This window comes from Aulonocara sp. 'chitande type north' Nkhata Bay, linkage group LG2 (genome assembly GCF_057382095.1).
Source record: "Aulonocara sp. 'chitande type north' Nkhata Bay isolate Kocher_YH1m ecotype deep benthic linkage group LG2, A_spYH_male_GT1.1, whole genome shotgun sequence".
NCBI lineage: Eukaryota > Metazoa > Chordata > Actinopteri > Cichliformes > Cichlidae > Aulonocara > Aulonocara sp. 'chitande type north' Nkhata Bay.
Genome location: NC_141345.1, coordinates 3,347,625 through 3,490,372, shown reverse-complemented (window position 1 = coordinate 3,490,372; position 142,748 = coordinate 3,347,625). Strand labels below are relative to the sequence as shown.

At 39.4% G+C, this 142,748-nt stretch overlaps 8 protein-coding genes and 1 long non-coding RNA gene across 14 annotated transcripts; 4 read left to right on the top strand and 5 right to left on the bottom strand.

Moving 5' to 3' along the window:
- Window positions 1-38,603: 38,603 nt before the first annotated feature.
- Window positions 38,604-51,011, top strand: LOC147337238 (uncharacterized). The gene is made up of 3 exons (XR_015130557.1): window positions 38,604-39,547; window positions 40,032-40,254; window positions 50,504-51,011. It is a non-coding gene; the product is annotated as an uncharacterized LOC147337238 (long non-coding RNA).
- Window positions 51,012-56,060: 5,049 nt separating this feature from the next.
- gpr101 (G protein-coupled receptor 101) lies at window positions 56,061-59,788 on the top strand. Its single transcript, XM_086302370.1, has 2 exons — window positions 56,061-56,124; window positions 56,528-59,788. The coding sequence occupies exon 2, from the start codon at window positions 56,865-56,867 to the stop codon at window positions 58,206-58,208; it is 1,344 nt and encodes a 447-aa protein (XP_086158496.1). The 5' UTR covers window positions 56,061-56,124; window positions 56,528-56,864; the 3' UTR covers window positions 58,209-59,788.
- A 546-nt stretch (window positions 59,789-60,334) lies between these two features.
- On the bottom strand, window positions 60,335-72,320 carry tm9sf5 (transmembrane 9 superfamily protein member 5). Of its 2 annotated transcripts, XM_086302357.1 has the most exons (18): window positions 71,959-72,320; window positions 70,741-70,808; window positions 70,541-70,634; window positions 70,315-70,445; window positions 70,012-70,141; window positions 66,648-66,775; window positions 66,379-66,493; window positions 66,183-66,262; window positions 65,972-66,077; window positions 65,406-65,453; window positions 64,924-65,056; window positions 64,562-64,681; window positions 64,397-64,454; window positions 64,086-64,245; window positions 63,853-64,004; window positions 63,656-63,767; window positions 63,381-63,552; window positions 60,335-61,354 (listed from the first exon to the last, which is right to left on the bottom strand). In XM_086302357.1, the coding sequence occupies exons 1-18, from the start codon at window positions 72,097-72,099 to the stop codon at window positions 61,287-61,289; spliced, it is 2,016 nt and encodes a 671-aa protein (XP_086158483.1). In that variant the 5' UTR covers window positions 72,100-72,320; the 3' UTR covers window positions 60,335-61,286. The 2 variants fall into 2 exon arrangements, with proteins under 2 accessions (XP_086158483.1, XP_086158490.1); XM_086302364.1 differs by lacking the exon at window positions 65,406-65,453 and having other exon boundaries at window positions 71,959-72,317.
- Window positions 72,321-77,269: 4,949 nt separating this feature from the next.
- Window positions 77,270-82,983, top strand: rbmx (RNA binding motif protein X-linked). Of its 2 annotated transcripts, none has more exons than XM_086302342.1 (10): window positions 77,270-77,348; window positions 77,672-77,797; window positions 78,335-78,441; window positions 78,527-78,692; window positions 78,837-78,977; window positions 79,182-79,299; window positions 79,502-79,627; window positions 79,709-79,800; window positions 80,549-82,150; window positions 82,857-82,983. In XM_086302342.1, the coding sequence occupies exons 1-9, from the start codon at window positions 77,276-77,278 to the stop codon at window positions 80,863-80,865; spliced, it is 1,266 nt and encodes a 421-aa protein (XP_086158468.1). In that variant the 5' UTR covers window positions 77,270-77,275; the 3' UTR covers window positions 80,866-82,150; window positions 82,857-82,983. The 2 variants fall into 2 exon arrangements, with proteins under 2 accessions (XP_086158468.1, XP_086158473.1); XM_086302347.1 differs by having other exon boundaries at window positions 77,276-77,562.
- Window positions 82,984-83,315: 332 nt separating this feature from the next.
- On the top strand, window positions 83,316-108,858 carry arhgef6 (Rac/Cdc42 guanine nucleotide exchange factor (GEF) 6). 2 transcript variants are annotated; one of them, XM_086302328.1, is made up of 22 exons: window positions 83,320-83,730; window positions 84,793-84,876; window positions 86,567-86,651; window positions 89,909-90,024; window positions 90,814-91,018; window positions 92,183-92,235; window positions 92,613-92,707; window positions 92,868-92,963; window positions 94,569-94,691; window positions 96,824-96,962; window positions 97,242-97,301; window positions 99,319-99,465; window positions 100,360-100,446; window positions 100,897-100,978; window positions 102,341-102,456; window positions 102,633-102,812; window positions 104,990-105,010; window positions 106,665-106,758; window positions 107,047-107,133; window positions 107,249-107,348; window positions 107,609-107,663; window positions 108,156-108,858. In XM_086302328.1, exons 1-22 carry the CDS (start codon window positions 83,566-83,568, stop codon window positions 108,276-108,278), a joined length of 2,313 nt encoding a protein of 770 aa, XP_086158454.1. In that variant the 5' UTR covers window positions 83,320-83,565; the 3' UTR covers window positions 108,279-108,858. The 2 variants fall into 2 exon arrangements, with proteins under 2 accessions (XP_086158461.1, XP_086158454.1); XM_086302335.1 differs by lacking the exon at window positions 104,990-105,010 and having other exon boundaries at window positions 83,316-83,730.
- Window positions 108,859-111,793: 2,935 nt separating this feature from the next.
- Window positions 111,794-113,471, bottom strand: cd40lg (CD40 ligand). The gene is made up of 4 exons (XM_086262196.1): window positions 113,092-113,471; window positions 112,720-112,747; window positions 112,519-112,620; window positions 111,794-112,415 (listed from the first exon to the last, which is right to left on the bottom strand). Exons 1-4 carry the CDS (start codon window positions 113,452-113,454, stop codon window positions 112,048-112,050), a joined length of 861 nt encoding a protein of 286 aa, XP_086118322.1. The 5' UTR covers window positions 113,455-113,471; the 3' UTR covers window positions 111,794-112,047.
- A 1,909-nt stretch (window positions 113,472-115,380) lies between these two features.
- Window positions 115,381-120,725, bottom strand: tmtops3a (teleost multiple tissue opsin 3a). Its single transcript, XM_086263824.1, has 4 exons — window positions 120,353-120,725; window positions 119,449-119,777; window positions 116,211-116,444; window positions 115,381-115,593 (listed from the first exon to the last, which is right to left on the bottom strand). The coding sequence occupies exons 1-4, from the start codon at window positions 120,723-120,725 to the stop codon at window positions 115,381-115,383; spliced, it is 1,149 nt and encodes a 382-aa protein (XP_086119950.1).
- Window positions 120,726-126,194: 5,469 nt separating this feature from the next.
- vgll1l (vestigial like family member 1-like) lies at window positions 126,195-129,677 on the bottom strand. Its single transcript, XM_086302321.1, has 4 exons — window positions 129,477-129,677; window positions 128,532-128,734; window positions 128,079-128,435; window positions 126,195-127,047 (listed from the first exon to the last, which is right to left on the bottom strand). The coding sequence occupies exons 2-4, from the start codon at window positions 128,719-128,721 to the stop codon at window positions 127,010-127,012; spliced, it is 585 nt and encodes a 194-aa protein (XP_086158447.1). The 5' UTR covers window positions 128,722-128,734; window positions 129,477-129,677; the 3' UTR covers window positions 126,195-127,009.
- Window positions 129,678-129,868: 191 nt separating this feature from the next.
- Window positions 129,869-141,890, bottom strand: adgrg4a (adhesion G protein-coupled receptor G4a). Of its 3 annotated transcripts, none has more exons than XM_086302309.1 (29): window positions 141,825-141,890; window positions 141,597-141,717; window positions 140,734-141,354; window positions 139,599-139,696; window positions 139,462-139,520; window positions 139,192-139,240; window positions 138,960-138,997; window positions 138,721-138,869; window positions 138,458-138,502; window positions 138,241-138,312; window positions 137,811-137,893; window positions 137,653-137,723; window positions 137,535-137,562; window positions 137,389-137,411; window positions 137,102-137,244; window positions 136,901-137,030; window positions 136,024-136,130; window positions 135,716-135,932; window positions 135,441-135,606; window positions 134,949-135,101; window positions 133,871-134,005; window positions 133,742-133,787; window positions 133,472-133,575; window positions 133,064-133,185; window positions 132,265-132,533; window positions 131,931-132,036; window positions 131,361-131,641; window positions 130,959-131,060; window positions 129,869-130,850 (listed from the first exon to the last, which is right to left on the bottom strand). In XM_086302309.1, the coding sequence occupies exons 2-29, from the start codon at window positions 141,670-141,672 to the stop codon at window positions 130,762-130,764; spliced, it is 3,582 nt and encodes a 1,193-aa protein (XP_086158435.1). In that variant the 5' UTR covers window positions 141,673-141,717; window positions 141,825-141,890; the 3' UTR covers window positions 129,869-130,761. The 3 variants fall into 3 exon arrangements, with proteins under 3 accessions (XP_086158435.1, XP_086158443.1, XP_086158440.1); XM_086302317.1 differs by having other exon boundaries at window positions 139,192-139,237; XM_086302314.1 differs by having other exon boundaries at window positions 141,597-141,841.
- Window positions 141,891-142,748: the final 858 nt, after the last annotated feature.

Below are 142,748 nucleotides of genomic sequence, written 5' to 3'. Positions count from 1 at the left end.
GGCTGTTTAATAACTTAGGGTGCATTCTATTTTGCTCAAAGGCACAGCAGCACGGCAGTTGGGATACTCTGTATCGGAGACAGCGCCTGCACATCTGCACATGACCGCTTTGCTGATACACGTTCAGGTTTTATCCCATCACTCTTTAATTAATGGGATGCTGCCAAAACTGAAGCATCATGGAATAACTGCACCGAGCATGGGAGTGTGTACTGTTTCTCTGTGTGAGGATATGAATGTGAGTGAAATAAGAGGGTTTCCATCTCCGCATACAGAAACGAAAAATCTGACACTGCTGATATTTATATATATTTTTAATGAAGGCATTAAAACTACACGGTTAACCAGAATAGTGCCTCTAAACTCAGCGTGACAATTAGAGATTGAAATGAAACGGATTTGTAACAGCACGCGGCTGCATATAGCTTCATAAACAATCAGTTGCATACATCTGATAATTAAAAGCCTCCTTTTGTGCTGAAGTTAATCGAAGGTTGTTTCACCTTCGGCAGGGTGCTGAATATGCATCCGCAAGGTGCCTTAGTCCACGTGTTTCTTTATATGTTAAGGTGTTTTGTGGCTTTTGTGATGGAAACTGTTGAACACAATGGCATTGTGTTTGCCTTCAATTATCCTTCAACTCACTCACACTAGGCTAGGTTGGACGCTCACCTAATGCACATTTCGTGACGATTTATTTGCCCCTAACACTGTGTCGCACGAGGTGATGAGTGGAAGTTGTTGGCCTGTCATTTCCACAAAAGAACAACAAAACATCGCAAAATAAAATAAGTTACTCACCAAGTTCAGTTTCTAAAGCGTCTCACACTTTGACAGCAGCAACAAATTGCCTAAAAAAATGCACCTGGGGATTATAATTCGAAATAAAATTTACTTCGAGGCTTCTTAGCCACCTCCCTCCAAGATAAACAAAGCATTCTTTCCAAAAACATTTCTATTATGCTGTGAGCTGAAAGACAATCCATTAGCAGGATGTCCAACAGGAGACAGCGGCAATTCCCCAACATCTGGCAGGGTGTCAGAAACTTGATGAATTCCTTATCAGAGCGGGCGCAGGAATCAAAGCTAATAGGTCCCTGGAGTAAGGTCTCTGGCAAACGTTCATTCAGAAAAGCAGATGTTCAGCAATTGTGCCTTGCGTTTGTCTTTTGACAGATATATTTTCAACACTTTTGAGAGGTGGCAAATGGGTAAATGAGCAATTGACATCCATTTAATGACCCGTTGCTCTGCCCTGAACGCTGCGGTTGTGATGCTTCCTCCCAAACAGGAGCAATAACAAGCCTCTCCCTAACTGCTCTCCCTTGAGGAAGCGAAAGCAGTTTTATGAATCGCTGAGATGCATATTATTGAAAAAAGGTGTAATGCTGACGTGCACTTAAACCGTTAAACAGTGTGTGCCCTTAACTCTCACCACCTGCAATTAAATCGTTAATTACAGCCAAAGCGGCCATTATATTTGGCCTTTACATCACCTGCAGAGTCAACAAAAAGCTACAATTAGTTCAGATCGCATTAAACGCGTGATTCAGCATCTCCAACAAACTTTTTTTTGTTTTTCAACTTGAGAGCACAAGACAGACTCAAGCTCACAGGACGGGTTCTCCCCCGAGGGGACGGACAGCTGCGCTCACATATTCATTGCTCTCTTCAAATAAAAATGACAATGTCGTTAATTTAGCCCCCTTCTTAAGACAATGAATTAGAATTGGAGAGCGTCTTTCCATTATTTAAAGAGCTCGTTCATTGCCTGTCACGGCGATTTTGTTCGCGCGTGCGCAATGCCCTGAGCGGCTGCACGCTCTTAAGTTTGCTGGAACATCAGAGCAATCAGAGGGCGCACATGGGTTTAGTGTGAACATCCACATGTTGAAGGTTGATAGATAGATAGATAGATAGATAGATAGATAGATAGATAGATAGATAGATAGATAGATAGATAGATAGATAGATAGATAGATAGATAGATAGATAGATAGATAGATAGATAGATAGATAGATAGATAGATGGATGAAGAAGTAAATAAAAACAAACAACAATACCAATTGTGTCCCAGAAATGCCAATCAAGGCATAAAGGGGGGAGCTCTAGTTGCATAATGTCTGCGCAATCTTTAATCCGTTATGGATATGCATGAGGCAGGGATAGCACCATGAACAACATCCCGCCACAGCCTCAGCACGTGTTTACATGATTTCTGGCATCAGAAAAACAAAGGAAGAAACAATGAACGATAACTACTTTTTTCCCGCAACTTCCCATTCAGGCAGGCGGTGGGGGTTGACCTGCTTTTTTATTTTTAGAAATAGAGTATATTCACCTTTAAAGACTGAAAACAATCTTTGTGATTTAAATTCAGGAAACATAACATGATAACTAGTGTCACCATGATGACAAATTGATTGCATTTGAAGAAGGATGTAGGCAATATGTTGTTCAGGGGGGAATTCTGCTTTTTGTGAAAGGGTTTATATTAGGATTATTTTACGTGTTTTTTTTAACCCAACTTGACTTTGCTTTACTTTTTCTTTTATATTTGTTATATGCTTCAAATATGATCAGGACTGGCAGTCAACATTGCCAGTAGTAACCAAAAACACTGATTGAGTCTATTTCCTTAAAGACTGGGCCTAACTGCGTGAGATGAACAGACCTGTTGTGGTTATGACTACCATGGTGCTATAATGTGCCTTCTGTGAAACAAAAATAATCTTCACCCTCCACGCATGCATCTTTTAAAGCAGGTTTCCAAATGTGCACACACAATTGCAGTCACATTCCTGCAAAGAGAATAACAATGAAAAGGGACCAAGGTATATATAGCATAAATATATACACGAAATATGTTTGAGGTTCTGTGAGAGTCAAGGAAAGAAAAACATAAAAAATATGAAAAATATTATATTTTGAAGGAAACAATAGGTGTCATTTCTTGCATTTGCAGCAGTCATTCAAGAGGGTTAAGGATAGGAACCGGTGTTTTAGTATGCGCTAACATCTGTGCTATGCCAGCAGCAGAGACTGCTGTAATGATTAATATAAGTAAAGAGAGGAAGCATGACACACAATGGCAAGCATAAGGCAACAACAATGCAATCTGGATTTTCATATGTAATGCCCTGGCCCTTGTTAGCTCTTGTAAGCCCATGATCAGAGGTGATCTTATTGTAATAAGATGTGTTTGGCTAACAGAGAAAGACCAGGTTTTTGTGTGGGTGGCGGGGATTCTGGTGCTAAAAGAGAGTTATATTCAACAGCTGTGTTATACAGGTTTTCAACAGCCATAATAAAAAGTGTTAGACATAGCACCAGTTATTTCCCACTTTTCCACTAATCTAGGCTCTGCTTTCCAACTGTGCCTTTTGGCCAAACAGTACACCACTGGCTCATATTTTCGCAACATAAGATATACACTCTGCAGTTTTTTGGTTTGCAGGTATTTTCACATTTCTGTGTTTAACTACTCTATCAAAGCTGAGTCAAAGAGATTTTCTCCCCAAGAAGTATCAACAATCAATTCCATCATGATGGGAAACAATGCAGTGTGATTACATGCCTTCAACTTTGTGGCATACTCAGCGAACAGTACAGATTTTATTCTTCTTTTTGTTGTTCTATTAATGGTCTCCATCCTGGGACAATAACAGGCACACAGGGGTTTTTTTTTTTGTTTTTTTTTGAGAGAGGAGGAGGTGTAGGAGGAGAAAAGGGAACCAGGTAGGAGGGCATGATGAAGGGGGGAGGGATGGGAAAGCCAGGTGCTGGTGGAAATTGGCAGGCGATTGCCAAAGCGACCTCATGCCAGGATAATGCATGGGGCCATAGGTGTCCCCCAAGCCAATCCCAACCCTCATGCTGATAGCTTTTCAGAGCCTGTGGGACAATCTCTTCAATAATTGCTTTTCCTGTTTCAATTGTTGTCTGAAGACCAGTAACAAAAGAGAGGGGACTTTGTTTTCCACAAGCATTGCAAAAGTGCGTGCTGCACTGCACTTGGAGCCATTTGTAGTTACCTTATAGTTCTAAACAGGCCAATTTATCCTTGTATGTAAACCAGTATGGTAGTGGTTTTGAGTTTCAGCTTTAAAAAATCATTAAAAAATTCAAGACCCAGAGAGATTTGTGGTCATGTGAGTGACAGGTCAACTATATTGTGCATTATCTGCTATAAACGATGAGAGCTTGCAAGATACTCAAATATAACAACGGTAAATACCTATTTTATTAGTATCTTTGAAATAAACTCTCCATCTCTGTGACATTTGTCTCCTAATGGAGAGAGTGAGGCTTAGCAGGCTTAGTGAACTTTTCTCCACAGTTCTTCTGCACAGGCCCTAAACAAGTGGAAAATGACTTGTTGCTCCAACAACAACAGTACTTTTTTAAGTTGTTCCTTTCTTTGTTATACTAAATAAACAATTTCTTCCCAATTTTGTTATTTTTATCATCTGCCCAACTTGCAAAAACATAGGTATATAAATATGCATGAAGCTAAATATATTTAACAGGCCTTACAATGCAACATATTTTAATTAGAGTAATAAGCCAACTGTGCCAGTGTTAATATAATATTATTAGATTCATCTTCTATTAATGATACAAACAACAGCATAAACAACAGCAATTTGTCCATTATCCGATTACTACTACTGTTATTATTATCAATATCACTATTAATAATAATAACAATAATAATAATAATAATAATAATATATCAATATTATTATGAGCTGATTATAATTTTAAATCATATGTTTCTCTGCTAACTTAAACGGTCGGACTGAGCGCATTTAAAACAAAAGAAACTACAAGGCCCGTGTTTTCCAGCTGCAGTGACCTTCCTCTTCCCCCATTGCGCAACTCCAAATAACAGAAAAAGAAAATGTACGCAGTCAAATTATTAACGACCCACTTGTCTTGTTCTTGAGAGATTTGGGAGCGATGAAGGCAGAGAAACCGAGTTCATTTAAAACGGGGTCAAAGTCAGAAGAGGGGAACACTTCAAGAAAATTCTTTCCATTTTAATTAATCGCTACTGAAACTTAAATAACAGACAAATTTCGTCGCTAAAGGGTTAAAACGGCGCGATTTAAAAAATAAAAAAAAAAGAAACAACAACAACATTTCAAGAATCGAATCGAGACTTTTTAAATCCATTGGTGTACTTTGTGGTGTTTTTCGTCAGTAATTCGTTGTTTAAACGCGATTATTTCTTTTCTTTCTTTCTTTTTAAAGCGTAAAATAAAGCTAACGTAATTTAGATAGATTTCTCCTCTGAATAAAACAAAAGGGTGTGGTGCTGTAACTCAAGCTGCGCCGCAGGTCAGCAAGAAGTTTAATACTGCTAAACCTTACTACGCAGGCGTTTTGTTTTCATTCTTCCGAAGCATAAATAATGTAAGAACCTCTCCTCTCTGTCAGTTACACTTACAGCGCAGCCGTGCATACACTGGAAATAAGGCTGATGGAAGCTGTTGTAAAAGATGATATTATAAGACGTGACACTAACTCAGACTTCAACGACCAAGTTCACACCTTGAAAAGAGGTTTAAAAAATAAAATCTTAACAGAAAAGAATCTGAACAAATTAGTGAGCAAACTTCATTTTTTTTCAACTTCAAACATTTTTTTAGGAAAGCTGACCTATGAATATATAAGTGGCATTTTTAGGTAAGAGTTTGATGCAAAATGTGCAGTTTTATGAAATAGAGTAAAATCTGCGTTAAGGTTAATTTTGTTTCAAGCATATACAGTAAACTTTATATGGTGTTTTGTTTAGATTTTTTTTTTAAATTGAAACTGGCAACAGTGTGCCAGTCGAATACCCAGTTTAATTTACCTTGTCTTGGGAATGATTTTTTTCCTGTATTACCTAAATAAGGTGAAATCTGGGGCAGGCAGACTCTGTACTGCTTGTCAGAATCAGTGGAGTGTAAAATTGCAACACCAGACAGCCAAGATAATAGCTCAGAAGGGGGCTAATGTTCCTGCTACATTCACAGAACATTTTTATAATGACCGAGTTAAAAAGAAAAAAGTATGGATTTATGCTATATTCAGTTTGCCCAGTTTATTCCTGTTTTGCTCTGTGCTTTATCTTTCCGTAGGCGCATTTGTCCTATTAAAATTAAGCAGTGTAAATTAATTTAGATCCAAAACCGTAAAAAGGAATCGACTTGTGCAGTGCACCGCAGTCTGTCTTCTCCTGTCTGGGCCTCTTAGAATACCTTTTTCTCAGCTTCCTTTGAGAGGGGAGTACCAGTTGGAGGAAAAATATCATTACTGAGTGCCCTTTCTGCCCAATCATGCCACCAGAAGATACTCCCAGTCCCACATACATGGCCAAAGCCAAACCTTTCCTGTTGGTCCCTCAAACAGATGCACAGACACACAAACTTATACTTGAGCACACACATAAATTACATGGGGATTACTGAGACATGGTTCAGAGATGTCACCAACAGGGTCTGATTTGCCAGGCTTTGCTATACCCAAAATCAGCTGGTAATACGTCTGCTTTGAGATCATTCCAAATACCCCCCAAATCCTTGCGTCTCACCATTTAAAACTCCCACAGGTGCTAAACCTAATCTTTCCTCGGACCGAGGTCACCATTCTGGTGGTCTAAGCTTTCTGGCCACTGGATCTCAACTCCTAGCAGCAACTGTTATTTCATATGGTATTAGGAGGTAACTTGCAGAGTTTATGTAGTTTCATCACACATTTAATATAAACTCTCAATACAAAAAAAACTTATTTGCTTAATCAAAAAGAAGAAAAGCAGAAGATAAACTGGAGATTGTTCAGGCTACTGAATTCTGACTTTACTCATAATGTTAGAGCAATGCTTCTTTTTTAAGGATGTTGTTCTGGTGATGTCAGAGTGTTCACAATAATCCCAGCTTGTTCTAAGACTTAGAACCTCATGAAATCTGTCTAAATAAGCATGTTTTCATGTTCTCTCAAGCCCATAAACTAAACCCACCCCTCTTCATTAGGAAGATATAGTGTTTTTAGATTGTTTTGATGTGGTCAGGGAGCAGACGGACCATTGGCTAAGCATTGGAAAGAGCAGACAGTCCAAGCGGTTTAGCCTTGTTTAAAATTATTAATCCACTTCTAATTCCAGCTGGCCCCCCGACAGCACAGAACCCTATCAAAAAAAATCAGCGCCTCCATTGTGAGGCCTGGCAGAAGGGGACTGGGCGTATTTTTTCTGCTCCAATCAGTTTCTAGAGGTTGGGCGATTAAAAAAAGAATCCCAGCCCCCCCTTCCTCGCACAGCGGGGGAATAACGGAATCATTAATTCCCCATTAATTTCAGAAAAAACGAAATGTCGACTCAATGTAGTCCCTTAGAGAAAAGAAAAAGATGGGAGTGACAGAAGCGACAAGTGCCTCTGGTTGCCCAAGAAGTGCTGAAAGGTGACATTCCAAAACTTTACATAAACAGGGGAAAAAACAGTTTAATGTGATGTTTAACAATCCCTTCAGTGTAACCAGCACTTAAAACTACAGTCTGTAAAAGTCATATCAATGCGCACAGAGCACAATTTGCCTGCCGTACTTTATAAAAGTTCTTTTAGTGTTTTAGTAGACTTTTTAGTTCATTTTAATGAAACAACCTTCAAATTTAAATCAATTTTTCAGAAAAAGGCACGTAAAAACACACAGTAAGGCAGAGGTGTGTATATTATATTTTGTGCTGTGAAATAAAAGTACAATTATTTTAAAGATACCTCATTTATCATTTACTGAAAGTAAAGGCTACTGAAATTCTTGTTAGTGTTTGAAATCAGCTCTAAACTTAGTTTTCAATGCCGTTTGTAGTTCGTTTTATAGGCTTCAAATACTAACTTCTCCGTTTGTCTCCAAACCATCCTTCATAAGTTTTTAAGTTATCTTTTATTGGCTTGAAATCTCGCTAATAGCCAGACTTTATTTGCAGTCGACATTATGTTCATGAAATAAATAAAAATCTACCCGTTATGACTCACCTTGAAGGGGTCTTTGTGATTAAGTTACTTCAAGAGTTTATATCTTTTGTCAATAACTGGTTCACATTTTGTCTTGTCCTTTTGCAAGCTGTTCATAAATACAATGATGTTCCAGGCGGCTAACCTCACATACAACAAGGAGGCAGGAGGGGCTGGGCTAAGGAAGGGGGACAACAATGTCAAATCTTGGAGGGGACAAAGAGGTAGTTCTGCTCCGTCTCACCCTATGCAATCACTACACAGCAAGCACACAAATGCACGCGCACCCAGCAAGCAGATAGTTTTTGATTGGGAAGCATGGCTGGGCCCCAAGTGGTGGCCCCTATCATCACCCTTTCATGATTACACACACATGCACATTCACTTATATGCAGACGCACACACAGACATTCATGGGGCCATTATAACTGTCTCTGCTCAGAGTGACAGCCTTTCATATCTGTCTGTCTCTAAGCCAAGTTGTTATCATCTATGCACCCAACCATTAGCAAGTGTCACAAACACACACATGCACACACATACATGCAAGTACGCGCATCTGCGTGCAAGCACACACACTAGTTTTTCAGGAAATGAGGTCCAATTAGATGTAATCAATGGCGGATAAGTAAAAAGCATTTCAAAAAATTCAATGCTTTTAATTTTTTTAAATTGATTTTTCCACTAATTTCTTGCTCCCCCTCTCTTTCTCGCTGGCTCACCCTCTTTCTCTCTACATCTCTCAGGGTGACTTTTGAGCACTCAGATTGACAGAACAAAAGAGATTGTTGTGGGGATACTAATTATTTAATGAATTCTTTATTTATTTTAAAAGTTCCCTGGGTGGCGATGTGCCCAGACTGTTACAGTAGATGGAAAATTACAGCCTGGAAGACAGTGAGTGACACATGAACAGAGGCAGAGGTGCAGGGGGTGGGCTGTGCCATCTAAACATGCCCATGCCCTTAAAGCCATGGCAACATCCCCTGATCCTGCCAGAACCCCCCACCCACCCACTCACTTCATATCCTGCAACCCCCCTCCTCTCCTTCTCTCCACCTCCATTTGCTACATTGCATTTCAACAAAACTGCCACATTAATCGTGTGTGCTCATTTCAATCCAGCTTTGGTGATTTTTTTTTCTTTACTTTTTAGTAACTCGTGCTTCTTCATTCAAAATCCCAATTTTCCAGAAACAATCCTTAAAATGGCAACAATTGACAGCCAATTTCCCTCGGCGAGGGGCCATATGTCCACTTCAATGAATTCCAACCACTAAAAAATTCTTTTCTACACAAGCTTTTTTTTTTCCAAATGATGTGTCCTCTCCCCCCAAAACCGATAAGTAGGGCATGGGGAGAGTAGGCCACTAAAGACCCGGTCGTTATTGATTTGACAAGTGAGTGAATAATTCATCTCTAGTGGCAGGCATCAGCTGGAACAATAGTTTATGACCACTACTGTTACTAGAAGAGACATATCGCAAATCTGACCTTTCCTCTGCCTCTTCCACCAGTCTGTTATGTAGTCTAGCACTGCTCTACTGTATATCCTGTACCCCGCTTTTGTTGGCCTTCCTCGCTTCATGGGAACTCCTTTTATGGTCTCTAGTAATAATTCCAAATGTTCCTTTCAATCCCAGATTTTGTATGATTTCTTCAGCCAAGTGCTGCTTAATTTACGATCATTTCCAGTTTCCCTGCAGCTCTTGGCCAGCAGGACACAAGGACAGCTTTATGCATGGGTGTAATTCACACACGCATTGGCACCGCACCCAGCAACTGCCTGCTATACAGAAATACTGATTTACTCACTACCTCGGTAATAGAAGATGTTAGAAAACAGACAGTTTTGATTGGCTGAGTCATGTTCAAAGCTGTTGCCTGAAAAACACAGATGTGACTGCTGAGCTGTTAATACAAATCAGACATTCCCATTCATGCCAGTACTATGCTGCTGGGCAGATGAATAACTGCTAGTTAGGCAGTGGTTACAACATGCACAGTAGTGCAAATCTGCTATAAGTCAATCTTGTTAGTGCTAACAAAAACACCAGGGAGATGAAAAACAGTCCTTGTGGTGGTAACCTTACTGAAAGGTCACAGACTGATTCCAGGATTTAACTCACTAATGCTCGGTGGCCATCTGAAACTAACAAATCACTGGACCAGCTATGACCTCAGCTCTCCATCTTGATTTCTTCAAACAAGTATCACTTGAACGCACACATTAATTAAGCATAACGCTGCAGTCTCGCAGGTTATTAAAAATAATAGGTTATTAAAACAGTACAATCTTACTTACATCAAATCTCTACCAGAATGTGTACCTTGAAAGATGAGCAAACTGAGCCCATCCCATCTGTACAAAGTACAAAAAAAAAGAAGAGAGAACTCCTGCACTTTATTCTACAAGAAAGGAACAGTCATGCTCCTGAATAGAGCTCTCAGGGTGTCTCGAGCACGGAAAGGCAGAGTTAGTTTCAATCTGTACTCGGACTACCTGCTGAGTTACCAGATCCCCAGCGAGTGTGAAGTCAAGCAGACTGCTTCTCTGACTCAACGCTCCCTGCCACCACCTCCACGCTACATCATGATTTATTCCACAACAACAAGATGTTGAGACTGTAAGATTAAGATGCATTCAGCAAGATGCAGGAGGAAAACATGTAGACATGTGTAAGTTTTCCTGCTCCGTTTTTACATCCTCAGATTTGGTTACATTTCAGCTTTGTACAGTGCATATACGCACATACCGGCGCGCACACAGTCTTTCTGTCAGTAGGTCAAGACACCATAAAGAGTGTCAGAGCAGGCTGAAAGATGAAGTTAAGATGAGTTATGTGCCTGAGCAGTCTGTGACCTTTGCTGCTCTGTCCATATGATATCACTCAGCAGGGAGGGAACCATGGAAAGCTTCAGTCTCAATCCTGCTACTCTGAAAGTGCATACTGCTCTCAGATTATCTGCATTTTAGGAACACATGCATCTACCCAAAGAGTATATTTGATTAGTCGCCCTGGGTTTTTTTTTAGCGCTACAAAGAAGGAATCCATTTAAGCAGCTATGCAGCCTGAAAATACCTTTTCTTGGTGTCTTTTCTCTTTTTTCCCGCTTGTTCTTTCTTTCTTGCTCGCTTCCTGTCTTCCTTTGAGCTACGTCTCCCCACTCACTCAAGTACACACAGGGGCCACAGGGAACTCCAAGTTTCCATTCATGCTTCTCATTATCAGGGCATGTCTGTATTTTATGAGGCCGTGTAAACCACTGAATTACTGCACTTTAAAATGTATCCTGACACTATTACGTGACCATGTTGATAGAAAGGCCTTTCATTGCTAAAGCCAGGACCTAAAATGGTGGACGACAAAAGAGCATGACTTGTTAATTATTTTTAACTGCCGGATAAAAATGATTATGAAGTAAGGCAGGATACACAAATGGCTAAGGCCACATCATAAAGCGGCTCCCTGTCTCTGGAGAAACACTAACCTTAGTTTTAGAGGGGAAATGTGAGCATGCACCAAGCAGAAAAACAGACCATTGTGTCCACTTATAAAATTCATCTTAAGCTATCTAAAAACAATTAAATAACACTGAACACAAACAATGAATAATTTGCCATGATTTGCTCTTTCATTAGATGAAGTAAAGCAAATGTGTTTTGCAGTCAAAAAGGCACCACTGATTTCCGCGTCTGTTTGTTATTATCGGAACATAAAATGAAAATAAAATTGCATAAATAAAAAATTGGTCCCTCATAAAATTCAAAAGAGCATATTAAATTATGATACCACATGCAATACATTCAGTTCACACAAGCTGTATTTTTCTGACATGCTATATTAATTAAAGGAAGACATTAATCCCGGTTGTCTTTTCAATTTAATGAACGAGCTTTTAATTAAGTGATTCTCTCATGCAGCCATACACAACGACTTTCAGAGATATATCAGTGTGTGTGTGTGTGTGTGTGTGTGTGTGTGTGTGTGTGTGTGTGTGTTGCCCGGCTTCCTTGTTATTGATTTTTTTTCTTGCATAAGTGCAGAATTCATAGACGGTTTGAAATAGCAGCTTTCACAACTCTGACCATTTTCAAGTCATTAAAATTGCACGTACTCATTTATATGAAAGTGTTGGGCCACATTATATTGAAAATGTAATTTTGCTGACACATCAGCTCAGCCCTGAGGGTTATATACATATATGATAATATATGAACTTCCAGATGAGTCCCAGAAGCGCAGCTTCTTCTCCGTCTCTCTCACACCCTCCAGTGCATTTTTAATACTTGTATGCTTTATTTGACTAATGCTACGATCAAAGCCAATTACACTATTTCCAGTCCCTCCAGTGTTCCCTTGGATTTTCGTGGCTGCTTCCCACAAGTGGTGGTTGAAATATGTATATATGTTTATGTGTGCACATTTATATTCCACATTTATATTTGTAAACTCGTGTGTGCACGAACAGTAGTGCGGGTGTATCTCAGAGAGCCGCAGCGCCAGCATAGCTAGAGCAGGAGCAAGCTGCTGGTCTGCAGAGCAGTGACAATGATAGGTGGCAGACCAGTCAAAACAAGTCTTGTTCTTTCAGGCAGGGCCAAAGTGCTGCTGAAGAGGTTCTTTTGAGGCACCCTTAATGTGGTAAAGTGATCTCCTCCACAATTGGGACACTCCAAGAGGCCATCCCTGACAACCAGAGCAAAGCAAACTCCCTCCCCTTTCACTCAGCCTTGTCACTTTGCAGCTAACCCATTTGGCATGGATGTTATAAGAAAACATCCCACAACATGAGGGATGTAGATGCACATAGAGCAAAAACTAATAATCATCGTATTACCATAAATGTTACAAAGCTGCTTTTATTTATGTGCACATACTACTATCTAACATTACCCCATTTATGTATGCATCTATTACCATGCATCACGTATATACCTTCTGGTAGAACAGCCTGCATTAACTGTTATTTTGAATGCAGATGAATTCATTTTTGGCTTGCTGACAACATATTTCTCTAACCTTTATACCTCCCATTACCATCTGAGCAGATATTTCCCCTGTATTATTATGTTCTGGATATGGAGGTGACTTTGTGATTGGGCCAGTTTACCACGGTAACCCCTGTTGGCCCACATGAAAAACTTCTGACTGGAGAAGCTGTTTGAATGAAACAGAGGCCTAGGTTGAGAAAAAGCCAGACAGTGCCCAGAACACGACAGCACAGCCCAGTTGGCCTCCTGACAATCTGGCTGACAATACCAGCAGACTTAGCACTCACTTTTTACAAGGGCTGCCTCAAATTGCTTCTCTCTTTCTCTCTCAGCGGCACTCACAAAAGAGTGAGTGGCAAATTGAAACTGAACTTTATTTGAGGCTGTAGCCAGACATAGTCCGTGATAAGTATGGCTGCCCTGATCCAAATAAATAATCACCATCAAAGGAAGCCGTCTAAAACACAGATTTGACCATTCTGGCTAAGTCTCCGTAAAGCTCCCAAAGTGGAATAGAAGTTTGGGTCTCAACCTAAATGAAAAGGGGGTTTCTTTTCTTCTTCTCACTCTATTCTAACTCTTCCTCTTTTCTTCCTTTACTTCTTCTTCTTGTCTGTTGAAACATGTGGTCAGCTGTTATGCTTCCATGTGGTCAGATGATCAAAGCTGGGGAGCAGCAGTAATTGTCCCCCGCTGAAGCCGTGCCCCGGCTGGGATCAGGATCCCAGCAGGTGGGGGGGACAGCCATGAGAACGGAGGGAGAGGGTGGAGGAACGCAAGAGGCCCTGCCTGGCAGAAATAAAGACTTCCTAAGGGCTGCTCTCTGACAACAGAGCCCCAAAGGGAGAGTGAAAAATGAAGCCTCCACACATTCGAAGGGGTTTTCACTCACGGAAAGGGGCCGCGATTGGGGTGAACATTAGAGAGAGAGGGCAAGATGGAAAGCATAAGAGAATAGGATTATAATATTTGCTCAGAGCGAAGAGGAACAATTGTGCGCCTCTTTCACAGTGTCCTTAGAACGGAGCCTGTGTCGAATCTGAGGTTTTTGATGCTTCATGAAATATGGATGCTGTTTATTTCACCTGCCAACCCTGCCTTCTGCGGTCAGACACCTTCTACTGGCAAAGACTATTACTGGCCAAAAAGAAGGAAAACTACAGAAATAAATCTAGCAGTCGTTTTTGTAGAACATACAAATACACAAACCGATGACATGGATGTAAACACAAGAGAGTCCACTCTTTCTTCTCACAAGGAAGCCAACAAACACATTATTACCATACACAAACAAAATCACACACACCGAGGTGTGGAAAGACCACGCATACCTCGGCTGGTCAATGTTTACCTGAAGACCAGAGGGAGCTGTGAATGCTCACAAGTCGGCTACTTTGCATGTATGTGGGAGCCCGCAAAACACTTCTCACTGCTGTCCGTCATTTTGATTGCCCAGCATGACTCCTCTACCCCAAACCTCCCAGCACCCCCACATTGCAACATCCCCCCAGCCAGATGGCTTTTTTTTTTTTTTTTTTTAACTGTCTGTGGGCTCTTGCACCTCTGCTCTACCACACTAAATCCCTGAGATGGCTGGGTGGAGTGGAAGGTTTGGAGCTCTGCGTGGACAAATGGTTTGGAGGTAGCAGAGCAAATAAAACGGATTAAGAGGAGTCTTTTCACAGATACTTCAAAACTATTTTGGCGCTGAGCCATGGATCCCCCCCACTCACACCCACCTTCTCCAACACCCCAACAATTCTCCCCCTCGACAAAAATCAGACACCCACAAAGACATTTCTACAGCATCCAGGTCTTGTGCATGGGCTTACATCACGCATCATCAATATACTGTTTAATCTGACATAATCTGATTAAATGTGATATGTATGAAGCTACAACAAACATCCATATTTGCTCATTCTGTGCATTGTAGATACAGTTCTTCTTAAGAAAGGATTTTTAAAAGGGTGTTGTTGTTTTTTTTTAATCTAACACACAATCCATGCAAATCATGTCCCACAGTGCCTACTACAACATATGGAACAGCATGTGAATTTCATTTAATAGCATGCCATAATAGAATAACAGACATCTCTCAGGCTCTAAAACTAAACACACTAGTCCTTTTCATTTCGACATCATGGGAATAACCATGACATATTTCACAAGAACAAAGTGTGAGGAGATATAATAAAGCCAAAACACATTATTATAGTGCAAAATGACTCATAACCCTCCATATACAGGGACTGTCATTTTCATAAGCGCTGTTAAAGATGACTGACTGACGTTGATTGAATGCTTCAAATTTGCTCAGAGAAGTTTAAACACTTTCCCATTTTACTATATTAACAAATTTCACTCACTTTAAAACATTTAAACGGTAAAGTGCATTTCAGTCACAGTCAGAACACAGAGCATCAATGGAAGGTGATATGAAGGAAATCCAAATGTCACCTCTTGGCTCGATCCAGCCAAAGGTTAGATTCTTGAATCCCTGCTGTCTCCTATCATTAGGTTGCTTAGCAACGGGCTACAGGCTATAATTAACTTAGCAAAATTAAGATTTCCATTTTGTTAACACAAAAACACTTATCTGAAAAGTGTCACATGTTCACTGAAAGATTCCGAAGGCAAGCATTGAAATATGAGTGATGATTTTTCTTTTGAAGACTTGGCATGCTTCGACTGTTGCCAATGAGTGCAATGTACAAGTGCAGCTGTTATAGCATACTTAATGAAAAATCAAAAGATGGGGCATGATGTCACCCTGTGAGCATCTGTCAAATGTTATTCTCATATGTTTGCAGCATACTAATTTCAGAACTGTCTAACTGTCCCTCAGTCCTTCCATCTTATATATGAAGCCAAAAAAAAAAAAGCAAAAAGTAAAGAAATTAAATCCTGAAGGTCCATTAAACCTTTTAGTTCTCCCTGCCATCTCTCCCCATATATCCACCCACATCTTCATACAGTCACACACCAGTACATAGTTGCTTTTATTGAGTAACTCATAAAAGGCAGCAATTTCAATCATTGAGCTTTACAAGGCAAAAACATTAAGAGCATCAGTGCTAAGACACTAAACTGCTATTGAACTTGCATCCTAATTATGATATACCCAATATATCCACCACTCATCTCATCATAATTTTCATCACAATACCCCACCCATCATGGAGACAGACTCCAAGTTACGACTTAAAGCGGAGGCCACCAACACCAGCTCCTGCTGACTTGTTACCAGGCAGCAAGGACAAGGTCACTAGGATCACTCAGTTAGCAGGTGTGACAAAAGACCCAGCAGGATTCAGCCCGGCATCCCCCAACACTGACAGAACATCAGCCACTACAAGCAGGGGCCCAACTGCTGCCACCAACCTTGGTCTAATTGAAGCTGTTGAGCACTGCTGTTTAGGTCAGTATTCAATATGTTTATGTTCATGTCAGACAATCTAAAGATGTCCACATGTGACATGCTCAACACGATCACTGTGGCTGAACAGAAAATGCTGTTTTTGTCTAAATTCAGCAACTTTAAACCAAGATGGCCAGTTGATCGACTGGCACGAATCTTTAAAAGAATGCATATTCACAATAGCTATTTTCACACATGAACTCTGAACAATGTCAGGAGAATCAGGTAGGGATATTGCTCTTACCACACATGCAGCGCACAACAGGACACTTGTGAAAGTTATGTGATTTATTACAGCAGCATAATGAAGTAAGTGTTTGGCATCTGCTGACTAAACAGCCTCTCAAGCTAGGTGGATGTTAGGGTGGTGAAGGGTATAAAACTGCAGAGTGTGAAGCAGGGCAGCAGCAGTGACATAAATAGGTCACCAAATTGGGAGAGTGAATTCTGTAATGTCCAAAAAAAATTAAGAGCTGTAGTGCGTGTTTGAAAATGCCTTAACTGGAAAGTTTCTCTGCAGCTTTTTTAAAAATAAATTCATTCCACTGAAATTTGCTCAGCTATTATAGAGATTGTGCCGTGGGACAATTATGTCTTGAAGTTATATTTACTGTATCGTTGCATCATATTTTCAGATTACTAAGTAAATGTACTTGCTGCTTTGATTATGGAGTAAAATATTGGCAGAAAATATTTGTCACATTTACAAAGTAAAATGACATTAATGAGCCCTGTCTCACATTTCAATTTACTGTTCACTTCTTCAGGAATCATCCAGGGCTATGATCTTTGCTAAACCCTAACAACGACCTTCAAAATCTTAAAGGTAACCATATAAGCTATTAATGGCACTTTGCTTGACACAGGCAGTTATATTCATGTTGTTAAAATGTTTTAGACACATTCACACAAAACGTTGTAAACCGACAGACAAAAAATATGAGGCAGCATTTCTTCTAAATCTGTTTGCTATTGTAAGTGTGTACTCTATGCATTTTTGGGAGATGGACTGAAAAGAAAAACATTCTACATACATTTTTACACTTGAAAAACTGAGAGCTATTTATTTATTTAATCAGTTTCCAATTTTTAAAAGTCCCACTACAGTTTCACAGAGCACTGGTAAATGTATTTTAAAGATGGGCCATTTCAAACTGACTGACCAATGATACCAAACCCATAGATATTTAAATTAACAGGAACATATTATAATAATATCATCTTTTAAACACTGTAATCATTAAATGTCAGATTTTTTTTCATATACATACAACTTCAAAATTTAGTCAGTGAAACTAAGCTCTGGGAGCAAAAGATATCATCAGCAGCTTTGAGTGCAACCTGTCTTATTGCATTCCTCTCCCTTTGCTGTCTTATTTGCACCAAAACGCCTCCTGTCTAGATTACTGTTCAGTATATTTCTTGTAGCAGTGAACAGACATAACCCTAAGTGTGTAATGTGCTGTCCCTGTTGAGTAAATTCTTTGGAGTTGAAAATGCTGGAAGGTGAGGAGATATTGCCAAAGATAGGTGTCTCAGCATTGTTAATTATAACATTTCCCTTGATGGATCTCAGCCTCAGCTCTGATAGGTAAGGCAGTGCACACACGCGTCATTACACACAGGAACAATATACAGAAAAAGCTGTGGAATAAAAAGCTCGAGAGACTTATAAAAGAAAATAACTCTCCTGAGTCTTTCAAAGGCTTTGTGTGAAAACCTTTTTACACATATACACACATGTGTGTTAAAACGTTTGGAAAACCACATGAGCAGATATGTACAGCTGTGTTCAAAAGTTTACAGACACTCATCATGGGCATGAAGGCCATGGAAATTTTGGGAAGTTTAATGATTTCTTTGAAATCATTTTTTTCAGGGCAGGATGATTGTACAGTCATCTTTAATGACTTTAAAAAACTGGATGCACAAGTTTGAAATCATTTTGGATTTTTTTTCTAATCCACATAAGATTAAAAGTATACATACGCTCAAATAAGTCTTTTAATAATAGTGCTGAAGGTTCCACAGTATCTTTTAATTTGATTAGGCCAAGGCCTAATAGCTTCTTGTTAGTGATCATGATTGACTACAACTGGCAGTTTCTCTTTGCCAGGATAGAATAGATTTGTTTGACCGCATTATAGGCTTTATCGACTATTCTGCATTATCTTTCCTTGCAACCATTTGGCCACACTTATCCAGTCCAAATTACATCCCAATATAGAAGCTGGTGAGTTGGATTGTGGTGGTCAATATACCACCAGCATCTACGTCTTGCTTTATGTTACCATACAGGAGATGACTAATTGTTACTCCACTCTAGAATCTATATTCCTATCCACACTTTGCAGTGGTCTAGCTTAGGAGGTTAAGGCCTATGCAGAGCAGCACTAGGGACAATGCATCCTCTTGGTATATTCTGCACATGATGGTCGCTTGTGCAATTGTGCAGTGTCCACAGTCCCACTGATTTCCTGATGAATGTCATTAGCACACTATTACTCTTCCACAGTGCTCAGCACTCCAGTATCCATGTATGGGGTACTGGCTTTCTTGTAAACAACCAAGGTGGTGGTCAGGTTGGTCTGTCTAGTGTTAGTGTTACACTGGGGTGTAAAGCTCTATCAAAGAGTAGCTGGTATTTTGACCGTCTGGTGTTATTTCCTATGCGGTTTTGAGCAGTGCTAATGCATTGACTCACGTGTCAACTCACCTTGGTTGCTAGAATGTCTAAAGTGTCTTTTCCACTAGTACCAACTCAAGTTGATTCAACTCAACTCTATTGTTTTCTATTACAATTCAGTACCACTTCAATGTGCTTGGGGTATTTATAGCAACATGGCAGAAATTCCCAAAGTCATTCGTATGAGACACAATCAAAACAACAATAGAGGATGTTAGACAGCTTCTTAAGAGATTACTTGGTTCAACATGTCTGGAAATAATCATGCTTGGGTGTAGCTTGTGAAACTGAATGAAGCTTTCCAAAAAATGTGGTTAATCACAGCTGATTCATAATTTAATGAGACAGGGCCAGGTAGGTTTGGATAGTTGTTTTCCCCCTTAATAAATTAAATCATCATCTTATGTTTATTTAATATTAAAATTGAATACTAAAATTTGTTTGGTGATATGAAATTTATAAGTCTGATAAATTTGCAAAAAAACCCCTAAGAAATCAAAAAAGGGCAAACATTCTTTCATGGCACTGTATTTGTGGTGCCAGGTACTCATGACGTTTTGTTAGGTTCTTCAGCCAGTGGGCATGAATCAGTCAGCTCCTGATCATGTCCAGCTCTTCATTCATGAGACTGAAATTAAATGTCTTTCTTTGTGATGTTGACTGGTTCTTGTCCTGGGAGATTGTTGTGGTCTGCTCTATGGTCCACTACCCACTCGGCATTAGTTTTGTGTGACACCTCTGTCTCTTCAATGCTCTTTTAGTGTTGTTCAGTCTCAGCTCTGAGCTCTGGGTGGGTTTGCTGTCATTCCCTTGAGAGTACACCCTATATGGGTCTTTTGGAGAACAAAGAGCAATCAGTTGATGCCGCTGGCAATTAACAGGTGGCAACTGTCTGTTACAAGGTTACACATCTTTCCTGTGAATTTTCAGTTTTATTTCTACAAGATGTAAGATTAGAAGAAGTAAACATGAGTTAGCTGACTAACTGACAGACTGAAAACTGACACTTGTGCATTATTTGAAAGCAACAGAGAGCAAGTGAGAGCAGATGCATCCATAGAAAGAAAACGTCGAATGTAAGCATAAATTGCGTTTCATTATGACCTGCATTACAGGATTAATTAAACACACATTCAACCTTACAAATGTTGAAGGCCCAAATGCAACACAAACAGTAGGTCAAAGAAGTCCAACAGCTGGCGGCACAGCATATACAAGAAACCTTCGACAGCTGCTCTCATCCAGGAGATAAATACAGTCATCAAAATAAACATTCCTCAGAGACGAATGAACATCATGTCTTAATGCATTGCATTTACATGATGCAATTTAAATTCCTAGTTTGTTTATCTTCTGAGTTCTCCTCCTCTGAGCTGCCATCAAACACCAAGCTGGAATTTCAAGCTTGCACTTCACTAATGGTTCCCTTTTGGTGTCAATTAATTGCCCAGTCTTCACACTCTGCAAACAGTAACACGTCACCTTGTGTCACCCCAACACTGGCAACTGCGAGGCAGGGGTGAGATCAAGAAGACTGAAATTATGTGAAAAAGGTTGTTGTTGTTTTTTTAAATCCATTAAATTCCAAGTCACACTCATGTCTGCACTTCAACTATGGAGATAGAGCTACATACTTGCCTAACAATCTCTAAAGCTCACAAATTACTGAGTTGCTTATGGGGAGTTTTTTTCAATCCATATGTAAAGAGAAATATAAAAACACTAAATTATAGCATTATAAACAAGTTCTTACTGTAAGTATTTCTTGATGGCAGTAAACCAGCTGCAGTGATTGCTGGATTCTTTGAGCAAAATTACTTGAGTCTGTAACACAGTGATGTCTAACATGACATAAACCTGCACACTGACTGTTGTTCACCAGAAGAAAACTAAACTGATCACTTCATATGAATATGTTCATAAGGTAGAGAGAACATGAGATATGCATATTTATCCTCGTTGGCAGAGGCTATTACAGCAAAAATTTGAGTGAAGGTTTGAATAATCATAGCTTGTTTAAAACGTTTTAAATTAAATAAACTCAAATTGTAACTTTGCTACTTGTGGAAGACATCTAGGCTATATTGTCTGTTGACCCTACATGTGTGTAACATTTAATCAGCTGTAATCCAATTAAGGGGTGTGGCTTCCTGTCACGAGAGGTGCAAAGAGTCTAAATAAACAGATTACAAGAATGTTAAACACTGAAGATGCAGCCTATATCGTATAGGAGGGCGAACCTCTAATCTTAATAAGCATCTCTCAGCTTTTCAAGTGTGACATGAGTAACAGGAGCTGCTTTATGATACTTTAGCTTTGACAGATCTATAAAAGAGTTTTTTCTACTGGGTATTGCTGTTTATTAAATCAGGGAAAGGAGGAAGAAAGTCACAAAAAGGGGGTGGATTGAGTGGCTAAAAGAATGAAAGAGAAAGCACACCCGGGGCCAGGAAAAATACTACTTTAGTTGTTTTTTAAAAAATGGTATATTATCTCACTTTTATCACATATTGCCCAGGGGGGACATTAGGGTAAGATGACTGAAAATTCCTGTTCAAGGGAGATCAAAAAATATGGCTTGCATGTGTTTCTAACTAGAAATCCAGCACGCACAAGCATTAAGGACATTCTGTTGTTAGGTTATTATCATAGTTATATCTTTCTTTCATCAAAGCCTCTGTTTCAAAACCACCCCTGAGCCAATGGTGTCAGCTTGTAAAGGCTCTCTCTCCATTGCTCGCTCAATCAGGCTCAAATCATCATCCAAGCCTGTTATTCTGCAGATAAATGAAATTCGGTATATACATAATTTAGAACAATTGGTTTGAAGGCTACAACAGTTGGTTGATACAGAAGGCATGGATTTTTAGAGGAATAAATAAAGCTGAGTGGTCAAAAAAGACTGATTGGAACATGGCTGAAAACCATGGCAACAGACTCCTTAGTAAACTGTTTATGGAAGCCCAGTAGGAAACCCGGTGGTTGGGTAAAGACAGCCTTGTGCTAATCAGTGCATACCAACACCTACAGTGCCCAAACCTCCATGAATTTCTCAGGAACAGATGTGTCAGCCCCTACTCTGTGCTGTCGCAGTGTCTAAGCCAGTCAAAACTGAATTCTTCAAAGGCTATCTCTGCAGGAAATATTGTATCTGTGGCTGCATGTTTGCTAGTGGGCTTCAGTATATTTTAATGTATTCAGAAATCCTGTCAGAACCAAAAGTTGCTTTCTTCGAAATCTAAAATGAAAATGAACAACTCCACTCTGCATTATATGAGTTTTTACCTTGTGTGCAGATGTGACCTCTGGATGAAAAGGTCAACCATTCTTTATTGTGATGCACTGCTACAACTGCTGCATTTAAACTCTACAATACAGATACAGCACAGCACATACGAATCTATGCATCCATACACGCATGCAGATGTGCACACCCACACACGCGCGCACGCACACACTCTCTGCCTAAGCAACTTTTAGCCTCTCTCTCCCCACAGTATGTTCTTCCCCCAATGTAACCACAATACATTATTCAGCCATATCATTTATCAAAATAATTGTCCACTGGGGCAAACGGAGAAGTTTTGTGGTGAAGTAACACATCTGAGGTCAAGGGGAATCATCCTTCAGCAACTGCTCTCCACCATGGGTTGGTGCCAAATTGTGGCACTGGATGGTGAGGTGGCCGTGGTGACGGTGGATGGGAAAATGGGGGAGGCATGGGGGGTTGCCAGTGCAGATGCCCGCAGACAGACCGCCTTGCCTGAGAGCTGCCGGAGCCTCAGACAGCTCTCTCCATCACCCCCTCCAATTCTCCCTCCCCTCCCATTGCCATCTGTGAAGCACACACACATACACACACACATACACACACATACACAGAGCACCAAGTGAATAAGAGGCAGAGGGACACTTAGCTACGTTAGCAGCCTTACTAAGACCGCTGTGCTGGGTAACTGCTGACATGCTTTAAAAAGACCAAGAGAGAGTGAGAGTTAGTGAAGAGAGAGAGAGGGAGGTAAGCAGAGCTGCTGAGCCAGATGGCTGGTTTAAGCTAAGCTGAAGAAGACTGAGATACCAGCCAGGTGAATTTTACTGTCATTTTTTTGACAGGTGGGTAGAGGAGAGCCATCTGGGGTTGACAGTGCTGCCATGTTTTCAATAAGCAGCTACTGCGTGGCATGTGCAGCCATGCTGATGGTGCGACTGTTTTTTGTGTGTGAATATGTATGTGTGTCTGTTATTCTGTTTCTGCGTGTCCGTATGGGCAGTATGTGTGCGTGTATGGTGGCATTTTGTTTATTTTTTTTAATGCATGTGCGGATAACTCATGTGTGGTAAGCCTTAGTGTTGTAGCACAGCACTTGCATCAATTACAGTGACGCTGACAGGGGTAATGACAGAGTTAGGACCTCTAATAGGTAAGACTGTCACAGAGACAAGTAAGCTACTGTTTCCAGCACTCTTCAAATCTCCTTTCTTTCTCCCTCTATGTGTTCTATTCTTACTTTTCCATTTTTCTTCCTTTCTTAAGGTTATGAAAGGTGATGATGAGTTTGTCAAAGCTGTTCCCACATATTCTTTGTACCCAAAAAAGTCTGTCCCAATATCAAGGTTAAAGACAAACTTGTTTCCCACTAATCTTTATGCAGCAATGTAGTCATCCACATAGCAGGTGAAAAGGCACTAATTCAAACTGATGTTAAGTTTCTTTGGTGGCTCTGGAGATAAAATGAAAATTCATTTGGTGAAAGTAATTAATCAAATATTATTTTAATCAAGATAAAGTAATTATTATGCATAATTCTGTTTTGCAATGATGTGCTCATTTTGTCTTGTGTTATAAATCCAGCACAGCACCTTTGCCTTACAGCTGTGGCTTTGGCCCCTCCCTCAAAGCCCAAACTTGCTGCCCACCACAACCATAAAATATAGGTTCAAGCCAGACTGACCAGATTAACTTGCATACATTCCAAGCTGACTAAAAGTAAAAACGGCCTCAGAGTATCTTTACTCACCTGATTGCACTATTTTCCTCTTTTTCCCAGTTCAGTTTGAGCTCTACAACAACGTATATACTAACAGCCTACTATATTATCATAAGCAATTCTCAATAAACTCTCAAATTTTGATGGTTTGAAAACGTAAAAGCAAAAATATAAATGCCAAAGCAGCCTCAACAATGGATGGCTAATGCATTGATCCGGGATGCTGAGCCAAATCTGCCATTAATAATTAATGATTAGTCTCAGGGAGGAAAATGCTTTTTATGATCACTTCAGTGAGTGGAGACAGTGCAGATTTGTTCATTTCATAGAGGATAAAAGTGCTCTTGCATAGATGAGCTGTGTAGACAGTGCAGGCACAAACTCACACACACACACACACACACACACACACACACACACACACACACACACACGTCTACGTGCAGTGGCTCTAATCTGTAATTCATCCAATATGTAGAGCTATTGGCCAATACTCTGGGTGGCAAAGCTACACAACACACAAAAACCTGCACGTTAGTCTCTGTACATCTAGCCAATCGGCCTGGCTCCCATGCCAGTGCACCAATCCGATGTCCCAGATGCAGACCCCCCCCCAGAAACCCACAAACATATCTACAATGGACACACACACCAATCCAGCTGTGATTCCTGGAAGTTATCCAAGTTGCCTGTCTGGTGCGCAGAGCAAGGTGGCATTGATGTGTGTAAGAGAAAATCTTCTAACATGAAAAGGGAGCAGCATCAGTGGCACACACAAAACATAGATGAGGTGAACACTGAAAAAGTGCTGGTCACTGGGCAAGAGAGTGACACAATAACAGACATACAAGTGAGAATTAGAGAACAGTGCGTGAGAGGAAACGTGACAGAGCTACAGAAAAGCAGGCAGTCACTGAATCATTCTCACACACAGCGCTTTGGCCCAGATCAGCCAGAGAGATAAAGGAAGAGGATTACACTCTGGCTGAAAGACTTGGAAGTATCCTGAGTCTCTTTTGACTCTCTGCCATTCCTACAAAGTCACCCTGGACAATGAATCTGCTTGCATAAGCCCCTTTTAGACATGCACTTCTTTCCATTAATCTGACGGTACCTGAACATGTCAGTCTTCTGTCTGAATTTGCACCCTGATTACTTCTTCTCTAAAGTCACAGTGGTAATCTTACTCGGCCACGACTCCTCACATATCTGTACCACTTTCAGCATGGAACAAGTCTGAATGCATGCCATCACACTGAGGGATCAGTGTTTGCAAGATGACTGAGCGTATCTTTCGTGTGTCTTTGTGAGTTGTTCAGTTCACTAATTGTTTTGGAGAAACAGCAATAACATGAGAAAAAACAGTGCTGCCAAGCACATGGGACACCCTCTTTCAGGATCTGTCTCATGGTCTACCACTACTCAATTATTCCCATGGCTATAAGAGGCTCAGAGCCATGTCTTTATTCATAAAAACAGTTTTATATGCGTTAAAGAGGCATTTCACTATTGAACAGGTCAAGTATTTTCTCACATTGCTAAAGGTCCACACAGACCTCCCCAAAACTACCAAACAGGTTTCATCTTTCAAGTGTTTTCTCATTAACTTTGCACAAATATTCCCTATCCATTATAAATTGAAATGTTTACAAAAAAAGACACATTTATGATAAAGTGTTTACACCAAGCATCTGTGACTATAATCTGTGTTGTGACAAAACTTGAACAGAAGCTGGCATGTGTTTGTTGCTTCCAGCTATTCATGTAAGTCCTTCCTCAGAGTTTATCACATGCCTTTAACAACATCCAGCTGCACAATGCATTCATGGGCATTTTTAAAGTAAGTGAGATGCATACATTTCTGACACTATTTCACTTTTAATCTCTGACATTGAGACACAACTGATTAGACTAACAGCAAATGCTACTTATCTACACTTCGCCAAGATTAGCTGAAGGAGGTAAGTGTCCAGTTAGTTCATAAAACTTTAATAAAGTGCCTGTCCAATAAGTATATTTAGGACATGTCTTTCTAATTGCTTTAAAATCTTGAATAAATAAATTCCGAATGACAAAATGTTGTTATTTGAAGTCAGCAATATAACAAATACAATATCTGAAAATGGTCTATTAATTAAAAAACAAGAAGGAAAAAGAGAGTCAGGAGAATCATTTCTCTAAGATGTTGTGTTTTGTGTAGTGTTATGAGTGCACCAGTGGTTTAATGCAGACGGCAAAGGTCAGTCAGCTCTATCCAGACTGGGAAAGCTACTTTGGACATAGGCAGTATCTATTACACTTAAGCACAAAACAACAGGAATTTACAACAGACACAATTTTATTTCAATTTTGGCTTTATGTATTTTTTAAACTATCTGATGGCAGCTTGAGTGTCTTATGGCTGCAACTAATACAAAACAGGTGAGATCAGGCTGTTCAACACTCAATCTCTAATCTGAATAAACTTCACTTCAGCCTCTTTTCATGTCATGTATTTTGTCAAAGTGTGTAAACAGTGTTTAGCTTTTTCCTAACATTTTCCACTCGTGAGTTTAGACTTCCCACGTCACCCTGATGCTACACTTAATCACGCTGTTGTAGAACGAGTGAACTCAGACCAAGTCCTTTCCAACTCATTTGTGAGAGCTGCTGTAGGGGGCATCAAAATGCTTCATGAGAAAAAGCTGGAGTTTCGTTTTTAGTTTGCAAAAATTTGTCTCTCTGTATTAGCCCGGAGCATGCCCTGCCTCTTGCCCTTTGACAGCTGGGATACACTGCAGCACCCCCTGCAACTTTAAATTGAATAAGTGGAAGATAAGTGGATGGATGGATCAATAAAAAACTGATAAATTGCTTTTGTTGATTAATTGATTAACTGCTATTTATTAACTACATATTACATACTTTAGCAGGTCATCATAAAGGTCATTCATAGTGCCAACAGGAACTCTGAAGTGATGTAAAAGCCAGTCTGCAGTTGGAAACTATTTTCTTTACCGTCTTTTTCTTTATATTCTACTACAATTTCTTCACTGTATTGTACTCTGCACTTTTGGATGCCTAGTAAATGAGAAAGGCTATTAAAAATATCTCTAGTTTACTTTGATTCGATAAAAGAACATGATATTCAACCCATCCCATATAAGCTCAACAAACTCCAACCATGTTTGGTTAAAGTTTTGTTTGTGTTTTTGTTTTTTGTTTTTTCATTTTTAAAGCTAACCTAAAGAGCTGCTGCATACAAACCTATTGTTTTCCCCAATTTTAAGAAGTCCTTTTTTCATCTTAGAGAAGTTTCTGGTGCTGCAGAGATGTGTTCAACCAACTATTGTATACTGCAAAGTTCCTCCTGTACTGAGACAACACCACACCCCACAGCAGGAGCCAAAAAGAAAAACACAACTAAACCAAGGTTCTAAGATCTACAATACTCTCCAGTTCCTGTAGTGTGGACGCATAAAAAAGAGAAAGTGGAACTTCCTCCAAAAGTTATCAGAACTATGAAAAAAGTTTATGATGTACAATACCTCCAAAAGGAATGGCCAGCTTCACACTAAAACTTAAACCTTTCTGTTGGTGTGCAACTGTAAATTATAAGATGGTAAAATTACAGTTTTGACTAAATAAAAGTTTGGCAGGTAAATAAAGTTTTAAATATTAAGACCCAACTGCCAAATTTCACAGAAATCCAGCAGAAAATATGTGTACATATTGCTTCAGGTTGTAGAAAAATGGTCCACTGAAACTCGGTGATATTTGTACTGCTTCTGGCTAAACGGCATAAATAAACTAGGGCTGCAGGTCTGGCTTTTTTAGTTTTACTTGAAAATATGAGTAAATTTTTAACTAATTTTTAACTTGGATAGAACATGCCTAATATTTTTGCAAAGATCTCTGCAAATCAAAGGACTACACTCACTTTTTTCTAGACAAGAGAACTTGAAGTGTGCATAATTAGATATCTTTGTTTGAACGTTTTGCCCCCCAAAAAATAGGTGCATAGAACTTACAGAGCTTCTATAGCAAACACAAATGAATCACTGCACATGATTGGCAACTCAGCATCAATGCTGATTTGTTGATTTGATTTGATTATCCACTCCTACTTAAGACTAATTGGTTTGGGATGTCACACTCCACGTAGAAACAGAATAGAAGTGTGTGGGGAGAGGGATTGGGGGGTGGTTTGAGAAAGGCCCTTAGTGTGCTTTCAGTGTAGCAGCTGCTTGACAGTGGTGCTTCTTTCTGATGACCTTGAATAGCTTATTGATTTCTGTATAAACTCTGTAAAGACTTCATGTTTTTTTCCTCTGCCCACCTCCTTTTGTGATTTCCCTGTTCCAAGTTATTACAATGATCCAGGTCAGGTTTATTGTGATATTAAAAACGTTTTTGTTTACACACTCAGATTTATGCTAAAGACAAAAACATACAAAGACACACAGAAAACCTTTGCTGTGTTGCTGTGTCTCTGGTCTGTGTTAGTCCCAGCTAAGAGCAGCTGGGAAGAAATCTAAAGGGGTCAAACACATAATGGGTAATAATCTCCTTGTGGAGAGTCTTCCCACCCAACAACACTGCTACTTCTAACAAAGACCTTGGCCTCAGGTCTCAGTAGTTGCTTCCCCTCTCTGACTTCCACCAGCAGATCTCAGACGACCGGTACATTGTTGTACTGCTCATCGACTTGTTAGACGAATCCAAATTTCACATGTCAATTAAATGAGTGTTGCCCTGGTGATTAACAGATCTCACTAATTGTCCCTCCCTCCTCCTCTTTGCTCCACTTTTTTTTGCCTCCTTCCCCTCCTCCTCTTGCTCTCCTGCCATTTTCCACATGGAGGAGCAGGGAATGGGGCTTTGTGCCGTTGGGCCCCATGCCCCTTGTCAAAGATGGCTCCTCACCCTCTTACCCCAGCCACACTCGTCCTCTGAGACTTCCAGATCCTCTTTCTGAATTCTCGGGGGTAAGGAAAAGATGAGCAGAGCATAAAGGGTCTATATGTGAATAGATTGCACAAGCGTTAAAGGTATGTAGGGTCGATGCATTTCATCCTATTTAAGGGAGACGCACCAAAACATGAGACCAGGATGCTTGCAAACAACTGCATGTGCACCTTCAATCTGACACACACTCCCACACATGCACCCTGGCAGATAATTACCCCAACAGCCTCTGGAGAGCAGAATGCCCATGTGGGCCCCATAACCACTTTAGACAAGGGCCATGGCACACCCAAGACCCTCCTTCTTTGTCTGTCTCCCAAGACGTGTGTTTGTTTTACTTGATTCAAAGAACTTGATCTGTGGATCCTAACCGTATTTTGTCCCATGTGCATCCTTGTGGTGTTGGAATAAAGTATGCTACATGAAGTCATGAAACAAACCTGAGAAGTAAAATCTGGCACCCCTATGAACTGTGTGATTTTCAAACTGCTGGAAAAATGTATTAAATTTTCACTTAACTTTATTCCAGTGGACTGAAATTCACCCTTTGCTGTGATAAGTATCATAACAGAAACATTAAGTAGACTTGCGCACTTCTGCAATGTACAAAACCTTTCTTTGAAAGGTACACTATATTTAAAAATATTTCTGTACTTCACTCCTTGGAAACGTTTAAATGGTTGATCAAATAAACTATTAAGATGATGTTGAAGTAGTTTGTTTGCTTCCAGCTTTACTTTGCTCAAAATCTAGGACTACAAACTCTTCATGAAATTATTTCATATTCTGTGAGTCACCCCTTACATTTCTAAGCTAAGTACTTACTGCAGGTGTTGGATGAATGCATTGAAGTAAAAACTGGGATACTTCCCACACTCACATCAACACACCCACACACATATGCCCTGCTCTGATCACTTTGACAAGTGTGTCATGCTGACTTTATATGAGAACTCTACAGTATTTGGATTTTGAAACCCTTGAAAGCGAGCAAGTCATCAGACTCTTTCTAGTCTTAAGCAGAGTTCTAATGACCCATCGTCACAATTAAACACAGTGGACAGCAGCTCCAAACACTGGGTGACATCTTAAAACTGCGTGAATGGACCCTAGACCCAGCACCCCCCCCCCCCCCCCCCTTCCCTACATCACCTAATGTTCAACACTAACCAACCATCACACAGACCTACATTCATAGTCCAATCTACAATGGAAAGCACTGCAGCAGGCCAGTGTAGCCCAGACGGTTTCGTTTGCACTTTATCAGACCACACAAAACAGCAACGCCTCATTGAGCCACAATTTGCTGCTAGTTTCCTACAGGAAGCAGAACAAAGAATGGGGCGGCCCAGTATTTCTTTTTGTGCCAAAGCAGCGGACCAGAGAAGGAACACACACACACACACAAACACACAGCCAGAGTAAGTGAGGAACTGACAGAGAGAGAAAAATGTGAGAACAGCAGAACAACACACTCCAGAACACGTCTGTCACATCCTTCAAAACACACTATGAGTAAGCTGCTGAGCAGTACAACCTTTAACCAGACACTTAAAGACAAAAACACTGACACTGAACACCTGCAGCACAAATAACAATTCTCAAATGTTACTCTTGTTGGTGGAAAAATACATGTAAAAAAAGTTTGTGGCCACAACATCTACTGGAGGGAACTGGGGGTCACGGACGTGGCAGCATTTAAAAACCGCTTGGGGATAAAATGCTTCTGTTTGAGCAATCACTGTCCCTTTCCCTCCCTCCGTTTCCCCGGTCTCAGTCCCGCTTTCTGTCTTGATGTCTCTCTCACTCTTCTTCTCTGGTTTTACTACGACGATAATTCCTGAGTGAGTAACTGAGTGTGCGTGAGCCAACCGAGGCCAAAGTCCTGTTTGTGCATTAGTGTAGTCATGCGAAAGCGCGTGTGAATGAGTGTGTTGCTCGTGGATGAGTGCTGCAGCAGTGAGCGTGCTGAGGGAAGCAGAAGTCTGCAAAGCGAGAGGAGCTTGCTTACAACCACACTACTGATTAGGGTGGCCCAGCACAAATAAGACAAAAAAAGAAACCCTGCAACTGCTGCAATTGTTGTTGAAATGAGGCTAAGACGAACAACACAATAATGTCTGAAGGTTAAAGGCTCCACATAAAAAAACAAAACAAAGCAAAAAGCATGCATATATAACACCAGATTCATTACCATACAAATCAAGATCAAAACATTTCATCAAGTACACCATAGTCCTCATCTTCAAAGAAATCTATGTCTGAGTACAGTGAAGTGCTTCCCTTGAACCAACTCCAACGTTACAGTCCAATTTGAAATAGAGAAGAACATCCCCTGTGGCAGAGTAAAGTATGTTGCCATGACAACACGAAGAAGTTTAAGTCCTGACAAGTAAGTGCAGATGATGTGCTGATTGTGCCTTGTGTAGTTACAATGGCCTCTGCTTTCTGCACCTTAAACCACCCTAACTCTGCTACACTCTCTTCTAGCTGGCAGCTGTTTGTCCTGCTACAGGATGGGTGTGTTTTGTTTTGTCTGCCTGTGCATGCATGAATAAATTATAAGAGCTTTGGACCTTTGGGACAGGACTGAGCTGCTCATCTGGCTCAACAGAGCACTTCTGCCCTACCAGTATGTGGCAAAAGATGATCGCTAATTGAAAGTGGCGAAGTGATCTGATGACACTGCGGGGATACTTTGGTTTGTCACAACGTGTAAAGGCCCTTGCTTTTTAAGGGTGGCTGCCTTCAAGGAGGGGTTAATCAATGCACAGCTTAACGCAGACTAGACAGGACAGAGCACAGTTGCTGGTCTCGGGGTAACTGAGGTCAAAATTAGCGAGCTATTTCAAGAAGATGCTCACTTACTGTGCTGACTTTGAAGCAATTACAACACCAACACTGTACCTTCAGCAATATATCACACAAGAAACTATGCTGATACTATGTCAGCACTGTCATCTAAAGCAGAGAGAGCACTAGGCATACTCACAATATGTTGTTTTCTTACCTCAGCCATAACTGGATAGCAGACAGCATCTGTTCAAACAGACAGCCATGATACAGAGCCTGTAAAAGTGAAGATAAAAATGCATTAGCTCAAAGCATCAATCATGGTCAGAAAATAGTGATTCCATACACAATTGATTTCCATGGTATCTTTACTCCCTACAGCACATGCAATACTATTTTCTTCGCACTCATAAAGTCATTTGATATGGGCCACAGAAAGATGGAAGAGGAAGAAAGGTATGTGTGTCTGGCTACATTCCTGTCCCTAAACATGTCATATGTTCAAATGGAATTGCCTTCTAGAGCAAAGAGCATCATATATAATACAACTCTCATGTCTAGACACCCTCCGCGATCTAGTTTTTCCTCGCACTTTCTCTTACACAGATGTGCATTAAAAGCCACTTTTTACAGTGCACTACAGTTGCTTGTAAAATTGTGATTGTGGTTGGGCTAATTTACTAGTCATGAGACAAAAAGTTGCAGTATTTGTTTTAACATAATGGACTTCAGCTTGAAGGTGAAATCTAATAGTTGCCCCTGGATAACCCTCTGCTCCAAGACCACCTTCTATGTTTTTTAAGTGAAATAGAGATCTGTAGAAACTAATTTACTTTGTAAACACACCACCCAAATCTTGTTTACACTATTGGGAGTTGCAAGCACATGTGTTTGAGGAAGGAGACCTCTTGTGTCTCCTGCACCGCTACAAATACATATACACACATGTACTCAAACCTGCACCCACTGACTATATCACCAACCCCCTGATGTCCACTGGGAGGAGCAGCCACCCCCTGCCCTCTTCCAACAGGGGGGTCAAAGAGTATTTAACACGAGAGTCCTACATTCCTCCAAGGTGATAATTGCTGTAGCTGCTGGCGGGGGGCCATGAAGCGCAGGGTAAACAAGCAATAAGACTCTATGAACCACTCCATGCCGTCCTGGCTAAACAGCATGCATGACTGTGACTTGGGTAAATTATGCCATCAAGCCAGGCGTGACAGCGTGGAGTGAGTCTATTTGGTGTCTGAGCAGCCAGGTGTTTCGGTGAACTATAAGTAAACCATCAGCAAGACAAGACTTCACACATTTTATCAAATACTGTGAAACCTAGAGGCTAAAGACTAGCTGCATTAAATTAACTAAAGATTAAGCTAAGCTTAGAAATCATAAAGAACAATAACTCAGTAACAAATTACACCAGCTGTGCAGACCTAGAAACAGGTGGGAGAAGGGATGAATATAAGTAGGAAGACAGCGAGCTCTATTCTGTCCCACATTTCAGTTCAGGTCTTGTCCCTCTCTGGCCCTCTGTTGCATCGGGGCTTCATTAGATTTTTCATATATAATTTCTGTGTGTGTGAGTTTAAGTTGAACCAAAGTCTGATGCTGAAAATTGATTGGCTTAATTAAGTTGTCTTCATCTTCTGCATTAAATGTGATTAATGTTGCAGCTATTTTATATTTTCTTTTTTCAGCCTATTCGCTTACTATCTTGATTTTATATATATTTAGGAAATTTCAACATTTCATTCAGCTTCTGCCTTTTTTGTCAAAAACAAATCAATTCCCAAAATTAACAATACATCATTAATGCTTTAAGATATGGACTTCTAAATCAAAACACATATTTAAGAATGCCTGGCTCACTGAGCTTACTAACCAAAGTGCATTGTACTTCACAAGAGGGCACCACAGTCTTTAAAAGTTTGCATTGCATAACTGGCTCCACGGATACTGACAAAATTCAATTTGCTAAATTCCACTGATGCATAACATGAGGCAGTGATGGATTAAAACAGCTTAGTACAATATTAAACTAAAGCCAAAACCCTAAATGTCACTTTAAAAATCAAACAACTCACTCATACATTCTGCAAATCTGATTTGTGAGTTTGACAGACTGCAATCTTCAGTCTATTCAAAAATCTGACTCTATATTTTAAAGAAATATGTGAAATCAGTTAGCACACTGCGCCACAAGCCCTCATCCAAATCTACTAAAACTGACAGACATTTCGGTGACTAGATGTTCGATATTTTAAATAACTTTTCCACAACAGTTTTACCTAATTTAATCAGCAAAATGACTGGATTATTTATTTATATGGCCAAAAACATCCCAGTTTTATAGAACATCCCAACATTTGAGATGGTGGGTGGAAAAGATATGTTTCCCCAGTGGGGCAGTCAGGAAGTCATCTGGGGATCCAAAGGTCCAAAGTTCATACACCCGGGTGGTGGAAGTCTTACTTTTTACCACAATTTATGCATGTGGTATGTTGTCAAGTGCTCATTATGAACAAGCACGTGAAAAAACGAGCACTTGACCTCACCGAGTTCACTATATTCCAGCAATTATGCCACGGCCGCTTGCAGCTATTTGTTTTGTCAACAACCCTAAATCCCCAAATGAAATTTCTGCTATACTAACAAACATTGTGAAGCTATTGTTGCTCAAAGTGAGCCACTGCATTGGGTTTCACGCTACATCATTGTAGTGAACACTGGCAGCAGTGTTGCACGTCTGGACTTCCAAATAACATATGCCTAAAACAACTACTTCAATATTGTGTATTATTCGACAACACAAGACACACACTTGGTTTCTAATTTATTTAATTTGTCGATATTTTATTGAGAATTGTAACTGTAATTATCTTAACCTCCTAAGACCCGAAACTCTTTCATGGCATGCATTTTTAATTTCTCTTTGATATTTGGGATGATTGGGACCCAATGAATGTAAAAACAAAGAATTACCAGATTTTTTTAATCTGATTTTTGTTTTTAAGAAAAATGAGAGCCACATATGAGGATATTCATTTAAAATTTCAATAGAACAGAGGCAGTATAATGTCCTCGTAAGTGGATATCAGGCCCCTGTACAGCAAGATTTAGTATTTTGGTCTAAATAACCCAAAATATGATGTCCACATATGTGGACGCCATGTTCTAGGAGGTTAATAAATAGAAATGTGTCAGAAACACTGCATAAATTTAAAAAAGACAAATAAATGCAAGTGTTTGCACTTTTAAAAGGGATAAATATTTCCCCCCTCACATGCACACACATAAGAAAATATCGACAAATTAAATCAAGCGGAAACCAAATTTGCCTCCAAAATGTTTTTTGGTAAATCAAGTCCATTAAAGAAACAATGAGGATTTATTGTTAAACTTTTAAGTGCATAAAATGAAGTTGCTTAGAGAATGGTTTCAATGGTTTTCAAATACCACATTTATTCCTCTTGTTTGTTTACAATGCTGACAAAAGAGGGAAATATGTGTAAAATTAGACAAACAAATGATTACAAGCATATAATTAGACACACTAAAACTCTACAGCTTTAGCTAATGTGATCCTATAAGCAGCAGTATTGACATTTGCAGGATTGTTTGAGTTTTCTGTGCTTTAGCCTTATTGAAAGCATTTTTAATATTAAAAAAAGTAGGTTTAATTAGAATTTCAGTTTTATCTTCCACTTCAGTGTGAAATTTGATTTGTATCTGTTTCATACATACAGGCCCCTGTTCTGTGCCCACATATGGTCCCCTCAGCCCCGCACAAGGCTTGGAGAGGTTATAAAAACTGAAGGGGTGATTAAAAACCAGGAATAATGGCCTCCACAAAACTAGGAATGCGTTTAACTGGTACAATTGTTCCAAATCAGGTTGCCATTAATATCAGAAATGATTCTGCAGATCTTGAGAGGGGGATTTTACGGGGATTTTTAACTTGATTTTTAAAGAAACTGGCCCTGGGAAAAATGAAAGCATAGGCAGAATGTACTGTAGGTACATGATTTATGGCTGAGGATGACCTGGAAGGATTTAGGTTGGGTATATCTAGAACTGTGCTGACCTACCCACCAGTTCTGCATTGTTGAAGTTTGGTGGATCCTCCTAAATCCAGGATTAGGAAAGTCAAATATACAAACACCTTCACCCCTCCTCTTTTTCTCACATACAGACATACCAAGAAGAGGGAGAGGTTGAAAGCGTTAGCATTGGCTCCTGCCTGCCTGCTAAGCATGCCCAAACCCAAACCCCATCACTTTCCTCATTACTTGAGCTTCATGGCTTTTTAGGGCTCTGTGCTTTATCTGGGATTTCACATTTCCCTGACTGCCACTTGACATGGCTCAACCAGTTGCCAGCAATCAAGTAGCAGAGGGCAGCAGCGGCACCAGCTGAGTCTTCAGGCTGCACCTTGATTTGAGAATTGCACATCACAGCCACTGGCCTTGCTAAGCTTCGGTAATTATTGGCCACACATGCCATCTTCCCACCAACTCTATTTCTACCCCACTCCATAGACTGACCTGACATAATGGGTGAAGGGGAGAGGGGCTGCATGTAGAGAGATAGGGATAGTCATGGGTCATGGGTGGATTGCATGGTGTTGATGTGTGCTTTAAAAGCCAAAAAGTGTTTGACAGAGCTGGAGAAAGAAGTGATAACACGTTCTGCAAATCATCCATACTGCCAATCTCAGAATGTTCTATATGGATCATCCCCTTATGTGTTAAAGCATGTCAGTGCCCTTGTCTATTTGCTTGCACCCACAGTACACATTGTGTGTGTGTGTGTGTGTGTGTGTGTGTGTGTGTGTGTGTGTGTGTGTGTGTGTGTGTGTGTGTGTGTCTGTGCCTAATTGAGAGGTAAGCAAAAAAGTTGCCTTTAAAGTTTCCAATAAATATCCTGCCAGTAATGTCAAACACCTGCCCGTAAAGCCCAGAGGAATGCTAAATGAAACCAAGTTGCAGAGCCTGTCTCCTGTCTGGGGTCTCAAGTCAAGACAGCAGGATTTGTAATGGCTGTAACCAGGATTATTGAGTTCAAGCAGAACAGCCAGGAAGCAAGAAAAAACATAGCATGGTCAGCACCACTGCTTTTCCTCCCTCTAACAGCCAGTACAATGAGTTGTGTGTCCCACTAACAGTAGAGATGGATTCCAGATTATTCCTCAACTTAGTCACCCTCTTGGCATCAAAACATAACAAAACAGCCATAAACTGTTTGTTTTTTTAAAACCACTATTATAAGAGCCAAACGATCCAACCTTCTCAGGGACTGCTGTATAATACTAGTGGACACAAATGTGATTAGACAAGAAGTGATCTTTTTTGTGAAAGTGTGAGCCAGATAAAGTGAGACAGATGATTACTGCAACTCAAAACATGACCCACTGACCTCCCCACCCCAGTGTCGCACACCAGTAACCATCTCATGCACACACACATGCAGTCTGACCACATACAAAAATGCATGCGCTAATGCACACACATCTACAAATATTCAGTATCATGGAAGGAAGAGGCTCTTGGTGAGAGCATGTGACCCTAGAAGCCAAATGATGCTGTCATTTGGCCTCATCTCTGGTTTTGATTGCCTAAACTCCTGACGCCTTCCTCCCGCTGCACCTGTCGAACGCCAATAGACCCCCTGCCCAGACCTTTTCACCACTGAGAATATATGGCCGTGCTCCTGGGTCCAGCCTGGCTAATTACCACTGGCCTCAAATCGCCCCCAAATGCCACAGTAGGGTAGGGTTTTTAGCTGCTGTTGCCACCCTGAGGCTCAGCACAGCAGTCCTCCCTGTTATTTGGTGCCTCTCTATTCCTCGACGTGTTCCAGATAAGGCTGACCACGCAAAGGCATTTATTTCCAGAGTAACAGGCTGTCCCATTCAAGCCAGAGATTAAGCACTGCTGTCTACACGCAACCATGAATAATGAAGCTATCATTCCAGACAGGCAGGCAAAAGCAGTGTGAGTTATATACACCAGTAATCTCAGATGCTACTGCACACAAGTGCCCAATGTATGAAATAGCAGCACCACTGTGCAGTTCATAAATTATTTTAAAATGCACAAGTGTGGTTAAGATCTATTTTTGATTTAGTGTCTTAATCATAAGACTAATACAGCTGAAGCATGAATTATATATATAATGCATATTGTACATTTTTTTAAATGTACAATATGTAGATAACATCTCGCAGTATGAACTTTTACCTGGCAGGAGCAGTAAAAGAAATAATAATAAATTTATTACATTTAAATTTGTGTCTGCATAACATAATAAATAATCGGCACTTGTAGATCTGTACAGGTGCACTTTATGGGCTTTATTTTATCAAAACTAAGTTATGAAGCGTAGTAATGTGAGCTTTCTGGTGTTCATTTTTTATTTGTTAGTCTGTTTGTTAGAATGGATTTGGATTTTCCCTGGGAATATTAAATGTTAACATATTAAAGCTTTAAATTGTTACTAACTGAAAGGGAGAATATACAAATAATGAGTTATTTTAATTTTCCCCTACAATTTACTTTTCTCAACTTCCAAGCATATCTTCCCCATCTTCAACTGGAGGGATATAATCCCGGAAACGGTTTCGAAACAACAGTAGGTAGGCTGTACCTGACGCGAGGCTGGATAATAGCAGACACCACGTGACTGCAGTACTTGCAGTCTGGACGCACGACAGGGTCTGTCAGAGCCTCCCTGGTGAGGACGACGTACACACACACGCAGGACGGATAAAAATAGACGCCATTTATGTGTTGAGAAGCCGCTTGAAAAGCTATGTGCTACGCGTCCAACTTGTTAAACTTAATATGTGCCGTTTGTTTTTATTACTTTTAACGCTGTCAGTCATGTTTTTTTTAACAATCTGCACAGTTTAGTGTATCAAAATGTGCAAAAGCGCACCGAAAGCCTCGCACGGATTTCACTGCTCTCCTCCACTTGAATTCATAACAGGTTTTTTTTTTCCTCTTCTATCGCGGTACACATCTCAACCCTCCTCTCAAAGGAGCGACACCGACAAAATCCCTTAATTCAACACACAGTGAAGACTTATCGCCCGTTATGCGCTGCGTCACCGGCTTTAGACAGGGGCAAAGTATGGCACCATATCTGAACTTGCATGAATGAAAGTGACGGCATAAAGCACTCAGTCAGCAGGCGACTCACTCAGCCTCCGGTGTCTGTCTCGCCTGTGTGGCGCTCTCCTGCATCCCTCAGTGAGCATCACTCTCTGTGGAGCCGGTGCGAGGCATCCTCCCTTACAAACACCGGTCCTGGACATCCTAGACAGCCCGTCCTGCGACATATTTTTACTTTGGACCCGTTGATGTCACTTCCTGCTTGGGCAAATGCCTGTGCAAATAAACCCAGGGATGTGAAGGGGTGCTCGGGGAGCCATTTTTTGAGGTCACGCAGCAGACAAGTTCACAAGGTCATGCAGTAGCGACATGTCCCAAAGCCGACAACAAGCTCGTTACTCTTTAAAATGACAACTATCATCCCATCTGGCTCATTCGAACTGTGCCCTATAGTTTTACATAACCAGCCACATCCACATCATCCTACCCCCCTGCGATACGCCGGCAAGGTTCATTTCCTGGTACGCTGTGCGCATTTACGGCCACGATTATGCAATGAAGGCGGCATCATCACTCTTTCACAAATGCTATACAACGCAGCTGGTAAGAAAATGTTTCAGGATATACAGGACTGCGAAAGCTACAGTATTGCACCAATTTGTGGGACACCTGTTGATAAAATAATATCATCCAATTGAAAAAGCAAAGCTCAGACAGCTAAATACAGTTTTACCTTTTTTAGTTTGTCTTAAAAGGAGGTAGCTGACAAACTACGACTTTTGTTACACATTTCTATATTTAATATTTAAATCCAGCAATCCTTTAAGACAGCTTGGAAGAAGAATAATGAGGTTGCACAATTTAATATAAGTACCTATACTGGTCTGTGATTAGTCAATGTGATGTGGCAGAAGCTGGTCTTCGTTCTTTCCACACCCAGGTCTCTTTTCTTTACCTTTGAACCTAGGCCTGGCAGCCCATTTCTGATCTACACAGGGTCTCCTTTTACCCCAATCCCCTTGTAGGCCCCAGTGATAGACGGGCATCGATGTGCCAATACTTCACTGTATTTCAATATCCTGCTCAGGAAAAGGAATTCAAGGGGTTGAGCGAAGTTCAGAGTAACAGCGTGGTGCCTAAAGCTCACAACCTGTCCCCAGCCTCGTGCCGAGAACCTGAGATCCAAACATTCAGCTGAGAAAATTCTTGAGACCAGGTCCTGTATGTGTCAACAAAACAGCCCCTGCTGCCACCATCCAGACTGAGAGACGGGAGCAAAGACGAGCAAACGACAGCAGATCCAACAGCCTGTGAGTGAAACTTTCCAGAACCAAAATTATTATTTATTTTACTCAACAACAAGTAGTCTGTCTGGATGTTTACACCAGTGTCTATCTCAGAACCTGAACCCTCAGGCAAGTATTTGTTAAACATGAGGTTTTACTGTCTCAGTCACAACTACAGCTTAACTCCATATCTCTTTTCTAACTTTGGCCCGACAAAAAGTCCTGGCACACTCCAACTCCTTTATAAAATCCTAAAAAATTGAATGTTCTTTTAAATCTTAATCCATTTTTCTATAGGCTACTGTACCAATATTCTGGAAAAAATACATATTGATGTATAACAAATACTGGAATAATGAAGATGTGTTTGACTTTGTTGTTTGGATTTGTTATATTTATATACCATGGCAATTCAAACAAACAGGATTACGTACATTTTATCAATGTGGTGAGTAAGGTGGGCACATATCCAGTATGTGTAGGACTGTGTGAATGCACTGAGCCTGTGCCCAAATATAAATGCATGTGTTTAGTGTAGTATTTTGCGATAGGATGACGTGCTCATGTGGTTCTGTTGTCTGTGTGCGATTGGTTGGATCAGTCAGAGGACTGTGGCAGGCACGAAAGAGGCAGCGAAGCAGGCAGTGCGACCTAGTGGTGGAAGAGGGGTGTGTGGTGGAAGAGGGGTGTGCACTATGAATCACACCGATACACTAAAAAATATGCACATTATTTATCTTGTTAATAAATCCACACGAGCGTGCTAACACATACAGTCAACCCAACATGCCTTTGTTAATTCACTGTATAGCAATTTATCTCCTTGAAACACATGCTGATAAACTCTAACCCATGTATTTGATCTAATGTCCCAAATACCTAATGTAGTGTTCCAAGTTTTAAAATAACATAATTCCCCACCAACCACCCACATATGTAACGTAACGCTCTCTAACCAGGTTTGTACCAGTGTTTTCTATCAGCCCATGCTTCCCTTCTATCCCCTCCACCTTACACCCCCTGCTTTTACTTCCGTTCTCCCATTGCTAAATCTGCTCTTGAACCAAATGGCACGAGTGGTAACTTCAAAGCCAGAACTACCTACATCCCCTTTCCCTGCTATGGAATATTTGAAAATGAAAAAAAATAGACCATCTGGCATAGCAGTGGTGTCTGACTTTTCCCATATCAACCAAGTGACACTTAACCAGGCTGTGTTTTGAGATGATCGGCCTAGGATCGCAATTTAACCCCCCCCCCCCCCCCCCCCCCCCCAACCTCCCCAAATCCACAAAAGCATTAAAGATTACCCACTATCCAGATGTGTTTTAGTAGAGATTGAGGGGACAGAAGGAGGAGCTTTAAAAAAGAGGGGGTTATGTAGACATGGGTGGGTGGAGTTAGTAACCAATTCGGGAAAAAAAGGGGAATACAGCATAGACAAGTGAAGTCCCAAAAAGCAGGGTTTAGCAGGGGCCTAGTTCTACTGGAGCTGCGGCCCATTTTGTCTTGAAGGGGATTAATAATGAATTAAAGCACTCCCACCCCCCTTCTAAAAAGATATTCATGCATGTTAATGCATCCATTATTTATAGTGCGCATAGAGGCTGGCTAGTGGTGGCCACATGCAAGTGGGAGGGATGTAAAGATGAAATGAGGAGGTGGGGGTCTCTTCCCCCTGAATGAAGCACTGAGGCTCTGGAAGCAACATCCAGCCATTGTGGCTGGGCTGGGGCTGGGTGGAGATGGCATGGGGAGTGGATATGGAAAAGTAGGAGGAGGTGGGGGATGTGGGGGCCTTGCTGCCAGACAGGCAGCTCGTGCATGGGGCCGCCAAGTGTTGTGGGGGAAGGGGTGGATTAAACAAATAAATACATGATAAGGAATAATCATGCCAGGGAGGCAGGGCGTGATAGAGACAAAGAGGCTAAGAGGGGCAAAGCGGGGGTGTTAGTTCAGTCAGACAGGATTTGTTGTCTGGACTGACCCATTCTTGATCACAAACCTACGTGAGATAACTTTTTTAGATGCTCTTTTAATTGGACTATTTCATTCGATGACTCATACCAATTATGCTTTCGCCAAGGAGCTAACAAAGTCTGTTTGATCTGAAATAAACTACATAGATCTGAGTAACTCAGTGCATAACAGTAGGTATGACTGGTTGATAATTCAATAAAGCATTACAGAAGTTGACACGGCCAAAGCAAAGATGAGAAATAGACATGTAAAAGAGAGGAAAAGGCAAGAAGATGTAAACGTGAGAGATCGAGGAAGAAAGATGAGTAAGAAGAGGCTAAACTTTTTTTACGTAGCGAAGCAGTGCAGAAAGGAGCAGGGCAAGGAGGATGATAAGATAAGGCAAAAGCACGAGTCAGATGAGCTTTCTACCCTGCTGATCCCCATATTAGCATAGATACAGAGTCATAAGCATGGCAGGGAGCTTTTGCTGTGGAGGTGACATCAGGGCCATGACACCCAAACTCATCTCCATAGATATCACTGGGGCCATGCAGGTTAATCAAACATAAGGCTTATCTAGGCGTCTGTAGTGCGTGAAAATCTGCCAACGAGCTGCCACCTTAAATTTCAGTAATCCTTGTAAGTAACTAATTCTTAATACTGTTTCGCTTGTCGACAAAATGAAGAAATGAAGCACGGCTTAGAAAATTTGCCCTTTCTGTGTGTTTGTTTTGGGAAAATGTTTGCTTCCAGAAACTGCTTCTTCTACAGAAAAAAAAATACTTAGAGATCACTGTTCATGCCATTTCTACGTGTATGCAAACACCAAACTGCTCTGGGGATATGGTGACATGTAGGCTAAGAGGTCATCAGTGTGGCTTGGCAACACCTGTTTCAACGGGATTTTCCTCTCGTTTCGAAAAGCTGGCCTGGTGTTACACGCATGGCACGTGAGTGGCACAAATCCTCCACTACAATGGAGTATTAAACAGTTATGCCATCATAATGGATAAAAATATTGTTGCATGAACTGTATGATTCAGGAACAAAGCAGGTAACAGTGAGACATTCATTAATGGCAGACATGCCACATGTTTCTCAACAAGTAGCACCAGAGGCAAGACCTCCCAGAAGGGACAATCTGCATTGTGCAAACATTGCAACCTTTGTTCCCCCAACAAACACAAGGTGAGGCACTAAAGTGTTTTTAATACGAAAACCTCAACCACACACAGGAAAATCCATAAACATTGGAATGATGTCAAAACAACATTGTGGGGTTTGACGGTTTTAATTTTCCACTGCTCAAAGTAAAAATGGCTCCTGCAACATTTCCTGCACCCCGGTGATTTTTATGACAAATACAACAGCAGCTTAATTATACATGCGACCACCACCATAAAAGCAGAACCATTAACTACCATCTTGTTAACACAGAGGACCTGCCTTGAAAGTGCTAGAGTCGCATTTTGAAATCTTTTCACTCAGCGCCTGTCTGCAATGTCAGATTTTCACTATTTAGCAAAAACAGAAAGAACGTGGCAGTACATGCAAGCCCTACACACGAGACATCTGCTTTAATTGAACTAGACATTAAAAATAATTGTGACGACCTGTTCTTGATGTGTTGGCTAAAATATAATAAAGGAAACATGTCCAAGTCAGTCAAGTAACATCTAGGCACAGATATTTTCACTGACTTTAAGTTGCAGTGTGCAGCTGCGTTGATGTAGGAAGAAACCTGGCTTCTGATGTTCCTGACCCAGCTCAGTGTGTCCACGGAGAAAGCTTTGCAGTCTCCAAATAAGAGTGAACTTCCAACCTTTTCCTGAAGAGGCTTTGGTTAAGTTTCAAAGGCTTCCTGGTTTTACTTTACTAGCCAAACATACCCCAGCTGTACACAAAGTGGTCACTCTCAGTGAGACCCTATGGAGGCAGAGGGAGATCAGACACCCCTTGACGTAACCAAACATCTCTGTTAAAAGCAATGTGAACAGAGGGTTTGCCATTGATGTTATTGCTTGCTTAAACGGGTCAGTCTTCACTCATGGCAAGTGTGACATTACAGACGGTAATATCATACTTGTGAGCAATGCTTCAAGCCTACAGGTCCCAACAAAGAGAATTCGTTGTTTGTCGCTGTCATGAAATAGATCAGCCATCTTAATATTTCATACTCTGCCTATCCTTAAGATGTCCATATGGACTTCATAGAATATGTCAGTCTCTTGAGTGATAGAATGGAAAACCTACAAAGCACATCTCTGAAGGCAATCCCATCAAGCAGCATTCACTTCGAGATGTATAGCCCTGTGTTAGGCAAATGAGCTGAGAAATGGTGAGCTACTGAATCCATTATTTCTCATTCTGTATGTATTGTCTTAAAGCCTGCCTAATGTCCCCAAAATGCCTTTAAAGACATGTTAAGAGAAAAGAGCTCTCTGCCTTGGAATGAGGTAACTTAATTATCATAGCAACTGCCAGTACTCTTTAACATGTCAATGGTACTTGGCTTGCATGCATAATTTTGCTGTGTTATTGTGGTGGCCTCTGTGTTGCTCACTGACAAAAAAACCCAAACCACAGGCACGGGGGCCTATTGTCATGGATGCATCCATCTGGATCAAGGCCATTAGAGGATATTTGCACTTCCTCTGTGGATCCTGGCTCTTTTTGACATGCAGCAGAAGGACCAGGCTTCACCCACCAGTGCAGGGCCAATTGAGGTGTAGATTGACCAGAGGGACAGTGAAGAAGGGCAGCCAGCAGGGCAGCACTCCTGTCAAGCTCAGTGATGGACACCCACATGGCAGCTGGTAGTTGGCCTGGGGTTTCTGAGGTCCTATAGCAACTGATGGGACATGACGAGGCAGGCTTCCTGGTTTCATTCCTTTGTCCCTTGGGATGTTGGAATGTGTATCAGAATGTCAGAGGATCTTGGCTTCAGCACACTTTTGGTGTCAGCTGCCTACCAATGCCCCACACTTACCCTGACATGTATTAACAAGTAATTCAGGTAGCTGTTTCATACAAAAATACAATGCCTTTTAAAAATAATGGTAACTTTCTCTGTTTTTCTTCAACCCAATTACATGAATAAAACATTAGCATATATAGCCTATGAATACTGCAAACACTGCTTGAATTGAAATAACGGACCAAGTGATCTGAACCAAAAAGTGCATAAATTGGGCCCTTTGAAGTGATAGAAATATGCTGATCTAGATCTATTGTGGTTAACACCACAGCATTCACAAAGGCCTTTGAATGCTTCTTTATACGTGTATATGCAGAGTGTGTATGCGTGTACTCGTATGCCCAGGTGGGAGAGAAGGCTAATGGTAGATGCAAAGATCACTATACACATCTGGAAAAACAGCTCTCAGAGATATATCAAATAGAACCAATTCATCTCCAACATATAAACACGTTAGCTGTCAATCTACATCTCCCCACATGTAACCTATATGCTTGTTGCGACATACGTAGCCTTTGAGTTGTGTTGGAATGCTGACAGCCCACAGATATGAATCTTGATTTGATTAAAAGGTAAGAGTTGGGGTCTAAATGCTGGAACCAATATCAGTTCGGGCGGGTGGGCAAGGTAACTGTTGCAAAGGAGGTGAGGTGGAGAGGAAGGGGGAAAGTGTGATTGTTGGGGGGGTTACCTGTGGCCTTGGCTCCAACTGGGAGTAATTTGGAACAGACTGCTCCCAGTGTGTTCATTAGGTTGTGATTGGGCTGAACGCAGGTGGGGAGGGCTGCCCAGCCTGACGCTGAATAGTCTTGATTGTGCCCAGCATAAAACGCCATCTGTTTCAATGAGGCAATGAAGGAGAGAGAGAGAGAGAGAGATTGAAGCAAGACGAAGGAGGAGGGAGCTACCGGTGAAAAGTCGTGTTTTGTGATGTCTCGAAAATTTTGTGTACTAACAACGGGACAAAAACATATAGAATAAAAATATAAAGCTGCACTGTCCATTGTTTCGTCTTAAATCGAACACAGAAATGACTTTCCATGTACAAAAATATAATTCAGTCCATACTGTAAATTAATGGGTGGGCACAAGAAAATATTTACATGTGACCAAACTTTGTGCAAAAACTGCAAAGTGGTCAAATGTAATCAGTCCATTTTGAGTCTGAATGGCAGGCCTCATTTTCACCAGGCTATGAGCGGATGGCTGATGAGACAAGGGGATTGGAGATAGGGCCGCAGTTTATTTATGGGCCGCCTGCTTCAAAGCCAGAATGTTTTTGGTTAATCCCATGCTCATACCAAAAGCAGACATACAAATGTTAATCTGGGAGTTTACATGCAAATTTGGGCTGTCTACTTTGCTGCAGACACAACATTACCCAAAATCACATTCCTCGGTCTCATGTAAGAAGGAGGTAAAAACACCGACAAAATATATTTTTACTCAGACAGCCTCGCTTTCGGTTGCTTATTTTTTTTCTCTCGTTGCAAGGCCTTGGAAAGAAAAAAAGAAGAGAGCAGAAGAGAAGAAGGCCACTCTTTGCTGCTCGACTTTTGAAGCGTCTTTATCGGGCTTGGCAGCGTAGTCTTGCGTGTCCAAGCCTCGTCGTGCTTTTCATCCTTTGTGCTGTCCAAGGTGTGTCCAATGCACTGTTGCTTTGTGTGGAGAGGGAGACGACACATCACATTCTGTCTTCTGTCCCAAGCTGGGGGATGGGGAGATTGTGGGGTGGGGTGTACAACAGAGGGGGCACAAAAAGCAAACTTATAGAAGGCCGGAGCGCTTCAAAGCCGCGATGCACAAAGGCTTATAAAGCGTTACTTCATGCAGAGTTGTGCCAGATGTAATTGCGGGGTTCCTGGAGATAAAGAATCACATGCAATTCTTAGCCCCACCCCTGATACTTATGAAAGAGCTGTGGCTAAGAAGCTTCAGCTGCACGAACAGAAAAGTTTGTTTCACTTTGGTGCACAATAAATAATTAACAGTTATTTTATAGGTTTCAGGATGAATTTGCTGTCTTGAAAACAGTAACAGTGCACATCAAGCTTTACAGATGCAGGAAGATGGGCTGAGCCCATTATAAATAGGGAGGGGTGAAAACTACACTGAGTGACAAGCGAGTTCCCTCCCCTTTTTCACTCTGCCCTCATCTTCGTAGTATAGGCTCTTTCAAGTCTGCCTGACTCCTTTCTACAGAAAATTATGTTGATTCATTGTTAATAAGCCCAGAGGTTGCCAGTGTGAGCACAGTGCGTGGCAAATATAGGTAGACTGTAGTTTTCCAGATCAACCTGACTAGTCCTCATCTGTTTCCTGTGGCCTCCTGCTGAGATGGGACTGGTGTCGAGTGTGCATTGTTAAATATGTTCCCGGGCAAAAATGCTGCCACTGTCAGGTACATTTGCACAGGCTGCTCCTTATGTGTGTGCGTATGCGCGCGTGCGCTCACGCACGACAGTGCAGGTGGGTATGTGCATGTGTGATGCTGACAGTGAACAGTGATGGGTGTGGAGGAAAGGGTGGTGCAGTCACTTTAGACTTGAGATGCCATTCCCACAGGAGCGACACGCCCCGGTGTTTTCCAAGACAGAGACGAAGGCAAACATGAAGCAGATCCATCTTTGCATCTTCACAAATACTTCTATAAACAGAGAACAGTAACTTTTTGTTATCTCTTCATGTGGGAAGTCTAAAGGCCTCCTGCTAGGAATGTAGAAACTATGGTGTGTGTATCCACAAGGTCAAGGCTTAGATGTCATGCACAAACAAATTTTAAATTTAACAGCTACAATTAAATCAAGTAGTGTCTCATCAAGGTGACATGGTGTGACGACAATAATAGCATGTAAATGTACCTAACCTAACTAATAAAATGAGTTAGCTCAGGAATCGGTGTCTTTGACAGCCTTCTTTCGTCACGTTATGGATCAGAGCTCAAGTTTACTTTATATCTTACCGTAAAAAGGGCCAGTGCAGGTTCTATACCAGCCCAATTACAATGGCTGTTCACGACAGAAAGAAATCTTGCCCATGATTAGTGTGGAAATATGGTATCTTATGAATAACCAAGTAATATTAAATGCCTCCTAGAAGAGCAAGGGCATTAAAACCCGATGCAATACTTCTTTGCATATCAATAAACTGACATTAGTATTTAAAAAAAATGTTAAAGTGCTGGACTAAAAGAACAAACATTTTTCAAAGCCAGCATAAATTAAATACAGGGCATCGTCTTCAAGTTTTAAAAAGTGTCAACAATCTGTATAGTAAATAAACAGTTGCAGGCAAGCAAAGGCAAATGCTAAAATTTGCAGCACTCTTTTTGTGACTCATCACTAAAATACGTGTCCAAACTTTTGGATTAGCTAGAAGCTAACCTGTAACTCTTCACATGTAGGCACCATTCTCAGGTCATAGAACAAAGCACAAGGGTCAGCAAGGAGATGTCAAAGATCATGGTAACCCAAGGGTACCTTGAGTCTCATCCCAAAACCTCTAGCATTTTTCAAAGCCCTCCTGCAGCCCAGGCCCTCATCAGCGCGTGCCCCCAATGGCCTTGTGCACATATGCACTACCTCTCTGGTGGGTGAAGGGGGGGCCTGAGTGCATCACCTGCAGCCCCCATTACGTGACGGAACAGGCTTGGCCTACTCAAAACAAGCCTGAGACCCAGTAGGGGGGGTGGTAATGATGCAGGGGGCACTAACAGGTACAGGGAGCAGATTTTATTTTCTCCATATTTCACAAAAGCCTTTCTCAAATTCTTGTTGGGCTCACAGACTATATAGACAAGGTTTCACCCCGTGAGATATAATTACTCATGACCCACATGGCTCTGTGAGAGTGGTATATATACGTTTAAGTTTGCACTGAGGTATAGAGTGAGCGTCCCTATTTAATTTTTAACTACAGACAGACAGCAACATAGAATAAAGCAAATATTTTACCATCACCTGCTTAGAAAAAACAAGGACAACGAAGGACAATCATTTAAACGAGGGCAATAGTACTTGCACTAATCTTGGATTCATTTGTGAACACGTGAAAGTGTTCATTGGGTCTTGATCAAGAGATGTGGTTAAAACCACTGATGCAGCAAATCTAGACTCCCCCCCCCCCCCCCCCCCCATCCCCTTGTCTGCTCAATCAACCATCAATAAAATCTCTCCTCTTCACTACTGCTGACAATTAGAACACGAGCCAATCCCTAACCTACATAGGGAAAGAGGCCCCATAACCCAATCTTACATTAAACCGACTCAGGGAAATGAAGGTGTTCTAGCTCTCAGCAGATTATACTATAGCTGAGATGAAGGGCTGAAAAAGAACGAGTGTAGTTCAGTCAAACTAGCTAAACGGGTGAGAATTAAGATGTTGTAGCGTGGGATGAGGCAGTTATGCATACATAACATGTTGAGGCTGGGACCCCCTACTGGGGAGAGGCACGACAAAGCCTCTCTAACAGCAATACCTCTGGGACAGCTAATGATTAATTAGCTTGTGTCATTAAGTGAGGCAAATGTCACCCGAGCTTCCTGGGGAAGCTGTCACACCATGTGTAGGCTACTCACAAGTTTCCCCCTCAGGTGCCGGTGGAGGGGAGTTGGGGGGGGGGTAAGTGCACTGTAACTAGTCAAATCCTGACATCTAGTGGTCAAATATAAAACTTTGCCAATTTCCAACAGCAGTAAGAACTAGATTTAGGCAGAAACTTTTTTTTCTTTAATTTAATTTATTATCAAAATATGTTACAAAAAAAAATATTCCTTTTGCCCAACATTCCCAACAATTACCTACAACAAAAGTGTTATCCAGATTTGACTTTGGGAATGCTCTCTGATCGCTGATCCTTGATCGCTAAATTAGCTGAGATGACCTCTGACCTTTAAGTGTCATTCACCTCACTGGCCATGTCACTGACCTCAAAGTTGAGGAGCTGACCATTTTTCACACCTAAGTTTTAAGGAGGCAAGAGCTGGCACATGGGTGAGGGTCAGAGTGGCGGGCAAGCTTGCCATCGCAACATTTTAAAAACATCTATCTTATAATTCTATTACAGTTTGCTCAGTCAAAAAAAACAATGACATAAAATCCTAAGCGATCCCAAACATGAAAGTAAAAAGGAAAATTTTTCTTACCAAACAGCCGAGGACCAAGCCAGGTTTGATGACTTTCCTTGCAGTTTGGAACAAATCCGGACAAACGATCGCCAAAGTAATAGTTCTAATTAGCCAATGTGCTTCCTTTAATAATATTATTTTCTCCATCAGCTACAGCGGGTTTTCCCAGCACACATGTTCACACTTTACTTCTTTTTCTCCACTGCAGGAGCAGTTATTCTGAGCCTTGGAGGTCAGCACTGAATTCTGGCCTGCTGTAAGACCAGACCAAGATGAAGTGAGAAGGCCCCTCTCTTCAACAGGGAGTGGCAGCGCAACGTGGAAAGGCTTAACACACACACACACACACACCTCATGTCTGTTTATTCACATCGGCAAAGCACGTGCAGACACATGTGCGTGTGCGCACACACAAACACACACGCACACAATCTGCCTCACCCTCACATAGACATGCGCATACAAAAGCACACCTGTCAGGGCCTTTCCACTGTGTGAGCAAAAGCAAAGAAGTCCGGCCCCCCCTCCGTCTCTCTGTATGTGGTATCCCATGTCTGTTATATTAAAGCAAATCTATTCAGTTCCCACTTTCTTATCTGAAATAATGGCATGAGCAATTTTCACATTTAAGTAAGCAAGGACACATGCAGTCTCTCTCTTCCACTCTCTCACTTAATGAATGGAATCAGATCTGGGCCCCCGTGGCTGCGGTCTAATCTGCCTTTGAAGATTTCTACAATTTACAGAAATAAATAATTACATACCACTGAACAGTTGTTTGGTTTGGGTTTTTTGTTGTTGTCGTTTTGTTTGCTTTTTGTAAATAGGATATATACACCTATCTACTTTTACATTTACTAGTCCACAAGTGCGTTCGATTTCTATGTTATTGGCCAGAGCCAAAAAGGGCCCAGGACATTGCCAGGAGCCTCCCAATTGTGCCAGTCAACTGGTGTGTGACGTCCATTTGAAGGAGGAATCTGTCAAATAGAGTGATTGAATTAAAGTGCACTTTGGTCCGGAGTGCTCTCTCTTTGCCACTTTCCACCATAACATGTCTTGTCCTAAAATAATTAGATTGAGGCTTTGGGTAATGGAGTGGCCGGATCCTCAGTGGTCAAAAGAAGGAATGGTGGCGCATTGAATAGAAGCCTCCAATCTTAAAAAACACTTTATTTCTTTACACTTGAGGTTTGTTGTCTTTTGTGACTATTATCCCCATTCACCAATTGCTTTCATGCAGCTGTGCCCCTCTTAAAAAGTCTTTGTGCAGGCACCATGAATACAGGGAATGTGTCCATGGCAGGTAGCCCTTATTGCAAGTTAATCTCTTGAAAGAGCCTCATACAAGTACTTTTAAATTCTCCCCTAGCCACAGAGGGCTCATCATCAATCGAGCACTTCTCCCCTTTGTAGGGTTGATGAGTGTGGTGCGTGGCTGGTGACAATGGCTGCCAAGTGTGGCAAAGTAATCACCTTCTGGGGAAAACACTAGTAATTACTTCTAAACTGTTTGGGCTTCAGAGACAACTGATATTGTGCAATAAAATGAAAAGGTCCCTTTAGAGAGCAGTGCTGTGATGGTCGATCTCAATATGTTTGTCATCTATTTGTTTACAGACATTTTTCTTTTCAGTTTCCTCACTGCAACCGTCCTTTTTATCCTATATGCATTTGTCTTCATGTGTTTTAGTTTATGTGCTGGACAAACACCATAACCACATTCTCCATGCATACTCACAAGACACTTTACATTATATAAGTTTATATAAGTTTCTTAGTTTCAGACAATTAAACAAGTCAAATACAGCTTCCATTCCTAAAGAGTATTTTAATTAAGCTCCTACATTCAGCCACACCTGTATTCATCCTTTAGGCTGTTAATAAGAGGCTATAATTATTTCTGAGCCTTTCTAATGAGATAACATCTTTTTGTGGATCCTTATTTAGTACAGTTATTAGGTGTAATGATGTTTAGCCATAATTTTCCTCAGGGTTTCCTCTGAGGTGAGAACTTACTGATCAATTGTGACTTTATAAGTTACAAGTATGAATTGTTAGTTGTTGCTCTCACAAACTAGATAGAATTAAGTCAAGATTACTATGATTAAGACGCTAAAATGAAATTATTTGAATCTGAAAAACAAGAAAGGCGCTCTGACACCAGTTTTCTTTGTAACGTCTTTAATATCAAATATCAAAACTGAGTTTACACTGTATACATTTTTTATGTGCACGGATTAATAATAAATGCAGACAAGAAAATTCCAGAGCGCAAGACTCTCGCAAGACTCCTTCGACTTACCTCTGCTGCACCATAAGCTCATCTTGTCTGCTTGACACACGTGTGTGGGGTCTGAGGGGAAAGGCAAGCAAAGCTTTCAGTTTTACTAGAATAAGATATGAGTTAGACTTTTAAACTTTTCTAACCAGAAGTAAAAGCAAATGGCTGCCAGCAGAAAAGAAATATGTAAAACCTTGTGTTTTTTTAAATATCGTTCCTTTTTGTGGACATGGAGTGTCCTTTTACTTGGTCCTGCATTACCACTTTGAGCTACTTATAATTTATCTGAGTATTCTACAATCGTGCTACTAGTTAGGTTTTTTTTTATAAACTAAAATTAAATATGTTGAAAATGAAGTAAGAATTAATCAAAGAAAATCTAAACTATGATATTAAAAATGAAAATGTAGCACTGTCATACTGAGCTCTGAAGAGAGCATTTATTCCCTGCTGGGTTAAAATACAACAACAGACACATTTTCATTGCATCACAACGTTCAATAAATAATTTACAGGGAAAAGCAAATTCAGTGTATTCTTGTATATATATAGCCTATACATATTTGCATATAGTCTGTAAGCACATGAGTTATAAAAAGCTATAAAAGCTTCATAAGAAAATATGCTAAGGCTGTGCAAATATTCCCTGTTTTGTAGGTCTTATGCTACCAAAACAATAAAATGAAAATATTCAGACTGCCTGAACAATTACCCACACTTTCATATATAAAGCATTATTCTGCACTTCCTGTGTTTCTGGACAGTTTTTGGAATTTTAACTCTTTCTTTAGGCAATTTCTGAGAGAGAAAAATACCTGACTGTTTCACTGTTTTGTCTGTCATTTGAAGCTGAGCAGCTTCCAGGCATGCAGTGAGTGAACAGTTAAGAAAAGGAGAACGAAAGAAAGAGTATCTGCCAGGCTACAGAGGAAAACATGATTCTCCAGCAGCAAATTTTGGGAAACTGGACAATGCTTGCTTACACTGTATTGTGATACTTGCTGATACTTGCTGATAACAAGTGGTTCCTTGGATAGCTGTACTGATAACAATTCAGGCCAGGTATAAGGAATAAGATAAAAAAAAAAGCTTTAGCTAGCTTGCAGCACACTCTTACCAATGCAATAAAAAAAACTGCACATTTAATACAAAACACCTTTTTAAGGGCTGTCTTCAGCTTGTATTGTTCTTTTCTGCCTCCTACTGGGCAAGCATAAAATTAGGCTAATTAAAAAATTTGCAAGGTGCATTTTGAGAAGAATGTTATATTGGATTGTTTTTAATAATCCACTGTGTTAGGCCTGCAATTAGTGTCTTGATTTATCAGTTAATTGATGCATGTATTAGTGTATTAGGTGATGTATTACTTGATTCTGCAATCCTTTATACAATGCTGCTTATAAATTTGTAATTTAAATTAAATGTACATATTCTGCCATGCCAACAAAGTTTTAGTGCGGTTTTAGGGCTGCTTCATATTGCCTATTCTGTGTCTTGCTTTCTTTCTTTTTTTCTTTCCAGTTTTGTTGGATTTTACTGTAGGTGTTAGTGAGTGACAGCGAATGAGAGGGAAGCAGAATGACAGAGACGCAGACATCACTACTTGAGGCCAGTGTGAGCATTCAGGCTGTATTGCACATCTAATAATCCCACGAGGCAGAGGGCCTGTGGGTCTCCCTTTGAACCATAGTCCATTCAACACAAGAACACCGAAACATCTCCCCACCCCTTTGCGGTCACCAGCATTTCATTTGCAATCTAAATCTGAAACACAGGGTGCTCGAGAGTCACATCAAAGGGCTTTTTGATAGCTAGGATAGAGCAAAGACTTGAAATAAAATGGCTAATTACGAGTGTTGATTAGTGGGCCATGTAAGCTACAGACTAATTGGATTGCACAATGGAGTAGTGCTTTTGTTTTCTGTGCATCTTAATGAAGTCTTTTTTTACCTCTTTACAAAGGCTGAAATGTAGAAGCAATTTTTGTGTTTCCAAAGATAAAAATGGCGGCTTTAACAAACGTGCATATTATTCAAACAGTCATATAAAGAGACTTCATCTCATAGGTTGTGGATAATTTGATCAGAACTGGGTTATCCCACATAATTATTAACACCATATGTGAAAGCTTTGTTGTGTTAAAAGAACCATCAGAAGTTCCATTAAGGCTAAGTAACCCATGTCTTTTCAGTGGAGCTGAGTTTTACTTAAATGTTTAGTCATGTTCGGCTTCATCTGGTCAGAGATTGATTAGCAAAACATGAATGAGTTATAAACATAGTTCTATTAATATTTTATCTTTCAAATACATTATACCAAGTAATCTTTAAAATGTTTATTGTTTCATTTTTTATTATATAAATATTAATAGAAAATAGATCTGGAATAGAAATTTGGCATTAGAAGACCAAACTATTTTACTAATTTCTAGACTTTTTTTCTTCTTTTTTTGAACTGCTTCAGCAGATGAGATAAACCAGTAAACATGTGTTTTTGTTTTGTTTTTAACTGTCTTAAAGTTCACACTGTATGAACCATAAAGTAAGATGGGTGGGAGAGCTGATCTGAGGTGGTACAGGGAGAAATCTGCATATAAGTCAAGCTATCTAAAGATGAAGATGGAATTATATGAATGAAAGTACCACAATAACCTCCAAGTGATCTGCATTTAAAATGAGACAAAGGAAATACAGGAGCTCTGAATTAAAACTAATATGTCTCACGTCTGCTTATCCATGCAGACTGGGCCAGCCAATGCTTCAGTTTACTGCAATGTATCCAGCCAGCCAGACATCCATTTTCTTCCACTTGTCCAATTCAGGGTTGCAGGAAGCTGGAGACTATTACAGCTGTCATGGGGCAGAATGTAATATAATCAAAAAGCATAACAAGTAAGCTAGTGCTTACCATACTCAGCACTGTAATTACCAAAAGACGGTACAAAATATGAATCTGAATTACAGTGTGTAGCCTACCTAGTGTGTATTTCACCACAGGCCATAGCTAGAGTGTTAAAATATGGACACCCTTGAAAAGTATAATTCCAAATGCTCTGGAGGAATGCCCGCAGCGGAGGTCCTATTCTGTTATCTCCTCGGACAGGCTATCCTATCATGGGAAGCTCACACAAGCAGCCATCTGATTGAATCACTTGTTACCTAGGAGATCTGAAGGACTGACTGAGACCTTGATAACGTGTAACTACACCATTCATATTTTTCATTAACCAGTTTTTGCAACAGAACAAAGCAACAAATACACGAGTTATTCTTGTTTTTGTTTTTTTATTTGATTTTTTTTTTTTCATTTCGGAGGGGGTGCATTTACATCCTGAAGACTTGTTTTTTTTTTTTTTAACTAGGATAATATTTGCGATTCTACCATGTATTAAAAACTGTTGCACGGGAATGCTGAAACGCATTTGCACCCTCATAACAAAAGAGGGAAAACGGATGGGAGGGGGTCGGTGACAGGCTCCAGCGGGGGGGGAGATTTCTGTGCAGGTGTCCTTGTATTTTCTGACACCTCGGAGACAGGACTCGACCGTAAGTAGCCTAAGACTGTTGAGGAAGAATCAAAGCTGATAACATAATAAATGTTTGATCTGCCATGAAATCCGAAAAGAGCAGCAACGGAAAGATATGCTCGTCTGGATGAGAGACCCCCGCTGGGTGAAGACACGCAGCGTATGTTAGCTGAGCCGTGAAAGCTCGCTGCCATTGACTGGAGCTCAGGCTGAAATGGGAGCAAAGCGATGAAGACCGATCGCAGGGGAGTGAGCATCCTCGAGCAAAAATATCGCATCACTGATCATTTCACGTTATTAGACATCAATTCCAGATTAGCAGAACGCGATATTTGCCACTACCCGGACAATTCGCCGTCGATGCAAAGGGTTTGAACGGTGGCATTTATCTCTTTTTTTCCCTTCTGTTTTTCATTCTGCAGATGTGCGCTGCAAGAGGAATATGGCCTGTTCGATGGGTGAAATGTTGAGGGATTAATCACTGATCATGATGAAAAGCAAATCAGTGCTGACCATTTCCAGCTACTCGTGGATGAGTCTTCTGGACTATTTTCACATGTTATGGATGATATGTCACGTTAGATGAAATGTATTTCAGGACAGTGTGCACCTGAAAATCACTGACTAAGACTACCTGCTACAGCAGCTTATTGTTCTCACTCCCTAAAGATCAAAGCACCCCACAGCTGCTTTTCTCTCCTGTTTAGGATGGGACTAACCTGACTTTATGTTAACACTCTGCTGGGCGTCACATGAACAATGTCAAGTTCTCAGCAGCCTGATGTGGGCACAAATGTCACTGATGTTCCTGGGCAGCTTGGTTTCACCAGCTCCAATCAGGGCCCGGTCTGGTCCTCCATTGTTAACAGTGTGGTGAAGATGGTGCTCATATCTCTGATTGTCTGCGTGTCTTTGTTTGGGAATGTGATTGTTCTGCTGGTGTTCCAAAGGAAGCCTCAGCTCCTTCATGTGGCCAACCGCTTTGTCCTCAACCTCCTCCTGGCAGACCTACTTCAGACTATATTAGTCATGCCCTTTGCTATTGCAGCTACCATGCCAAGTGTGTGGCCTCTGGATGCTCGGCTGTGCCAGGCCCTGGTGGTGCTCATGCACTTGTTTGCATTTGCAGGGGTTAACACCATTATAGTTGTGTCTGTGGATCGCTACCTGGCAATTATTCACCCTCTTTCTTATCCCACTCGCATGACCCCTCACTTGGGCACCAACCTGATCATCTGCACCTGGGTGCTCAGTTTCCTGCAGAGCACACCTCCTCTCTATGGCTGGGGGACCATAGACTTTGACCAACATCACAATATCTGCTCAGTGGTGTGGTCTTCTAGTCTGTCCTACTCTGCTGTGGTGTCTACCTTTTCTTTCTGGCTTCCTGTGCTCATCATGCTCGGATGTTACTGGATGGTTTTCAGGGCAGCCCGGAGGCAGAACGCTCTTGTACACCCCATACAGACACAGTCCTACTCTCAACCCTGCCCGCAGGACTTCCAGGCACCTAGCAGCCCACAGCAGCGATGCCAGCCCCAGCAGCCCAGTTCACCGGAGGGACCTTACTCAGCCAGAAGATACCCAGTTCGAGTTAGACACAGGCGTTTTCACTACCACTGCAAGGCAGCCCGTGTGGTTTTTGTGATCATGGCTTCATACATCTTCAGCATGGGTCCTTACACCATTCTGAATACTATATCTATGTTCACCAGAGCAGCTATACCCTCATGGTTATCCTCCCTTGCCCTTGTACTCTTCTTTTTACAGTGCTGCCTACATCCTTATATTTATGGCTACATGCACCGTAGTGTAAGAAAGGAATTTCTGGCTTTACTCTGTGGGTTGTTCTGCAAGCAGGGCCGTCCCAACCAGAGCTCTGCTGTGGAAAGCTGCTTCACTACGACTGAGGGACGCTCCACCGCTCACCCTCACCTGCCCAGCTTGGCTGCTCGAATCGTCCCCCTGCGGACATGGGAAGAGTGCACAACATCGTCCTCTCCCACTTTTGAGAGGAAGTCGAGAGACAGTCGTAAGGAGACCACCTCTACCAGTATCAGCTCTGAGAAGGAACTTACAGTCAACAGCAAACAAAGCACATAAACTGCCATGCATCAGACAGACCATAGTTGCTCTTACTTTAGGACGCTGTCATGCAGCATGTTCATAGTTCTCAGCAGGTCGCTGGAATTACAAACAGAAGTATCATCATTTATCACCAACATATGATATTTTACCACTTTGTTAAAATCTCTGTTAAGTTATTGCTACTGGGAAAAACCTAGGCACAGTAGTTGTTGTGTTAATGTGTAAAAGAACAAATTGTAGGAAAGAGTTATTGTGTTTCATATGTAAATGCATTTTTAAGCGTTACCACATGTGCCACATAAAGACTGTGTGCAGCTGTTAAAGTTTGTGCAATCCATCATTCTTGCAAACATAATAATGCTTGCGAGAGTGAACTCACTACTGTTATTTAAAATGGGCATTTAAATCAGTCTAAATTCAAATTATTCTCAATCTGCACGTGTAAAATAGGAAGTTGCTCTTATGTTCGGACCACTCTAATTATCAGATGTCTCTGATGGCGTGTAAATCTGCTGTATCCACACAATTGTCTCCTTTAAACTTTTTGTGTCCTGCTGGAGGTGCAGGATAGCGGACCTTGTCTGCAAGCAAATTTTGCTTGTAATTTTCCAACTCAGGGTATTGCTTGTAGGAAAAAAAAGGAATAGATCCCACCTTGAACCTCGGGTGGGAGAATATGTGTTAAAGTCCCTATCACAGTGACTGCTCTTAGTCGCAAAGCGCCTTTTGAAAAAACAATTAGAAAAGTGATTTATTGTGCCTGTCAGTGAGAGCTTACAAGTGTTGGTGATTCCCTTTCTCTCATGGGATGGCCACACATTCACGTTTGTCTTAGTCCTTTGTTTCTTTTATCTACAGCGTAACTGATGTGGAAATTTTCCTTTTATTTCATACCACTTAATATTTGGACTCGGTGTTTGATGCCTTTCAAATGTTGGCGTGGGGAAAGGGGCGAGTATTTTTGTGTGATAAAAACATGCATGTTGCAAGATCTTTAACAGATTTCTTATATTCCATTGAGCACTTGTAGACTTGTGATGATACCTCATGATAAAGTATTTCTAAAGGAAAAGAAACTGTGTGCCTAAAGCCACGGATGCTTGCCACGACTCCTCTCAGAGAAAGGTAAATCATTAAGTTAGAAGTTTGCTATGATCCATCACCATATTATGTGCATTTATTTAAGTGTCTAGTGCCAAGTTTCTAGGTACCTTCTCAGAAAATGAAAAGAAAAAAAAGATTTGGCACAATGTGCTCCTGGTGTATTCTTATCACTAGACTGTCGTAGTTTCTGAGATCTGTAATGTACTTCACCTTGAACTATTTAACAGGTTACTAAGCAAATTCAAACTACAGTATTAAAAGTTGACAATCAAACTTGGGTAACGAGTTTGTTAGAGGCTCTGTAAAGGACAGTGTGTGTTTAAGTATACTAAAATATAAGATAAAATGTTTAATAGCCTTTGAAAAGTGCATATTTTTGTGATTTCTATTGTGCTTTTGTAATATTTTCATTTTCATTATTTAACATCAAACATTGTCTGTTGTTTAATAAAAGTACATTATATGTAATGCGTACAAAAGCATGACTTTACATGCAACATACCAAAAAATGCTTGAGTATCAGGCTGGCTTTAGGTTTGAGAAGGATCTTAAAATGCACATTGAGCTATTTGCATTCCTTCCTGGATCTCTTTATAATCTGCTGACTTTTGAGTGGGTTAATAACAGAATTTAAGACTAAATCTACAAACCTTGTTGGACTTAAGAAGTGTTCAATTTTTAAACCCTTACTTAAGTACATGTTTCACAATTTGAGGTTATATGTTTTGCACAATATTTTGTTTTAAAATAAGAAATTTATGATTAGATTTTTTTTTATAAAATATTCAATCACTATCTGTGACTGAGGAGCTAGGGCAGGGCTAAGAGTAGCACATTGCACTGCATCAATAATTATCTCTTTTACAGCGTTCCCCCAAGCACATTATTTTGCCTTTTGATTTTGCTCCAGCCAAGAAAACGAATCAGCTGAACGATAAATATTACTAGACTTATATCAATACACAAATAGTAAGAAACACTGTTTGTGGTAGGAATTGTTTTAGGTGTTCTAAAGGCTAAAAGAGAAAAGCGTGACCTTGGTTTGGAATTCACTGCGTTTATTTGTAAAATGTTATCACCTTGGGTGATGGTGCCACACTGCTTGAAGCAAAAAGCAGCAGTGTTTTTATGTAGTTAACAGTTCAGCAAACCACCCTATTAAAATCTAAAGAGGTACATCTCGAAAGTGCATAATGCACCTGACCAGTAAAGTCATGGACTACTTTATGATTAACTAGGTGACCATGTCTACTGTTGAGAAACAAATCGGGAGCCTAATATGCAACACACTGCAGCACATAGCTCTATGATACAGATGTGCGTCGTAACCAAGAGTACCCTCTGATTTATACAAACTCAAACTCCAAGAAGATGAACATGTATCATAGCACTGTGAGTGTTTTATATAATTTCTAAACTACAATACAGGCTGATATTTTTACTTTTAAAACAAACCAGAGAAAAGAAAGAAAAGAAAAATATAACTCCCAAAGAAGGTTCCATAATGGTGACAATCTTTAACTTGCATTCTCTCCCTCACTCTCTATACAGTATATGTACACACATTTTTTTAATCATTAAAGTACAGGTAAAGAAAAAAAAAAAAAGAATTTTAGCCGTAAGGGAATAGAACAGATAAATACATAACATTTTACCTTCCTTAGAAAATTAAAGTAAAAACATTCCCACACACACATTGCTCACTATGACAGCTAGATCATTGGAACCCAGGCTGATTTTCAAGGCGCCATTCAAATTATTACAACTCAACAGTAAATGCGAAATTATATATATTTTTAAAAAGAAAATAGCAACAGAGGTTTAAAGCACAAAAAGAGGACGGGCTCTGCTCATCAGGGGGGTTTTCTATGATAAGTGATGGTTTTTCAGTTCAGGTCGAATCAGACCTCAGGCCTTTGTCACAAAACCAGCATTGGGGAGGCCAGTGCTGTCGCATCTAGGAGTTAGTCCTTTCACAGAGTTCTTCAGTCAGTCCACTTTGACCACGCTGTAGATCTTATTTACAAACCAGAAGCAGGCGAAGAAGCCAATTGTACCTGAGAATAAAAGACAGGTTAGAATGAACAAAGTGTTATACAGAGACCATCTGTAGACAATGGTGCAATTGTAATAGTAACTTAAATATAATAAATAATAAATAGTTACCCGCCTCTATAACTACAATTCTTGCATCATTCATCATGAATAAAATACAAAGTCAGTGAAAGACAACAATATGTGTAAAAATCCCACATCAACTGGGTATAAAAGTCCTATCTGACTACTCAATGAGGGCCACGCAGTCCAATCCCGAATTAAGCAGAGATCAAAGTTGGGATGAGGTGAAAGCCAGACAAGAAAATAAAAAGTTTTTAAAAAGGGATATAGTAGGGATTAGCATTATTTGGATCAAAACTGGAAGTAAGGAGGGAAACTGTTTTTCCCCTTGAATCCTTGGATTACTTCTTGGTGATAATCTTGACATCTTATCCCCTTGGGACTTACAGCTCTGCCTTAAAACATTATCAAACAGTGTTGCACTGACAAGCAAAGCTGCAGTCTTACTTTTATCTGACCGACTGACAGTATAACACCAGAAAACTATGTCATCATTCAACACATGGCGAGCCGGATATCTTTAGGCAGCCAACAGACTAGGCGTGTATTTCCTGGTTATCTAGTATTTAATATGTTCCTCTTTCTACACACACTCTTACTTTGATTTCAGTTAAAGCGCAAGAAAATTTGATGACATCAAAGACTTACTACTATATCAACATACGTCAATCTTTATGTGAAGTCTTAAAAATGTTCTATTTATCTTAGCAGTGTGATCATGGGTTCGGTACATAAATTGTGTAAACCCTAAATAGAACTAGACAAGCCCAGAGTAGAGAAAACTATATTAACAAAGAAGGTCAGTGAGTGTGGACAAATGTATCACAATCCATGACAATGCATGAATGTGGTCTTGATCTGCATAACAAAAGAACAAAAATAAAAGAAACCCCCTGAGAAAAGTGGGCTCCATCTTGTCAAACTGGAAAACCATAGAGACAAAAACTGACCCAAATAAATCTGCAAAACTAGATCTGACCAAGAGGGACTCCTCCCAGTCTCTGATTTTCATTACACTTCAGAGAGACTAAAAATAAAATTATTCTGATTGGGCCGTTGCAAATAACTGTTATTTAACAGGATTTAACACTGTGCTTCTCTACAGCCAGTAACAATAAAAGGAAAGAAGCCGACACTCAATATATGACAAGTAAACAAAGGTTGCACAGTAGTAGTACAGCTGCCTGGAATAAATATTATATGAACAGGATGTTGAATCCTCCTTTTACAGGTGACTGATGGAAATTGTAATCTCTGACCCAGAGAACAAACATTGAACTTCGCATGTATAAATGACACACCTCTTTCCACCAAAGACGTGCGATTATCTCTCAGAGCTTTTTCATTCGTCAGAAATAAAGATCAGATAAGCTTTTTTTTTTAGAAAAAGGATGTTCAGTGCAATTAACATATGTGCAGCAGTATCTAAACTCTCTCTGTAATTAAGTCCTGACTACAAGCTGCAGTGTGATAAGACTTTGTATTGAGGTTACTGAGACTTAAATTAGTCCAAGATTTATTGTCGATGCACCCATAGAATTATAAAATCCCATGTCGTCTAGCTGAGTTATCCTCTTCACAAATTCATGTGTCCACACTGTCCACCCGGGAAAATGACAACAATATCCTATCAGCCTTTTACAGCCAGTAGTAGTTTTTCCTGACAATTTGGATATGACAAAAGGCTGTATTTCTGCAAGTTAAGCTAAAGCATTTTAACAGGGTGCAAGTGCTTAAAGTAATTAACCCACTGACATAGAGGAATCTAATGAACCAAGTAAAGACATTGTGTTCGTTTTTCAAGTCTCAGTTAAACATTGTAAACACAACTGTTTTCCCCTTCAGTGGCCATAGTATTTGGAGCATTATGCGAGCCCTTTATTTTAAAATCATCTATATGCCAAGGTAACTAGATACTAACAGTAGCTCCTAAAAGAGCTCATTTTCAAAAAGTAAAGACCACACCTGTGAAGAGGAAGAAGATCAGGACCATAATCATCGTGTATCCAAAGTAGAGTATAGTACTGGCCATTCCAATGATTTGCAGCTTTGAGAAGAAGTAGTGTACAGCATAGATAAACAGATAGACTGCTGTAAAGCCGCTGGTCAGGAAGGATCGCCACCACCAGTGGTAGTCCTTAACACATAGGACAAAGAATGACTTGTTAGAATTCAGTAATAATGTAATAATGACACGTCAACTAAAGTCAGAACCTGGGGGACACACAAAATTCAGGTACCTCAGCACAAAGGTGGAAGTAGCAGAGCAGAATTGTTGCCTCAGAGCAGGTGATGAGCAGAATGATGAAAACCAGGAACAGGAATCCAAACATGTAGTACATCTGATGAGACCTGAAACAAACACAACATATTAATGAATATATGGAAAATTGTGGCACAAAAGCAAAATCCGGAGAGAGAATTCCTGTTTTTGTACCAAATGCTGTTGAGAATGAAGAAAAGCTGAATGAAGATGCAGCCAAAGGGGAGGATGCCACCCATCACTATACCAGGGATGGGTTTGGTGAAGAAGGACTGCTCAGGTATTTGACGGGGGATTTGGTTTGTTCGCACTGGTTGCTCAATTGCCTGCACAGAAGCAAATTGACACATTTAGTTACCAATCAGTTTTAACTGATTGCATAAGAATAATTAAGCAGGTTAACTCACTGGTTTCTTGAATCCAAAGTAGGCACCAACAAAGGTGAGGGGTACAGAGATTCCAAACCACAGGGCCAAAATGGCAACCAGAGTACCAAAGGGGATTGCAGCTGAGGAGCCCTCCCCCCATAGGATCAGATTCATCAAGAAGAAGTCTGCAAATACAATTCTAGGGAGGGGAAGTGGACAAAGATACACATGAGAGGAATAATAGCAGTTCACAAGGTAAATAAAAGGAGATTAACCGCAACACTCAAGGACAGAGCTGAAGTGCGACTGAGACTAATGAGTAGCAGATAAACAAATAAGAGTAAACATACCCTGGGCACAAGAGTGCAGTTAGCAATACGTTTGTCTTCCACTTTTCACCTCCGAAAGCTGAAAAGAAAAGAAAAAAGAATGAGAATTTCATGGTAAGAATCACAAAGTTTTGTTATCCTGTATATATGGACTCTAATGATTGAAAGTCATCACTGGACTCTTACTTTTGTAAAGACGTGCTGACACATAACCAGCAGGTGTACCCAGGAGAACCCAGAGTACCACTGCACAAGTCATGAGAGCCCCTCTGTTGGCCGGTGACAGGAAACCCAGACAGGCGAGGACTACAGTAAACAAACATTCATCAGTGCAGTCATCCATACATAGAATCACAATTGTAATTGAAATGCAAAAGTATCAGAAAACTTCACTTCTATCAGCTGCCCCATTACTTTAGACTCTACAATCCAACTTTGGCTTGACAGAGTCTTTGTTATGATTATTATTGCTGGATGCTTAAAGGTAAATATATGTTGATGGGGTCTTTGTTAAGGATATTTAGGGTGAAATGTGAAATAGTCCTTACAGAGAGTAATGAAAGTCATGATGAAGATCTGCGTTCCCTGTCCAAGGAAAACAGACAGCAACATCCCTTTCCTAGGGGGACGGAAAACATCCCCATGCACCTGCTTCCAACCAGATTCCTCCTGTGCATCCTCCTGGGAAGGTCAATATGCAAAAATATACAATTAATTAGGTATTTGATACTTCATTTAAATGAACTTAAATGATAAAAAGCTTAAGATTTACCAACTACTAAATACTGAAAAAAAAAGTGAAAGCGGTAAAGATTAAGAAGGTTTTTACCAAAAGCTTTAAAATGAGGTGTAGAAGGAAAAAAAGCGCAGTAAATTCTAAATTATTTGCCTATTTCTTTAAACCTGCATTTTATAGAAGTTTTAACGTACAGTTCCCACACCACATTTTATATTTTGGTCGAATGTTTCTGCAATGACACACACCCAGCACCCTAAATGTTTTGTTTAAAACAGATCTCGACAAGCTTACATATAGAGTAGATTTTTCCTTGGTCGATGGAACCTTTATCAAGTCTCCCTGTGAAATGTAACAAAATATTTATAATTCTGGATTTATCTTATTAGACTGAGTGGTAGCTTACATTTCAGAATTAATTATTAGCCATATAACTTTGATGAAGATGATTTGTAGGCACCGTGTTACTACTAGCCATAAGATTTCAGAGTCTAATGCTCGTCACTTAAATGTTTTAGATAAAATGTAAATATTTCATTATGAACTAGAACCACAACCATTAAGTAACCTTATAAATGCTAATAAAATTGTGGAGTAGAATATACACAACAGCGCACAGACACCAAGATAGAAACAAAGCTGCTCCTTAGAGCAGGCTGTTGCCTTAGAAAGACAAAGTTTTCATTGATATTGCTAAAGTTTCATTCTCACTTAATATAGTTTACTTTTTACTTTAAAACAAGAACTGATTATAGTTAAATTACCTAATAAAATAACATCTGGTCTCTTTGAGGTTAATACTAACAACTGCAGCTCACATATATGCTGCACCAATAAGACAGAGACTTTAGTGTCTTTACCTGGTCCACCTGGTTGTATCTGGCAATGTCCTTGTGCAGAGTTCTCAGCATGATCATGGCAACCATTCCAGACAGGAACAGCACAATGACCAAGGAGTTCATGATACTGGAAAAACAACAAGATATACCCCACGTTAGCAAACAGGCATCACGAGCAGGAGAGTCTGAGAGAAATATTTTTGGGTAAACAATGTAAAACACATCTTCAGACCTAAACCACTGGATGTTGGTGTGAGGCATGGAGACCAGGATGTAGTCCCACCTAGATGCCCATTTGATAGTATTGTCTTCCTGTTGGGGGGAAATTAAATCACAATTTTAGTTTTCTTTTTTTCCCCCACTCATAGTTGCAAAGAAATCTGTATATATTAGTTACATGTAATCAGTATTAAAGTTAGGAGGCCTACCTCAAATGTCACAGCGTAGGTGTAAATAATTGACACATCACCAGTAAACTCTGCAGGGACCTCCATTGGGTTGCCTCCATCACAATTTAGGTTTTTCTCATCTGTATGTTTGATACTGTTGTGTACAAAACAAAACAGCATCATGTCAGATTAATACTGAATGTCATTCATGACATAGTGTGGTTGGTTTTGTTGTCATTCAGCTGCAACGTCAATGTAGACTAGCTCAAAATTCGGTGCTATCACATCTACTACAAACGCAGCTTTACCTCTTTGGCTCCAGAGTTGCAGCAACCAGTCGAGCTCCTGTCCATCCCTCTTGTTTGCCGCTGTGGTACTTGATCTTGATGTCCACATGATTGAAGACGTAAAATGTGTTCTTCTTGTTGAACTCAGACTGAAATAAATAGGATTATAAATATGATTATGATCATAACTGCAAATGTATCAAATTAATTATTTTTTATTAATATTAAATATAAATGTAATTTTCTTAAATTAACAATTACAAAGACGAACGCACGGAGTGACAGGGTTCATACGCCTTTTTCAGGGTCAAATTCAAGCACTTTTTATAAACCTTCAAGGTCCCTTTTCAAGCTTTTCCAGCACATCACATAGTTCAATTCAACATAAGACTTTAAGAATGCACAAGCATCTACTTAAAATCTATTGAATTTATCATCTGTGATATTATTATGTACAATCCCAATGTATTTTGTATCTCCCTTAAATAAACAGGCAGCCTTAAAGTATGAAATATTCGTATGCAAATACACATATAAATGTGTGTACTGTCTCAGTGGCTGATTGTGCCCCACAGGCCTCAGTGTGAGCTTGAAGACATTTATAATGTTTAAGTAGTTTAATGTGTAGGTGCTGACGATAAACACATTTTGAATGAAAGCCGGGGAACTTTGGTAGCACAGAAACAAGTGGCTATTCTTTGTGACCATATGGATCGGTCCCTCATTTTACCATTATTTCAAATACTCAAAAAAGCTGGTGTCCAGGGTATAATTGGCCGTTTTTGACTACTTTTGATTTGGCCTCTATATTTCACCTTTAAAAACTGTTTATCTTGCCAATCTGTTATTTTCTCATTTTGACAAAACTGCATCAGCACAATTTATATAAATTCAGACAAAATTTAAAATACAAGTAGAAAGTGATATTTTTGACTGTAAAAACCACACACATGTTTAACGAATGATTTTCATAACTTGAAATGCAAATAGAAATTGTACATTTTTAAAAATACGCACAAGTTTTGCAAACAACAAAGTTATATGGTACTATTTACCTAAAAATGCAGCCAAGGCTCAGACGTTTTTTATATAACCATTTAAAACTATTTACAGAACAATCAGTTGTTCTGCATCAAATAAGAAGGCACAAAAATTATTTATGCAGCTCCAAAAAAAGTTTGTGTCACTATAACACAGATGAGAACAGCACAGGGATAAACCTGCAGGTCTGACAGCAGGTGTGTCACTCAGCGTTTACACTGCAATCTGCCTTTGGTGGCTTTTTTGCAGCAACTGTGAAATTCACTAGTAGAACTGACACACAAAACAATGACTACACTACACACTAACTACACAAGACAACACACTAACTTGAGACTCCAAACACTGTAAACGTCACAAATTTCTCATGTATCAAAACTCTCTCGCTCTCTCTCTTTCGCTCACTCCTAAAACTTCCCCCTCTTCCCAAACAACCAGATGCCACATGTTGCCATATAATTTTTTTGATTGGTCGACATGGTACATTTTTCCACCAATAGGAGTGTTTTTTCTTTTCTCACTCACAAGCAAAGCGTGTTTGCTTGCGCTCTCCTTAGAAAACACAGTTTTTACCGTTTCTTCCCAGAGTAAACGCCACTGTTTTATTAAAAACAAAAAACATCGGTTTTACGTGGCCTATCAACACAATTTAAAAACTGGTATATAGTTTGAAGTCCGCATGTTTGACCCAAGTTGAAATGGAGACTCTGGGTCCGTCAACCCCAGAGGGTTAATCAGAAAGCCTTAAGTTGGCTAGTTATGTATCAGGCTAATGTTTAAAGCTTTCATTCGAGTAAATTAACTAATATCACTGCTAAGTAATGTTAGCTAAGTTCACAGCATTTTATATAATAGTGCTGCCATACTGCATCACACTCAGTATATTTAAATCATTTCTCCAGCGAGTTTGATAGGACTCACCTATCATGCGACTGGAGAGCGCAAACTCCGCTCTTGTCGTTTTCCATCAAACACATTAAAACAGCAACCTACAGTATGTTAGCGCACTCATCCCCGACTGGCCGAGGGAGGGGCGGGGTTACACGTTGAAACAGACAGAGGCGCAAGGCAGCCCAGGCGGGGAAATTTTGCTTTTACATTTTGCGACTCATTTCATTTCTCTATCTGATAAGAAAACTATTCAATCAGATAGTTGTTTGTGGTGCTTAAAAGTACAGTTACACTTTCAAGTACTTTTAAGCACCACATCTGAAATTCAAGCACTTTTCAAACCTTGAAAAGACAACATTAGAATTCAAGTATTTCAAGCACCCATACGAACCCTGGAGTGATCCGCGGTAACTTGCTAACGGAGATTTGCCGCATTAATGTCATTTTAACAAGATTAACCCTGACAGCACTAATTTACACACATACACACTCCAATGGACGCAACTTAGGGTTCAGTATCTTGCCTAAGGATACTTTGACATGTAAACTGGTGCCAAATAACAATACCTAACCTAATACTCATAGGATGTCATTCTTTCTCTCTGTTACAAGTCCTGCTAATCAAACAGAGCTGGTTAGTCTTCTTTTGTGGAAGGTGAATAAAGGTCAAGACAACTTCTCTGATAAGTGCTGAGTGAAACAAGTCTTTTCTTACTTAAATATTCAGTCAACCAGAACAGCATCTGAGTCCCTTTTGTCTTTTGTCAGCGGCTTTTTTTTTGTTTCCTGATTAAAACAACACAATAACTAAATAAAAACTAATGCACAAGGACAAAAACTATGTTGAAATGTATTGACACAAAAACAAAATAGTAGTAGTACAACTACTCAACTGCTACAACTGCTCAATGTTTCTCATGAAAATGCAACAAAATGGCAACACTTGGGAGAAGAGTAGATATATGGACACATGTTGCATTCAATGTCAAGGAAAACAAGACATTTTGTAAACCATGTGGTGCAATTCACCAGTAAAAACACAAACTTTTAAACTTTATTATTTAGCCAAATGAATAAATTTTAGATTTAGTCTATTATAATCTTATGATATTTAACCAACTAAAACTAGACTCAAACTAAAAGAATGACAAAAACAAAATAAATTTTTAGTCAAAAGTCTGTGACTAAAACTAAATCAACACTTGCTGTCAAAATGAGCACCTTACCGCCCATTCGTGTTGCCAGTAAGTCTGAGTGAAGCTCAAATCAATGAAGTGGCTGATTGACAGAAGGTAAGATAGACTGGGTGTTGTGTGAGTTACATTATAAATGTTCTGTCACACCTTTGCTTACATTCCTTTACTGATAATAACCATAATTTACATTCCTTCTTGTTTTTGTCCAGTGATATGTTCTGTATCCACATCACAATTATTTAAAGCCAGAAACTCACATTGATCACACATGCATCCTTAGCCCTGCCATCTCCTGCAACAAGGCAGCCAATGGGGAAACCTGGATTGCAGTACTTCTGACCATCTTCCACATCATAGCACCAAGTAACTGGCATGTTGTCAATGATCCTGTAAAAGAAAAAAGAAGAAAGAAAGAAAAAAGAAGAAAAAAATGGGGTTAACTTCAACCTTGATGCATACAGTTTATTAACATTTTCATCCATTGTACAAGCAAGTACTGCAAAACACAAAGCATACACAAAAAAGAAAGCGTGGTACTACAGTGTGGTACTACTACTAACCAGTGGTGCTGATAGTTCAGCTGCATTCCCATTTTAATAAAGTCCAGTTTAGCTATATCATCCTTATTTCCTTGCTTGTAGGTTTTTGTGGAGCACACCAGCTTGCATTTAAAACCTTTATTAAATTTAAACTGGGGAGAAAAAAAAGAAGATCAGGGTCATGTTACATCAACAGGATATAGTAAACAAACAAGAGTTAATTCACACTGTTCCTGATAACACCCACCTTGTATGGTGAAGACTCAATTCGTTCACCAAACAGTACCTGTCCAAGGTTCTCAGAAGGCCTTAATTCTTTGACATCTTTGCAAAAGTCAAACCTTTAACGAAGTTTCAGATTGTCACACACATAGAAAGGATCACAATGAGACAAAAAAGGCCAGTCAAATGCAATTAAGAGAAAAAAAAACATTAAATGCTACTTACACGTCATACTCATAAGGCAGAACTGATTCCACTGAGTCTAGGCGATTGACAAACAGCTGAATATCTGTCTGTTAAAAAAAAAGAAAGAAACACTTGTGGATTGGTAATTCTATAGCACCTTTCTACTGAATTTGAGCACTCAAAGCGCTTTCTATAACAAGTCTCATTTATCCAATCATACACATGCACCATACGCACTTAATCTATGCCTATGCCACACACACCAACTGATGCATCAAGGAGAACTCAGAGTCCAGTTTCTAGACCAAGGATACTCTGATATGCAGAGTAGAGGAGCTGGGGAATCCATAGCCACCCTTCTTTAATTCCTTTTCTTTATTTAAATTTAACAAAGCTGCCTTACAAGCCAATTTGTGAGCAAAAAACAACCAAAGTCCTTGTTATGAGTGCTGAATAGTTAGGCAGTTAATACATGCATGGTTTTTAATAAATATGTACCAATTTGTGGTACATGACAAAGCATTTGTGGGAGAAAAAAAACTGTCTTAATGTAATGTGTTGTACCAATACTGGGTGTCAGAACAGGTTAAAAGCCACTTATTATTGATTGTAAAAGAATCTGGACTCTACTGGAGGACGTCAATCTTCTATAAAGTTTTTCCATTCAGTAATACCCGAAGCCTTGTAATCCCTATGGATATTGGCACTGTTATTCTAACAAAACTACAAGTTGAAGGCGTTCAAACCACATGTATGTACATGTATGTATTGATTTACACTCACCCTTCCTTAACACACTAGTTGCCCGAAATTGCGCTTGTAAAATGCCTGTAAATGCACAACAGAGCCACCAGCCCCCTCTGACTAAGAGGGTCAAACGTTCAGGTACTTCCTGTAATTCAGGTGTATAACGGCTTTTATTTCATCGCAACTGGACATCGTCAGGTTATCATTCAGTAATTGAACCAGCCCGATTGTGCTAAGTCTCATGCTAGACTGGTAAAAACAGTAATTCCAGTCAGAAAGAATTTTATTTAGTTGGCACTAGCAGTCAGCGCAAATAAAAAAAACAATTAACAATGCGCCAGAATATTTGCCTACGCTCCTGTTCCAGGCAATAGCCGAGGCCTAGGAGAGGGCTGTCCAACTAGCATGAGTAGGTAAGATTAGGAGACTGATATAGAAAACGCTAAATACCAATTCATCATCACATTTACTACGTTACATAACAATTTGAGTCGTAGGAATCAACCATACCTGGCAGTCTTCACCAGCTTTGGATTCTTCATCACAAAAACTCACTGGGGCTAAACCCGGAAGATAGAACGCCGAGAATGAACGGATATATAGGGCTAACAAACAAACAAGCGCAAAACTAAAATGTATCCGCATCCTCATTTTATTGCGGACACGGTTCTTCGAAGATTTTGTTTGCTACTTGGGGTTTCTTCTTCGAAAGAAACGTAACGGCTGCTAGCAACGACGAGCTATATGCTAGGTCCCTGGCTTGCAGAAACAGCAACTGAGCTGAACGGTCTGGAACAACCAGCACGGCGCTGACGTCCACCTCTGTCAAGCTATGCGGAAGTCACAAGACGTATACCGGATGTTAAAATATTTTACCCTCAAAATAAATGTATATAATAATTAAGCTGTTACCTCTAAAGATTTAAAGAATTAATAACTGGTGTATATATGCCAGGGGTATGTTTTAGGTTACTTTATTTTGAATAAAAACAAATTAAAAGTACAATTCCATACGTTAATGCGCTTTTTATGCTTTTAATTTAACAGGAGAAAATCGGAAGTCAATGACACCGTGGAATTAAGACTGACGTTGCTTATTGATAACTCATAGCAGTCCTTGTTTTCAATCAAGCATTCGTAAAAGTTGGAAAATGACATACTATAATCCATAATGTAAGCTATAAGAGAACCAACAGCAAGAGAAAATGCGTTTGAAACAATACCGAGAAAGCAAAGGTTCATTTTAAATGTAAAGTATAAATAACTGCAAGCTAAACCCGGAACGGGCAAATGCATTCTACAGGGTGGGCCATTTATATGGATACATACATATACACCGTAATAAAATGGGAATGGTTGGTGATATTAAAGTCCTGTTTGTGGCACATTAGTATATGTGAGGGGGCAAACTCCTCAAGATGGGTGGTGGCCATTTAGAAGTTGGCCATTTTGGATACAACTTTTGTTTTTTCAGTAGGAAGAGGGCCATGTGACACATCAAACTTATTGGTAATGTCACAAGAAAAACAATGGTGTTTAGTTTCAATGTAACTTTATTCTTTCATGAGTTATTTACAAATTTATCTTTGTTCACAGCCATTGACATGTCGAAGAGGTTAACACGTGAGGAGCGGATCGAAATTGTGTTGATATCTGGTGAACGCAGTAACCGGGTCATTTCAATGCAAGACACCCTACAAGACCACCCATCTCCCATGCTACAGTTAGCAAACTGCGTGCTAAGTTTCGTGAAACTGGTTCAGTGTTGGATTTGCCAAAATGTGGACGCAAGAAAACTGTCACTAATGAAGAAACATCAGTGGCTGTCCTAGCTTCATTCAGCAAGAGCCCACAGCGTAGCACTCGCCGCATGTCACTGGAGAGTGGCATTAGTCGAACATCCCTTCGGCGGATATTAGCTACTCACAAATGGCACCCTTACAAACTCCAGCTACTGCAGCATCTCAACGAGGATGACCCAGATCGGCGCACAGAATTTGCAGAATGGACAAAACAAATTGGAACAGGGCCCTCAGTTCACGCAGAAGATTTTGTTCAGTGATGAGGCAAACTTTTATGTGAATGGTGAAGTTAACAAACAAAACCACCGCTATTGGTCTGACACTAACCCACATTGGATGGATCCCTCCAAGACTGTTGGAACAACAAAAGTGAGCGGTTTGGTGTGGTATATGGGGTACAACGATAGTGGGTCCATTCTTCATCAATGGAAACCTCAAGGCCACTAGATATCTGAAATTGCTACATGATGATGTGTTTCCCTCTTTATGCACTGAAGCTGGCACGTTCCCTGAGTTTTTCCAGCAAGATGGTGCACCACCACATTATGGGTGCCAGGTCCGAGCTTTCCTAGATGAACAGTTTCCTGGAAAGTGGATTGGTCTCCCGATCTGACCCCCTTAGACTTTTATCTTTGGGGTCATCTGAAGGCAATTGTCTATGGTGTGAAGATACGAGATGTGCAGCACCTGACACTACGGATACTGGATGCCTGTGCTGGCATTTCTCCTGCGGTGTTGCTATCAGTGTGTGAAGAGTGGGAGAAGAGGGTTGCATTGACAATGCAACACAATGGGCAGCACATTGAACACATTTTATAAGTGGTCAGAAACTTGTAAATAACTCATGAAAGAATAAAGTTACGTTGAAACCAAGCACACCATTGTTTTTCTTGTGACATTACCAATAAGTTTGATGTGTCACATGGCCCTCTTCCTATTGAAAAAACAAAAGTTGTATCCAAGATGGCCGACTTCTAAATGGCCACCACCCATCTTGAGGAGTTTGCCCCCTCACATATACTAATGTGCCACAAACAGGACTTTAATATCACCAACCATTCCCATTTTATTACAGTGTATCCATATAAATGGCCCACCCTGTACTGCATTGGTTTTATGAAAGCTTCGCTATTCAGTTCATAGCTGAACTGAAGAAACATTATGAGAGGTGAAACATTTTAACAAACTTAAAACATTCCTCCTTTTTTAAGCTCTTAATGCTGTTCAAGTCCCCTATTAAAAAGGGCACTGTAACTGCAACTTTATTGAACATAAACATTCTTTATAGTTAGAAAACAATATGGAAGCATTTGCTTTTTAAACACATAAAATTTTAATGTTTCTACCAAGCAAGCATCTATAAAAACATGAACATTTATTGTTACTCATGGTTTTTCTTGCCAATCGGTTGCAGCAGATGGCTGCACCTCCCTGAGCTGGCTCTGCTGGTTCCACTGGCTCTGTTGGTTCTGCTGGTTCTGCTTTCCTGCTGAAAGGGAATTCGTCCTTGTGATTGTTGAAATATGCTTGCTCATAGTATGTTATTGGATTGTTGGGGTTTTCTCAAAAAATGTAGGATCTTAAGGAACCTTAAGTATAAAGCACCTTGAGGTGACTGTTCTTCCCAATTGGCACATTCTAAACAGGGATAAGTTAATATGGGACTGACTGAATTATCTGCAGTTTTGTAATTCAATTTGATTTAAATAACTTGTATGAGACAACATCTTTTAATTCAACATCCTTTTTTTAACAATGTAATTTTACATACAAAAGATAGTATATTCAAGAAAAACCTAGTGCATTATAAAATGGGAATAGTCGCCAATTACAATACAACTACAATTATTTTGTCTACACAGCCATCATCCAGTCTGTCCCGTGTGTCTGGTTCCACTCAGCCACGAAGCAGGACACTCCCAGACAAACTCTTTCAACTGCTGCCTTCAGGCAGGCGCTACAGTGTTGTTTGCCAAAACCAGCTACCACAGAAACAGTTTATTCCCCAGGCTGTCACTCTGATGAACACTGTGAAATGACCCACTGTTATATCATTCAGGTCATATAAACATATGCAGTTTTGCACTCATTGTTTGTATAATTTCTTAAGACCTATCTATTATATACCACTGTTTTGGTGTGCTCATACATGTTGTGTATCACTGTCACATGTGTTTTTGCCCCTCCTGATAGTCCTTACACATTGTTATTGAAAATTTGTACACTTCTCCATTCCTCAGGCATCCCATGATTAAAAAAATCCACTGCTCTCTCTCTTAGACATCTCTATACCTACACAGATATATCAATTCAACCAGCTGGCTTTCTAATGATTAAGAAAATTACTAATACCCTTAAATGTAGCTTATCATTATATTATAAAATTTGCTTGCCAACTATTAACTCATGTGTTCATAATGATATTTTAATTTTTTTTTAAAATTTAAATAGTGCCAAATCACAACAGTCACCACAAGGTGAAACAGAAAGAAACTCCAGGCAGAACCAGGCTCTGGCAGAACCAGGCCCAGGGAGGGGCAGCCACATGCTGTGACCAGTTGTGGAAGAGAGTGGAAGAGAGTCATATTTTAAAAATAAACTAATGATTCAGTGCATAGTTTAAAAATAACTAATGGTTAAAAGCCTTCAGTTAATCCAAAATGCTGTAGCAAGAGTACTGACAGGAAGTAGAAAGAGAGAGCATGTTTCTCCAGTATTGGCTTCCCTTCATTGGCTTCCTGTTAAATCCAGAATTTAATTCCAAATCCTGCTCCTCACAAACAAGGTATTAAATAACCAGGCCCCATCTTATCTTAATGACCTTGTAGTACCATATCACCCTATTAGAGCACTTCACTCTCGCACTGCAGGCTTACTTGTTGTTCCTAGAGTATTTAAAAGTAGAATGGGAGGCAGAGCCTTCAGTTTTCAGGCTCCTCTTCTGTGGAACTAGCTTCCAGTTTGGATTCGGGAGACAGACACTATCTCTACTTTTAAGATTAGGCTTAAAACTTTCCTTTTTGCTAAAGCACATAGGGCTGGACCAGGTGACCCTGAATCCTCCCTTAGTTGTGCTGCAATAGAGGGACAATATGGTGCTATGAGGTCTTTAAGATAAGATGGGGCCTGATGAGTCAAGACCTTGTATGTAAGGAGAAGGATTTCAAATTGGATTCTGGATTTAACAGAGCCAGTGAAGAGAAGCTCATATAGGATAAATATGGTTTCTGTTTCTAGTGCCTATTAGCACTGTTGCTACAGCATTCTTGATCAACTGAAGGCTCTTTAGGGAGGTTTTAGACTTGATAATAACAAATTACAATTGTCCAGCCTAGAAGTGATAAATGTCCATTTTTTCAGCAACACTCTGAGATGGGATGTTTCTAATTGTATGGCCTATAGTGTAATCATCAGTTTTATCTAAATTTAGAAGCAGTAAACTAGTGGTCATCCCAGCTTTTATGTCTTTATGACATTCCAGCAGTTTAACTAATTGTTGCTGTTCATCAGGCTTCAAGGATAAATAAAGTGAAGATTAAACTGCATTACAGTGAAAGTGTATGCAATGCATTCTAATAAGGAAAGCAAGGAAATGTAATTAGAATTGGTCCATATGTAACCTTAGTGTGCAAAGAAGATTCCACATTTACATTTAAAAATCGGGATCTATTAGATAGATATGATTACAATCACTTCAGTGCAGTTCCTTTAATACCTACAGCACTGACTAATCTCTGTAGTAAAATATTATATTCAAGAGTTACAAATATTGCACTGAGTTCTAGCAGGATAAGCAAAGAGACTAGTCTAGTGTCAGAGGCCATAAGAAGATCATTTGTAACCTAATACGGTTTATGTACTATGACGAATTCTGACTGAACTGCTCAAATTATGCAATATATATTTTTAAGTGCGAGTAGTTTTGAACATGTAGAATGACATGGCATTGTAGAATATGGAGTAATGCTTCTGGACTCTAGGCGGCAGCATCACAATTGGGGTCAACTGGTCTACGGGAAACGGAAATGAAGAAGAAGGGTGAGAAGGCGGAGAGAGGAACCATTTTTATCGTCGCTGTAGCTTTGATAAAGTCGCGGGGTAATGCAGTTAGTTGTGTGTATGCATGCTAAAATTTAAGCTGTAATTTTTTTTATATTTGCTTTTAAAGTAGCTTGTTGGTAGACGTGAAGCAGAGTCTTTTGTTAGTAGCGAAATACTTATTAGCTAACGGGCTAAAGAAGCAGCTGAAATCGGTAGCATTTTTATCGCCATTTTGCGCATTCAGTAGCTCCCTACTTTTGGCAGCAGAAAGGTAATTCCAAAGTAATGTGTGGCTGTTTATTTCAGGATACAGCGTTCCTTTCTGTTTCAGGGTTGATGCTCATTTTTAAGTTAAATGTATGGTCTTTCTTTCCTTTTAGGTAGCAGACTTCGGAGCATGGCGGAGGCCGACCGACCAGGGAAGCTCTTCATCGGCGGACTGAATACGGAGACCACCGAAAAGGCCTTGGAGCAGTACTTCAGCAAATATGGCAGGATTGTGGAAGGTGGGAATGGAACCCCTTTTGGCCATATCATGTTCAGTGCATATCCTGGATAAAGTACTTCTAAAATTGCTCAGTGTTTGCTGTTTGGCGCCTTTATTCTGGCAAATGGGTGGTAGCGAAATAATGGAACAAATTTTTATTCATCTGTGTGTATATTTAAATTTACTGTTACAGCGTAGGGAAATCTGAATAACCCCTTTTTAATACACTAACTTTGCAGTTTTACCATCTTCTACGTTATCCACATAGTTTGTGACATTTTTTCCACTTCATTTAAAAGAAAGCCTGTTCTTCCAAACTCTAATGTATAATACTGTATTTACTGTAAATGGCCGTATAGTCTTGCTGAGGGAAATAAAAAAACCTATGAACCATGAAAGGGACACAAAGAAACCGAAATTAGTCACTTTCGATTATGGGGTGTCATAGAAGTGTGCCTTTATCTAATTTAAACTGTTAAAATGAGTCACTTTTGTATTTAACTTGGCTAATTGAAAAACACAAGCTCACTTCTGATCATCAATTCCTTTATTTCAGTTCTTTTGATGAAGGATCGTGAAACAAACAAATCAAGAGGCTTTGCATTTGTAACTTTTGAAAGTCCTGCTGATGCAAAGGATGCAGCACGCGAAATGAATGGAAAGGTAAGTGATGACTCGAATTGGCTGTAATAAAAATAAAAAAGAATCAGCTAAAAAATATGATTTATACTTGTAACTCTTCTACCAGTCTCTTGATGGCAAGCCTATCAAGGTTGAGCAAGCTACAAAACCTCAGTTTGAGAGTGCTGGCAGGCGCGGACCTCCACCCATGCACTCTCGCAGTCGCGGGCCACCCAGAGGTCCACGTGGTTCAAGGGGAGGTCCTGGTGGAATGAGAGGCCCCCCATCAAGAGGTAATTTATTTAGTTATTTTTTTGGGTCTGCTCAGTTTGTAAATTGAAAGAATCTGTGTAATGATATAATAATCTCTGGATGGATTTTTGTTGCAGCTTTTGAATGTAGTATATTAATATGTGCATTTCTTGTTTGTTTAAAAGACTACTATGATTCAGGAAGTGTAGAACCCTTCTTTAAAGGGATGTCATCCAGAGGCCCCCCTCCAATGAAACGAGGGCCCCCTATTCGAAATGGAGGTCCCCCACCCAAGAGGTCTGCCCCATCTGGTCCCATGAGCAGACGTAAGTGCTTGTACTCTGCAATATTTAAATGCAGGAAGTGATGTGGAAGAAATTACCAAAAAAAAAAGTTAATTGCACAGATTTTAGTCTCTAGATTTAATTTAGTATCTAGTTTCTGTTTCTCTTGCAAATAACTAGATGGGATACTTCTGTCTCATGTTAATTTGGTAATTAATCTTCTCAGTTTCTCATTATGTGTTCCAGCTCCCATGTCAAGGGACAGAGATCCCTATGGTCCACCTCCACCTCGCAGAGACTCGATGATGTCCAGAAGGGATGATTATCCATCACCCAGAGATGACCATTACAACTCAAAAGACAGGTTGGTATTTTCGTAATACACACTAGTGTGACCATACATGGCAAACCTCAAGATTGATATACTGTAACATGCTGATAGTTGCTGTTACTTAGAGCTATTGTGGTCATCTTTTATATTTGAATTTTCTGTTTAAAAAGTCCACGTATTTAACACAAATGTATGCTCAGGAAACAGTATTGAGGTGTATTGTAATCTTTCACAGCTACTCCAGTCGGGATTACTCCAGAGATTCTAGGGACTATGGGCCACCTTCCAGAGATTATTCCTATAGAGAATATTCTAATTCCACTTCCCGCGATGACTACGGCTCAATGTCAAGAGGATACGGGTATGAGCCTGGATTGATACAAAAAGTAAAAACCTGAGGTCAGATCTTCCTTGGTTGTTAAGTGACAATTGCTTTTTGCAGTGACCGTGATGGTTATGGAGGAGGCAGGGAGCCAAGAAGCTATATGGACCGTCCTAGTGGTGGCTCCTACCGGGACTCATATGATGGTTACGGTAAGACATAACTCCATGAGTGAAATGACAATGTGTAATCGCTGTGGCACAAAGAAGAAGTGCGCAAATATTCAACCAAACCTGCCTTGTCCTATCACAAGATACTGCAGTTTTTTTTTTTTGCATCCTCAGAGGAAACCACATGGTAATTTATTTTTTTCTTTCCCTGACCTACAATCCAAGTTGTATATTTTCATACTACTAGCAATATTTTACCATTGGCATCTCCACTGAAAAACAAAAGTGTCTACATACCAAAGTCTGCATTACCCCTGCATTCATCAGGAGAATATGAGTTTGGCAATATCATGTGTATGTGATGCACCTCAAAGTTTTTGCAACCATAAGGAACCTCAAAAATCCTTGGAAACATCCGTTGCCCGTTATGTGTTGTCCAGCAAAGTACTCCCTCAAGGAGTAATCTTCAAAAACCATCAAGACAACTGAAAACCTCACCCTAACCTACACTTGGATCTCTAAATGGAAAAATGGCTACTCAAATCAAAGGCATGCTGAAATGGGTACCACTACCTATTTGTTCTGTGCTTGGATATATTACTGCGCATATCAACAAAATATCCATGTTAAGTATTAAAAGGGTGGAACATTTTAAATATGCCATCCATTAAATTTTATTTATTTTTTGTCACAGAATGAATTCTATTGGCAAAAAAAAATAGCACTTGACCGTGCAAAGAAAAATGTATAAATTGAACTTTGCCAATTACCTGAACCATTGACCCTGCAGGTAACTCTCGCAGCGCCCCACCTTCAAGGGGCCCCCCACCATCCTATGGTGGGAGCAGTGGAAGCAGTCGTTATGATGACTATGGCAGCAGTTCCCGGGATGGCTATGGCAGTCGTGACAGTTACCCCAACAGTCGGAGTGACCCATATCCACCTAGCCGTGGTGAGCGAATGGGCAGACAGGATAGGGGCCCAGCTCCCCCTGCCGAGAGAGGCTACCCTCCTCGTGACTCGTACAACAGCTCAAGTCGTGGAGGGCCACGTGGTGGCCGTGGTGGCAGTCGAGTCGATAGAGGAATGGCTCGCAGCAGATACTGAACTGGACTTGGAAATGTCATTAAACCAAACGTTAGTCTCCATGCACACTTAAAACGTGTTTTGGAGGAAGGACAAACTAGCCATGTCTAAATTTGTGGAATCTGAAGCTTAGTTTTGAACTGTGTCTTGACTTTCCCAATTTTCTTTTTTCTTTTATGTGTAAAAGTTTTTTTCTCTTGCTTATGTCAGTACAGTTACCAAGTGAGTGTTAGTTTTTTGTACTTTCAGTGCTGTTGAAATCTGCAATGCCCTATAAGTATGGCTTTCCTAATCTAATAAAGGTTTTAGTTGTACCATAACTTTTTCTCGATTTTTCAACAACAGACCGTAACAAATGTTACGTAACAACATGATCTCCTTAAAAAGGTCCTCTGTAAAACTTAGGTGAGTCTGCTAAATATTGGAGTGAGATGCGTTCATTCTTGCCACAAATGTACTTCCAACTGGACGCTACTGTTTTCACGGTTAGGCAAATGTTACTGTCAAAATGTTCCAATGTAGTTCCTTGGAAATGGATTCATCACCCTAGAGCCATTTGATGGCATGCAACGACCAAATGCAACTCGACTGATAGTCAACAGCTGGTAAGCAAAGCAAAACTCTTTGTTTCTCATCTGTAAATGAGTTTCTCATTGTCCTGTATTGCACTCTCCAGTCAAAGGGCGATATTCAAGGAAACTTGGCTTCAAGGGACAAAAGGAAAAAAGGAAGTCGACTGAAATGAACCTTTTCGTTGTAGTCCATTTTCGTCACTCAAAATTGTCAAAAGTGCAGCAACATGCCAAGAAGTTTCTTCCCTTTTCACCCGTGAATGCTTTTAACACCCATTTTACCAACTGAGCCCCAAGGCTCCTTTTTGCCCAACCAGTCATCCGACATCAGTAAAATGATTGGCAACCGTGCATTTTTACATCATGGGGTAATATTTAGTATTTTTTTTTCCTCTATAAACACCTCAAAGCAATCTTTAATTTAAAGACTTGGTATCAAAATCATTTCCTTGAGCATGCCAATTCAAACAATGGAGACCGTTGGAAGAGCACCATCATCCTAACTGCCAAACCGGAAAACAATGAAACGAATGTACAGTTGGACCAAGGACAACAATATCATTTTCAATTACCTCATAATACATAATTAAGAAAAAAGCCCCATACTAATATGATAATCTCATTGCAGGATGAACATTGCTTCAAGGCAATTGCCCTTTCAACATATCTGAATGTCTTCAAGTCCTGGACTAGTTGAGCTACAGTGCATCCGCATAACCATGTCTAACAGACTAGTAAGTCTTTATCTACCTGTACACAATTAAGATGGGGTGGACAACTTTTACTGCTGAGACATTTTACAGCAATTTTGCCCCAAATGATGAACACAATGTGTTTTAAAATCCATGTGAGCCTGTCAGCATCACTAATGATGTAAAGTAAAATCTTCAGTAATTGACTACAGTGGGCATTATGATTATTTTAATACCTTTTTGTATTTTCTGCATGTTAGGTATGTTTGTTTTCTTTTACTTGCATTATTTTCTGTAACTTATTAATGTAAAATGGGAATTTAGAGAATCCTAGAAAGTAGAGTTATGCAGGGCACTTTGATACCAACCTGTGTTTTTGAAAATGGTTTGATATGCCAAAAGAATTTAGTTTGTTTTTAAGATGCTAGGAGGAAAATAATTTGAGATATCAAATATACTTAGTTCTGTACAAAACATTTGAACCTTTTTTTATGCGGTGCTATGAGGAAGTTCCTGTTTGGCCCACTAAATGCAACAAACAAAACTAAGTTGGTTGAGTCCTGTTGTGACTCTGTACTATTTTCTTTTTAGATTACTTCCTGAAAGTCCTGTTATGGCTGCTGTGTATATTATTGTGTGTGTATAATTTGTAAAAAATAATCTGAAATTATGCAAAAAACTCCCAAGTTTGTTGGACAAATGATATTGTTGTTAAATTTAACTTTTTATTTCTTTTGCTGTCTTTCAGATGCTGGCACAGCTTTCTGTTCAGAGGTCGGGCTGAATCTTCGTATTGAGCAACGCATTGAAAGTGGGAGAAATGTACAGCCATCAAATGAACTTTGTACTGTTTTCAATAAAAGCTTTGAAGAGGTTTTCCGTTTGCTGTTTTGTTGTCCTGAAATTTAAGATTTTGGCCATGACATGATTAAACTTTTTTTTTTTTTTTTTTTTTTTTTTTTTTTTTTAGCCAAGACACTCATTATCTGCAAATATCACATGTTCCCCCATATAAGGCTTCCTGTGGCAGATGACCCATTTTCCATATTTGAAAAAAATTTGACCCAATTATGTTGAAGTTATTACTCTTTATTATATTAGACTTAAATAGTTGCCTCTTCTGAGTTATCAGTATGCAATTTGCATATATCGGTTTTCTGAGCCTTGCAGCATTTCAGTATGTAATATGATTGCCCTCTACTAGCATGTGCTACTTTGCAGAGGGGGAAGACGGGGAAAAAAAAACTATTGTTGAGGTGCCTATTTGCCAGTAGGGGTGATCATCAGTTTTGCGTGTAGAAACAGCGTCGTCGTTCCCCCACCTCTTTTTTTTTTTTTTTTAACTTCTAGCAGAAGTGCGGATGTGAGTTGCATATTGATACGGAACAGGACGCCAGCTTTTTTCTTTTTTAAATTAAAAGCAATGCAGGCTTAGGCAATGGTCATTTCGTGGAGCTATGAATCCAGAGGAGCAGACTGTAACGTGGTTGATATCATTAGGAGTGCTTAGCTCGCCTAAAAAGAACATAGCGGATCCGGAGGAGTTTTTGAAAACCTCGCTCAAGGATGGAGTCGTCCTGTGCAAGCTCTCGGAGCGCCTCGTACCTGGCTTCACTCCCAAGGTGAGTTATTGATTTAAGCTAACTCGAGTCAACAAATGCCAAAAGATCCGTCGACGGTGAAAAGAAGGGAGGGGTTTGATTAAAGTGATACCGACGAGAACTTCTCCCTCCAGCAGGCCTTTGCGATTTTGTAGCTCACTGAACTCGAACCATGAAGTTTGAACAGCCGTCTGTGACCGTTTTGTGCGATAGGTGTCGCCTCAAAAACGACAACAACAGTTAGAGAGTTTCAGACTTGTGAATACACGATATGGTTTCCTGTGAAGCGACAGAAATGTTCCGCATTCTTGAGAGGTGCGAGTCAGTGTGGACACCCACCAAAACAGGGCAAATTGAGTAGCAAGTGTGCGCTAAACATTGCACATAGGCCGTACTGTCCAGAACAAACGGAGAGGTTCGCCACACTGTTTGTGTCCTTTTTTAAAGGTGATAAATTTTATCACAACTTGTGTTCACTGTTATAGATGGCAAAGTTGATAGTGATAAATAACAGTTGCAAAGACAGTTCGTCACTTCCTCCTGAGCGGCTGCTCTTCCCGGTGCGACCTCCCCTTTGAAGAAAAAAAAAAGAAAAGAAAAAAAAGCGCAAAGCGGCGACAACGCGAGCCCGAAACAAAATCGGAAGTAGTAACTTCTCCTTTGTATGGCAGACCGATCACCCTAGTTTTACATACATTCTCTGTGGCAGTACTACATTGGTCTCACGGGAACTGTTAGAAGTTTGCTTAAAAAAATACAAACGTCAGCTTTTTTTTCGTCGGTGGGGATTTTATTTTGAAACTGTAAAATGAGCGGAAGTTGCTTGAGTAAGGCTATTTTGACGGCGGTTTTGTGGTGGTAATGGTTATATATGCATGAAGGAGACGCAGGAAGAATCTACAGTTATTTTCTTAACTTTAGGTTGCCACAGTCGGATTGCGGCATCTCTCTTACTTACTGCGGGGCTCAGTGTGTACCGAAGTGATTTGTAGCTTTGGCCTTGAGCGTTTGATAAGTGTGTCAGATGCCTCTTTGACATACTAAGCCGAGGTATGTGTTTATATATTTATTTCGTGTACTCAGTATTGCCAGGACCCGAGAACTGAAGCAGACTGCATTTCCAACATCAAGGAGTTTTTAAAAGGATGCTCGTCCTTGAAAGTGGAGGTAAGTTATCTCAATGTGTGGTCTGTCAAGTTTTATATTCAGAGGCATGTTTTGTTGAAATACACTGAGCTCACTCTGCCGTTATCTCCTGTCTACTGCAAGATGTGAACACACTCTTGCTTGTGTTGTGATCTGCTTACCCTGCTGGCATATGCTTTACCCTCACGTCCATGTGGAGTGAGACATATAAACAGACATGCTGTCACTCACTCCCACTAATCAGTCAGGAAGTGAAGTGCTGGCCCGCATGACTTCACTGTCTGTTTTCAAACTGGTACAACTTAGTTTTGAACAGCATTTACTTCCTTGTTAATAAATTTTCTCCTGCATGCACTCGTGACTTAATGGTTAGTTTTGCTGCAGGTCAAAAATCCCCAAAGCAGTGCTGTTTCGCTCAGTGCATTCCCTAATATTGAAAAGTGGTGTATCTTTTCCAGATGTTGGGAGGTTACTCTGTCTCTGTACCAGCCTGTTTGTTACCACCACACTGGACGTTAATGTCTCTTCCAGCTTTAAAAATAATATTTTTTGGTATTGAATTACAACGCTTGGTTTCTTTAAAATGGCCAATTGAGTCAGCAAGGCTGGCTGACTGCAAAGTCAAGTGGTTCAGTAGGTCTGCCCAGCTGGCTTGTTATGTCTGGGAGGTCCCCTTTGCTTTTATCCACCAACTGTGCCCTAGCCCATAATTAGACCTTTTGCAGCCAGCCAGTAGCTCATGGGCAGAAGTTTTTGGAGAGGCGCTATTAAATGTAGCAGCCAGGGGATGTCTGTGTGGCATTATGGCAAACCTCGCCCATCCTTTGGTCAGTGATGTGATCATGTTAAGAGGACTTTTCATCCCTTTTTGCTATAGCTGATAATGCCTGTTTGTCCTGTGACTGGAGAAAGCAGTAATTCTGCTTTCACTTCTGCTCCGAGATGCAGAAAGAGGAAGCATCAATTACTGTTGGGGCTCTCCAATATTTGTTCTGTGTTATTAACTCTACGTGAAGATTTATTTGCTCTGATTTTTACGCTCATAAATACATTTTCACTGAAACTACTGACCCCTGCCAAAACTTTTGTGAATGCTGGCAACAGTTATCGTGATGACCAACGGTTTGTTTTGCTTTTGGTGATGTAAAGCCAGTATTTGTAAAGGTAATGTTATGTTTTTTCCTTATCTTTTTTTCAACTTGTAGCGCAAGTCTTGTTAGTTACATCGACCCTAAGGCTCGTCCCACATTAAGCGATGTAATGATCACACTTAAAGATGTTGTACACGACTCATGATGCAGGTTATACTACTCAAACACTATATTTAAGATGTTTTATTTAAAATGTGAAACCTTATCCACTGGAGGAAAGAAGATAGCTGCCTGAGACTGACCGAGCAGCAGTGTGCGAGTGAGCATCTGTGTGTGCCTGCAACGCTGCCTGTTTTATTACAAACCGCTAAGACACAGAATATGGGTCATACTCAACATGTCAGTTTTTGTCTGTCTTGTTAGAGGCTTATTCAAATCCCTGTGTGCATTTCATTATGTGTGTCTCTTTCCATTGTTTGTGCAATAACCTGGAGTGAGTGTCTCTGTCTCTCTAGCTGTGGATGTATGCACTAAAAAAGCATTCCTACTCAGATCTATTTAATCAGAGGGGGAAGGGGAAGAAAAGATCTAATTTTGACCTTTTGAAATTTTCCATCCAGGTGTTTGAACCAGAGTGGTTATACACTGGTGACAATTTTGGCAAGGTCCTAAATACTTTGCTGGCAGTCAACTTTGCAACACAAGGTAAGAATTTACCTTCTTTCTGATCTTGAATGTTGGAGATTGTTAATGTTTCATCCTCACTGACAGCAGAAAAGGGCCATTAGTCTACATAAATTCTTCTAATGTTATGAAAAGAAAGAATTGGATACTTTTTCGGTACACTCTATTGTCACTTGATTTAAATAATTCCTATAATAATGGAGCTGAGATAATGAAGCGAAAGCACGTGTAGCTTTATGTGAAAAGTAGTCCGGTAAGATGTCATGTCTTGTATATGTGTCCTGATGAGACTGGTGTTCTTCTGCCTTAATTTACCAGTTGTATCCACGGAGCCCTTCGATATCATGATTGGTTGTAGTATAGGTGGGCAGCTGGCGTGACAGTTTGTGTTTGTGTCACGCTGTGTGCCATATTTACTCATGTGAATCCTTGGCCTAATACACCCCCCCAAAAAACACCCTGCTCTCTTTTTTTCTGTTTTCTTATGTAACTGAGTACTGTAGTGTTGCTTTCAGACACACATGCATCCCTTCCTCAAATGCATTTCTTCAGTAAGGACACAGCACAAAGTAGTGCGCATTGCAGCATTCCTACAGCAATTTGGGGCTAATTACTTTACTCAAGAGTCCCTGTTTGGGGCGACTGACGAGTTAATAACAATCTCGCTTCAGTATCCGGCTAACAGCTGTCGGAGAACCTTAGAATTATTCAGTCAGCAACTTTTAGAACAAGTCTGCCACCTCTGTATGCTTTGTTACACATGTCATTGAGAACATGCATGTGTTAATGTCCAGTCTTTTTTTGTTTTGTTTTGTTTTTATAGTAATGCGTCTGAACTGATACACTTAAATACAGTTAACACAACTGCACCATCATCAAGTTTTGGGCCATTTCCTTCAACTTCATTTGGCTTATTTGATTTTGTTCTCTGTGAATTGATGTGAATTTGCTGTCTGTAATTTGTTATATCAAGTTATTCAGCATAGTGGTTTGAGGACATACATACATACATAGTGATGAAAAAATTGTTCACTCGAGAAAGCCACTTTCTTTTCTCCATTGTGTTACAAAGATGTTTTTCTACTTAAGTCGTTCCCTTTACTTCTCAGCGCCAACAGCTTGAGGACATGTTGTGTCCTATTCAGCTTTTTCCAGTCCCCAAAGACCCTCAACCTTATTCTCAGCTACAGTTTGATGATTGTTCAGGACAGAGGCATTCAGCCTGCACTAGCTCGATTATTCTGTCAGTTAGTTCATGAACAAAGTCAGTACATTGTGCTGCTAATTTGCTGCCCTGTGATGTAAATGCATTTTTTTTACCCTTAAGTTTTGGACTCATTGTGGCTTCACTGTGGTCCATCGAGAACGCTGTTCCACGCAGTCATGAATGTTGCAAAAACAAGGTGGTTTAAGGATATGAAGGTTTTCTGAAATCATTTATTTTCTGATACTTTCAGACGAGGTAATTTTACATCAGTTGTTGCAAAGTATCTTTTGGCAAAAAAATACAAATTTTGAGGCGATCCTTGATTTCATAGTTGACATTAGGTTCAAAAAGTGGTCATGTGGGGATTATAACCACCTAAGGCAGATGTTACTTGGACATCATCGTTGTTCCCAGTGATGAAGTGATGCCGGTGTCTCAGAATTACAGAATATTTTAGGAATAGAGCAGAGGCTCCTGGCCCAACTTCACCTACTTCCGCGGTGCAGAAAAGATCATACATGCTGAACAGGTTGAAGCTTGAGCAGTACTTGTTGTGTCAAGAACAACTTTTTTTGTGTGGCTGACTCTTTTAGGCTTTTGGCCTTGATCACATTATTGTTCACCTGGAAAAATCAGATGCTTTGTTCATTTCTCGTGACCATCCCCAACCCCTACCTTCCTTTGGTGGAATATTAACACTTTCAAGGAGTTTCTTTTTGGACGACCAGAGTCTTGAATGCACTTAAACAAAAGCAGGATGCATGCCACTGTGTAAAATGTGGAACAGAAGCGTCTCTCAGTGCTCAGATGTAATTGATATGCAAATGTTTTACAGGCTAGCAATGCCCAGCAGCTGTTCTTCCATCCTTGTATTTGAGCTTGACTTGAAGTTGATTATTTAGTTGATATTGAATACAAGTGGTCCTCTGTATTATTGCTTTATGTCCTCTTCTGAGGTCAGCTCCTGTCGTTTGTGTTCCTGCGCCCAGAGTTTGTGTTTGTTTAGATTAACTGCTTTGAATATTGTATGCATATTGAAGTAACAGTGGCAGCCACAGAGCTTAGCTGACAGACGGGCTTGTTAGGCTTCTCTGTGTGTGACGAGTGGCATGCAGACTCCATGAGCCCCACCTGCCACTGCCTTCAGTGCCATTTTCCTCATATTTCTTAGGCTTTAGTGTGTGGCACCCGGACATATTTGCATATGGAAAATAATAGTGAATCGGTAGCCTTTTCCCTTCAAAAGATGTTATGCAGTTTACGTAAAAAGCGTCACATTTTCTTCCTGCTAGTGAAAGTGCACTTAAGCGCTCGCCAGTTTTATAGCCTCAAAGCTGAACTCTTTATTTGATCTGAATTTGAGGTTACAAAGGCTAAATAGTCCCCTCACTTTATTTTCCATTCTTCTCTGATTTTTTTCCTAAAGGATTAGATGGTGGATTTGGCTAGCATCCAGTTGGCATTTGATAGGCAGTCTTCAGTAAGTGTTTCTGCTTGTTAGCTTAGAAGAGGTTTGCAGTACCACCATGTGTCACTTTTCAAGTCAATACTGACAACAAAATTGATACCTCGGTCAGCCCATTTCTAGAGCTGCAGTCATGCTGTGGGACAACTGGCAGCTACTGACCCTAAATCACAGTTCCTCTGCTGCAGTGGCTCAGCGATGACAGCCTAGAGGGGTTCGGTGTCAGCAACATAAACTTGAGCTTGATTTTCTCTTCAAGCAGACATATTTGCTGGACTGAATGCCCACTTGGATATACGTACATTTGTTTTTGTTTTTTTTTTAAGTTGCTTTGTGATTTTTCAGCTGCTTGATCTTTTTTTGGAACAGTGTGTCAGTTTTGGCTAAATCACATTATTCTGTGAGAAACTCTAAATTTGTGGACCGTGTGCGTTCAATGTCCTGGGGCTGCACAAAGCGATGGGCCACGCTCTTGAATTATCATCAGGCTGACAGCCCATGGAAGTATGTGTACCTGCATGAACTGTGTGCACGAGAGAGTCATAATTTTAAACATAAAGGTAACTGACGTATGAGGCTTTGTATTTCCTGTGTGTGTGCTTGTAGATTGTGCTGCTGAGAGATGTCCTCAGTCCGGTACCCCCTCTCCTAGTCAGGCGTCTTCACACACGCTGTCTTCTGCCAAATCCAAAGGCTCTCTGCGGAGACAATCCAAATCAGTGGTACAGTCTCACTTTTTTTTTTGTTATTTATACAAATATATTGTTTGCAGCTCATATAGTGGATGTTTAGCACAGATGACTGCACCCATCATACTAAAGAAATAATTACATAAAGCGAGAAAATAAAGATGGTGTGGAAATTTCATTATACATTTACTTTACATGTAGCTAATTGTCCGTTTGTTTTGCATTATTTAGTTAGGTGGTTACTTTAAAAAGTATTAGTAGTATTCTCATTGTCCATTTCTCTGCCCACATTTGTGGTTGGATTGTACTATTACCTCCTGGCGAAATAACCTCCTGCCAGACACAGTCACAGTCAGCAAGCGTGTTATGTATCAAGCGCATCTTGACCAGTCAGTCGCAGAGGAGGGGTGTGGGGACAGGCACACTCATAAAGGTATTTGAAGGCTTGTAACGGGTTTAAACTAACTGCAAGCAACATCGCTACATCGGCGTATGAGTTTAGTCAGAGTGTATATTTTTATTAATGCCTACCATGAAGTGTAGATGAATCATTGTATTGGCAGATGTACTTGATTCATTCTGTGGCTGTGTGGCTGGGTCCTTGGCTGCTAATGGTACAATTTTAACAATAATCACAAAACGCAGAAATATAAAATTAGAGCCGTAGATTTCTTGATTAAATTTTTTAAGACAAATTTTGAAATAACAACTGAATTGTTTGAAAACAAACCAGCCATTTGTCAGGTACCTGAAACGTATAATCGAAACCTGCTGATGCATTTGGATGTCTTGCTTTCGGGCTGTGACGACCTTTCTCAACAGGAAATGTCTGAGAACGGTGGAGGTGGGCAGCTGATGGTAAAGGCTCGCTTCAACTTCAAGCAGAACAATGAGGATGAGCTGTCATTCAATAAAGGTGAAGTGATCCTTGTGACACGCCAGGAGGAGGGAGGATGGTGGGAGGGCACGCTCAACGGCAAAACGGGCTGGTTTCCAAGTAACTACGTCCGGGAGATCAAACCCTGTGGTGAGTTTCGCTGCTCTGTCTGGACCGTGAAATTACTTTTTCCAGAGATGTAGCCGTATAATGGTGTTATGAGTTTGTTATTTTGGGACAAAATGCAAAAATGAAATTTTTCTTGGTTTCTGTAATTTGCATTTAGTGCTGTGTTACACTTCCTTGCTGTAGACAGCTGTCACCTTCTTTTTCGTTGCCAGTCATCCCATTCTGCTAAACTTTTTTTTTTCTTTCAAAGTTAGCCTTAACATTTACTTAGACTCAAGATAAATTGATTCATATGTTAACTATCAGAACATTTTACACAAATATCTTGTGCTAAAATAATAACGAGAAATGAAATGTTATATCCAAAAGATCAACCGTTTCACCATATTCTTCTGCAAACGCACTTTTCTGGCCATTCAGCACTATAGTGCAGGAAGAGAAGTTGAGATTATGACCATATTTGGCATATCTGAAAGTGTCCTGATGGTATTGTATTGGCATTGTTATTTTTCTTTTTTCAGAAACACTGTGATAGAATAGCGCAGTTACACAAAAGCTGACAATATATACCACAAAGTATTTGATATGATTTGCAACTGGTCTGCATTGGTGCATCATATCTTTATTCTTTTCCCCCTCCTACCCCCCCCCCCCCCCCTTTCTTAAATAGATAACTATCATATCTGATATCATATCTCACAGTACAATAATATTGAATGGGTGCATTGTTGTATTTTGTCATGTTTCTCAGGTCTTTGTCTGAATTTCTACGAACATTATTGCTAAGGATTGTCTTATTGCATTGGAGTCACACTGGGTTAAATATGTACACTTGGGTTTTAAGGGGTATTTATTATTTTCTTCTTTTTTTGGGTTGTATGGAAGCCCCAAATGCAATTTCATTGTTCTTGACAATGACAATAAAATAAATACTATACTATACTATACATCTTAGAATAAATATGGAAATACGAGGGGGAAAAATCTGTCTTGGAAGTTAGACAAAGAGGTTGTAGTTTATGTATTTAAGTATTTAATGGCAACTTCTTTTTTTTAATAGGACATATATAATTATTTCCCCCTTCTTCCCCTCAAAATATATAAATGCATTTAATATCTTTTTTGATGGTTATAATCAAGTAATTCTATGAAGCTTAAAAATCCTTATTGCTTTTCTCTCTATAGAAAAACCATTGTCACCTAAAGGAACTCAGCTGACTAAGAACTACTACAGTGTGGTAAGTAGGAGCTATGCAGGACAATGAGTTCGTTTTCTTTGTAAGACTTTGGTTAAAAGGTATTTTATGCAGAGCTTATCTTAATATTTGGGAATAGTAAATGTTGTATCTTAGATGTTTAATGGAGTTAAAGTCAGAATGTACATTTTCTTGGTGCTGACGGATGTTAATCATTGATCGAAAGTGATTTACTTCACCAGAATAAATTAAGATCTGGAAGGTTATGGGATTCAGCTTCAACTTTGTGCGTTTTTTTGAATACTGCCAGTCAGACTTTCTTTAGGTTTTAGTTTGTTTAGTTTTTTAATATTTGTGTCATTGATTTCGTTTGTGTGTGTGAGATGTTAAATATTCTGCTCACTGTGCTGCTTCTCCAGGTGGTACAGGACATCTTAGAACACGAGCGAGAGTTTCTCAAAGAATTACAAACAGTGTTGAACTGTTACCTACGACCCCTGCAATCCAGTGACAAGTAAGGGCAATAAAACAGCAGATGTGACAGGATCATGATAGGATAAAAAGCTGCATGCATTTATTACAACTGTGCTTAATGTGAGAAATGTTTACATGTGTGCCAGTATTTTTGAATTTGTCGAAATTGCAGTGAATTCTAAAATAACTTCTGTGTTTAGGCTCAGCAGTGCAGACAGTGCCACCTTGTGTGGAAATCTGGAGGATATCAATAGCTTCCAGCAGGGACTTTGTTTGGCTTTGGAGGAATGTACTAAGTAAGTAATTCTGGATGCAGATGTGTGAAAAAGTCTTTCATTGGTTACATTTAACTACTTTTACACCACTCTTAGTAAAGAGCAACATTTGGACCACAATGGACCCTACTCCTGTGATTGCTCTGTAAAACATAGCGAAACACATCTGTAAAACATTACTAGTTAAAAGTTTCATCTCATTCCTTACGCTGCACAAACATACTTGATAATATTTTTGCAATCACTTCCTTCCTCCCAGACATCTCTTCCTATTTATTTCTTTCTGGTACAAATATCATCTTGAAACTGAGCTGATAAAGTGTTTGAAATGGGTCACAGCTACATATTGCACACACATATTTGAAAAATTCCTTTTGATTTGTTTATGCACTGGTGGTGAAGAAGTTTTAGAGCCGCATAGATTGTGCAGTCCAAACACCTCTGAAATATTTCTAATGAAATAAGTTGGGCTTAATGCTTTAATCTTATATTTACAGACTTAAACCACCTCTAATTTGTTTATAATTTACTGCGAAAACGGAAGATAGAGGTGGTGATACACTGAAATGTGGAAAGTAGTCTTTAGGAATAGTTCTCCAGGCTTCTTAGAGGAGATTCGAGGCTCTTCTTTGGATGTTGCTCTATAAAGAGGACAGAAAAGATGACAGCTGGCGATGCATTTGGGGTAATGCTCAAGGAATGAAGCTAAACCATGGCCGAGCGTCCGCCATGATTTACATATGGCTCTGGACACTCACTGTTGTGTCTTTCCTTTGTAAATAAGGACAATTTCAACCAAAAATTTCAAATTTGGATTCCTTCAGACCTGTTGTCACTGATTTTCAGTTCAGTTCTTGTGGAATTTGGTATACCTCAGACTTTTCTGCTCGTTTCCCTTTCTTAAAAATTGCTTCTTGATAGCCACTCTTCTCAACTGAAGGTCCAGGTGTATCTCCCAGATGTTGTCAGGTCTTTGTCGGATTTTTTCCCGTTTCTTAAGGACATGGTTTTCAGATTGAGTTCATGTTCTGTAGATGTTTGCGTGTGGGGGTTTTTTGTTTTTGTTTGTTTTGTTTTTTAAACACTTTTGTCATTCAAAAGTACAGTTTCCTCTAATTTCATAAGGACACACTGTACACTATGCTGAGATATACCAAGTTTTCAGCTAATACTGTAGCTCTTTGGGTATTGCCCTGTTGTTGTAAAAATGCTATTTTATGTGTATCAACTCCATCATCTTTGGTATTTTTCATAGATTCAGCAAGAAACTAGAACAAGTGAAGTGTGCTTGCGACAGGCTGCTAGTCGATAAAATAGCATTTTAACTTGTTATTTACCAACCTGTCTGTGTCGTAGAGATGATGCTGGTTCAGTCCTTGAGTTAGTTGCCTCTGAGTGAAAAAACAGCCAGTGTCCAAAGAAACACTTTGACATAATTTCTGAAAGCCTGGAGAGCTATCGCTAAAATTAAACAAAATTAGGGAAAAAACAGATGCTCGCTTCTTTTATTTTATTTATTGTGCCATCTTTTGTTTCTGTGTCTTTCTTTTCTTTAACAACGATCCTGCTTTCCCCCCCCGCTCTTTTCACCTCTCTGACTTTGGCTCTGTTTCTCTGACTTTGCAGGGTCCCAGAGGGACAGCAGCGAGTGGCGGCCTGCTATCTAAACCTAATGTGTCAGATCAAGGCTTTGTACCTGGCTTACTGTTCCAGCCACCCTTCAGCTGTCTGCATCCTCACCGACCACAGGTCAGCCCCCCTGCACACAAAACACCAGAGTCAGCCATGTAGAGACATGCCAGAGAGAAGTCTCGCCTTTTAATTTCAAAGCGAAAAGAAACCAGTGGTGAAGATTTGTAACCAATCCTCTCCAATGATTGAATTTTGATTATTTTAGCTAAACATTGTTTTGCATTTTTAATAAATGTTAGTGGCATTCCTTAGACAATAATATATCCCATGAAACCCCTTTTAAAAAGCCAAAAGTTGACCTAAAGCTGAATGAAATACTTTCCTGGGGAAAACTAAACAAATTTCTGCAGGTGACAGTTGTTTTTATTTCTTTTGCCTTTTTTCTTTAAGTACTGCATAGTTTGACATCTCCAAGGCCCAGCAAATTATGTAGTTTTTGCAGTCAAAGAAGGGAATATCCTAGGTTTAATATAATCTGTCATTGTTTGGATATGAATGCTGTGCTGTCTTAAACTGACCTTTGAAGTGCACTCTAAAGTTGAAGTTTGATACAGTAAAGCTCCTTCACCTCTTTTTTTCCATATGGGTTAATATGATATGGGAGAAAATAATATGTGGTTTGTTTATGTTTAATTTCTGGGGGCACTGCGCACCATTTTAATGATCTCATGCCGTTTTACTTTGAGCCACAAGGTGTCAGTAAAGGTAAAGAAGTGTTTGTGTCAAACGTGCGTGTTGTCTCCTGATGTTTCTGGGAGTTCAGTTGCTACAAAAATTCATTATTCTTATTGAGTAAGGGCTTCTCTTATGTGTATAGTAATAATAATGAAAGTTCCATGATGCAGTTTAAACAGTACCGCCTTGGGTAATGTTAAGGCGTCTAGTCTATTTCTGCACTGCGAGCTGAAGATTAAGTTGAATTACACACAGGAAGTCAACTGTTGACAGGATACTGTGTATAGCGTTGTGGTTATGGGGACAGGCGCACAGAGCGCTTTTCACAGTAAGCACATTTGCATTTCAGTTGCAGGAGCCTTTTTTGTCACATTCTCATTTACCCTTTTGTACCAGTTAGTGCTGCTGCAGATTTATGTTTTGGATCGTGGAAACTCATGAATGACGATCTCTTCAAACCACGTTTGAAGCGATCATGTTGCAGCTAACGACGTAGATTTGCACCAAACCAATGTTGACCTGATTTGCACTGTCTGTGAAATATTTGACCATCAAAGATGGTGCATGTGAAAATCTCACATGCACCACAAATGTGATACACTTGGGTTACTGTTTTTCTGCAGTGCGATCGGCTCGCTTTGCTGTAACAAATAAAGGGCAGTGTGCGGTAATATGTTGTTACTTTTGATTTCATCAATATACCATCACAAAACATGAACATAATACAAATATTACATTTTAAAAAAAAAATCTAAATATATGATGACTACCACAGCTCAAAAAATTGTAGCATATAGAAACCTGTTACCAGGCAAAAATATAGCTTAACTTTTATTTATATTTATTTCTTTATTTCTCTATTTAAGGAAACAGGAAGAGGTGCTGTTGTCCGAGGTTGTCGTTTGCATTTCCAATCGAGTTGCTGATCTCGTTAACAACCGAATAGCGTGACAATTAATATACTCAAAGCTTATCACATGGTGTTGTTTTATGAGGATACTCCTATTGTTTCTCAGCAGTGTTTCCACTGTTTAGTGTAGATTTCTGAACTCTGTCGAGTCATTTGTCACTTTAATGAAACATGGATGTATTTGTGTTAAAATGACTAATTCTTTGAGCTTTTCTGCACACTTTGTTTCATTTTACTGGTGGGACAGTTCTATGAAAGTGAGAGCTTTTGATAATGTGGTTAATGTGTGTTGTATATGGTAACGTTGTGTTATTAAAAATACAAAATTTCACTCCTACGTTTTGCAGTTCAGCACAGCAAGAAATACATGGTTATGTTATAATTTTAAAGCCCATCTTACAATTTATTATATAGTAAAAATGAAGGTTTATATAATAATTTATAAATACCTGGCTTACAGCTTGCATGCAATCTAGACTCAAAAACTTGTGATTTTTCTTGTTACCCGTAATCTTTGATTCCCCCCCCCCCCCCGTACTTCTTCCCTGGACACACTCCCCCAAATAAAATATTGCCTATAAATTGTGTGTGTGTGTTTTCTTAGTGAGGAACTTGAGAAGTTCATGGAGAGTCATGGAGCAAGTACTGGAGGAGTCATGACCCTGACCACCAGCCTCAGTAAGCCCTTCATGAGGCTTGAAAAATACCCTACCCTGCTACAGGAGCTAGAGAGACATGTGGAGGTAAAGGAGAGAGCATAGACATATAAAAAGCATACTGAAATTATATACAAGTATAAATACAATATTTTTTTACTGTTTTATTCACTTGCTTTACTTACAGAAGCTAAACTACCATTAAAGTTACACTATGTATTTTCATAAATTAAACAACTTGCATTAAATGATTTTTTTCAGTCCTTGAATTCCCTTTGTGTTGCACAGTATACCTGTATGTGCTCTTGTATTCCTTTAGGATAAAGACTGTTATGTTTAAACCTGTAATGTTCATTTGCACCGCAGGAAGCCCACCCTGACTACACTGACATTGTAAAGGCAACAGCGGCGTTTAGGAGCCTTTTGGTAAGTCAGAAGGATCGAAGTGAACTTGCAGAGGAAGCCTGGATAATGTCATGACAGACTTTGAAGCTCCTGGATTTCCTCCTTACAGGACCGTGCTACCTTACCACCCTTACTATCCAAAAAAATACATTTTGCATAAAATTAATAATATGGATTATATTTATTAAAATGTCATTTTTTCCCAGAATAATAATCTTGAATAGTAATTAATTGTCATCAATACATCAATACTTAACATTTAACAGCACATTGCACATACATTGCACATCAACTATTTAAGTCAATCATAGTATGTTTTAGTGAAATTAATGTACTGTAGGATTTATGAGTACATTTTCAACCTTTTTAGTCATTATAAAGCACTCATTAATCCTTTAGTGTGGCGGTCCCCAACCTTTTTTGCGCCACGGACCGGTTTATGTCTGACAATATTTTCACGGACCGGCCTTTAAGGTGTCGCGGATAAATACAACAAAATAAAACCAGTACCGGTAGCAAAAAATTATTTTATTCATAACACACGGGAAAAGACCCAGGAAAACCAAGTTAACGATAAAAACGATAAAAAACCCTGAAAACCATAAATTTAACACCCGAGCCTCAACCTGGTACCAAACGACTCACGGACCGTTACCAGTCTGTGGCCCAGGGGTTGGGACCACTGCTTAAGTGTGCTAGTGTTAATAGTGCCCAGCAGTAGTAATTATAGTGAGGTCTTGCCTGCACGTTATTCGCCAATTTAGGTTTCGCTAAGGCAGTTAATGACAAATGCATAAATCTGCAGTTTTTTCAAGGTGTAATCCATTTACTAAGAATAGCTGAATAATTGGTGAAGTCATTTCAGTAGCTGTGTGCTTCAGCGTCGGATCTTGGTGTAAAGAGTAGGCAGTTTTATAAAATAATGAAAACTGTATTCTGAGTTAAAAAAGCTCGATACAGTTATTTGGAAACTAACACTTGTGGTTTCTTTTGAACAAAAACAGATCAGCTGCAGATAATAGGGAGTGACTGCTTATGTTACAGTGCAATCTTCTGTAATGAGGCTTATACAAAGTAAAGCTTATTATCCTTACATATTGTTATTAAACAGGACTTGGATGGTAACTGAGGGAAAATGGTTACTAGTTGTAGAAAATGGTGATGCATAAAAGCCATTGTGCTGCTAATACGCACGCTAATAAGGAACTAGTTAATGGTGGAAATGACGCTCTTGGTAAATAATGTTATCACGCTTTCAATTTCGTGTTTACATGTTTTCATTTCATTCGACAGTGTAGTTTAGCACAATTCCTCATAATCAAACAGAGCTCTGATAGGGGGGAAAAAACCAGAAACAATGCAGTGATCCTTTTTTTCTGCTTTAAGTTGAGTGATCGTATTGTTCCTAAGGTGGGTGGGAACTGAAATGCCATCTTAAAAGAGCTGGATTAGAAACGAGCAACCGCACTATACCTGAGCGAACGCCACCCTGAGACACAAATTCCCCGGTATTGCTTTGACTTCCTCATAAGAGCAGATAAAGTGACTCACTCGTTTCTTCTACACAGGAAACTGGGGAAACAAAAAAAGGCATCACTTATCACTCTCCGTTGTAATTTGCAAGTCTGACGTTTCTTTGTGTGTTTTGAGTGTGGTTAGGATCTCTGGTACTTTAGAAATGCTATGCTAATTTACAGTGCTCTTTAAAAAAACAAACAAAAAAAACCCTAATTTTTGATTGACGTGCAGTGGAAAGTGATAATGTTGCATTGTCACTTTTTTCTGCTTGAAGAGGGAGAACCCCTGCACAGCACCTGAAAAATGTACTACTTTATGTTGCATGCTAGTTTTTATGCCTTTTGCGTACATGGCAATGGTTACATTTTCAAAGCCATATCCACAGGGGGGAGAGATTATCCTGTTGCTTGTTACTCAGTAGTAATAAAAGGCAAGAAAAAAGGGTCCAGAAAAATATCAGATTTATTTTCACCAGCATGTTGCATAGTTTTGTAATCTTGTGTGTGCTTGTGTGCTTAAGACACAGTGCCAGGATCTGCGGAAGCGCAAGAACCTGGAGCTGCAGATCTTGTCAGAACCTGTGCGGGGCTGGGAGGGAGAAAGCATGAAGAGTCTTGGTCAAGTGGCCTACACGTCCCTGGTCCATGTGAGAAATGGCTGCAGTGAGGTGAGAGATATGAGGTTTTCCTAAATGAGAAAAAGCTCATTCAGCCAAACTATAGTGGAACTGCTGCAATAATACAAAATACAAAATATCCTTTTGTCAGTTTAGAATATGTGTACAATCAGAGGTTTGGTAGTATTTTCCCATTTCTGAAAGCCAGTCCTTGTGGCATTTAAGAAAAATCATATCAGTTAATTAATTAAGCTGCCTGGCTCCTTTACAGCTCTCTCATAACAACAAATAGTTGTTGTTAATTAAAAGATAATTTATCTGTAGTACATTTTTCTCTTTTCCTGTTGAGATCCAGCAGTGTAGCAATCTTTAAAACAAACTAAGTTTCTAGTTTTCAGGAACTGTAGGTGCGGAAATCTGTTCCCCTTTGTTGCTAAATTATTACCCCCCTCAAGTATGAGAACTGAAACCTAAGTAGGCCATAGGCAGACCCAAAAGCCGTCTCCTCTTTCATGTGTGGTTTCTGTGTAGGGGTCGATTCGTAGTCCGTGGTTGGAAGAAAGCCCAAGATACACATTTGGATTCATCCCCCCCTTCTTTTCTTTTTTTTTAATCACTGCCAACCGCTTTCCAACCAGCATAACAATTACCATATTTGTTTCATAGCTCATTTGAATTTCCATTCATATAACAAGCAAGTGTTTTCCCAAACTGGCCTGCTGCAACCAGAGCTAAAATATGCTCACTTTTTTTTGTCACATTAGGAGGGAAACCTGAAACGGCTTGCTTCTTGCAAAGAAGTGCAATGAATCACTTTGGTTTACCTTGAATAACTCAAGAAAAAGAACACCAAAAAAAACATAACCGATCAATGTTGTTGTTGAAAATGCATTTTCCAACCTTCACAATAGGTTTGCAAAAATAATTACTGTGTCTCTCTTTTAGGAAAAAGAGGAGCGTTACCTTATGCTTTTCCCGAATGTGTTAGTAATGCTGTCTGCCAGTCCCCGGATGAGTGGCTTTATTTATCAGGTATGTCGTTTACCTCCCATCTAGAGAAACGCTTTGAAAACGCGCACAAACTTGTGGCTGATTTAGTGTTTAGTCAAACTTAATGTATTCAGTCAGCTGCAAACAGCAGCCTATGCAATAAATAAATAGAGTATTAAATATAAATCCTAAATATGCACGGTTTTCCTTTTTCATTCTATTCCATCAGTTGTGGAAACACTGTCTAAAGCATGAAGTAGATACTATCTTAGAATAAATTGAAGAAAGATTTGAAGTTGCTCAGTTTCAAAATTTTCTTTATATATACATGTTACATATGTGTTTCATTAAACGTCAGTTGTCCCTAATGTTATCCAGTCCTGATTTTCCTTGATTAACCTTTTTTTTTTCTGGTCACGACATACACAGTACTGCATCTTTTAGTTTGTTTACACTTGAGTGTTCCTCTCTCTTTGGTTTTCCTCCATTCAGGGAAGACTGCCTCTAACAGGTACCACAGTAACGAGGCACGCGGAAGAAGGAGACATTTCCCACTTTGCCTTTGACATCACAGGTTTGCATCTAAAATCCAACCAGCCATCCCTCCATTTCCTTCCACTTATCCTGTTTTGAAATCTCAAATTTTAGGACAAAAATAAAGAGAAAAAAAAGATTTGAGAGGACAGTGATATTGTTCTTACATAATAATAAACTATTTGACCAACCAATTCATTGAATTGTTTAACATTTAACATTTGAAGTGATTCAGGAAAACACTTTTCCTCTGTAAAGTATTCATGCTTTCATTAGTTCATTGTGTTTGTACAAAGCAGGGTTTTTGTCCGTGTGACAAAAAATTAGCCCAATGGTGAAGTCAGTCTGGCCTCCTTTAAAAAAAAGCCATACATCCAAAGCTGGAATGCATCCATCCATCCATTATTCCACTCTTCTTTTTCTTTTTCTTTTTTAAAGAAAGCTGTTTTCTGTATAACGATGTGAAATGTTATAAATGTGATTGTTTGTAAATGTGAAACCTCATATTTTCAGTGGCTTGACTTCCAATATTAGAACCATAAGGTTTTTCAAAACATGCTTTGATTATTGCTAAAATATAAAGTATGGGTGGTACTGCTCTGGCTGTGACATACGTTGGTCTCATGAATCGTACAGTTGTGGTCAGAAGTTTACATACACTCATCATGGACGTGAATGTCATGGTAATTTGGGGCATTAGATGATTTCTGTGAATTGTTCTTTATCCTGGGTGGAATGATTATTTAGCATAAACCTTTAATTACTTTAAAAGAAAGAATAATTGTACAATTTTTAATTTATTTTAGATTTTCTCCAATCCGAACAGGGGCAAAAATATACATACACCCCTACTAATATTTGGTTAAATGTCCTTTACCAAGTTTCTCAGTGCACCTTGATGCTACCACCACCATGCTTGACAGTTGGTAACTACAGTTGGTACATACTTCTTATCATTGTGGCCGAATAATGCAATCGTTTTCCCATCATACCATAAAACTTTGATCCAGAAGACATTTGGCTTGTTCATGTGGGTAGCAGTGGAAATTGTAGTCGCTGCCCAGAAAAAACGTCGGTTTTTCCAGGCAGCGGTTTCTTTTCTAGGTTGGCACCCTTTCAGTCCATGGCGATATAAAGAGTTCCCTGTTCATGGCAGGCCTGAGCATTGGTGGTTCCTGGGCTGTTCCTGAAGACCCCACCTGAGACTGACAGTCTGGGTCTTTCTCCCGACCTTGGCGACTTTGTAAATCAGCAGTTCTCCTTAGAGCTTCACTGAGTCACTTAACCTTTCTCATTGTTCTGAGGACATTCATGCCCATCATGAGTCTATGTAAACGCTGTATGTAACACCTGTGATGGAAAGCAGCTCTTCATTTATTGCGTGTTGTCTTATTTGCTGCAGGAAGCATGATTGAACGCATTACAGTGTTCTGCAGCAGTGCCCAGGAGTTACAGGAATGGCTAGAGCACCTTCAACCTTTTACCAAAGGCGGAAGCCCTGCCAGCACCATTTCAAAGGTTAGGACAGAGACAGACACACGTATACATAAATTCAAAACAGTACCAAAAGTGAATCCTACACAGTTCCCAGGTGTGAAAACCAAAAAGTGACAAACGGCAGACTCATGTTTCACCACACATGCACAGTAATTCTCAAGTATTTGCTTTGCTTCCTTTTGTCTGGTTCAATGCAGAACGCAGATGGTAAACCAGTGAGCATGATCAGCGCCACCACTCACCCACATCACCAGGGCAGCTTCAGCAGCGTCAGTCGTGGCCCCCTGGAACCACCAAAGATTAGCAAGCCCTGGTCTCTCAGCTGTCTGCGGCCCGCACCTCCCCTCAAACCTTCAGCTGCTCTGGGCTACAAAGAGGTAGAAAGTTGCACGAACAAGCCCACACCAGTCTCTTAGTATCAGTCATTCGATACATTGCCAGAAAACTGTACCAATAGCAGAAGTCCCCTTCCTCTGCTTGCCCACCGCTGTATCCGTGTTTGTTGGTAACTTGTCAAGTCTTACAGTGATGTGTTTTAGCTTAAGCCTTCCATTACATCACGCACTAAATGCTAATGAAATTCGAGCCATAAAAACTAGACACGTAATAAATATTAAAAAACAAATAAAGCACACGAACTTTAAATAAACTAAATATAAACATTCGGCTTATACACACGAGAGAGCTCAGTAGTCTCCATTTTTGTCTGGTATGTTACATTTTTCAGATGTACAAACTAAAATTGAAGCACAAAGTAGAGGTGTGCGTGTATGAGTTATGGTCCATGTTTGTAAGTTAACTTTCATTTTATGAAAAATTCCTACAATTAATAGGACGGAGAAAATTGTTTGAGATTACAAACATGTGTGAAATCCTCGCTTTACTGTGCACTTCACCGGATGCTGTTTTTGGAGGCACTGGGTTCACTTCAGTTAGTTTTAAAAGACATAGAGTATTATCTTGACTTAGAGTTATAGATTCATTCATTTATTTATTATTTTACTAGTAAAGCATCATATGGGTTAAATCAAAGCATCCTGTCCTCCACTCTAGTGTCAGCACTAATTATGGCTCAAATAAGATAAGATAAGATAAGATAACCTTTATTAGTCCCACACGTGGGAAATTTGTTTTGTCACAGCAGGAAGTGGACAGTGCAAAAGTTATGACGCAAAAATTAGAATACAATAAGAATAAATACAGTACACAGCTGTACAGAATAGAATAAAATAATATACTATATACAGTAGAATAAAATAGAATAAAAATATACAATAAGATAAAAATAGAATACGAATGCTATATACAACTGAGTAAAAATACAACGATGCCAGAAAATGTCACCGGACACAGGAAGTACTGAGGTGTTGCAATACTAAAGTGTTCCAAACAGCTGCTTCTTTGTTCTCATTCAACTAGTTAACATATACACATCTGTTATTTGGGAATTTAGCTCTGTTTTTTTAATTTTTTTTATTATTAATTTAAAATTGATGGACCAGAAGAGATGTGGGACTCTCTTCTGAATTGAGACTCCTACTAAGATTATTGCAATTGGATAAAGTAGTTGATCGGTCTTATCTGAATACTACTTTTTGTGAGACATAGTGAACTTATATTTTGGTAATATGTTGTTCTAAATAATCATTTAGTGGTTATAGACTGATACCATTAATCGAAGGAACTGTGGTATTGCTATGCAGTAACTCACATTAATGCTGTTCATCAGCGCAACAAAATATGGTTTGGAGCGTACAGCTTAAAGGTATGTGGTCACAGGCTCTGAAAATGTGGTAATGGCTGTGACATTAACAGTGCAGGGTGTGAGTTAGCTAAAGTGGCCTTTCAAAGGCAAGCAGCGAGCATCATTTTAGCTTTAGTTGCAAGAAGGGGAACAAAATTGAAACTACTGAAATTGTTCCTGAAATATGGGCAGTCAAGGTGTTGTTCTGAGGAAATATTTTCCAGTAATGGCAGCAAGGTCACCAAGGGTGCCTGGCATTTAAGAATGATGACTGCATCAGTGGTTATGAGCTACTTGTCTATGAGCGATGTGATGTTTACGGTGTGGTCTTATGTGGGTGGTGTACGCTTTTCACAAAAGTATCAAGTCAGCAGTTTTAAAAGTTTCAGTTAGACTTGACTCTGGTAATGTGTTGAATAGATATCAGTGTATCACATGTGATATCTGCAAACTAACATGTGTCTTGTTTAATAGCTTGTATTTTAAATATGTGTTTATGCCTTCTTGACAACAAACTTGAAGACGGGAGCAAGCAGCATGCTTGCAGCCATCTGGGTCTATTTATCTTATAGAGATTGCATGCACATGTCCTGAATGCATTGCTGGCTTTCTGTCAGTTTTCTCTTTTCTTTATACGTCTCTCTTTATACGAAACCAAAATCACCCTATTCTGCACAGACGAAGAATAGGTGAATGGCAGACGGGTTTTTAAAAATGTTCATCGTTAACTCTCACTAGCGCATCCTCCTCTCATTGTATTTTTCATGCACATTTTCCCCTTTCTCTCTTTCTCCATTCTGCCTTCTGTAGAGGATGTCTTATATCATGAAGGTAAGGTTAGACCTCACTGTGTTTCTATTCTCTGTGTGTGGGAGGATGTGGGCTCAGAAAGGTGGGATGGGGTTGCCTGTGTGTGTGTGTGTGTGTGTGTGTGTGTGTGTGTGTGTGTGTGTGTGTGTGTGTGTGTGTGTGTGTGTGTGTGTGTGTGTGTGTATCTCCAGTGTTGAGCTAGCATGTCATTGCTCTCTCTGCATCACCCCTCTCTTGCTATCATCTGTTAGTTTCCTGTTTCTGTGGTGCCGCAAACCTGCTATTTGTCTTCTAGTCGTCATGTACGGCATCAGCTATCTTTTGAAATCCTTCTCTGAAGGAGCAATAGAAGAAAATTGTACTAGGGAAGCTATTTTTGGACTTGTAGGCACAGAGCATATTGAGTTCTACAGTCATTCAGCCATGAATATGTTTCCACATTTAAATTATCAGCAGACTAAGTATGCTTTTATGGCTTAGATGACATCCCACTTCATTGAAGTTCAATTTCATTTAATGGAAAACCTGGTGGAAGGAAACTATGTTCTTCATGCATAATGATATAGTGTTTTTTTGTTTTTGATCCAGACAGGTGCACAAGTTTAAACACCAACTTCTAAATGAGCGGAAAAGCTCAGCTTAGTCAGTCAGATCAAGCAGTTGTTTAACACGTTAGCCAAAATAGCTTCTTATACATATACTTCATAACCTTTTACGTGTGAGGTCATTCTGCGCTTGAGTAATTGCCGAGTTGCTAATGGAACAGCACCTGAATCTACCTTTCCTTCAACTTTGGGAAATGACTTCCCCGCACACAAAACCAATATAGGGAAACAACCTTTACACCATGCACCTGCATTATTGTAAGTCCTGTGGCCTCTTCAGTGGTTTCAAAAGACAGGTGGTGACAATCAGGAGTCACTCCGTCCTCCTGATTCTTATGAGAAAATCGTTTCAGCGAAGTTTAGGGATGTCCCATGAATCAACTGTTTCCAGTTGCGTGTTCGACCAACTTTTCAGTTCCAGCCAAGGACACGGGGCAAATGACATCATAAGATGTTCTCAAGTCATTTTGCAGCACCTGTATGTAATGGTACAAGTACATCACCCTCACCGTGACTTAGGAATCGTTTTTAACACGTTAATTAGTCATCAAAGCGCAACTTTTCATGTGTTTAGTGAAACCATCATTTTGACCCCAAAGTCAGCAGCTCATAAAACCACATGGTTTAAATCATTTAGATAAGATCCTTTCTCATGGTTTTCTAATTGATGCAGACCACAGATAAAGCTTTTATATTGAAAGTATTTTTCTTCTGCCTTTGCTGCAGTGGGATGTGGGTAAAGATGTAGATTAAAAAAAAGGTGATGAAATAAGTCATAGTATTTATTATTTTTTTTGTAAAACTCTGATAGGCAAGGTACATATTAACACAGATCACTGGCTAATTTGGTCTTGGTCATCATTACATGCTTGCTGCTGTGTTTGTTGATGGACTTCTGTGTGTGGTGTATGTGTGTTTACTGATGTTTATTCACATGGGATGCACATCCCTTTAAGCTTGCATTCTGGTTGGTTTGGACCACTGGCTTTCAGAAGTGTGTTGCTCTGTGTGTGTAGGAGGAGGGATTTTGTGTACAGAGATGTACTTAGTTTATTGTCGACCACCTCCAGGATACCAGCAAGAGCCCACGGCCTAAGAGGTTCTTGCCAGGAAATAGGAGGAAAGAGCGCAAGACCTCTGATGATGACATTCACATGAGAAAAAGTAAGTGTCTTGCTTTATATTAGGGAATGGGAGGTGTAAAGCATTGCTCAAAACAAGCTTTTAAACAAGAAGTTATGTTCTTTTAATGATGTTGCTCAGAAATAATGTAACATATATGGTTTAGAAATCACTAGAGCAGACTTGGGGCTTCTGCAGCGCTGCTTTATCTTAAAATGAACAATGAAGAAGAGCACACACAGAACAAACCTCTTACCTTACACCTCTAATGTCATTTGCATTCATTTCAGCAGAGTGCTGTGTAATAATGGCAATCTCTGGTTTTTACAGGTACAGTTGCTCTAGAGGAGGATGCTCAGATTCTGAGGGTAATTGAGGCATATTGCACGGGAGCCAGCCTGCATCAGAGCACCACGGGTGTGTATTTGCAGAATGATGTGGATGAATTGCGTCTGTAGTGCCTTTTTAGAGTTATGCTCTAATGATTTTAGCTTTATCATTATTTTGTGTGTGTGTGTGTGTGTTTATACAGCGGTACGGAAAGAGTGTGTTCCTCAGGTGCTCCTGCCAGAGGAAGAGAAGATCATTGTGGAGGAAATGAAGAGCAACGGGCAGACGGTTATTGAGGAAAAGTAAGAATAGTATTACTTAGTACTCTTTTTATGTGTATTCAGATGTGCTTTTTTTTGCAGATAGATTCAGAGTTTTGATGTTAATCCCATTTAACCTGTTGAGATGCTGTCTATCAACCGTATATGTGTGGGTATAGATGTACATACATATGTGTTTGAAGTGCAAAATAATTAGCTTTCTTTGAGATGGAGAGGGTGTTTAAAGCGTGCATATCATATCTTGAAGTATGACACAAACACTATACTACCCTTTTTTTCAGGAGTCTGGTTGATGCCGTGTACGCTTTAAAGGATGAGGTTCATGAGCTTAAAAAGGTGAGTGAGATTGGAGATCACTAATGCAAGAATGTAGGTTGTCTAGGGGAAGCAGTCACTCTGTTTCCTTTCCTGATTGCTTTTCTCTTTTGTGTATCAGATTAAGTTTGTTTGGTCATTTGGACATATATAATCAGTCACTTTCAGCGTTTAATTCTGGTAATGAAATCATTTCGTTTTTTCCAACTGAAGTTCTGCTCCATGTGTGGGGAGGTGGGGCTTTTACGCATACATGGTGAAACCGAGAGCAGACGAGATGAAAGAAATGAGTGCAAACACTCAAGCACGAAGGAGACTCTCATGTTCAAAAATTGACTGCTCGCTATTTAGACGTATATCCTCAATAAAATATTGAAAGGTTTGGTGTTTTGGGGTGGTGTTTGGCAGTGAGTAAGAAGTGAACTGAATTGAAATGTCCTCAAAAATTGTGAAACGCATGCTTGAAAGGCTCTGATATATCTTAACTTTGTTATTTTACACAATGTGTGGCAGGAGAATAAGTGGATGAAGCAGTTTCTGGAGGAGGAGCAGAAGTCTCGCAAGGAGCTTGAGAGACTTGTACGTAAACTGGCTAAGCAGAAGAACGATTGTGGCTGGGATGACGGCGCCCACTGAGCACAACCATCCAATCATCAGCATTCGTTTGTGGCTGTGCATGTATGTGTCAACATTTCTGCAACAACGCTTGCGGGGGGGCAGAAAGCGTCAGACGTGTGTGTGTGTGTGTGTGCACGTGCGTGCACGAGTGTGTATTTGTGTATCTATGTTGTGTTATCACATTTCAATCACACAGAGCAGGACTTGGACTTGCTCTCAGGGGTTCTGGAGCTCGATTTCTTTCTTCCTGACCTAGACGAGACTGTACACGTGCTTCTTTCTGAAGCAGCTCAGCTGAACCAAGATGAAACAAGCAATCTCCCCCCCCCCCCCCCCCTTGGTGACTGGCACTGTGAACACTCCCCAGCAAATGGAAGAATTTCAGACAAGGACAGAGAGAGTTTGCCACCATTTCTTTTGCTTCATTTGGAAATAGAAAAGGAGTATGAAGCCATTAATTTTAATGGGTGTTCTCTTGCATGCACCTCTGTTATCACCGGGACTGATTTTATTCTTTTCACTTTGTCATTGTTGTATTTTATTTGGCGTAAGGGTCCCTATGGGGAAAATAGTTTTTTGTTTTTTTTTTTGGGGGGGGGGGGGGGGGGGGGAGAATCTCTCTTTTGTATGTGTGATTTGTTTTTTGTGTGTGTATTATTCTAGACATTCGCATTACACATTTCCAGGCTGCTTTTTAGGCAAACAATCAGGTTAGCTCATCTTCGTAATCTTAGTTTTAAAACGGAGCCCGTCATCGTTTATTTAAAAACTGCATGAATGTACATGTATCAGTGTGAATTCTGCATCACAAATGTGATAATCGAGAAATTCAGATATATAGTCCAAAGCTATCAGGGATGCAGCTGCATATTAAAATAGAAAAGATCTTACTATGTATCTTTTATTATACAAGAGTACACAAATAATAACAAAGATGTTACCCTTACTCTTCGTACTGAAATATATCCAAGAATCCTTTTAACATATAAATTGCATAGCTATTTATTGTTCACCCAAGCATTTCATTGTGGTGTTGGCTTTTTAGATATTGTTCTGCTGCCTTTATGTCTGTCTTTGAATAAACTACACTGATATGTACAGGCAGGAAAAAAAAATCCCCCGGCTTTAAGCTGAGGGAAAATAAAATTTTTTTTGTATCACATAGGAGGAAAGATTACTTTCGTAAAAGAGCACGCCTTGAGAATTTAGATGTTTTTGTTTTGCAGCTTCTATGGTATCCTTGTGGGTTCCTGTTGAGCTGATGGAGAGAGGAAATGGAGACGATTTGTCGGTGTAGAGTAAAGCTCAGCTATTTGTTGGGTTTTTTTGGTTTTTTTTTAAGTGCCTCCTGAAGGGGTGAATAAACTAAATATTGCATAGTGAAATATCATGGGTGGTGTGCTGTAATAAATGGCTCAAGCTCTTAGTGTGTCTAAAAAGAAAACAGCCTCTTGAGGACTCTCAACGGTACATTTCCTTATGTGGTTTTAGCGTGTGCACCGTCAACACTGTTTCCTTATCTTACTGCACTGCAGAGAGGCAGTAGATGCTTCTGAAATGCAATAAGTGACTGCTTTACTAACTGACCCTCTGGGTTGGTCCCAGCATGGTGGGCCCAAGTTGGAGAAATTGCAATAAAAAAATACAATTTATTGACCAAAAAAAGTTCAAGTTAAGTATTCATTATATTTCATTTTCCTTTATTTAATGAAGTCTCTTGATGGTGATCAAATTTAAACTTATTAAAAATGAAAATGTATCCTATCGTATTACTGTATGTGAAGTGCTGTTCGCATAGATCTCGTGCGCCTCTTTACAGAGACTGAAGCACTGTGTATGATACAGGGCAGCACTGGTACATCAGTAACAGGGTCACGGTCTAGCTTGAGCATGGCTGCGGGGTCATGCCTGCTCAGGTGCTGAAGCTGACCTGTATTATTTGAATTGGGACACTGATAGCATCTAGATTTTATCCGGCATTACTGCTGCTTCCTGTACAGATGTGTGAGTCCGTCTCGTCACGTTCGCTGCTGAGAGTAACATTACCGCTCTTTCTGTAAAAACTGCTCTCATAAGCACCGCATACTGTAGTTTCAAATTCCCAATAGTCTCAGTGAGTACTTACTGGTGGAAAGGGGTTGAAATCCAATTTTTAACCCGTTTATCTGAAATCTTTTCTCCAGACCACTGTGTGTTTTTGTTTTTGAAAGACTGTTCTATGCAATTATTGTTGTTGCAAGTATTGTAATGCTTTTTTTTTTTTCTAGATACCCTGTACTTTATGTTTGGTATGATCATTCTTTTATTAAAACTTTAATATAATACGTGGAGCTCAGCATTTGGTATTGATTTATCCAAGTGAGTAACGGAAAACTCCTTAAGATTTCTACTAACGGCACGAACAGCGTTCCTTCATTCACACTGGAAATCCACAGAGAGAGGCTTTTCCATGCTGTGTTCATCATGTGTGTGGTTCAGGAGTGTGCATGTTGCTCAGATGCGGTAGTGAGAAACAGGATGGAATGAGTGACTAGAATAGATGACATTCTCTAAGAATGTACCTCCTCTGCAACTTTGTACACCTCCATAGAGATTCACACTTTCCATGCTCTTGTACTCCACTGTGACAGTGACAATGTGGTAGGTTTTGTTATGTCTAAGGTGTTGAGGGTGTTTGGTAGAATTTTATATTACTCATCATTTACAGTATTAAAAAAAGAACTTACACTAGACAGGTTACAGTTGAAAAAACCAAACAAACAAAAAAAAAAACGTAGTCACCAGACAGGTTAGAGTAAAATCACCCGGAACTGGAGAGCAATAGTCTTCAGGTTTGAACTCTAAAAGCTAAATGGTCTTTGGATGGTCTGAACTGTATTTTATATTTAATGGTTTTCCTTAAGAATTACTGTATTTCAAACTGAAGTGGGGAACTTTGGATTTTTGAATTGTACACCGCATGTTTTGAGAGTCTGAAGGTTCATACCCCATTTATCAAAATAACTACTGGCTGCATGGGGGGTAATTTAAATGATAAATATGCAGCAGACTGGAAATTCTGCTTAAACCACCGGTCCTTTGCTTCCTCTCTTACCACTGAAATTGGTGGGTAGCCTGTACCTTAAGTGGTCCCATTTGGCGATGTGAGAAACTGCAGCTTCTCTTTGTGGTTTGTTTGTGTCCTAGAAATTGAAAACCATAGTGGTGCACACTAACCTAGAACATGATAAGCATCAGGGGTTTTACTGGTGATGAATCTTGGTGTTTTTACACCTGTTAAAGTAACCATCATTACATTAAGGAAATTCAGTTTTTAGGACTTATTCCCGAAGGTGTTTCCTTATGACCACTTAAAATGTTTTGAAAATATACCTCATGGTGGGATAATGTAACTCATACACGTAGAACCTCGGCACCTTCATCTTTAAACCACTAAGCCTGTGGTTCATTAGTCTGGATGTTTCAGTGTAATGTGTGCGTGTCCTTTAAATGTAACTCGTTCCTGATGTGAGGTTGATGCAAGAAAAACTGAGAAGAGTATAAATGTTTCAGATTAAATATTAGTTTCATTTCACAATCTATTTACATCAATAAATACAACATTTTACTAATCAATACAAAAACAAAAATAACTAAAAAAAAATATCTGGTGTAATAAATTATGTCTCTCAAATCCAAACTAATCCACGAAGATGTTTGAGCCAGCCAATTCAAAAGTGTTTTTGTAGATAAATCCACGAGATCCCATTCTTCAGCTTTTTTCTATTCATGTGTCCATGTATGAGTCTTATAGTTTGTATATCCCAAAGCTTGTTGCGCCTTCTTCATAGTCCACCAGTGAGAGGTCTTGTACCCAGAGACTCAGTTGGTTTCCTTTCTCCAGTAGGATCAGATCTCCCTGAGCGGCTGTGCACATGTGAGGATTCTTTGTGCTCTCCAGGTAGCAGTAGGCCTTCATTACATCCTCACTTTCATCTGCCTCGTTCTTCCTCAGCTTGACCTTGCTGGCTAGTGGGATCGTAGAATCGCCCTTGGAGAAGGTCACTCTGGAGTAGACGTAGTAAAAACCAGTCTCTGGAATAGTCAGCCAAATCTGTTCATAATAGTTGATGCCTCTAAGAACAGAGTGCATCGTGTCCCACTGAAGACAACCCGCTGGAGAGATAAAGAAGTTTAATTAAACACTCATTAATAGATTTTTGATAACTTGTCACTGCATTTTTTTATTTGAAAGAAAAAAAATGGGTAATATTCTTACGTGTTTTCTTTCCTTCAGCTCGCTTAACTGCCATGCGTGCTAAGGCTTTATAGAAGGTGTCCTGTTTGTCCATTTCCTGCTTTTGAGATGAGGGCAATCCATCTTAGAAAAAGAGAGAACAAATTTTTAAAGAAATTAATGCCATTACATCTTTTTATTTTCTATTTAATATATAAAATTTATTGATTGAACTGAATATACCTCTATCTTCTGCTGAGAAATGTTTTTCCTGTAGGGAAGAAAAAAGTAGAACATCAGAAATGGGTAAAAGAACTTACTGAAGGGAGGTTTTCATAAGCACACCTCGCCAGCATTTCCTATCTTTTAAATGCAGTCAAATTAGCCAGGTAAAACTACACACAGCATAAAAAATGTGTGAACCAAAAGATCTAACCAATTCTGCATACTTAACTTCCCTGTTTTAAAATAAAGCTGAATTATTTTAGTATATAGTCATGTTAAAATGTAATAAGAAGAAAACAGAATTTTGAGTTTAACTGTTAATTTTGGTTTTGTTTAAGCTGTCAGTTTTATACAATGGGTCCAAAGTGAATGAGAAAAAAAATGATTTACCATATGTTCATGGTAGTACAGGTAGAAGAATCCTGCAAGTGAAAGCAATAAATGCAGCGCCACTACGCCAACCAAGAACCGGACGAGAACCTTGTTGTGGCCCTGCGATGGAAGTGAAGCTGGGATGAGGACCGGCTGGGACCTGCTGCGTGGAGGCACCGGTGGTGGAGCCAGGCTGGTCTGGTAAGTGTTGATCATGATAGAGCGGAGCGGTGACAGCTGCAGAGGCCTGACGTCCGTGACATCCCATGCGCTTTTGAACTGCTCCTCTCTCAAGCATCTGAGTTTATGTCTGACTACTTCCTGGAAGGTCTCAGTACTTTGACATGCAGATGTCTTTGCAATGTCACTTGGTGAATACATGTGGTGTGCATGTTGGTTTAAAAAAAAAAAACCCTCACTGCATTTTCCTTTGTGTCAGCTATAGCATGTCTATAATGCTGCACATTGTAATGTGATTGTTATGTGAACCTGTGCACTTAGCTGGCACTACTTTCACTTTTTTGGCCCACAAAACCAAATCCCCATAAACTGTTTCAATTTTGTATATAAGCTGTTATAACATTAAAAGGTATTTTAAAGTACTTGTTTATCACATGGCACACACACATAGTCACACAGAAACACAAAGATCTATATTAAGAGTTCAGTAGTATTTTCACACCATTTATTTTCACATCTTTCTCGCAGACTATATCTGGAAATTATCTGGTCAGCCTAAATGTCAGAAGCAGACAAACGTAACACTATATCTAAGGCATTATGTATACTGAGCTATTCCTTCAAAAGACTAGTGCTATTGTTCACCGGAGTAAAGATTAAAGTTAGCTGTGTAACCACAGGATCATCGTGGTTAATTTTGGTTAATTTTTAACCTCAACCTAACTTTAATTCATGTTGACGAACTGAATGCACAGACCAAACTCAAACTTAGTCTAATCTGTTGAGAGTTTACTGGCTACAGTTCACACCATGGCGTGTCCATTTAGATATACAACACTGTTAACGACCGCAGGATAAGTGAAATGTGCTTAGTTGTGGTAGTGGATTTGTCTGGAATGAGACCAACCATTGACTCTTTTTTTTTTTTTTTTTTTTAGCCCACACATGTTGGTTAAGCTAAAGTGAAAACTGTTTAATGTGGGGTTCATACAGTTGCTTACAGAGTTCTGCATACAGCACAGTGCAGCGTGTCCCTGTGTAAGTCGCTATTAGACAGTGAATGTTTCATCTCCAAAACAAGTGGCTGGAAATATACAATAAAGAGTTTTTACACCAACTACAATAAATGATCGTGATTAAAAGCCTAATATGAGTTAAAGTTACCCAGGGACTTTTATCACAGTTTTATACACACTAATTATTTTCCATTTTGGACTCATGTAAATGTGAATAATATCAGGGGGAGGTTAAATTTGCCAGTGTGCGCAGTACAAGTGTTTCTTGATAAAAGCTGGATCTTTATTTCATAAAAAGACTGCAATTTAAAAAAAAAACTTAAAATAATAATAATAATAATATACAGTAATATACCATCTACAAAGTGTTACGATTATTTTTATGCAGCTGTCTAAACAAGAAATGTGTTCAATGTTTTAGAAATCCTTTACAACAGCCCACTGCCTCCTCTAGTGGTTCAAAAAATATTTTTAACTTTAAAATGATGTCAGTACAGAGTCTTCACATGTTTTTTGTGTGTCAACGGTCCGGAGGAAAAACTGAAGAAAATTGGAATATGATTTTATTTTGTGTAAAATTTTAAAGACATTCATTCACTCATGCACTCATATACACTGCTAGGACCAGGTTAGACCTCCTTTTACTATCGAAGTGCTTCAGTTATTTGAGGCGCAGCCTGCTCAGCTGATCCCGAATTACGCCAAGAAAATATCTCCCACATCACTATTTCACCAGCACAGGATTGATCCATGTGTTTGCTGTTTTTGCTAAATTATGACTCCGTCAACTGAATGTCGCAGCAGAAATCGAGACTCATCAGACCAGATGACAAGATTTTTCCAATCTTCTGTTGTACAGTTCTGTAGCCTTAGTTTCCTCTTCTTAGATGACAGCAGTGGCACCTTGTGTGATCTTCTACTGCTGAAGTCAATCTGCTGTAAGGTCCAATGTGCTGTGCATTTACAGATGCTCTTCTACTTTCTTTTGTTGTAATGATGGTTACTGGTACCTTCCTATCACCTTAAAGCAGTCTGACCATTCTCCTCTGACTTCTAATATCAACAAGGTATTTTAATACTCTCAGTCAGTCATTTGAAAAAAACAACTTTTTTATGGAGTGTAGTGAACATAAACTACATGTCGGCTGCAGAGCACAGTGTTTCTGGGGCCGCTGGGGATCTGGACTTGTGGGGAGCTGAGGGAAGCTTTCCTATGGACATGGAAATATTCTGACAACTGTGTCCTCGGAGTTCGGTGCTCTTCTCCTTGTACAATCTCAGGTTCTCCTTTGCACTTCATGAAGGCCAAAACACATCTATAAAACTGTGCAAAAGTATAGTGGAGAATGGAATAGAATGGTCAGTCACAATAAGTAGTGATTTGCAGATCAAAGGACATGTCGAGCGCTCAGTTTAACACTGGTAAATCTCCCTGGAAAGTTCAGTTCATTATATTTAGGATACATTTAACCACGGTTTACATTTAACCCTTGAAAACTAGACCCTAAAATGAAGTATTGTGTAAGTTCGTGCAACATCGTCATATAATCAGTTTGACAAAGGATCGACCTACTTTACAATAAATGACACCCCTGTATTATCTATGTTATCTATTATGGGATAATCAGAATCATGGCATTGAAATAAAAAAGTAGTAACGAAAATGCTTTTCAATTAATGGTTCTGAATTTAATATCTTAAAAAGATTCTCTTCAGGAGTCTCATTAGAAACACTGAAAACATATATCATCTTGGGTGCTGCAGAAACTGAGCTGCAGTTAAAACTATTGTGTTCAACTCTGTCAGTGACACAATGCCACTCCATTTTTATAACAAACTGGTCTAGACAAGATACTTTTAGTATATTGTATGCAGTGATATTTGAAATACAGACATTTCTCAGCAGTCCTATCAGTCTATCAGTTATGTCCTCACTCTCACCTGTTTGTTGAAGAAAACATAGATAACAGGGTTGACAACAGTGCTGAACTTGGCCAGGATGGAAGGAATCACACTAGTGATGGGAGTCACCTGCCCCGACCCACCAAAGGTGGCCATCAGTGCCACGATGCCATAGGGCATCCAGCACAGCATGTAGCAGGACACCATAGAGAAAACCATCAGCGAAATGTGGCGTTCTCTGCGCTGAGCTGCCAGAAGATTGATCTTTCCCACCTGGAGATGTGAGAGAGAAGGAGAATAAGAGGTATAGATGTAAAGACACCAGAAAATTCATGTGTTTTGCTTGTGTCTCTAAGAATCTTAGGCTTTTTCAGGTCCACTAATAGGCTTTTCGTGCCTCTTGCATATGCTCTTTTATTTCAGTCCCAACACATTTTATTTTGTGTGAATAATTTGCTTACATAAGCTATCTATCAACTGATTACTAAAATCCACACTTTGCGCTGCAGTATGTAGCATTTAAAAATCTTTGTCTTTGGTGCCCTCATGTGGTATTATGAAGAGTTGACAGTACACAGGTGATTTCCTACTCAAGTGAAGAATAAATCTTCACTGAAAGTGTTTTTTTAAAATCCAAATATACGGTATAATATAAACATTAATAACAAGTCAACAAGAACCGTTACTTGAACCAGCTCCACTTCTTAAAAGCAGCGAAGTGAAGTTTAAAGCGCACAGCAAGTTAGTGAGCTGTAAGTGATGGTTGTATTGCTCACAAAAATTAAAATATCAATTTTAAAGGATATTTCATAAAAACAAAATGAATACACTCAGAAAATAGTATGCATATGAAAAGATATCAAGGATACTTTGTTTCCAGTATATTGGTCAGACTTCAAGAGGATCAGTGAGGATCCCATGATCCCCATAATATCATAATATAATATTAATTATATGTGTTTGATTTGTTCAAAAATAGTATCAGTTTAACCCTTAGCTATAGTTGAAGCCCAACAGATAGTTTTGGGAGATATCATAAATATATAAATTTATAATTTCTATGATTTTTTAACTTTTTAATATATTTTTTATGAGATGCTTTGACCACATTATGCGTGTTAACGTTGCATGGTTTGTCCACCTCAGGGCGCTCTGTAACTTCCTTGTTGGCACGTGTGTGTAAAATGCCACAAACACTATAGTGGACAAAGCATAAATGAGCAAATAAATACATACAGCAAATGTTAGAGGAACCTGTTTGTGTTGTGTATGTCTGAAAGAGAAAAAAAAAGACTGAAATTTTGGAATACCAAATTGTTACATGTCCAAATATCAGTATAGGTATTAGTCTTAAAAATCCTAAATCAATCAGATTCTAGGTATAATGACAACCTGTTATGAATGACTGCTGGATCAGCAGAATATGTCCGATGTGTGATAATCAGAAGGGGCTAAAAACAGATGCCATGTTTTTAGATCTTGGTCAGAAGCAGTATGACCACATTACATGCCCAGATACGTTTCATCACATTTGTTTTTGTTTTGTTTTGTTTTTCAGATAAATCATAAAGCAAGTGGTTACAGCAGCATCTCACCGGTCAGTATTGATTTCATGTGCCCACCTCCGTATGTAATTACCACCGTGATGCTTGTCATGGTGATTTATGAATAAATGAGCATGTCTGGCTTGTGAAAGAGGCCTCACAGAGAAGAAAATCTACCCCATCTGTCAAATTACTGCTTATCTCTCATACACTCAATTACACCTCTTGCTATATAGGATTAGATCATGGCCCTCACTGCTCTGTCTGAACAAACCTCCCTCATGTAATAACTGTGGTCACTTCTGCATGACTGACCTTCTATTCTCCGTTCTCTCTCCTAAATCGAGCTACCTGCTGATTATGATGGTGAAATGGTTTTCCCTACTGCCTGCCACAGTTTGATTTGTCTTTGTATCTCTATGTGCTTCTCTTTTATCTTCTCCTTTCCCTTACCTCTCATGCAGTGGGAATAGATGATCATCTCACCCTGAGTTCTTCTTTGTCACTTTTGCTTGCTCATACTCAGAAGATTGTTGTTGTTTTTTCCTCTAATGCCGACACTATGACTCTGTTTACCTTGATATATAAGGAAACTATTGTTATGAACTTGGTCTCTGTATATAAAAAAATGAATTGAATTCCATTCCTTTGGGACTGAACTACAACATAAAATATGTTGATGCAACATGACTTCTCGCTCTTTAAATGGGATGCTGTTAGTTAAGAATATAGAAAAGACACAGGTTTGACCCACACCGACAGTGCTGATGCATATGGCGCTTCTCTTTCTGATCTGTTGGTTCAAGTTTTGAGAAGCCAGGAGACGGTTCCTCAGACAGATTGCCAACTCTCTAAAAATAGCTGATGGTTGGGCTCTGAGTTGATGCAGCTGAGCCCCAGTTCGCTGCTACAGTGATCAAGTCTGCAAAGCCGCTTTCTGCTCAGCCTCTTGGGTGCATCAAGCTTAAAAAACGGAAGTGCTTATATAATGACAGGTATCCAATAGCAACAAGTTGGTACCATGATCTACAAAAACCTTCTAGAGCATTTGGTGATAGAAGCAGTACAAGCAAGGAGTGGGAAGAACCCAACACTAACAAGAAACTCTTAATTACCAGTTATTTATCTATATGTATCCATAACAAAGATGGTGATACGGTGACCTAAAGGCATGGGTCGCTATAAACTGGGCTTGGTTTTACTGTCCTTAAGACAGTAAAGACAAAGACAGATTCAACCCAACACTTGCCCCTTATACATGGTCCCTTCTTTCTCCTCATTGATGAATTGCTAGCTTATCCAACTTGATTTTCCTTGGAATTACCTCAAAAACTCATGATCAAATTTTAATAGAACTCAGCCTCTTGTTAACCTCTAAAATCCGACCTTATGTCACAAGAATTCCAGTATTCAAGATCTTAGTCCTTCAGGGTAGTTACTGTGAAAAAATAGACAAAATGTGGTAGACATAAGCAAAAGCAGATTTCACACTCGTGTAAATTTCGATGAATGTAATTTGAACTCTGTTCTGCCATCTACTTTCGGATTCGTTATCTTACTATTATAAATCATAAAATTCTGATGAATATACAGATGACTTATGATTTACTTACACATAAATAAACAACTAAAAATGACATGGTAGCACTGTACGTGGTTGCATGGTTTTCTCTTTGTCTTGTGTGATCGTCCCAAAAGATGTGGTGAAACTCTTCATGTATCTCTGAACTCACCCTCCTAATGGCCATCAGGATTCTTCCATAAGAATATAGCATGAGCAGAAGGGGCAGCAGCAGACAGAAGATGAAGAGACACAACACATACAAGATGCTGGAGGGTGAGCGGAGGTGCCACTGGACGGAGCAAGTGGTACCAGGACCCTCTGGTCCATAGCTGCTCCAACCGAGGAGGGGAGGCAATGTCCAAAAGAGAGAGTAGAACCAAGAGCCTCCAACAAACAGCCAGGCCTTTCTGAAGTCTGAGACATCAACCTGAGAGGAATGGAGAACGGTGGTGTAGCGCTCATACGATAGAAGAGACAAGGACACAAGGGACACAATCCCTGTTGAAGCAGGAGTGGAGAAATGAAAAGAGTACTTTAGATTTAATCATCAGAGGCCACTTGCCCTTGCAGCACCTCAGGCTGGTTAAAGCTTTTACGATCCCTTCATAAAGCCACATTTTGCATGTTGTAGAGTCTATAATGATGGTACTGTCCATAATTGTGGAGAAAAGTAGGTTATTGGCTTTATGTAAAGCAGCTGTATAAAAGATTATATATTTTATATTATACTTAAAAAGGAGAAAGTAAATGCAACCCCAGCAGCAAAGGGGGGAAAGTATTTCTTAAGACACAGGTGTTCCTGTATTTTCCTATAGAGTTCTTTAACTTAATTAAAGTCAAGCTAATTAACAAAGATCTGTTTCCTCCTGTAATTATTAATTTCGTTTGAAAGCCTTAAAACTCAGAGGTTTGAAGTGCTTCTAATTTAAGTTTATTACATTTTTATGTTTCTAGAATAAATGACATCATTTACTCTGCTCTCCCACTACTTCTGAAACGAGACACCGCGGTCATAATTATTTGAGTTTAAAGGGTAAACAGGGAAAAATACTACTCCTCATGCAGTTACTCACCAAAGAGGGAATTGGCAAATCCATACCACTTACAGCCGTACTCTCCAATTAGCCACCTCCCGTGCAGGCTGGCAGCAAAACTGAACGGTGTCCCGAAAACGCACACGAGAATGTCACTTAGGCTGATGTTCAACAGGATGAGATTGATGGGCGTCCAGAGGGACCGAAACTTTGCGAAAATGAGCAGAATGAGAAAGTTGCTGAGGATTCCTGCCACTAAAATAAAGCCGAGGCATACTGCCACCACCGTATGGCCGGTCCGGCTCAGCCCACCGGGGCTGTGGGGCACCGTGGAGCCCCAAAGCGCTTTGTCTGTATTGATGCTGGAGCTGGAGAGGGAGCTGTCAGTGGTACTGAAATTCCAGTCGACCATGGCAGTGACACCGGAGATAAAGGCTGACGAACAGCTGGACACACACAAGATAACAAAGTCCCGGTGGACCGCAGCTTTACGCGCAGTGGGAGCTGGTGTAACACAAGTATGAGAGTGTGAAGAGACCTAAGACGTGCAATTCTTGCACTCCAATATATGCAACTACCCCCATTCTCTCCCTCTGCCACACAGACTGTTTGTTGTTGTTGTTTTTTCTTTCTTTCTAAGAGTCTCCCTAGTTTAATATAATCAGCCCTTTTGGTTAACATTGCCTGTTTAAATGGAATAAATCACCCAAAGTTACAGCTCCCCAGTCGCAATCACAATGCCTTTTAGGACGCTGTGCTGAGCTTGTGAAACGTGATTCAGACTCGCGTAATTACCCGTATTTCCATTGGGTTTGATCGTTTTTCATGGCGGATATAAATGATTGTCCAAAATAACGTTCTAATTTTATGGACAGCTTGGAATAAATTGCTTTGGCGTTCCGCTCCAGGAAACCAGACTTTGTTGCACGATTTTGCTAAGCTGTGCGTTTCGTATTCATTGTTGCTTCCTGTGCCAGACTTCTGCAAACTGTAGGGCACACAGAAAGTCGCCACAAAGAAAGTTTCACACTTGTTCAGCATTTTCTTTTTGCACCTTCCTTTACCAGTTCAATAATACCTTCTGACCATCCTAGCGCACCCCATTTAAATTCCATTAATCGATGTCAAATGCTCTCACCGACTCTCTGTAATCCCGTGCCTCACAGTATCCTTTGAATTTACTATCGACCTGAAACTATATAATTTTTCTTTTAAAAGTGTGCTTTTAAAGGTCTTTTGTTGCAATCTGTTGCTAATGGTTTTAATGCTTTCAAAAGCATCACATGACTAAAAACATATATTTCTGTAAAGTGTAGAAATAAATGTATATTTCAATTGATAAACAAATGTGTTAATGATGTTTACAAAGCAAATTATATTTACATTTCATTCATATGTTTACTTATTGAATGTTTGTACTTTTACTTGTGCACTTTCAAAACACTAATAATTGTGTATTGAATCTACCAAGTTGATTTTCCCTCATTTCCCTCAGGCTAGGATTTCCTGCCTTCTGATTGGTTAGGGAAGTCACATGGGGTCCGAACAAGGAACTTGTGTTGCGTTAAAGTGTGCCAAGAGTAAGTAAGAGATCTGAGAGTTATCTGTCTCCATCTTGCTGTTTTTAACAGTTCAGAGAGATTCAGAAGCACATAACGAACCTTCGTGTATAATTTCTATAGAGGAAATAACTGGTAACGAGCAAAAGCCGGTACCTAAGTACAGAAATAAACTTAAAACAATACAAAACATCTGGTATGTCGTTCTATCTATATATGTTCTGGGGTCTGAAATGTGCAAAAACATCAGTATATGGTTTTTAAAGAAAACCTCCTGTGCTTCTTTCTAGCTACATATATTATTAGGTTACACAAAACAAGCTCTGCTGGATTCACAGTTCAAAATCATCCTTATTTATGCAATACTTGGCCTTCGTGCAGGTCCGTTTCTCCGGTCCCTCTTTCTTATGAGTCGTTTGTTCCTTGTAAGGTTATTTTAATTATACCCTGTATAAATTTAAACAACAGAAATGATCCAATGATCCTGTAGAGACAGCCACATTTCCATTCAAGGTCTCGAAAAACCCCAGTTTCAAAATACACGAAAAGTGTTGTTTTGTTGTGTTAACAGTGATTTAGTCATCATTAAACTGTTAAGAATTTGAAAATTGATGATTAATCTCGGAAGTCATGACACACCACTCTCCCCTACATAAGTTGCCTTTATAAGATAAAAGTATCGGTATTATTATTAGTATCGACAATACTGGCGATGTATTTACCCGGTATTGGATCGATACCAAAATGTGCAATAATGCACTGGACTAGTTTGAACAGTGGGTTTACAGGTAGAAGTGTATATTCTCTGATCATCCTGAATATAAACATGCATTTTAAAATCACGCTGTGTTTTTTAATAAACAGACAAAACACATTAAAATAATGCGTTAAATACAATGATTAACATTTTTATCTGATGCTGCCTGGTGTGTGTGTGTGACAGTGTGCATGTTTACATGCTGAGAAGAGAGCTGCAAGTGTTAAAAAAAACAGCACACCTAAGTGAAATCACAACTGACATCTGACTAATACATATCATTCAGCCACCATCACGCAGGGTAAATCTCAAATGCTGCAGGTCACTGGTTCCATTAGCTCACATGCAGCAACCGTAAACTCCTTATGCCCCTCTTCTCTGCAACTCTGCAATCAGCATCACGGGCTTGTCGAAAGCTCAGTGGGCAGTAATCACTTCAGAGCCAATTGCCTTACCAACACCGGCCCCCAAACATAGGCCTTAGATTGGCCTGATTATGCTCGACACAAGAGAAAAAGGAGGATTACGGTTTCAAGCCTGCATGGTTTCTGAATCCACGCCGACCCCCTGGTGAGGCACAAATTGTCTGCTCTTCCCCCTTCACACCTGCTGCCAATCTTCTTTCTGCAGTGTTTTTAAAGATACCAGAAAGATCCTTAAATTGTTAACAAGAAGCCCTTCCAATCTGAACCTCTATAGTTCTTTTCACACCTGCTTCTTGTTTTTAAGAGACTGTCAGTCTTAAAAGAAAGTGAGCATTTAAGAATTCTCTTTGCACACTTCACTGTAATTGACTTGAAACACTGCAGAATTTTGTCAGTGTTGGAGACCAATATTTTTAATTTTCACATGAACTATATGTTCTTTAAATACCCCATACTGCATTGTGAGCAAACAACATCTTTACAGTAGAACATTTTCCCATCTGTTTTATATTGCAAAACAAATATAAATCTTATATAAATCTAAAGCTTATAAAACCTTAAGTTCTTTATAACTGTCAGTAATCTAACCTGATTTCTTAAATGTTACATATTACCCACTATATTTAAGGTAACTCCATATGAATATATCACATCTCAAATGTGTGTTGTATCTCTCAATGCACAGCCAATTAACAGGTCTGGAAGCTGTTTTATAGAGAGACAAGTACATTTAGAGTTAACTGCACCTTGTGGTAGCTTAGATGGGATTTATCCAAACATTTTTAATTTCATGCAGTCAAAAATCAATTTCATTTGCATATTGAAATTTAGAAAAAAAAACTGTATAGTGAACACATCGAAATCAACTGACAGAAGCTTAGCATTATAATGGTGTTACACAGTAAGTATAAAGTATTGCATAATGACGACTTTTTTATTTTCACACTATGTGGTTTACAAACTTTGCCTGGAGCTGAAAGTAGTATGCGTGGAAGTTGTGATACCGGCTGGTTCTGCTCACACAGTATTCTTTGCTTCCACCCAATGTGATTCTATCAATTTCCATAAGCAGGCAGGTTTGCTCGCCTACAGACCCCCGTAAGGCTGCTTTTACAGCTCAACCGCCATAAACAAGTTTATTATGTGCTTATTTTCTAGTGATAGCTGCAACATGTTCCTGCTCTATGAATGTTAAATGTCACATAAAGGTGTTGGCCAGTAGCTTTAATTATAAGATGTTAGACCTCTGAGTACAGACACCTGAAAGTTACCTCATCCTCCAATACCTGCACCTGGTTGTGCCTGTTGGAACAGTGCCCAGAAGGCCCATTTGGTAACCCATTCATGCTGTATTGAAGTAGCAGATGGAAAGAAACTAATAATAACTCAGCATCATCATTAGACCAGCCTCATAATGTGGAGACAGCTCGTCCTCCATCTGTGACCATGAAAAATGTCAACAGTTAAATATACTGTCATCTCTATTAGAAAAACCAGTTGGTGAGCTGACACTAAACATATTCCACTCAGAGTTATCATGGGCTGCATATAAATAACAGTGTTTTCAAAGAAACATAGTTAGTCTATATGGAAACGGATGTAAAACGGCAGCAGTAATGCTGAACTTATCGCTGAAAATGGTCAAAAGTCAAATTAAAGCTCTCAGAAAATGACACATGACGCATATAAAAGTTCTTTTTTTAAAGTCAAAATTCGCACAATAGGATGACAAAATAAGTAAGAAACTAAAACATCCTCATCCATCCTACTCCAGTGCACCGTGACAAAAAGATGTCATTATTATAAATGTGATGATTCCTGCCATACTACCCTGCTGTGAAGATTAATGTGAAACTCATCTCTTTTTGACACTTTCTGCTGATACATGATTTCAAGAACACAGTGAATTGTGAAAGGCAGTCTGATTTAGCTCTAATTCGGCGCTTATTCTGCAGACTTCACACAGGAGTGGATCTCTCTTCAGTAATAAAATAGCAGCAGATTTACGTTTGTATTGAATGTGGGTTTAACTTTGGATGACAATTATTCATGTCATTGTTATTAATAATGAAATCTCTGTGGTATCCATAATGACTTTTCACTGTATGTAAGGCAGTATGAAATGAAACCTTTGTTGTCTCACTTATTTATTTATTAAGAAGCACAATGACTGTAAATGGTTTCTGACCTTCTTTCATTCCTTCTGGTTTTGTCAGACCATGCCACTCCGACCTGCAGGCCTTTTCTGCTCAAATAAGTTTCCCTGCTCTCCACTCACAGTTATTTTTTCATACCTGAGGTGTTCTTGCACTAAACTGATAAATAAAAGGAATTTATGTAAAAATGTATAATTTCTAAAACATTAAAGAAAAATCTAAGAAAATCAAAAATCTTGGCCTGCATACCTGGAACTATATGTAGATATGTATACTATACTTTGAATTTTAGGCAGACAGGCTACTGGGGACCCTAAAGAAACATGCACCTTCCTCGAGGAACATACACATAGCACCCCACTGGTGATATATTTTTGCCTTTGGCCTCATTTTACATTTCCATCCATCTGTAAATGCTAAAAAAAAAGGTCTTGCCATGACCTGCTCTAAATGTTTTTATTTTTTCTGTTTGTAATTTATTTGCCTGGTTTTTCTGAGTAAAAGTCTTTACATTTATTTATTGAGCCCATGCTTTTGGTTTCATTTTTGATATTCGTGGCACTTCTCGTGGGGTTAGCACTGTTGCCTCACAGCAAGAAGGTCCTGAGTTCAATTCCACCATCAGGCCGGGGTCTTTTCTGTGGAGTTTGCATGTGACCCTGTGTGTGTGTGGGTTATCTCTGGGTACTCTGGCTTCCTCCCACAGTCCAAAGACATGCAGTTAGTGGGGACAGGTTAACTGGAAACTGTAAATTGCCCATAGGTGTGAGTGCGAATGGTTGTCTGTGTCTATGTGTTAGCCCTGCGACAGACTGGTGACCTGTGCAGGGTGCACCCTGCCTCTCGCACCGAGACAGCTGGGATAGGCTCCAGTCCCCCCACAGCCCTCATAAGGATAAAGGGGATGGATGGATAATACTTTTTGTGATATGAACTAATGTTTAAGTAAATCAGAAGCAGCAGTTGAAGAAATATTCACATCATTTATTAAAGTACAAGTAGCTGTAGTAGTTGTAATTAAAAGTCATACAACTTATATTTAAGTAAAACAACACAAATATAATAACAAATGTTCTTTAAAGAATCAAAGTTTAAGTTCATTATTTGGGTAAATGCTCTTGCAAAAGCCATAAAACATGCCAAAAGGTGTCAGCATTGTTCATTTTACACGATTATCTGTTGCATGATCGTTATTTTTCAAACCAGAATGAAAATATTATGTCTGTTTAACATTGGATGATATCTGAGAGTTTTATTTGTCTACTGTGTAAATCTGATTTCTTGTTACACCATCAGACACCTTACCTTGACAGTATTACAGAAAATATGTAATTATTACAGTACATTATCCTTCATTCGTCTGTTCCTATGTACATAAAATATTTTCACTTCAACTAAAGGTCCAATCCAAACAAACTTTAATTGATTAATTAGAAGTTATGTCAAAATCTTACATTTACAACATGTTCATTCTTAATACTGGCCTATTTACTGAAGTATGCCCGCAAACAAATGAAAGAGAAAGCCTTCATTCAACTCCACCACAAACAGAGCAGCAGCACATACAGTGCTCTGGAATGACGGACTTGAAGAACCAGTTTGTCAGAGACTGTTCTTTTTTAGAAAGATTATTCCAGTTACTACATGCTAAGGCACTGAGGTCATTTCGCACAGCTTTTTCCTCTCAGTTCGTTCTCAGATGATCCTTGCAGGCCCGTCGAACAAGTACAAACGGCTACAGAAAGACAGGTAGCTTTACAGAGCCACAGGTTCACAGAGTAGATGAAGCTGTTTTCCCTTCAGTACCAGTGCAAGTCCTTCTTTTCCAGATGCCGTCCTGAAAAACGGAGGACAAATGCTTAGTTCTAAAGGATGTGCATGTTCAGTAAAATGTTGCTGCAATATATAATGTGATAAATTTATATGTGTTTTATTTTTAACAGAGAAGCAATTTTTATAATAAAGTGCACAAAACTCTTAAGTGCTACAAGTAAGGAAGCTATAATATTAAGTGTCAGCTTTTTGGGGTTTAAAAAACTCCAAAAACAATTAGACTTTTGTAGTATAATAACCTCTATAATAATCTCTGGCACATCTGCAGACCTCCACAGTAGTCACCTTCTTAATAAATAATTCATATTAAATGTGGATCAGGTGTTCTGTTATGGGAATATAAAGCATGCTTCCTTTCCTGTGAATTCAACTGTATCAGAGATAATTTAAGAATACTAATGATACTGATTTAATGTGTTAACTTCATTTTTCTTGTTTTGTTTTGGCTGTCGCTTTTTTCTCGGTTATAAAATAGCACAAATACCATTCAAGCATGTAAGCTTTACATTTTAAGTTGAGGGACTGGGGGAAACTAGTGAAATGAAGTATTTTTACTTATATTCCTGAATACATGCCAAAATCCAAAATACTGGAACCTGTTAAAAAAGAATGGAACAGTGCAATTTGGAATAGATCATGAAAATAATGCAAAGATGCCACAAAACTGCACTGATCATAAAGAGACTTGAAATCTCCTTCTGAACCACAGAAGACAGTTTACAGCCATTATAATCATCTTAAATAAGTGAAAATCTTAAATCCTCTAATCAGAAAACATTAAGTATGTCAATTCAAAGTATTTAATTGCTCCTGTGAGTGCAGTAATTTTTAAGTTTTTAATTGGCTACTCTAACTAATTATTATTGCAACCTGTCTTTCTCTGAATTTACTTTTATACTTCCTTATATTTTTTTTTAACCTCTTAGGGATTTTTTTTAACCTTATTCTAAGACAATTCTCTATCCAAGAAGGATTTCTATCATTTTCCTGTGTGGAAGCTTTTGTAAACATTCTGTATTACAGCTGCAGAATTACCAGGTTCAAAGCCTATAGCAGGGTCCACAGACTCTCTAAACCCTTGAGGTATTGTCCAGCTGGGAAGGAGCTCGGGCTTGGAACTGGAGGCAACTGGTCCCATTTCACCCCGGTCGCTGTGCAGTAGATTGAGGAGGGATGAGGCATACTGCTGACCAGTGAGACTTAACCCATCTGGGGACAGGGAGTATGCAATTGATGACAACCCTGGGCCCTCTCCTGCCCTGGTAGGGAATGTAGACCAGGAGCTAGAAGTATTGTTTGGAGTGGTGATGGTCAGCAGACGTGATGCAGGGGAGACCTGTGACATTGAGTAGGAGTCAATAGCAATGCCCTGACAAGCGCTTGCTGTGTCCTCTGTAGGGACAAAGACAGACAGTCAAAGAATGAAGATAAAACTGGCTGACTCTGCTGTTAGAGTGAGGCCATGTAGTGTTAAGTTTATACTCTCACCCAGTTTAATAGTTTTAGAGTGTTTCTTTGTCTTTATTGCTGATTCCTTAGCACTGTAATCTTTCTTGAGAGCACGGTTGAAGTGAGCATCCACCATGCTGTTAATGTCCCCCTGGAAGTATGTCAGGATGACGAAGTTGGAGTGCTGCTCCACGCTAACAGCGATCGGACTGTCTGTTCTGCTCTCCATGGGTCAGCTGTGACTGGTGAACAGATAATACATAATTTTGATTTATTTACAAACAAAAGGAACTCAAAACCTTATGAGCGTTTAGAGAATGAAAAAGCTTATATATGTTAGTATCACTGTAAAGCTTAAAAACCTATTTTCACTTTATTTATTTTATTACATTCACGTACATTATATACTTAACACTGACAGATATATTACATCCTATCTGCTCATTTTTTTTAAACCACAAGCACGCTTATTTAATATTAAGATCACAGAAATAAAAAGGCCAAAAGGTCCTCCTGCTGCCCTATGACTCACACCACGCACTGCTGTGATGATGATTAACATGTAAAAACATTCAACACAAATAGCAAGATTGTAAAGGACACCTAAATTTAAAATTTAGGGTTCATAAATGATAACAAGTAATGCACCAAAACAAAATCAATGCACTGAATGACAATAATAATAATAAAAATTAAAACAAAAACACATATCACTTGATATGATACTTGGTAGTAAGAAATATATAAACTATGCATGTGCAATCAAAAATGTCAAAATCAGGGGGCTGAAATGCTTAATAATGCATATGGGTTGTTAAAAAAAAAGTCAGTCAGTGTAGCTTAAAAGTATCAAAGATTGAGATAAACATACAGTATAAAAACCTCATTCAACCTGTTGTGAGAACAGGAAGAATAACTTCCATGTAAGAAGACTGAACTAATAAAAACGTTTCACTTATATTTTTAGTAACTTCTTTCTCTTACCTGACCTGATGATGACCAAAGGTGAGCAAGGACTGCAACCTAGCATTGACTGGTTGATCAAAGTAATGATGAGCAGCAATTGGAAAAAAAAAAAGTCGTTTGGCTTTTGTCTATTTGATTCCAAGAACCAACGCCAGGCGTTTGGTCTTTTTCTTTTCTGCTTAAGACAAAACGTTCCCCTCGCAGAGCCTCTAAAGTTACTGGATGTGGTAGCCTGGGTGGGCGTGTGAGCACTCATGAACACACAGAGCTATGAACAGAATGCTATCGAGCAGGTTTCCTCAGAACCTGAACGACAAGCTATTAAAACATTATGCAGTCCAAGTTTCAAAAAGGGTTTTGAGTTTAACTGTAGCTTGTAAGTGACCTGAGCTTTAGGTTTCCCAGTTAACACATCAGGCAGCAGAAAAATCTAACTTTAATTCATTTTTCAAATCATACCAGTGAATTTCATAGATCACTTAGATGGAGCTCTCTGCCCTCTAAAAATAAAAGCAAAATCTGTGTAAGTTTAGTTCGTGCTGCCATTTCGACTGTCAGAGAAACACAAGACTATCATCAGAACGCAATGTTTAAACTATGTACACAATCTGTGTACAAGCTAAACTAAATCATAGCCATTTCTATTTATTTAAACAAGGAGACGTGCTCAGTTTTATTTCATTTTAGTTAAAGAATAAAATTACGTCATAGGTTAAATCTCGTCTTGCATGCACAGAGCTAAACTGTCATTATACAGTGGTAAGCCGTGACAAATCCTGTATAGGATATCAGAAAATATACTCTAAGAAGTCAGCTAAATCCCTATTACATTACAATCCTATTGAAATTAACCTTAAAAACGACTTTTACGCTCCAATATTTGCATGACATTTAAATGGATAATAATCGAGTGTGCAGAACATTACATTTTGCTTTGTTACAAAGAAAGATTTCTTAAACAGCACTACAATGCATGGATGTGAAAATGAATCATTTTAACCTTTAAAATGAATTGTACGGCTTTTACACGTTTACTGATTTCTAATGGATTTTTACTTTCTGCATCAAAGCAGTGCTTAATTTTCATGACCGAGTTTAAGTGATGGCTTTGGACCCATTTTCTCCGTGAAGCTGAGACATATTTCAGCTTTCCCTGCACATTAGTTGCACTGGGGAGTTTGTCTTTGAACCTTTTGCTTTCTGTTTGTAATTCAACAACGGAAAACTTTGAAGAATTCATCCAGATGTCCACTCATGCCCCCTGGTGTTGGTTTACTGCTGCTGCTGCTGAGGAGCCAGAAACCTACTGAGAGCTGCCAGAAGTGACCGAATCCGAGTTAACGAGATTCTTCTTTTTGCATCGGTCACCGACTGTCACAGAGCGGCTCCAGTCTGAACACGGAAGGCAAGAAATACAAAAAACTGCATCTTGAAAATGCTTCCTATCAACCATGTGGCTATTATGCTGCAGTGTTGTTATATGTCAAAATGAACTGCTACCTGAGTATTCACGGAGTCTAAAACGTCCACAGCACAGGTGGATTCTCCACTGTTTCCTCACATTTTCCTTCATCAGGCAGTGGAACAAAAACACAAAGAAGCCTTGATGAAAAAAACAAAACAAAAGAAGAATAACAGTGACGTTCAATTGCACTCAGTTTGACATTAAAAATGATATAAATTTGTGTTTTAGTTCATCTTTTTCTCTTAGCCTTGACAACACTCTTAAGGATTTCTTAACACTTGTACTAATTCTAAAAAGAAAAATCTTTGTGAGATGAGAAAACCCTAACAAAATTATAAAATCACTGGAATTTAGGAAAAATGCTTACAGAAGCAATGGAAATTAGTTACACTTGTGCAGCTAGTATCAAGTTAATAGCAACTACAACTCAGTCTTACCCTGCAAACTGTTGAGGAAAACGAACAGGTACACCAGGACTACTCTGGCAGGCCCAAATGAAAAAAAGCCAATTGACCACGTGAGGCCTAACAGAACCGTGAGACTGGCAACCGCCTTCAAGTCCAGCACAGAGCCCTGGCTGTTTGCGGCAAGCTTATTTGCCCCAATCCGTTTAATTTGGATCAGAACCATGATGAAGACAGACATGTTGCACAACAAGGTCAGACCAATAAATGCCACCACTGTCACAAAGAAGACAATGTCATTCTGTATCCAACAGCTGTAGGAAGAGAGGGAGAATTAGATAAGTCAAAATGCAATTTAAACAGTGAGCTATAGCAATCCCATCAATGCCATTAACTTAGCCAAGCTTCTACTGTGAGACGACTAGTTCATCAACTCAAACGCACATAATAAATTGGACACAGCAGCGTCATTATTTTTATATTTTGCATTCATCCATACAAACTAACCAGTGCAAATTAGCACTCTCTTGATTTGTTTATTAGACTAATTACATTTCTAATCCAGTATTCATATCAGTAATATTGCGGAACTGCAGTATTTACAATGCTTCAGTGGAATCAAGGACCATTTCAATTTCTTCATCAGCAAGACTGCCGTAGGCATCTTTATCTATGACCAGCACCAGGCTCACTATTACTGCAGGAATACCTGTGAGAAAACAATTCAACTTTATTCTGTTTGTCCATCCCAATTATTTTAATATGTCCTCTACAATTCCAACAACTGTAACTCCTTTCACAATAAACACATTTTATTATTTTGATCTAATTTAAGATTAGAATCACGATCCATTAATGTACCCAATGTGTCAGTTAAAGCCACCTGGCAGAGCAATTTTGTTTCTACAGAAAGGGGCACATAGAAATGTTTCCTTACCCCATCCTATAATACAGAACTTGAGGATATAAGAGGGGATATATGTGTTGAAGACTTTGACCAATGCGAGATACATGTGCACAGCTTCCAGGCCCATCCACGTGAAGGAGGCCAACATGAAATAGTGGAGCGTTGCAGCAGTAGCAATACAAAGAGCATAATTGGAGAAAGATGAGAGCCAAGTGTTTAGAAGGAAGAGCATGCTCAGCCCCTGCAGTGCAGATGACAGGTTGATGAGTATCTTAGATGGGTAATCTTGTCGCAGCTTCCTGTAGTAAATAAATGGATAATGAGACCACAGTGCAGACTGATGCTTTAAAAGTCACTCCAAAATTATCACTGTGTACTACAGATTTTCTTATCTACATGATTTCAGTATATACAGACATTTCCATACACTCATTATGAGCACGACTGTTATGTTAATTTGGGTAACTTCTGGGCTTTTAATGATTTCTTTGGAATGACTGTACACCACAAGTTTAAGAACTACCAGCCAATCATGATCAATAACAAGAAGCTGATATGTCTTGAATTTGACATTGTAGAACCTTCAGAATCACTCACATTGGTGTTGTTTTGTAAAGTCATCAAAGATGTACGCTGTACAATCATTTCACCCTGGAAAAAAAAGCACTTCAAAGAAATAATTAGAAGGCCCAAAATACCATGAAATCTGTGCCCACGATCAGTGTATGGAAACTTCTGACCACAAATGTAGGTGGCCATAGACTTTTCATATGCTCAAATCTATTTCAATGCAAAGTCAGTAGTTGTAGCATCAGTATCAGTGACTTACTCAAAAATAAGGTAGGTGAGTAGAGTGAGGCCCAGAAAGATGGAGGATATACCACATCCAATATATGATACCACTGTCAGAATCTGTTCATTAACCTTACTGAAAGGAGTTCTTTCGACATTCTGAAACACAAAAAGTACAAAACCTAAACGCTGGCATCGCCTACAGTGGCATCAAGAAGACACAGGCACGGAGAGCAGGGCTTTACCTCTCACAGCTATTGGAAAACTAATAATATGACAACAACTTTATTTTTACACATGGTGACTTTAATACCACTATCTCACATTGCTGGCAGAAAAATACCCATGCAGCCAGCACTGACCAGATTGCACACAGTATGTTGGCGCCTGTAGGAGTTTGTTTTCTAGTTAAATCTATAAAACAAAAAACAGACCAATGACTCACCAGGAGCACAGCAAAATGTGTGAGGTGATCACAGAGACAACTGGTCTGATATGGAGAAATACTCTCGGTTTCACAGCCGCTGCTGTTCCAACCACCCCGCCCACCTGACACACACACACACCAGCAAAGATTCACCCACACATGCACACAAACACAAATCTTTTTATCAACAGATGCACAGCTTCAAAAGTTTTGAAAGCTTTATTAAATTTAGGGGTTTGGAGTTACAGTCAATCAACTAAATCCAATAATAAAGAATTTTTGACTCACCATTCTTATAAAAATCCCAAAACATGCATTGTACTTTGTCCCGTGGCTGTAAATATCGAGACGTAGAATGATATTAGAGTCCCATACACTTTCATATCACTCACAAACTGAACAGCACTTGTTTGTCACCTTTGTAGGAATTTGATGACTGAAGGTCACCACTACTCGATCTTCCAGGTTCATGATTTTGCTGTCATTGATGCTGGCAGATACTACATATGAGTTCAATGTCCAGTTGCTCTGCGCATTGTTTATGTCCAGGTCCTATTTAAAATAAAATGGCCAGCACATCAACAACCAGATTAATGAATCGTAGTAAGCAACAACAGTGGGGCCATGGTTTTGTAAAGGCCATTGAAGATGTACTAAATTCTTAATTTAATTTGTAAATATAGAAATATGTAGAGTTCTGCCACTGAGATCATGTGCTTTCAACTGGTTTACTCTAACAATATGTGTATGAACTCAACTGGTTTCACAACTTAACACCTTCCTGCTGTCCAGTAAAAGGAACTGCTGTTATTTTGATTCCAGTTCCAACCAGATCATGCCAGTTTTACCCAGGATGACAGAGCCATGCAGGTCCACCATGCACCAGTAAAACTGCATCCGATTGCACTTCCCACTTGTGTGTGTGTGTGGGAGGGGGTAGTGTTCTGTAGAATCAAGCTAAGCCTGCAAAATAAGCTATACTGTAGATTAAACTGATAATGTGTTTGTAGGGTAAACATCAAGTCGAGAACCCGTGGATAAAGTTAGTATGAAAAGTGTAAAAGGGAAATAACTAATCTGACCTTATCCAAAGATAGCAGAATCTAGCTATCTCTCTTATGTGATGGTAAAGAAAAAAATGGTTGTCTGGCACCACAGGGGGTCACTGCATCCAGCCAAGAAGTTATGTGGCACTTAATATCCCTGTGAAACCTCAAATTTACCCTATTACAGTAAGCCAGATATATATTTTTTGATTTTCTCTAGTTAGTTACAGTTGTGAGTGGTTGTGTTATGTGTTTTTATGCAACGCTAGGTTTATTTTCTCCTCGCTCCAGCTTTATGGATTTATAGAGATTTCAAAAACAAAGCAACCTTTCCAAAGTCGAAGTTGTAAATATTACACCTAATAAACTGTAGATTTTTGAAGAAGAAAGAATAACAAGAACAACAATTAACAAACAATGTAACAAATAGCACGGGAAGAATACAGTACCTGAAAAAGCTCGTGTGTTCCATAAAACTGAAACTGAACACGAGTTGTATTTCTCCCTCCAGTAGGGAAAAAATCATTGAGTGCAGAAGGCAAAGAGATTGTTGCATTTGCTGTGGGATGTGGTTTATTCACAAAGCCCTGGTTGACAAACATCTGAGAAAGAAAAATAAAACAGGGTCACATTGCTGCACACTGCTTTAAAACTGCCTGTATGGATCATGGAGCTTTTCCTGTTAAAACCCAATCTGCCATGACTGCTTGAGGCCACAATATCTGTTTGCCAGAACAATCACCTGTGTTTTCAAGGGCATTATTGCAACTAAATCTATCCTATAAGCAGTCAGGTGGAAACTGTTTTTGTTTTTCGCATTGAGTTAATACAAATATAGCACTTCATTTACTTTAACATATTTTATAACTTCTGTAATTAAGGGAAATTTCTAATATATCAAATTCACTTCCCTCTTCATTAGAGCATTTCCAACCTCTCACCTCAGGGCTCTTAGTTGGTGAAACAATTGATGCACCAAAGGTGAGACCACTGAATTCCTCTGGATCCACATTGATCATGGAAAATCCCAGTGGGGGAGCGGTTAAATTAGCAGATTCACCTTGGAATATCATATTATCCGCCATCCTGTCTGTCAGATTGAGGAAACTTTTTGCAAGGAAGAAAAAAATTTAGATTAGCATGTAAATAAGAACTGGATTCAGAAATGCACAGCTCATCAAACTTGGGCAGGAGTCACACTTTCATTTTTCCTTACGTGTTTGAAACCGGAGTAACATCAGTGTTGGAAAGCAGAATATCAGAAACAATAGTGACGATGTTGGCTCCAACCGCAGAGTTAACGATGCTTTCATCGACTACTTCACTGAGCTTTTCCACCACAGATTCCAGGTGAGAAGGCGAGAGCTCCGAGCTATTGCCTAACTGAATAACTACAAGGTCCTGAATCACCACCACAACCTCAGCCGCATTACCTGGAAATCATTAACACCAGAGGGTTTTTTGGCTTGTGTTGAAGTTGTGAAGAAATGGGAATAAAAACAGACTGCACGTCGATCCTCTTACCAGGAGTGACAGTGATATTGTTAAGGTCCGATATTGATAGATGTTGGTGGCAGTTCTTCATGTTAGGATCAGCCCATCTGGTCGTGTCAGTTTCAATGTCTAACTTACTAAACAGACCAGAGAATTGAAGGGAGGAGGAAATAATAAAAAGAGAACATCAAACATCTTTATGGTCTGATCTAATTGAAGTTGTTGCACAAAGTCGCACTGTATCTATATCTTGGCTTCTGGAAGAAAAAAGAAAGAAGAAGAAAAAGCAACGCTGTCCTGGGCCAATAATGATTTTAATAAACGTTAGCGTAATCTTAATGTTTCACTAAGAGATCATAAAATTGATTACCCCTATTACACAGTCATTTCCGTGTCGTGATAATGCAATCATTGAAGCATAAAAAACTGAGGTTTGTCATTACACTAATAATCAACTTAAAGGAAATTGATTTTTTTTTTCAGATTGAGCTGTGGGCTGGCAGGGATCCGTCAGTTTTACGTCTGTGGGGTCAGAATTGCACATGGTGTGGGTGGAGTAGCTGGAACAGGGCATTATATGAGAAGCTTTCCTCATCTTGCTGAACTGTCTGTGTGCAGTTCTGACAAAGATCACAGAGATCTTAACGAGTTAAAAGAAAATAGAAATAACACCCTATTTTTCCCCATATTTCATTATCAAGATAAATTGATGTTTCATAGCTTGTCTAAAGCTTGTCTCATTGATAAACAAATATTAGCCTACTTTGTTATTATATGGGGGATATTGTGTAATAATCTCTTATATAGCAATAAAGCAGTCTAACAGTCTGATAAACAGTGCTATTAAAGCGTCATTGCCTCTGGTCAAATATTAAATCTGCCGATTAGGAATATGATGATGTCTTACCAGAGTCTGAAAGCTCTCTCTGATGTTGGCGTGATGCATCCCATTACTTGGATTCTTTGTGGAAATGTTTCAGGCCATATGTATTTTCCATAGATTGTGAAGCTAGTGTCTTCTGAACAGTTTTTTGGCACTGAAAAAAAAAATACTGTTAGTCTTCCATAACTTACCTAGGTTTTTGTTTGTACCAGAAATATAGCTCACCTATATGTCTGATCATCACTTCCACAGTTTGGATAATAATGGAGTGATTTTGATACTTTGACACCAAGGCAGCTTGAATTAGGATTTCAATTTCTGCCACAGTGTTTTTGTTGCATTCCTGAACATGGAAGGCACAGTAATATCTGATAATGAAATATGCAGTTAGTAGTTAGAGACACCGATTTTAACAAGTATTTCTGAATTTGAATATAAATGAAGTTGAATTACAGTATTACAGAAAACCAGACATAAATATATCTCTTTCTTCCATATTCATTGTCACTTACTGTTTTGGTTGGTCCTGAGAAATCTAAAGAAAGAAACAGAGACAGCTAAACGTAAATGGAGTCGTTCTTGTCTAATATTAAAATGGATTATACACCACTTTACTTTATAGGCCCTCTCTTGCTTCTATAGTTGAGCGCGTACTCACCATTAAATTGAAATAATGCTCCATGTTTCTATAAAATATTAGACAGACATATTTGTATGGCAAACATGTTAAAAGGGTCTAAAATGTGCAATAAAAATGAAGTTCTATTGCCACCCACCTGACAGCATTCTCTTTTATGTCAAGATTCAGTACACTCATCGTGTTATTCACCTCTAGCTGCTTTTTCACCTTTTGCCAAAAACAAAAGAAATTTGTTTAAACTGTTTTGCTTTTTTTTCTAAGTATCTTTCAAGTGCAATTATATTAGTGTTTTACCCATTTCTCAATGATATCCTTTGGATCCAAAGGGTTTCCAGTCATATTTAAGACCAAATCAACTCTAAAGAATTGATCTGGTTCTACAGCAGGAGGGAAAACAGTTGAACAGTTAATTCTACAATGTGTTTGAAAAACTGTAACTATTATGATTACTTGTGAAACTAAACTTTAAAAAAACACCTCTTAAACTCTCTCAATACTTTGTTGAAAGAAAGGAATTTAATCTGTGGGAATCTACATGAACATTGATGTGAACATTTTATTGTTTAACAGGGTCCTTGTGCAGATCGCCCATCATCTGATTTCATTCAGTGATTTATTTGAATGGACATTTTGTGATATAACAAAGTAAACAGTTGAACCTGTTTACTGAAGAAACAAATCGAATTCATAAATGTGATTTATGTGAGTCGTGCAGTGAACTGACCAGCAGTGTCATTGACATGCAAAGGCTCTCTGGTCGTTGGATGAACTGATGGACTGAGAGTTGGCGTTGTCTCTGCAAATTTAAGTGACATGTTTATAACAAAGCTTGTGGGGAATGTCTTGCAGACTTTGCTTCACATGACAAAACATATTTCCTGCAATCGATTTAGACAATGCACTTCTAATTGTTAGATTTTTACAGGCAGGTGTATCGATACCGGAGCTGACAGTTGGTGCAGGTTCTGTCGAATTGGAGAATTGCTCTGAAAGGAAAAAGAAAGAAAGCTTTAAGTACAATTAGATGTATTTAGAATTGCAGGAATGTGCACTGGTTCTAATTATGCCTGTGGGTGTGAAATATAAACACGTGGAAAGTTCATACATTATTATATTTTAGGCTAATCCAGTAGTGCACTAAAGTACAAAAGAAGGTTATTTTACATGCATGTGTGTGTGAGCGAACTATGCAGAGTATACTCACCTACAGGAAGTACAACAATGTCGTTGCCCTGAACTGACAGATTAAGGAAGTTTAAAGGGGAGCGCAAACTAAGCAATGCTGTAATCTCTGTCTGAACCACTTCAACATCAGCAGGAGGATTCACATGTATGTGCACTTCACAGCTGAAGCTAGAAATAAATCCAAAATACATGAGCTTGTTTGCAGCCGTGTAATTTGTGATTCTCTCTTGTTTTTTCGAGGTTTTTATTAAATCTTACCAGCTGTCACAGATTGTGTTTGATAACAGTTCCAATTCCTGAAAATAACAGAAATTTTTCAGAACTTTAGTGGAAAGTTATGTGGTTTCATTTGCTTATTTGTCTCATGACAGATATCAGGGTTTGTGTAGGACGATTGCTTCCTTAGAAAAATAAAGACTTTCATTTATTCATTAATTAGTTTATTTTTGAAGAACATTACTGATTCTTTCCACTGAAAATCAAATTGTACCTGGTCTTTGTCTAGAGTAGCAGAATCATTAACTATGGGGCAGCTACTGCTGGATGGGAACAGAGAGAACAGAAATTAGAGACAGGAGAGTCAAGAACAGCTGTTATAATTAGCAAACATTTAGAATGAAAGCATTTCTATTATTAAACTAAAGGGCCATGCTCAAACACAAATTTGAGATACTTGTATGTCATTTATTTATTTAGTAGTTTTGCGTTCTGCGTTTTTAGGTGTACTGAGAGAAAGATTAGCTTTGAAAAAACATCTTACCAAGGGGATGACACTAAGATGCTATGGATAGATGTGTTTTTGTGGAAAATGCTTTCCAACTGGTAAAAGAGGACAGAGACAGTCAATTACTGTGATAGACAAATCTGGGTATTTGCATTCAGGCAAGTTTTTCTTACCCAGATTTTAGAGATTTCCTCCAGTGACAACAAAAGATTTCCCGGGTTTAACGTGTTAAATATGCACGTCTCCATTTTGACTGTGTAGAATGAACATGCTAAAAAAATATAGAAAGAAGAACAAATGAACTGTTATTATCTTAAATAGTTTACTAACTGCAATATTATCCCCCCTCTCATTTAAATAATACATAATTTTAATGTAGTGTTATGTAAGTTAGTTTAAGACTTATCAAAACATTTCAACAATATCAGAATCTTAGGAAAAAACATTTTTAATAAGTTCAAACTGTTATTAACTTTGTCATGAGCAATCTCACAATGCCTTGTGGATAATTTTCTGTTTACTAAACTTTATTTAAAATATCCAACATTTGGAATATCATCCACCCATTTTCATATTTGCTATAAGGACCCAGCCTAGCCCAGCAGATTTTGAGTGAGAGCGGAGGTACATCCTGCACACGATGCTATCACAACTCTAACATAGAGCGACGGACAAAGATTTGAGCTCACATTCACCAATAGCCATTTTAAAATTAACCCAACATGCATGTCTTTGGAATGTGGGAGGAAGCCAGAGCACCTGGAAAGAACCCATGCAGGCTTAGGAAAACAAACAAACTCCACAGAGACTAATCTTTAACAGGCCAGCAGGTGAAAAACTGGAATTTTTATCTTGTAAGGTGAAAAGTCCCAGAATAAATAAATGCCATCTTTGACATTTCAGCCTAAGACACCAAAACTGAGGACCATGAATGCATCATCAAGGCTATCTGAACACCACTCTAAGAGTTTACAGATGGGCAGACTGATATATTTTCCCATAATGTCTTGCTCCAAAATCTCCACAACACAACAGCTCAAAGTGCTGCATATGAAATAATGTAAAACACACAGAGGAAAGTTTCCCAAAAAATATTTTATCATCTGAAGACTGAAAATATCTTAAGAAAGTTACACTGAGAAAACATTATCTTTAAACTTGTGAGTCATGTTTCATAAGAATATATTTCAGAATATGAATTTTAGGCTTGCTTATGTTGCTGGGAAGTTCCCTGTTAGCTAGAAAACTGTGCATAGTCCAAACTAGATGACTGTGAAATGCAAAAATAAAAGCCCATAATGTATTTACCACAGTGTAGGTTGATGCTGGGCTCAGGGGGGCAGCTATAGGTCCACTGCTTTAGGTCCCAGCTCACCAAATCCCCATCTGTACAGTTCAGGTTTTTCAGTTCTTCAAGGCTCCATTCTCTGGCCCACATCCGAAACAGAGCTATCTCACCTACCAAGTTAGTGCCAGTCTCCGGTTGGATTTCACCATTTGCGTTTACATAATGAGACACACCAAGAGTGAGAGTGCCGTTTTTGGACAGTTGCTGGCTTGTTGTTAGACATATTTCAATCAGAAAGGTACTGTTGATGGAGATCCTTAGTCGCTGAGCTTGCCCCGACCAGGTAAGACAGACAGAGTGCCACTCATTCACTGTAAGATTATTTTCATATTGCCACTCATGTCCGAACATCTTTACGAATAGTTTTCCATTTTTGCCTCCAAGACCCAGCTCCGTCTCTCTGTTTCCTGGAGCTTTGTATTCAAAACCTGTCCAGTCTGCTGAAATGGTGCGACGTAAACTCATGCACACACTGAGCTCCCTGAGGGCTGGTACCGGAACCCCCGAGTGTAACTGCCACAAACACGGTTGGACTTGAAACACCAGCTTCTTACCCCACAGGCTGGTACTAGCAAAGGCTGCTGAGATTAAAACATGGGAAGAAATTACAGAGATGGAAAAAAAATATAAAAAGACAGAATACAGAAGATATATAGTAAATTAAATCCCCCCCCCCCCCCCCCTAATCACTCACAGTTCATTTTTATTTAAGTTTAAATATCAACTTTCCCAAAAGACGAAATACATTTTTTAATTATTTTGTTTATACACATATTATTTTATGACACAATATACAATATTTTGAATATTTTTTTTCTCTTACTTGAACCCAGAGGACAAGCTGACATAAATATACAGAAACAGATGGCCAGAGAAGACAGACTTTTGATTGAGTTCATGGCAGCAGACGAAAACGGTTTCTGTGCGAGTCAAGTGGTCATCTGCTGAAGGGCGACAGTAACATTCATTCATTCACCTTAAAAAAAAACAACTCCCAAAATAAACAAAACAAATCCTACCAATAAACATACATGTGTGACGGAAAACTTACCATGGGCTCCTTGACGTGGTTGAAACCTAAAGATGAACTAGTTTTAAGCAAGCAGAGCCCTCAGACTGCTGGGCAACGTCACTTTTGACTCCATTAGACCTCCACACCCAATTCCCCGTATTTCGCCGAGTTACTCATTAATCGCAGGCAATAAACATGACTACCAAACAAAGCAATTTAAAACCCATGCCCACATGAAACGTGTGCAAAATAAGTGTTTTTTCTAAGCACATTTATTTCCCTTTTGTTCGATATGAGCACCGAGTTTAAGTGATATGCTGACAAAACTCAGAGGTCAAAAAGAAAGTCAGGAACAGTTTTCATTTAACATTCTTGTTTTGTGTGAACGTGCTGAGGAGATTCCTTCTGTCTAAATACATAATACTTTTATTTTAAGGGTTCCTTCATAAACTGATTTCCACATGTGAGTGAATATTTCTGTGAACTGTTCTGATGGATACGGAGACTGTGTTTCTAACGCAGGAGATTTGTTTTATAGACACAAAACATATTGTTGTCATTTTTAATTTCTTGTACAACCAGAATATTTCCAGGTTAATTATGTGAGTATGTTCGTGTGTGTATCTGTGTGCCTGTGCATAAATGCGTGTTTGATGTTATTGTACGTGTACTTTACAATTCTCTTCTAGTGATAACTCTTCAAACAAACCTAATTAGCTTTTCTGTGTGACACGTGCTCAGGCAGACACACGTGAAGTTCACAGTACAGCTTTCCTTTAAGCCTAAACAATTTAAATAATCTGTATATGTCAATATTGTCTTTTTTTCCATGAATGATCATATTTTTTTTATTCCATAATATCCTGCCATGCCGGTGAAACTGCTTGAACAAGAATGGACTTTAAATTGATGGCATTGCGTGTGCGTGTGTGTTCATACTGCCACCAAGTGGTCAAAAACTGT

Coding starts and splice junctions, on each gene's coding strand:
- gpr101 (XM_086302370.1), top strand. CDS start 56,865: ATGTCAAGTTCTCAGCAGCCTGATGTGGGCACAAATGTCACTGATGTT.
- tm9sf5 (XM_086302357.1), bottom strand. CDS start 72,099: ATGAGGATGCGGATACATTTTAGTTTTGCGCTTGTTTGTTTGTTAGCC. Junction 65,454..65,971: donor GATACAACCAGGTGGACCAG/GTAAAGACACTA, acceptor TACATTTCACAG/GGAGACTTGATAAAGGTTCC. Junction 63,553..63,655: donor ACTTCCACCTTTGTGCTGAG/GTACCTGAATTT, acceptor CTATGTGTTAAG/GACTACCACTGGTGGTGGCG.
- rbmx (XM_086302342.1), top strand. CDS start 77,276: ATGAAGAAGAAGGGTGAGAAGGCGGAGAGAGGAACCATTTTTATCGTC. Junction 78,693..78,836: donor GAGAGGCCCCCCATCAAGAG/GTAATTTATTTA, acceptor TTTGTTTAAAAG/ACTACTATGATTCAGGAAGT. Junction 78,978..79,181: donor ATCTGGTCCCATGAGCAGAC/GTAAGTGCTTGT, acceptor TATGTGTTCCAG/CTCCCATGTCAAGGGACAGA.
- arhgef6 (XM_086302328.1), top strand. CDS start 83,566: ATGAATCCAGAGGAGCAGACTGTAACGTGGTTGATATCATTAGGAGTG. Junction 99,466..100,359: donor TGAGAAATGGCTGCAGTGAG/GTGAGAGATATG, acceptor TCTCTCTTTTAG/GAAAAAGAGGAGCGTTACCT. Junction 105,011..106,664: donor GGATGTCTTATATCATGAAG/GTAAGGTTAGAC, acceptor GACCACCTCCAG/GATACCAGCAAGAGCCCACG.
- cd40lg (XM_086262196.1), bottom strand. CDS start 113,454: ATGTATTCACCAAGTGACATTGCAAAGACATCTGCATGTCAAAGTACT. Junction 112,748..113,091: donor TGTACTACCATGAACATATG/GTAAATCATTTT, acceptor TCTTCCCTACAG/GAAAAACATTTCTCAGCAGA. Junction 112,416..112,518: donor AGCTGAAGGAAAGAAAACAC/GTAAGAATATTA, acceptor TTATCTCTCCAG/CGGGTTGTCTTCAGTGGGAC.
- tmtops3a (XM_086263824.1), bottom strand. CDS start 120,725: ATGGTCGACTGGAATTTCAGTACCACTGACAGCTCCCTCTCCAGCTCC. Junction 119,778..120,352: donor ATTTGCCAATTCCCTCTTTG/GTGAGTAACTGC, acceptor CTGCTTCAACAG/GGATTGTGTCCCTTGTGTCC. Junction 116,445..119,448: donor TCCTGATGGCCATTAGGAGG/GTGAGTTCAGAG, acceptor TCACATCTCCAG/GTGGGAAAGATCAATCTTCT.
- vgll1l (XM_086302321.1), bottom strand. CDS start 128,721: ATGGAGAGCAGAACAGACAGTCCGATCGCTGTTAGCGTGGAGCAGCAC. Junction 128,436..128,531: donor CTCTAAAACTATTAAACTGG/GTGAGAGTATAA, acceptor TTGTCCCTACAG/AGGACACAGCAAGCGCTTGT. Junction 127,048..128,078: donor TGCTATAGGCTTTGAACCTG/GTAATTCTGCAG, acceptor TCCGTTTTTCAG/GACGGCATCTGGAAAAGAAG.
- adgrg4a (XM_086302309.1), bottom strand. CDS start 141,672: ATGAACTCAATCAAAAGTCTGTCTTCTCTGGCCATCTGTTTCTGTATA. Junction 141,355..141,596: donor AGCTTGTCCTCTGGGTTCAA/GTAAGAGAAAAA, acceptor TTTTAATCTCAG/CAGCCTTTGCTAGTACCAGC. Junction 131,642..131,930: donor CTTGATTCCACTGAAGCATT/GTAAATACTGCA, acceptor CTCTTCCTACAG/CTGTTGGATACAGAATGACA.